This window comes from Lepisma saccharinum, chromosome 24 (assembly GCF_977018435.1).
Source record: "Lepisma saccharinum chromosome 24, izLepSacc3.1, whole genome shotgun sequence".
In the NCBI taxonomy this organism is placed as follows: Eukaryota; Metazoa; Arthropoda; class Insecta; order Zygentoma; family Lepismatidae; genus Lepisma; species Lepisma saccharinum.
In genome coordinates this window covers 21,753,490-21,897,668 of record NC_139252.1, presented here as the reverse complement: position 1 = coordinate 21,897,668, position 144,179 = coordinate 21,753,490, and the positions used below count along the sequence as shown (strand labels likewise).

Sequence of the window (144,179 nt, the reverse complement as noted above, 5' to 3'; positions counted from 1 at the left end):
ATGTTTTTGGCGATATTTCAGCACTCCTTCAAAATGATTTAATAAATTCAGTTTGTTTATTTCTGAAGAAATTAAATTTTAATATTTCTAAATTTACAAGCTTGGAGAAAATTTGAGATATATGTTCACAGAAAAGGGAGGGTTGGGGCTAACACCTTATTTACAATGCATTAAGGTCAGTATCAGGAAACATCACTGGATGTGTTAGAGTATGATTTCCCTTGGCAAAAGTAGCAGAAAAGGCTGACAATAAATACTAGGTACTGCGAGATGATAGACACTCATTGCGTCTAAAAAAATTGAATCATTATAGTAAAGAAAGGCCGAAGAAAAAGAGCCAATGAAGCACGGTGAGAGAAAACAATGAAAATTAATAGTGAAATACGTCAGTGTGCAGATAGTTTTAGCACAATATGAAAATTTGATTTAATCTTATCCGCTACACATAGATCGGTTTCATTGCTTCACGATGGCATAAAGATGGTTACAGAAATATTGAGAATTGTTTTAGGAAAAAATCATGGTCATTCAGTCAATTGATTCCCTATTCATCCCGGAATTTTGTTGAAGATTCTGATTAAGCTTCCTGTCATTTAAATATTAATTACATAGTCCATGTCTAAGGTTTAAATATTGATGGTGTTGTTGTGAAACAGAAATTATATGAATTTCGATATTGTTCATGCTTAAGATTTAAATACAGATATAGAAATGGTTTCGTAAGTGAATATGTTACATCCAAAGTTGTAATAAACATGTTTCACATTATATTTTATGATGAAAGAAAGTCTCAAATTTAAGAATTTGTATGTTGGTGATCATGGGCTGAAATTGTCGTAAATTGTACAATTTGGAAATATTATGTGCCTTCTTGTGACAATTTCTAGAATTTATTAATTCTTGATTATGATCTGTTTAGGTTAAAATTTAAAATGTGTGTAAAATGTGTGTATGTTGTGGCATACTTTTTTAATTTTATTAACTAAACTTATATGCATTAAAGATGTTAGTCTACACAGAGGCGCAGGTTTAGTCTGCACAGAGCCGTTGCTGTTTAAATAAAACTTGAATCACAGCAGGGAGTGAATCATACTTCGTTTTGAGTTTCAAGTCTACGACTGATTATGTTAGATCACAATTTAAAAATCTCTACTAACAGGTTCAAACTTAGTAGCTGGTCTCACAGTGAGCTTCAGTTTTTTAGATCAACAAATGAAAATTCGTCTGATTTGTATCGAACCGTGAGTATGTTTCCTGCAGGGTCTGCGTTAATTATGACCACTATGTAGGTTAATAGGAAAGATTATTACGCTAAATTATAGTAGGCTCTTCAGAATTCCAAACTTAATTGAAACCATTCAGCCATTTATTCGTTGCTTTCGTTTATTGTATCAGACGTGTAATCTGTTAGGATTTAATCTAATATTCATTTATGATTAAGAAGGACGTCAATCATGTCCACCAAGTCTTAAACATGCGAGACAAAATGTCGAAGTCGAATTCATGATATTATAGCAGAATACATGGAACAAAGCGAAGTGATATGTAGTATATTTATATTAAAAACTTTTGTGGATCAATAATAACCAGTAGTGTAGCTCAAAGATTTTCAGAGAGTACACGCTAAGTTTCGTGAAAGTTGTGGGAGGCCATGTTTTCATTAACTCTTAACTTTGGCTTGTTTCCAGTAATTATATGGATGAAATGAAATTATTTAACTTCTGCAAAAAGATATTTAAAAAATGACATTGCTGATAGAATAATGAAGATGACATACCAATATTTGGCATAAATTATGCATATTACAATAGAGAAGGCATTTTAAAAATATGGAACGCATATTTTAACGATCTCATTTGAACGTAAAGGATACGGTACAGCATGTTATTTTATTTACTTTTCTTGTTATTATTGCTTTTGCGAATTGTCAGTTTGTATCCTGTTAATAACTTTAATATATAGTACTGGTAATAACACTAAAAATAAAAACTTGAAAATATTTTAAGAGAACATTGAGCAGTCAAGTATTTTTCTGGAGCTGTTTCTACCTGTAAACTCGAATAAACTCATAACAGCCTCTTTTTATACGTTACCGGAATTGTCACTAGAACGTTTTGGACAAACATTTAAATTAGCATCATTTGCAGCTTGGTGGTTTTGAATCCATATCTTCACATGTTTCTGATTCTTAAACTGATCAACTGGAGGACCTTCTGCACATTATGTTCTCGATCATTATTTCACCGTAATAAGTTCACTGAGTAACAGCCAAATTACATAAGTAAATAAAAATTTATGGAAAGTAGAATGTATACGCTAACAAGTAAGGTAAATCAGAAGGTATGCAGCGTATATCGTCGTATGTCCTGGACTACAGCCTATGTTGCAGCAATTGAAAAAATAAAACTTACATACAACAAATAGTCTTTCTCTGTAAATAAAAGAAGTTACTTCATACACCGAAAAAAATGTAATATAAATCCAACATCTGTGAAGAATAGCTAATGTTCTATCAGACGTTGTTACTGTTAATGATTTCACTATTTGAAAATATTCTTTTATAGGTTATAATTGGCATAAATACGATGTTTTCTGCTCCATTTATTGCAAGTCACTAATTTGTACAGCCGAATCACATTTAACTCAATTTACGTGCAGAACTTAAACTGTTAAGTTTAAATACATTCATTCATACTTTGATTATGGATGAAAATGTTACTCCCGATTGTACATTAATGATAACTAGGACCCGGGACATTATGTTATAACTTATTTTTTATTTGGCATCAGATCGAACGCTGGGGTGAGATCTTCACGTATCTGATGAAAATCAGCCGAAATAGACGAACTTGATAAAACGTATGGACGGGTTAAGTTACAGTGGTGTCAGTCACTTTTCTTTTTTTAAAAAAAGAGTCCGACTCGCAGCACTTTGCTGATCAACACAACAGCTGCTGTTTCCTTTATCACTAGACCTTAAACTTTGATCTGTTGCCAGTTGAATGAATCTCTGACTTACTTCACGTTTTCTGTTAACAGATTGACTTATCTCGATCTGGTTTCTGTGTCTAAGTCTATTTTATTACAAGGTGACTTACACCACTGTAACTTTAACCAGTCCATATTTTGACATATTTGATCAATTTCACGTTTTCTTCAATTTTCTCATAATAAGATATTTATGTATAATTTTGTAATTGTCTTGCATATAATTCGTTATTTTATAATTTATTCTCAGTATAGCGCAACTGATAGTTATTATCGTCGGTAGAATAAGGAAATTACGAACGAAGAAATTAAAAGCAGATGTTTTCTGTTCTTACCAACTAGTACAGAACAATAATACCAGCTTTTTTTTATCTTGCCGACAATTGATAGCCGTGCAAACATTATTGAGAGAAAATGGGCAGGAAGTAAACAAGTTACAATTCTTCTAATTTCTTTACCTTTTTTGCAAGTTGTGTAAAACCAGGGAAGGATATTTGCAGAAATCTTCATTATTGCTGCATTTATACACGCGAAAAACGACAATCTGCTTAATAAAATTGTTTTTTAGATTGATTGTGTAGATTTATCAGAGCTGTAGGGAGCTGACAATTATGATTTAGTTTCCACAAAAGTGTAAATCTGAGATAATTGCAGTGAACCTCACGATATTTTCAGTATTTTCCCACTACATTCTTCGGTTAAAGGGATTTTGACTTCATTTAAAACCTTATCCCCCCCCCTTTACAATCCGAAAGTATTTTGTGCATATTTTTGGCTTTAATGGGAATATTTCTGCCTTTTTCATGACATATTTTTCGACTTTTATGACATAATTACACACATATTTGACAGTTTTATAGGATATATAGTCCCGGGCTCTAGTGATAACTATTAGTAACGGAATATGTGTGTATATATAAGTGTTGGAATTGAAGAAAATTTGACAGTAAACTTGTATTTTGAAACATGAATTTGAATAAATATATGCCATTTTTTATAATTTATTATTTTTGAACCCAACCAGCTATCTTAATGGGATAAATGGATAGTGTTTAAGTATAAATACTAAAAATAAATCGATAATTGTGATTTTTTCAGTAACTGTTGTTTACTCTTATTTCAATAACATCAGTGACTCATATTTTGGAAAAAAGCCAATTAAGACTTTTTGTAAATAATATTTTGGACGTAAATACTGCTGAAAAATTTCTTACTACGTTTTCAAACTTGTGTCTAGTGTGGTTTCTGATATAACTGTAGAATGTATTGGGCCCTTTCTTGAAGGTAAACTGACTTCCTTTCGAACAATATGAACTTCGGCTTGAGGTACTTTATTTATTATTTCTCCGGTATTAGCTTCTCTCAAGAGATAAGCCAGAACAAATCTAAGGACAAAATCCTTCAGCTTGATTCCTGGGCATTTCTGTAATTTCTATCCCAGAAGTCGCTGTCGTAAGTTGAGCAACATTTTAAAATTCCTAACAAACTATTTTCATTGCCGAAATTCCAGCCGTGAATTTATGTTTCTTATTAAACTGTTAAATTTTGTTAAGGACGAAAAATTAATGTTCTTCATGTGATTTAATCTGCACCTGAATTTAAGAATAAAACTTCTAAAGCGTCTTCTGATAAATAATAGTCTTCACTACCTTCATCATGAAACTGCATGGATCATTCTGCTGTAACAGAGTCCACAATTCACACCAGTCTCTGATTTAAACATAGAGATGTCAAGTGCGGCACTTTAGCAAATAGAAGTACTGGGATTTAGAATCAGTCTTTATTCCTGGAAGAACATCCGACTGTACAGCCTTTCTTTTCTAAGGCCTCTAACGTTCATTCTCCAATCATTTTTGCAAAGGGTACTCTTTTTTATGTCAGTTTTTATCTAATTGACCTACGTTTCCTCTAGTTATTAACCTCTTCATTGTGGAGAAAGTAGTTAGGATACCATCTTCTTTCCCTGGAGTAGGCTTGGTAAAACTAGTGTACAGAACGTTTGGAGAATTCTGGCATTCACCTACCATACAGGCAGCTCGTTCTTCCAACCATCCCGGTTCCCTGGTACTTCATATTTGTTTAAGAAGCTACTACAGCTGATCTAGATTGGTAGGGCCTCTGGTAAAAACGAGTTGCATTTTCCTATGCGGTAGTTGACTTATTAATAGCTGCAAGACACTTCGGCAATACAGGTTAACATTCCGAGAAGAAGTAGGATATGTGATTTTGCTGCCATATACAGGGGGTTTCTAAAATTCGTTTCCAACGCGTACGAGGTGATTCTATAAGTGAAAATAAACACAGAAGTTCATGTGAATAAATGCCGAAAACGGCACCCATTCGGAAGTGAAGTGAGAAAAAGTACGAAAATTATGTTTTCAAGGAAATAGTGGCACAACGGCCAACCATATGACCGCGGCGAAGGGCGTTCCACAAAGAAATGCGACATGCTCTATTCAGAAAAGAACATGGCATATGTGTGAAGTTGATGCACAATATATTCCCCAAAGGAAGCGAATGGGTCCGTTGAAGTAATGGGGGTGGGGAAGGGTTTTATGTAGTGATCAGCATGGGCGACCCGGGCGATGTAATGTGGCTGATGTTGTGTTGTCTATATTTGTAAGTAGCCACATGCAGAAAGGCCGAAGCGTGAACTTGACTTTGGCGTTTTCCGCTAGGGGCGCTAACACAGTAGTTTTCTTCCGGCAGGAAAGCACCGGTTGCTGCCATGCGTGCTTCACGTAGTGCGATATCAGCATCATCAGGTTACCATCACACGTTTGCGGTTGAATACGTACGAGTGGAAGGACGTGAACTTGGCGAATTGGGCAAACCTCGCAATACGCACTACTAGGTATTATCGATAGGCACGGCCCATCGTGTACAGTGCACTAGTGTTCGTCGTCTACGGGTCGGCAGATATCCAGCAATAGGTATGGCTGCATACACCGCAGAGGAGCTGGCAGACATGCATCTCATTTATGGCGAGACAGAAAGTATTAGCCATGCAGCACGGCGTTTGTACGGGGAACGCTTTCCAAATAGGAGGCTGCCGTCGCACCCCTTCTTTCAAAGAGTTCATACTCAACTTCGGGAAACAGGATCAGTGCTACCAGCCCGTCGAGAAATTGGAAGACCACGAAGTGTGCGCCCAGATCAGTTTGTGGATGTGGTGTTCAATGCTGTCAGGGATCGTCCTGACACCAGTTCGCGCGCTATAGCCAGTGCCCACAGCACCTCACATGGTAATGTGTGGCGCGTCCTGTTCTGTCCTGTCCGAAGCAAACTCCAAAAGGTACAAGACCTTTTATCTCAGGACTTTGGCCCACGTGTAGTGTTTTGCCAATGTTTTTTGCATCAGATGGAAACTATCCCGAATTTTGCGAACAGGGTGTTGTGGACCGATGAAGCTACGTTCAACAAAACGGATGTGTTCAATAGTAAAAACAGACAAGTTTGGGATTTTGCCAATCCACATGCAATTCTCGCGACACACCATCAGCACAGGTTTGCGGTTAATGTGCGGTGTGGGATAGTGCATGACCATTTGATTGGGCCGTACATTTTCCCTGTTCGCCTGTGTTGTGGAACATATCACGCATTACTTCGTGATATTTTGCCTGAACTGTTGAAGGACGTGCCGTTGGTACTGAGGCAAGGACTATGGTTCCAACACGATGGTGCACCACCACATTTCGACCTAATTGTGCGTCACTTCCTCAATGGCTTGTTCCACAATCGGTGTATTGGTAGGGGTGGACCTGTGCAGTGACCAGCAAAGATCGCCGGACATCACTCCCCTGAACTTCTTTCTATGGGGAGAGATGTAACGCCTCGTATAGGAAACACCTGTCGTGCCAGCCGATGATCTCGTTGCAGGCATTAATGTCGCCTCAGCGACGAAAGCAGACACCGCGGGGTTGTTCGCTCGCACTAGACAATCGTTGATTCGGCGTTGTCATCTCTGCGTGGAAGTTAATGGCAGACAGTTTGAAAATTGTCTATGATGTGGTTCCCTCGGCACCTCCACTCTGTACACAGTGAACATGTCGACACATATGCAACCTAGCGCAGCACCACCACCATCTTTGTTTTTCTACGTAATGGTGATGTCCACTATGGATATTCGCTTTCTTCTTAGTTGTCAGTCTCCACATATCACTTTCCTGGATAACACATCTCGCTAAACCCTTCCCTACCCCCATGACTTCAACAGACCCATTCGCTTCCTTTGGGGAATCCCTTGCGCATCAACTTCACACATATGCCATGTTCTTTTCTGAATAGAGCATGTCGCATTTCCTTGTGGAACGCCCTTCGCCGCGGTTATATGGTTGGCCGTTGTGCCACTATTTCCTTCAAGTAAGACTTGAAGCTTTCCTGGCGACGAATGATGGGAACATTCTCTCGGGCTATCGACCAGGTAAGTTGTGGAAAAGATTCCGAACTTTCGAGAGCTAACGTCACTCATCTTCAGGGTAGAAGTGAAGATGAGAGTGACGTTAGCTCTCGAAAGCTTGGAATCTTTTCCACAACTCACCTGGTCGATAACCCGAGATAATCTTTTCACTATTTCCTCGTAAACATAATTTTCGCACTTTTTCCTACTTCAATAAATTTGAATGGGTGCCGTTTTCGACATTCCGTCACATGAACTTCTGTGTTTATTTTCACTTCCAGAATCACCTCCTACGCGTTGGAAACAAATTTTAGAAACACCCTGTATAAGCATTCTTAATATAACTCTGAAAACTATACCATTTTCGACAAAATGGAAACCAGAGGTTAAAGACATGATTGTCATCGACGATTGTTATCATGGACGAATCCTAGAGATGTACGTACTGCTTTGATGGTTCTTTATCAGAGAAACATAATTAATATCATTGTAGTTTTTCCTCACAAGCACGTTGAAAAGTCAACAGAAGATTCGCACTTTTCAAAGAAGCACGATCTAGTGCTTGTATACACATTCTTTCTATATTCGTGTAAACACTGCGGGAATGATGTTAGGAAAAACCTCCTGGATATATGGAAAAATGGGAAATTTATAAGAGAAAAAAATATGTTCCCTAACAAAGTGAAGGATTTGTATGGGTGTCACATCTATTTCACGGTTTTAAATTTTCCTGGCTTTATTACGAAGAAACAAGGTTCTGGCACAATTCACAGGGGTTAGTGGAGGAATGCTGACTGCGTTTTCTGAGAAGCTGAACTCAACTCTGTGGACAAATGGCATTCAAACATCAGAGTTTTATGGAGCATATGTTGATGGCAGTGGTAGAGGATTTGGTGATTTGAAAAAGCTATATGACCGTACCTACCACGGATCAATAACATTTATGGAGATTCGTAACTATTTGCTCCTTCACTTCGACCCTATCTTTTCAAGACAGTTCTCTAGTATGATATTTTGAGTACTATCACGATACTTCAGAGGTGAGGAAGAGCCTCACACAATGACGTAATGAAAGCCTCTGCACGTAGACCCAACTTTCCAATACCATCTCACTAAAATTTTACTTTATCCAAAGGCCTTTCGCGTGATCCCCTCGTAGCGATGAAAGCACGGACTGGAGGGTTACAGAAGAGGAATTTACTAATATGAGCATTAGCAACTATGTTATGATATGTATTAAGAGGAATGAATATAATAAAAAAAATATGAGAATAAATTCAATTCACTTTTAAAGAGTGCAATTATATGAGCTAATTACCCATTTATCTCCCTATTAGTATGTAAATGGCCACTCTAATGACTTGTGCTATGACTTCTGTGGTACTGTTGCACACATACTGAACCGACCTTGTATATATTTAGATATGTCACAATACTTCTGATTTGCAACTTATTCTAAATTTGAAACATGCCCTGCATGTATGCACGTTTATTGGCAAATTCAATCATAATGATGTGTATAGTTCAGATCTGAACATAATTATGCTTCAAAGTACTGACTTAATGAATGAGCAAGAGTGGATTAAGGATGTTTCACAATTTCTCTTTATCCTCAAGTTGCCTGACAACCTTGTTTCAAAACAATACCTTGTTAGGTTGCATGACCAGAGCACACACAAATTCCCCCTCCTGAAAGGAAAGTACAGTAATTAATACATAGATGCATGCAACAGTATAACGTGCTACCTTGGTGTATATTCATAGTAAAAATGGTACTCTGAAATATTATGTATTACATTTATTTTAATAAACAAGGTACAATTCGGCCATCATTATGCAATGTAGACTCATGTAATACTAAAAAAAAAAAATAAACAACATCTATCTGTCCATGCAAGGAACAGCTGGTTTTGAGCTTTAAAAGTACCAACTTATTTATTTACAACAGTAGGAATATTTGGTAACAACACCCTTTTTCAACCTATGCTATATTCCTTGTTTCCAAAACAATGGGAGACGTTAACCAGATTGATCATATAATGCCACCATAATATGGCATTAGACAGGTTGCACAAACACAATAAGCTTCTAATATGACGAGATGGTTTTGCAACTCGATCAAATCAGGAAAAGTCTGTTTCTTTTGAGCATAACTGCGATACCAGTGAAACATATCAGCTCGTATTATCCCTACCAGGTACGAACATACCATATATGGGCATGTGACCTTGACTTAAAAATGAACACAGAAATGCACTATTCCACGTATTAAAACTGGTAAAGGAGTAATGTTCATTAACATATATGTTATCTGTTAATCCTACAAAGTATTTTAGATTGATTTCAAATCCTTCTTATATACCAAATCAGATTTTCTCTGCAATGGCGTCGCCCGCCATTTTGTTTAAGCCACGTTGATAAAAACGAACGTTTCCCGGTATCCCACGCAACACACGGCGCACTCGCGAGCATGCTTTACGTACTTAATTTTGCGAAGAAAGGTAGATCTACCTAACGAGTGTATGGACATCAGCTCATGCGACACTTGAGGAAAAAATGCAGCTTACCTCCAGTGGTGCAGGAACGTTTTTCATTTTGGGGGTACAAAATTCAGCCTCCCACATATATATATATATATATATATATATATATATATATACATGCATACATACATACATACACTCACATACTACTTCACTACCTAGCAGGCACGTATCTAGAAATACATTTCGGGGGGGGTCCAACCAAGTGTAGCAATAATAATTATAATAATAATAATAATAAATAATATTTAGAATAATTATTAAATTAAATATTAATAAAATATGTAAATGATTTAATATTGTATTGTTATTATTACATGAACAGGTAAAAGATAGTAAAAGAGTAGAGATAGGCTATATAACAGCATGTATTCATTATCTACTCTACGTGTAGTTAAGATCGCCAAGATTTGCATAAAAACAACTGGCCTGGAAAGGAATTTAATGCCAAATAGAAAAAGAATTGAATATTTATTGAATAACCAAAAAATGAGTTAGATGCAATTAACGAAAAGTAAAGTTCTTGACTAATATTTTATGGATATTATCATTAGTAGTGTGCATAAATCTTTGGAACCCTTCAAAGCCGAATGAGCCATATTCCTTGCCTTCCAATAAGGAAATAACCATCGATGTATAACAAATGCTAAACAATTATATTTTGATTATTTCCTTTTATTACTTGGTAAGTCTTTCGGGGGGTTCGGACCCCCTGGACACCCCCTAAATACATCCTTGATACCTAGGTATAATGTGAAGTCATGAGAAATATTCTATTTTAGAACAGCACACACGAATGTTCTGTTATTTAATGCAAAATTTGCATAAATGTTTTTTTAAATGTTTTTTTAGAATTTATGTTCCTTTTTTTAAAAAAAAAACAGATTTTAAAAGCAGATAACAATTCTGAAACATATAGAGATATGGAACTCGTTCTGGACTTATTTGAATTTAACGGAACGAAAAATCAGGAGTTCGAAACGTGAAAATTGCAAACAAAGATACATATGCACTGCCGGCTAATTTCCTCCTTTGAGTACCGGGGTGCTCTTCACCGAATGTTCCTTCAAAAGTGCAATCGATGAGTACCCTGCGACCAGCATAGGGTTCTTCTTTAATATATCGACTGAGGATAGACCCACAAAACGAGAACACGCCTTTAAAGGAAACATAATTTGAATCAGACTGAGATTCAGCAACTTTTCCTCCAGTGTACACTATAGAACAGGGTGCTTTTGATTGATTTGTTTTATTTTACTTCGCGTTTTGTGCCTCTTGGCTAATTTGCGAAGATGGGGATGAGCGATGAAATGATGAAATTGGTGAATGGACATTCAAAAACAACCAAGCCCGACCGGGATTCGAACCCGGGACCCCTGGCGTCGCAGCGCGATGTGCTAACCACTCCGCCACAGGGTCGGGCACACACAGGGTGCTTTTGTATGCTGCCAGAAATGTTCGTGTATTACGTTGCTCCATACTTTCCTCTTCAGTGTCTTGTAATATGCCACTTCCAGGGATATATCAACCCATTCTTGATCTGATAGTGTTATGGTGAACTTCTTACTCTTCAGAGAAGATCCTTTGAAGATCTCCGACTTTCCCTCCCAATATCGCGAATCACTGATGCAATCTTCGTATTCAGACATGCAGGGTGAATCAAAATCTGACTCCAGTTCTGTTTTATTTTGCTCTTCATATCCCAGATACTCGAGGAGTCCATGTCGATTTCCAGTGACGTACGTATATATATTGTTGGCAGTGGTAATGTAGTTATTTTTTTCTGCTAGGATATTTACGCTGTCGCAGATTTGCTGCCAAACTGATACAGTTTTCGGAGCCAGCCTATCACCAATCAAAATATCATTTCTATGAAGTTGCAGAAGTTATTTTACATCATCCACCGGAAACTTCAATTTCGGAGGCATTTCACCTACAAAAAAAGAACAATCCATTTATTATACAAAAATTGAGATTTTTTTTCCACAAAATAATACATATGATTTATATTTTAATTTCCTAAACGTAGATTTGATTTATCAATAACCTTACTATTCTCTGACCCAGGAATATCTGTAGCGAGCGAACGAAAGCAAGTCTCCGCGGAAGCAGTGACTCCAGAGGGCGTGGAGGGGGAAGCGACTGCCTTTGGAACAGTGTGTACAGCTTCGCTCCGCCCACCCGGTTTCTCCCCTTCTCCACCGGCATGCGCGGCCTTGCTCCACAGATTCCTAGGTTAGAGAATGAAGTAAAACATGCCCCAAAACAATAAAGGATTTATAAGTAAATAGATCCGTTGCTAATGTGTTCATACGATATTCAGAAACCAGTGGTGGCCTCGTGATTTTATGTGATGAAATATGAGAGAAAACAAAAGGATTATATTTCTTTATTTGCTAGACAGTGCTTATCTCATATTTTCACACATCCGGTGTTGCATTTTTATGTGAAATACGTATGGTATGCAATATGTGATATAGCCCTTTCAAATTCTTCTCCCTCCTGGCTAGGTCACACTAACTCTTCCCACTTATTTAGGCATACAAGCATGGAAATTCATTGATTTGGTTCGCTTTTCTTCCACTTTAAGCTAATCGCATGATTAGGATGAGTCACGGTTAGATTAATTTGATGATGGTATATTTTCAAAGAATGCCAGCCGTGGCCTGAAGCCGAGAACTTCGGTGGTGAGATTGAAAGCAGACCACATAACAAAGTCGGCCACCGAGCCGGCTGGGAAGAATTAGTGGCCAGGTAAGGAGGGAGGGAAGATTGAACCTACTACAACGCATTTCAGCACATATTTTCTATATAAAAAAGAAACCAGTGCCAAGATGGGGTGACGAGGTGTCAACTGGTTACTGAATATTATGTGAACTCATTAGTGCGATTTATTTACTACAAATCCGCCATTCTTATCGTAATATTTCACTTTTTGTTTTATAGATATATTAAGGTTGTACCATTATCATTGAAAAAAAACTAGCAGTTATTCTCTAGGCTGGGTCATGAAGTGATCTACCGTAAAAAGTTGGAAATGCATGCATCATATTGGATATGGATGCATTCACATATTGAAAAAAGTACGTTATATATTCCATATTTCCCTAGAAGGAACTCGATTTTAGAGTTTCCTCTTAATGATAAAATATCGAATTGACAACATACGAGTGAAATGTGTTCTTAACAGTTATTTCTAAAGACAGCCATTCCCACTCCTTTATCGCTGACTTATTGTTGTTAAAGTGGAATCTTGTGACTAAGGACGGACGAAATTAATAAAAATATAAATGTAAGCCAATATTGCAACTGATTTTGAAGTAATGTTGTTTAAACGTATCGTGTTAGATGCTGTGTTTGATAAATCGTATTAATAGTTATAGGCAATGCGACATAAAAATAGAAACAACCTGCAAATATAAACAACCATATAAACCTAATGAAATGTTTCCTTTATTCCTTAGCAAGTTCTTATTTATATAGCCCACCCTGAATGACGATACCTAAATTATTAGAAAAATAAGAATAAGCATTAGCATTACCCACAACTATACATTTACATAATCACAACTTTGCCTAACTCAGAAGCGTCTCCAGCAAAAATGAGTAATAAAGTGGGGGACAATATCATTTTGAAGATACATTCATATTTATTAAAGGGGTCCCGGGTTCGATACCCGGTGGAGGCACATAGTGGTTCGGATCCTACTTTAAACTATAGGTCCAATCGCGATTAGCCTTTCAGTGCATAAAGTGAACTTAGAAAACAACAAATCATTCATATTTATTATACTCGTACGTACAGTGAGATGCACAAGCATTTCTCGGGGGGGGGGGGGGGTATTGCTGTAGCTAGTAACATTATCGCAAAGCATCCCCCCAAGCTGTCTCATTGTCACCATGTTAAACCAGGCTCGACCAAACATCCACTCCCTCCCCACCTCCAGCTAACCCAAAGGTTCGACTAAACATCCCCACAGCTAATATTTTCCACTTCAAAATATATTATTTTTAATTTGATGCATAATTACAGCGATATGAAAAATAAATTGAACAAACGTAAAAAGTTAGCTTAGGCGATGTTCGAAAACAAAACATATTTGATTTGTTTTCCTTTTGCCCTTTAAAGTTTTTCGCTGCAATTTTGAAAGTAATGTGGGAGCTATTGACCAAGGATGCCAGGGACGGCATCCAATCTAGGACAATTGAGACCTCGGACAATTCCCATCAAGGAAACGGATAATGGTTGGATGGAAAATGGTTTTATAGAAGGTCATGGTGCAATTGCTATCAGGGTGACTAGTCTTGGGTGAAATAAGAAACGTAACTGCAATTCTCACACCCGCACAAGGACAATAATTTGTTTGGCTGCGGAGAAAAATTCGAAAAATGGACTCACGGAAATAAAACGTAGTAGTAACTAACTATTCAAATATATGCAGCTAGGAAGATAAATAAATTATGAATTAAAATCTAGAGAAATGGTAAAACATACGATAATATTTTGAACTATGTATTGAAAGAGCATTTAATCTTTTAATGGAAAGGAACATTTTGTGTTCACTGCCGGATCTAAAAATTGAGGACCCTCCCACAAAATATTACTATACTCTGTCCCAGCTAACTGTAGAGCAGGCAAACGAAATCAAGTTTCTGCGCAAGTACTGACGCGATACGGCCCCGTCAATGAACACGTGAGAGGGACGGAATTGCGTGGAGTGGGGGAAAGCGACTGCCTTCCCAGCAGCGTGTACTGCTTCAGTCTGGCCACTCAATTTCCCTCGCGCAGCCTTGCTCCACATTTAGCTGGGACAGGGTATAAAGACCCCTTATAATACACGTACTTGTGTAGGCAAATGACAAACCTTTCGCTTTTATTCAGTTTCTTCAGTGTATGTGTGTGTGTGTGTGTGCGTGTGTAAACCTCTGGAAAGATTTGATTTCATTTTGTTGGTGTCGTTTTTCTGACACTTGTGGCTAATCGCGACGATGAAGATTCAAATCTGGTACCTCCGTCGTACCACTCCGCTACGGAGAGCGGTACACTTCTGGAGAGCTAGGTACAATTGTATTGTCCTTTTCACAGTACAGCGGTTGAATTGCCGGAAAATATTTCACTTCCGGCGGAGAACGCGCCCTTTGGGGCTGCGGATACTACATTCATTCCTGAACCTAAAACGCCCCAGAAGAGCCCAAGTTTTTATACCCTCATTTGTCTGAAATGGCGTCATCAAAATGGTGGTCGTGACGAATATTCTATTCCTGTAACCTGTTACTTCATTGCAGTTATTTATCATTCGTGGCATCTTATTTTCAGATAATTTGCAGTTTATAACTGTATTATGACAATAATAAATTAAAAGGACCCACTTTATCACATAATATTAGATATGACGGCCAACATGGCAGTGAAAATTCTAACAATAACCCTTTCAGCTATGCGATCATGTTTGGGATTAAACTCTATATCCCTCTATGTGTTGGAGGTTCCAGAACTCAACGTTGACATGGGCCTCCCCGATGGCGCAGTGGTTGCGTCGTTGCCTTGTAATCAAGGGGTCCCGGGTTCGATACCCGGTGGAGGCACATAGTGGTACGGATCCCACTTTAAACTGTAGGTCCAGTCCCGATTAGCCTTACTGTGCGTAAAGTGGACTTAAAACACAAACTCAAACAAACAAATCAACCAATCAACGGAGGCATCTCAAATACTGTCAAACTAAACTCATAAAATGATAATATTTCAATTTTTAACAATCTGTGCATATACAAGAGGGTTCAAAAGTCCGTTACCACAGGACAAGTGCGTCATTAGTGCAGATGGCGAAAAATGGAAAGAGAGGAACTTGTTGGAAATATGAGGTTTACAATATAATGTGCTTGAATTTACTTTATCCCGACACCGTACTGTACTCGGTAAATTGAGAATAACGGAGGCAAGTAAGAGGCGAATAATTAGAGGCAAGTAAGAGGTGTGTGTGTGGGTGAGTGTACAGAAACACACACACACACATTCGTACGCACACGCACATAACTACAAAACATGTAATAGTAGCAAATGTTTTCTGAAATAGAGATTGTGCATTAGGGCATAATAATAGGAACAAAGGATAAAATTTCGAAAAGAAAGTTGTCTTAATTTTTCCCTTTCCATTAGGGTAGACTTTCACAAAAGTATGTTTGCGTAAACAGGAAATACCAAAATATATTGACGACTTGGAGGGCATTGGGGCATGTAGACTTCACCTTCGGCGCCCTAGGTGCGTCATATCGAGTAATTCGTGTGTCCCAATGAATAAGGAAAGACATTTCTCCTCCTGACGCCTCTCGCACACAATCAAAGGACCAGTGGCATGCAGGACGTCGATGTACACAGTCTATCTTCAGTCCATTTTGACGATACTCTGGGAAACTGGGGACGTTCACCTCGGGAGTTACAATCAACATTTCTGTACCTACTTCGTCAAGAAATTGTCTAGTTAGTGTACTATCTTTTTTCCAGCGATCCAAGAGACTGCAGCAAATGATAGGAACAAACGCTAAGACCATCGAGAAGAATTCGAGGCCATCGTGAAAAAGGAATAAAGGACTTGAAAATACGCGTCAACAAGGTACTCGTATTTATCAACCGGAAGTACCTTCTTAGGACGTCCAGGACGTCGCTGCCACTTTTCCGGGCGTCGATGAAGGTGTAGGGAATCCAGACTACGTTACCTCTACACATAGACAGAGAGAGAGACAGAGAGAGGCAGAGAGAAAACCAAAATTGTTGCAGTGGCGAGGAAGGTCCCATGTATTGCATCAGCAACATAGCCACGGCAGCCGTCGTGACAGCAAACCTCCATGACCACAGCCCAGTGATGACGGAGAACATCTCGAATGTAGTTGAGAGAAGCAAGGTGTGGTTACGAGGGAAGACAGCGTAAATGCAATGGAGGGTTTCCCACTTTGATGGTAAAGAGATAGTACACTAACTAGACAACTTCTTGACCAAGTAGGTACAGAAGTGTTGATTGTAACACCCGAGGTTAAGGTCCACAGTTTCCCAGAGTATCGTCAAAATCGGACTAAAGATTGGTAACGTATATCAAAGCCTTCCGTGCCACTGGTCCTTTGATTGACGCAAGAGGCGTCCGGAGGAGAAGCATCTTATTGATGGAAGATACGTAGGTATCCCGTAACACCCGAAACATCGTATTTTAATATACATAGTGTATGTACCCAAGGTACGCGGCTACATGAACGGTTTCTGAATTAAAACTATTCGTCTTGGACAATACTACATGAAACTGTACAAGTATCGCTTTCGCCAGAAGTGGTCAATTAGGACTTTCTGAAATAAACGATTCTACTTTCTCCATATTATAATTTCATCACATATTGATCTCCAGCAGAGACGTCGCTAGCGTCAAATTATGGGGTAATGATAATCTCAAGCATCTATTTCTATGGATTTCTGAAGGTATGCAAAGTAAATACTCGTAGAGGTCAGATAGAAAACAAAACGTCCTTGATTTAACCGAAAGTATTACTTTAACCATTAGTGAATTTTAATTTTTTTGTAACATAACGCGACTCTTGTAACTTTTTAGATGAATCGCAACCAATTATGATTGCGCGTGTAGTAAAATTAAATTGAAAAGTAGATACATTAAAGCACAATGGAGAAGTTCGAAGTGAAAAAATATTTTATATGTGAACCAATATACCTTAGTTTGGTAAGAACATGTAGGATACATATTCTTAATACTGTGAATCGAGCTATTAGGTGATATTTAATATCAGCGGGTATTTCAGTTGTAAAAGTTATGATGTTGAAAACAAAAGGAAGAAACAAAACCATAAGCCATGAAACGTTGGAGCCTTTGCGTTTTTCCCTTATCTTGATTAAGTCATTTTTTTGAAAAGGGCATATTTTCACAGTTTCACAGTTTCTTTTTAACAGTTTCGTGAAATTTCCTTCGGTATTTAAATGTCCTCTGTATGCCAGGTCTTGTTTTGATAGATATTTGATTGAAATAACAATAATCGATGAAACCACTGACGTACACACAATTTTTTCGGGTGGGGATATGAGCATGTAGGGGCATGGGAAATTCTATTTCAGGAAAGCACGAACAGATTTCCTGTTTTAAATGGAAAATTTACATAAATATTCTTTTTTTATATATATATATATATATATATATACACAGGGTTATTATAAATGGTTGACCCGATTTCATAAATTCGCTGTAGCTTTATTATTTGGCATATTGTCAAAAACTTTGCAGACGTCTAGAAAAACTCAAAAAGTTTTTTTTGTGACATATTAGAAGTGCTCTATATGTTCCCCCCTAGCAATTCTGCATATATCAAGTCGATAATCAAGTTCTTCCCACACTCGGTGCAGCATGTCTCTATCAATCCGTTGGAAAGCACTGTTTATGCGAGCTCTCAGTTCTGTTAGGTTTGTTGGTAGCGGAGGCGTAAACACTGTATCCTTCACATAACTCCACACAAAAAAATCGCATGGGTTAGGTCCGGAGAGCGTGGAGGCCATGACAGGAATTGCTGATTATCATCTCCACCACGACCGATTCATTGGTTTGTTAATCTCCTGTTTAGGAATTCACGAACATCGAGATGGAAGTGGGGTGGAAGTGTCGTTGCACTGTTACGACAGACTGATGTGAATGAAACTCGAGCACAACATAAGCTTTCCCTCTGCCTGTCGCCATATTGAATAAATGCTCATTGCTGCGCTCTCGTGGTAGAAATCAGAAGCAAACATGCAACACACAAAAACCTTTTGAGCTTTTCTCTACGTCTGCAAAGTTTCTTGACAATATGTCACATAATAAAGCTACAGTGAATTTATAAAATCGGGTCAATCATTTATAATAACCCTGTATATAGAATCGATGGCTATTTTAAAAACAGGTTCTAAAACAGATAATAATTCCGAAACATATAAAGCTTTAGATCTCGTTCCGGGGATTATTTCGAATGTGACGGAACGGAAAATAAGAAGTTGAAAGTAACGAACCATCAGGCATTTTAATAATTTTAACGCAGAGGGCGATTAGAAGTGGAATAGGAGCTCAGTAGGTATTCTCCATTCTGTTCGGAACCATCAAACATCTGGTTATTGATGACACATGTCAACCAAGGATCATTATTTCCAACCCACTGGATATGTAAACTATATGATTAAGTATATCATACTTACAGTGTTCCAATTCAGTTCAATTAAGTTAAAGCCACAAAATGAACAAAGATTTCGTTCGTCCATGTTTAGTTTCTTTTTAGATGCCATGTATTCGGTATTTTCTCAGATTTCTGGTGTTTTACAAGTACTTTTCTATGGAATACCAAAACTGGACCGTGTTGGTCGTCTTATCCTGTTCGAACGTCTGTTGAGATCTATAATGTTTCATTATGTCCTTAGAAATTAAGTCGTGATGGTTCCCGACAACGGTGCAGGGGGACCCCTCTAAATTTTTGAAGAGGAGTGCAGTATCCAAAAATCTGTAGATTCAAGTTGTACCCCTTGTATCCCCTTTCATATAATTGTTCAGAATCAAGGTGCTGCTGCTCAAAGCAGGTTGTTTAAGGTCCAGGAATTTTAAATAAATTCAATTCCGGTCCAGGAGGGAAAATCAGAAGCTTGAATTCATTCTGGACCATAAAGAACCTTTTTATCTGTACAGTATTTCACTTTGGTCCAGGAACTTTTTTCCGGATACATTTAAATATTTTCCAAGTTCCGTATTGAAATGAAGCAATACGCAACTTGGACCGAATTTAAATTGTGCGAGAGTTCCGGTTCTATTACGGAACCCAAGATAACTCATTAGAATGTATGTACAAAGAAAAGTAAATGCACCATTTAAAAATAAATGGGTAGCTCAGACCAAACCTTTAAGTGCATCATCGAAAAAGATGCAAGAAGGTACATCAAAACGCATGAACTAATTCATTAAAGTTCATCTTGGCTGAAGTAAATTCTCACTTAAATCATATGATGCACTTTGGTGTTTCTTTTACGATGTACAAAAATGCACTAACATGCATCAAATGTGAATCTGATTCTTCGCAGATGCCATCAAACACACTTCAGTGTATCAATCGATGTGTTCTGATGCATCAATCGCTATGATGCATTTAGATTTCTGTGTGGGGTTCCAGGATCTTTAATAATCTCTGTTTTCATTTAATTACTTGGAAATATTTCGTGAACAACAATAAATATTGAAAAACGTATTTCGCAGATATAAAGGTATGAGAAGGGCTCATGAAATTAACGGACACAATACGTTCAAATACGTAAGGAAGTACGATTTTCAATACAAACCTAGTTTTTTATTAATAAAAACCACATTTTATTTTTAGCTCATTTAAAAGTACGGAAAAAATGATTAAGACATAATTTTAAGGAATTAAAATTAAAATTTGTATCAAGCTTTATAAACTCAAAAAAGCACAGCAACGTGTACATATTTAAGAAACCAATTTTGTAAACTATGAATTACTTTTCATATCGCAAATTATTGTAGAATATTTAAATATGTAAGGGAGGTGTTTGTAACTTTCGAAAGAAATTGTAAAAAAAGCATCTACAGAAAGAACAATGAATGAAAATACATATCTACTTTACTTTGGTACTTTTTGTTCAAGGGAACATATTGTCAACTCGCTACGTACAGGAAGTAGCTTTTTTGTCGACCGATGCCAAGTTTCTAGGTGCTTTGCGTACACCTAAAAGCGAAACGAAAATATGTAACCAGAAAGGTAGGGAGGGGAGAGGGGAGACTCCAGCATCTTTCGATAAATAGCAGTTTTTCCCCCAGCTTGTCTTTCGATTTGGCAGTCAATTTTATGCATCTCATTGATTAGAAAATATGACATCACATGAGATACAAATTTTCTTCATGTTTCAGAGATCAAAAATGTAAGAAAAAGGATCAAGATGGAAATGAATTACCGAAATATGTTGTTTTATGTTAAGTAAATTAGCAAATATGTAAAATATGTAATATCCTGCCAAATATGTAAAAATATGTAACATAAAACGTATGCAAAATCATGTCAGTTATATAATTCGTTGACGTATTAATATTCAAGGTATGCATCTACATAAAATATGTATTGAAAATGTAACCTATAATAAATATTTATTTGTTTGGGAAACAGATTAAAAAATATCGTTGCCCGAAAAGCCATTGTCAGCCTTTGAATTTACGAGAGGGAGATGCATATGCTTGCTCATTAATGGAAACAGAACTAATCCTTTCACCAGAGCGAGCCGCCAACTCAACTCATGTTGATTGCCTATGCTATGAGACTATAGTGATGTTATATCCAAGAAAGATTATTAGAAGTTTTTGATCATCCTTGCAAGGCCGCCCTCATGATTTCTTTTTTCTCAGAGGGGAGAGCAGAGTAAGATTTCACATCTTGTCCTTCAGTCATTGAAACTTATTATTATTATTAAATTTCGATTTTACCAATAAAAAAATTGAAATTGAATTGAAAATACTTTGATGGTGTTGATAAGTTCAGACCTCGGGAATTTCTGTCTACATTCATTATATGCCTCATGAAACAACAAAATTAATGAGTCACTCTAAGAAACTGAACGTACAGTTTCAAGCGGGATCCGAACCACTTTGTGCCTCCACCAGGTATCGAACCCTAGACCCCTTTATAATACGTCGACGACGTTACCACCACGCCATCAAACCATCCACGCAGCCAATGTAACGGTAATGTAAGTGAAATTTCAATTGCTGATTGAATTGACCATTGCCTGATAGCTGATATTATAGCATTAGTTATTGCTATTGTTATTGATGTGGGTAGAGTCATAATCAATTTTCTTCATTGCCCTTTTTGTAAAAGCTTCTAGAATTTCAGGCTCTAGGCCTTCTCCTCCAAACTTTATTGATTCCAGTGAAGTGAATTATTTAGATCTATGGACCATCTTTTGGATGTCTATTATTATTAACGACAGCGGCCGATACAATCCACAACCCTTCTATAGTACACTCATCCCTTCTATCCTTTTATCACTAATCCATTAGTTTAAGCTACTTTACATAACACTATACTTGATCTGCCCATCTCACCCAAGACGACTGACACATTATCCCCCAAAATCGTTCATCACAATCCCTTCCCCAAAATAAGTTTGGATGAATATGTGATAAACGATATTTATTTTAATACAATGCCTTTAAAACTGTACATTTTTTATTTGTTCAAATTTTCGAAATAACGGAAAGCTAGCACATTGATAGGTTAAGTTCTTAAGTTAATCTAACATGTCATTAAGTAAACAATCTAAATATACATTTAAACAGTGTTTGCGAGTGACGAATGAGATTTGAAACAAAAAATGGAGTACAAATTGTTACACAAGTTAAGTGAAAAATCAAAATGGGCAATCCAAATATCGTGCTGCAGGTGTCTGCAGCCAAAACTGGCTTGTTTGTGTGACCGATTCAATAATTGTTTCACGAGACATATACATGTAATAAAGTGCCATCCTCGAAGAAGCCTCCCTCTCCTCTTGGGGTAAATATAATTATTTTAGTAATCCATACCAATAATTACGTGGATTTTTACTTTTCGCTTGCTAAAGTAAAATTATCCTATGACCATAAGTTAGAAATACGAATTTGACGTTCTTTATTTTTCTGTTTTGTCGAGTAGTGTGCAAGGTGTTGCCATGAAGTACACTTAGTACACCTATTAGAGCATACAGGAAGTTAATAATACAATAATATTTCTAAGCGAACTGAATCATCAAAATGGTACGCCTGCTTCAAATTAAGCAATATACCAACATTAAGCAGTGTATTTTAAGAAATTATATTATTAATCAATATTGACAATATTTTGTGTCCTTGCATGCAGCTATGGTATGTACAATTCTTCATAATAACCTGATCAAAACGACAAACACGCTGTTTGTAACCTACTATTGCCAGCGAAGCGAGCTAGAAAATATTTACATCCATTATTTTTCCCCACACCAATATTTGCGCAACAGTCTAAGACGTAATAACAGTATACAAGAGTTAGATACTCTCCTAAATTTAATGCACAATCCCCCCTAACTAAAATTCCCGTCATAATCTAAGACTTAACACTGGTATCAAGAGTTTGATATCAACCCCCCCCCCCAACGTTTTTCTCAATTCTCCACTAGAAATCACGTGTCACTTTAAAGTCTAATATGTAAATGTTGGATATCCAGCAACCCGATAATACATATTGCCGTTAAAATTCCTTTGGTAGTCTATTTCTATTTACATTGCAGCAATGGTTAGTTGATAATGTAATTCAACTTGTGTCCAATATTGTATTAATCACTCAATCAAATTCGAATCACAAAAAAACTCCCCCCCCCCCACCCAAAACAAAAGTTGCGTCCACAAACCCGCACGTGGCCTGCCCTGCCCTAAATACTTCCTTTTGCTTCATCTAATGGAATAAATATGGTGCACCTATAGGTGTAAACATTTTTATACTTTAGAAAGAAAAACATAAAGGTTGATTTGATTTATTTTGCTTATTTTACTACTCTGCCACTTATGACTAATCGCGAAGATGAGGATGGGTGGTGATACAATGAAATTGATGAAGGGACACTCGCAAACATCTACACCCAAGCTGGGGCACGAACCTGGGATCCCTGCGTCGTAGTGCGCTGTGCCCACCACTTCGCCATGGAGTCCAGTACATAAAGGATTAATTTTATATTACTTTAAAGGAAAAAAATCCACCCGAAAATTTTGATGGCCCAGTCTGCGCCAAAAATACCTCCTTCCCTGTGGCCACTCCTGGTCTGTACACCAAATTATATATTTCTACCTTTGGGCCTCTCCAGTGGAGTAGTGTTAACGTCGTCGCCTTGTAATTAAGGGGATTCAGAGTTCGATACTCGGTGGAGGCACATAGTGGTTCGGATCTTACTTTAAACTGTAGGAAACTGTAGGTCCATTCCCAATAAGGCTATCTGCGCGTAAAAATGGACTTAAGACTCAAACAACGTTTCTATCTTTGGTTGATTTTGATATAGAGTAGGTTCGGAATATATCAATTACACAGGGGAACAATTTTTTTCTCATTTTCTGTTGCATTGGATTTCTCAACTGTTTCTATGTAATTTTTTAAACCTAATTTCAAATATGAAACAGGTTTTCCCGTACATGCTATAGTTATAATGCAATTTGAAACTTTTACTTTTGCGAAAAAGGACACCCATTGGTATTTACATTGGGATTAGGTGAACAACGGCTCTTAGATTTACCCTAACCATACACTAAAACATCTTTGATTGATTCATTAAGTATGTTTTAAGTACACGTTATGTGTAGAAAGACTAATCGGAACTGGATCCGCAGTTTAAAGTGAGATGCGATCACTATGTGCCTCCACCAGGTATCGAAACCAGGACCTCTTGATGACAAGGTGACAACATTCCCATCACGTCATCGGTGAGGCCCTAAAACACCCTTTTTCGGTTTTTCATATCGGATCATGACTTCTTCACTTAGACATAATAAAGCAGCTGAGTCATTAGCATGGAGGTTGCAAGAAAAAATATGTACTGTACTGTTAAGCAAGAGTGCCATATTTCCAAAAGAGAGAGCAGATTTTTGTGGACTTCTTTTCAGAAGACAAGTATACTCTGTTTACTGCCTTACTATCCCAAGTCTTCTCACAATTAGGTCTTACCTCGTGTAGTCCAAAGAATGACGATTACTTCTCGATAGCTCTAAGCACAGTCTCATGCCTGTTCTCTTGCATAACGGTAATGTTTATGGATCAGTTTTACTTGGTCACTCAGTACATTTGCGAGAAGAATGTAATGACATAAAATAGCATGTCACAGGCGATGCGAACAGGATATGATAGCAGACTACAGTTGCCAGCGAGATTGCCCTGAAAAATTTCACAGAGCAAGAGCTACAGGAGCAAATTCTTGCCTGAATAGAACCTATTTGAAGTTTTCATGCCATCCATATCAAATTTCTAATATTTCCTTTCGTCTACATGTAGAGATATGCGTTATTTTCTTTTAAAAAAGCCTTATATTTATACTCATATTTTGCTATATTGAATACATGTTTAATACTCCAAAAAGTGCTTGCCGTATTTTATTACTGTAATGCATATTGTGATGCACTTACAAGTGTTTGTGAATAAATTAAGTATATCTTTGCCAAGATGGTATCCAAGATGGCACCCAACTTCAAAATTTTGAATTGAATTTTGAAAAGTGGATATCATGGTGAAAGATTAATATCTTGAATTGCAAAAAAAAAACTAGAACTTACAGAGAAAAACTAACCTCAGATCTGAAATCAGTGCACCCAAATTAGGTTACAATAAGTGCCGGTATCAATGCAACAAATATTTTGTTCCCCTGTGTTATTCGCTTTTGATTTTATGGCTCACAGAGACAAATGAATGTGCATATCGAGATAATTTACGTCGCAGTAAGGTACCCACAGAACCCAAAAAGTGTCAATGCACACATATATGTTACTTCAAAAACACATTAGCGTCCATAAAATGCAAATGATGCACCTTTTGATGTGTCAAAATACACAGAGAAATGCATAATAGGTTACTTTATCAGATTCTTTCTATGTGATGCACTAAAAAGCATCAATTGCGAAGATCGAGACAAGATCATTTGAAAGATAAAGTTTCACTTTTATACATCAATCGACACGGCAAAATGTGTAATTAGCCCCGCAGTCCATCCTCCGGTAACGTGCCTGCATATAATGTATGTCGCTCTAAATTATAACTATGTAATTTTGACTGGCTAATCTAGTTAGAGTTTAGATGTTTCGTATCAGGTTCACTTTATGCACAATAAGAGTAATCGGGACTGAACCAGTTTAAAGCTGGATCCGAACCACTATGTGAGTAGTGGTATTTACCCTATTATAAACTCAAGAAAGTACGAGCCCCCCTCAAGCAGATTTGCTACACTTAAAACAGGCTCAACATGCCCATATGAGCTTTTTGCTCAAGTGTGGAACCCTTGCCTAATCCAAGATTTTTGTAAAAATGCCCTCATGGATTCCATGAGAAAGTACGAACCCCCCTCAGATTGATTTGTCTATACTTACAAAAGGCACTTCTGTAAGATTGTTGTCCATAAATTTGTTAAAAATATGCCCCTCTTGGGCCATACTTAAAACTAGGCTATACCCACCTATATACACCCACACCCACCCACACCCACCCACGCATATTCACTTCCGGTCCACTTCCGGTCTACTTCCGGTCCACTTCCGGTCTACTTCCGGTCCACTTCCGGTTCACTTCCGGTCCACTTCCGGTCCACTTCCGGTCCACTTCCGGTCTACTTCCGGTTTAAGTTCAACTGGATACCATTCAATTTGTTTATCTATTATTAAAACAATGCAATTCTTCTAGAATTGCTCCGTGACTCTCTCATTTCTTACGTCATAAACATATGATTTTTCACCTATGAGAATGACACTGCAAATGGTGTCATCTGGTAAAGCCTCGTGGAATTCACAGATAATTTTAATGTTTGTTCTGTCATTAACCACAACTTGTTTCCTTTTTGAAGTGTTGATTACAAACATGGGTCTCTGTGTTTTGAATTCATCTGGTGAGTAATACATATCGGTACTGCCAGTAGTGACACGCTTGAAAGCCGAAAAAGCCTCATATAATTTAAGAAAATCATCCTTGGACATGTCTAAATTATAATTTTCTCTAGGAAATACCTCATTTCTGCCATTTTTAAGATATATATTCTTGATGTTGCAGCTATCAAATTTACTTGAATTTTTTTCCTGATTGTTGTGTCTTCCAGTCTGAAACAATACCACCACAAAATCAGGCATGTCGTATTGAATGCTGGAGAATGAGTTTGTAGCATCAAACTCATAATATGTGCCAGATGCGGGCTTCTGTACAGATTGATATGTGTAAAATTGCAGAGGAATCTGTGGATTTTTTACTATATCTGCTTTGTGTTTAAGAGCGTAACTGGCCTCATATTCAACAACAGGGATTCTTAGCTCCATAGTCTGAATAAGGCACTTGCCTGCATCAGGTAAGGTATTGGGCAGAGCTTCCCCTGTAGAGTTTAATGTACTGTACCTCATCAAAGCATTATTATCATTTGCAGCTCTTCTAAATGTAATTCTTAACCCGCCTTTCCACATAATTTCTTTGTAATCCGAGAAGAATCCTGGCAACAGGCGCATAGGGAACAGCACTGTATGGCTCTTAGATAATATTTTATCACCAGCCTCAAATCCACCTATTTTGTAGTAAGTAGCCTCGGTTTTGGATAATTTTAGAGTGGCCAAAGCTGTGGAGGTAATACCGGGATAATCCACTCTGTTTATAACAACGCCATGCTTTCTGATCTCAATTTCAGAGAACAGATGTGGTACAAAATTATCGACCAATCTTATATTTGAATTTGCCGGATAATCTGTTCCATCGAGCTTTACAACATCAAATTTGATGTATAGATCTGCTCTGTGGGGGTGTATAAATCCATCCCCTACATCAAGATCAACCTCAATCTCTGTGTTGGGTTGATTTAAATTTGCAAATGTCCTCCTGTTTGGGGGGAATGATTGTAGCTCATAACTCTCAATATTTTCCATTGTATGTATTTTTATTTAAATGTTAATCTCTATGATAGCAGTTGTTGTGGCTCCAGCAAAATCAACTAATTCTTCTTTTTCATTAGTGACCATCAATTCAATGTAATCTATTCTATTATGACACACAGGAAAATATAATGTTGGGGATGGATTGTAGATGATGGGCTCCATAAATTCGGAATTAGGTTTAAATGTTGCAATGATGCCGGTTTGTTTGTGAGTGCCTATGCCATTTGATTTGGTGATCATACCCTCGGCCACATTACAGTGAATATTCAGAGTCTCTATGGCTAAGAATTTAGGTATATTCATAGCAGTGTGTTTGATGGCCGCTTCGAGTTTTGTGTTGTTCTCAAAGCCTAACAGCTCTCCTATAGTACCCAGATCCACTGTTTCTGTAGCAGATACAATCTCTACTCTGTGAGTGACAGAATTTTGACTTAACACTACACCTCTGGGTAACTGAGCATTTAGAGTGGACAGATTATATTGCCCTGGAGTGATGACAATTTTTTGATCCCCTACTGCAATTTTGTTGTTGTGGTGTGTAATATTAGGGATCAAGTACATGCCGTAAAATGCTCTGAGAGCTATTGTTTTGGGATACACTATGTCATCATGTAATTTGAGTTTCAATATTGAATTTTGGCTGGTGAGATGGAATACCCCCATGATGTTTCAGATACCACAAGGCTTTTTGAAAATTTTCAATTGATGGTTTATTTATTTGAGACATATATCTGAGAACAGATAAACACAGATGTCCACAATTAACATCTTTGAAATTTTGAACACGGGCATTATTGTAATAAAGATTAGCTGATTTTAAATATTTTATTAAATTTTCAGGTGGATCACCTCCAAATGAATCAAACACAAATGCCTCATTTTTTAAATATTTAAGATAACAGATCCAGTGAGTGCCCTGATTTTTGTACTCATCCAAATTAACAATGCCACACTCTTTGTTGAGTGGTTGTTCTGGCAAAGAATCAGACATGTACACACCCCTAAAATGTTTGATGCCCAGTGGCTTGATTAAAGCTTCAATATCTTGGTTTGTAAGCGGCTCTTGTTTTTTTTAAACTTATTCATGGCTCTCTTAACACCTTTGCCTTTTTTCTCCATTGCCAGGTTATGGCGCTTCTGCTCATCTAATTCTGCCCTATTTTTCTTGGCATCTATTACTGTTTTTGCTATGGCAGCTGATCCCCCAGCCAAGCTCCCAACAGCCCCAAGTGCTGCTAAGATGGCAGGGATGGTAAATATGAAACCCCCCACATGTGATTTTTTTCTTGATTGCTGTAATTTTTTTAATTGGGGGGTACTAAGCAACAATTTCATACCATGTCCCTTTGCAAGACAAGAATTTTTTTTCTTGCGCTGCTTTTTGGTTAAAAGACTATCAATAGTTTTAAGAGATTTGAGACCTGCATAAGGTATTTGATACATAACACCCTTGGCCTTCATTGTAGGTTTATTATATACATATTCACAGCCCCCACCCCAGTTTTTGTTTGGTGCTCATAGCTATGGTGGTTCCCAATGCTGCTATTTTTTCACTCAAAGAAGCATCTTTGCTTACAAATCTACCAAATGCAGCCTCTTCTAATTTCTTGTCTGCAACATGTCTCTTGTCAAGATCAGAATGTGTGTTGTATGCTATGTCATGGTCTCTACAAGCAGCATCTAAAGGATTAACACCAGGATCACCTCTGTTTAATCTATGATCCAATTTTGTGCCTGGACCACAATACTGATAGCCTGGAATGTGTAGTTCAAATGGCAACTTGTTTATAATGTCATTAACCAGGCCCCGACCCTCAGAAATATTCCAAAATTTGGGGGGTAGAGTATTAATAATTTTTATGAGATATCCAATCCCCTTAGGGTCATTCACTATAAAATTAGACAATTTTGTGCTTATCATGTCCATAATTCCAACTTTTTCATTGTAAAAATTGTGGTTCCCAGCATTTTCCTCCCCAGCTATCACCAGCAACCTATCTACAAGTTTCCTGACATCATCAACCCACACAAATTCTTTAGGCAGGGTGTTGTATTGTTTGATTCCACTGCCAGTCTTGATCTGTGACCATATGGGCTTGATTAAATTATTGTATTTTGCCCCACTGCTCGACTTGACCCTTTTTTGTGTGGGATCATTGTTCTGGTATAGAGCATCTGATTTTATTAATATTTCTTTGTAATACTCATAATCTTGATCTGTATAGCTGCCAGGCCTTTTCCTAGTCATCAGTTCCCACAATCCAGGTGTTCCGGGATATTTAACAAAAGCACCTTTTTCTCCGAGACGAGATTCTGAATATACAATTATATCATCTCCCATAAATGTTACTCTGAAATTGCCAATTCTATGAATGATGCTGCCGTCAAGCTCTGTATCGGCATATAAGCCAAAAACCTCATCTTTGTTGTCTTTAGGTGTGGTTAAATATTTTTGAGCAAGAAGACCCAATTCAATAGGATCCTGAGTAGCTTCAATTCTTCTAGGAGCAATAGGACTAGGTGTATGAATACTGGAAAGTGGGGTGAATGGATAATCTAAAATGTTCCTTGCAGCTACAGGTACGAGCTCTGTGATCAAATCTTGATTTTGCTCTGTAACAGTTTTGATATTCTTACCTAAATTATTAATAGCATCAATTACAGGCTGTTCTGCTTGTTTGTGTTTTTCATAGATTCCTCGGTTCTCTGATTTCCATCCCTTAAATCTTTTTACAAGATAATCTCTTAACTTAAGATCGTCAATGATTGGTCGTTTCATGGTTGTTTATATACGTCTCTACGTCTAGAAAATCGTTGATTTTACTTCTATATTTGCCAGTATTAGGTGTTCTTGTCATATCAATAGTGGCAAACCCATAACTGTCCTGGTTCCAGCACCTACTGCAAAACTTGGAAAAATCATTGTAGCTCAAGTCCCCACCTACATATTCATCATGTATGTGTTTGAGGTTGGTATGATCTTGATAAAACACACATATAAAATTGCTGTTGTCTCGGATCAGCTGCTTCGGTATTTTAGAAAAAGTCTGTGCCAGGTAGAAACAATCAATGTTTTTGTGCCGGCCCTGTGTAAAGAAATTTCTAACCTTGTTTTGATTATCCAGTATAATGTCATCAAACACAACAACAGAATTATCGAGACATTCATGAAGTGGCTTAACATCTGGTTCAAAAGTGGCAATATCCAATCCATCATATAGCTTCATCAGCTGCTGATATTTTAATTGTTCCAAGCTTTTAGAGAAGACATACAAGTGCCTGTTTTTCCAGTCTAACCAGTTGGGTGCCAATAAAAAATTATCAACCATTAGTGTAGTTTTACCACAAGCTGATGGCCCGACAATAAGACACCTAATATTATCAGGCAGCAAGTTGCCATTTCTCTTATTCTGCTGTTCAGGTTCTGGCAGTCTCTTTATAACATCCCAGGTGTTCATATTATCACTTTGTCTGCATCGATCCAGCTGTTTTCCGGATGACCCAGCCATTTGACAAGTAACTTGTTGCCTTTTCTGCGGATGATTTTTTCTATGAGATATGTGTCAGGCTGTTTAGTTTTGCTGAGCTCTTGTTCATAGAACCTGCCTTTGAGAATTTCCCCTCGATGATCTTTTATTATATATGTGTTAAGGGTCCCGGGTTTAACTTGAACTACTGTAAATAATTCAGTACTCCAGTTTCTTGTAAAGCCTCTTTTGAATAAGTGCTTATATTTGCTGATTCTTACTTGATCACCCACCCTGTATTTGGCCCTTCTTGTTGTTGCCTGGTATCTAGGATAATAAACAGTGCTGATCAATTTTTGCTCATCAGATGAAGTTACTTCAGAGGGTTTCATGTTGATTGTGGAATGGACAGAGTTGTTATATTTATGTAGAAGTTCTGGAAGAATATTAATCCATTTATAATTACCTTGAAGTGTAAATTGTTTATACATAAGATTTTTTAAGGTTCTGTTGAATCTCTCTACAATTGAGGCTTTGAGATCACTGTAACTCGAGTAATGTTTTATTGCTTGGCTTTTAATAAATTGTTGAAACACAGAATTATAAAATTCTTTGCCATTATCTGTTTGCAAGTAGCGCGGGGATCTTCCTGAATGATTGATGATTGTCCTGAGGGCTTCTGTAACACATGTTCCAGTCTTGAATTTGAGTGGCACAGCCCAGGCAAATTTTGAAAATGTGTCTATCACAGTGAGTAGATACTTGTAGCCCTTGTTGATTTTGTCTAAGTTTTTCAACTGTCCACTTGACAACTCAATCAAGTCGCTCTGCCATAAATCATCTATGCCCTTTGTGACTACTGGCAGTCTCTTAAAATTATGTCTGGCTTGTCTGTGTAATTCATCAACAATAATTTGTCTAGACATGGTATGAAAACAAGAATATTGCAACTATGGGGTGTTCAGCAGCTGATACTGCAGGATTTTCTAAATATAATTTGTCTCCTATTTGTATATTAAATTCCAGAGAGCCATCATCTTCAACATAAGATGTTTCTAATGTATTGGGGTCTGTAAAATCCTCTAATTCTACACTGGTGATTTTCACTTTGTTGTCAGCATTTGTTATTGATAAGGTGGGGTAGTGGTGTGCCTGTGGCTGATGCCAATATTTGATCTTGATTGGTCTCAATGTGCCCCCAACAAAAAACTGGTAATAAAATTGAGCAGGGGACAGCATATATATTTTGCCACCTGGTGTAAATGGTGAATCATATTCTTTGTTGGGGATGCTGTACAATTCAAGAATTACTGAATGTTTTGGATTCTCGATTATGCCTGTTATTTCCTTTTCTGCTGTAAGCAATCTGCTTGTTACAGATTCAAGGTGCTCATTGATGGTCCTAACAACATCATCGTGGCCTGGCTTGATTTTTATGTCTACAACAAGTTTCTTGTATTGTTGCACAATCTCTTGAAGCTGGGTGGCAAAAACAGACAGAGCATTTGCTTGATTGGATTCCATGGTCCCTAGCTGCTGCTTGATATTAGCTACAATTTGTTGCAAATTTTCAACAACTGCCAATTTTGAATTTTGAGCAGTAAGATCATGGACCTGTCTTCTGATATCCTCAAACAGGGCATGCAGTTCATTAATATGTTGATTGGTTGGAAGAGTGGCCACTGTCTGAGTGAGTTGTTTGATCTCTGCTTGGATATTCTTGATATCTTCTGATTTCAATATCCTATTCACAGCTCTCTTAATATTTTTAAGTTCCTGTGATGTGGGAAGATTTGATACTGTATTTTGCAAAAATTCAAGTGCCAATTTTACATTGTTTAATTCAGAAGCATCAGCCACATTTTGCATAGCATTTTGGAGCAGGGCTATATCTGCCTGAGAGGGTGTGGATTGTTGTAAAATTTCAAGCTTTGTTTGAATATCATCGATCAAGTGATGAAAATGTGATAGTTCAGATTCAGTGTTGAGGTTTTCAAGTTTTGTGATCTGTTGCTGGACACTGACAAGAGTATCTACAATCCCAGGCAGGCGGGATTCTTGTACATTTGCCAAATCACTTTGCACTGCTGCTATTGTACCTTCAAGATGGGCTATGGTACTTTGAATTTTTCCAAAATCTTCATATGTTTCAAGTTGCAGCTTAATGTTTGCAACACTCCGAGTTATTGCACTCAAAGCATCAGAAGATGGCAAATTGTTCATAAAATTTTCAAGCGTCTCAATTTTTTCTTTAACCTCGGCTATGGCATTGTTCAGAGGGTCCAGATTAGGTATCTGGAGTGACTGAATCTGTTCTTTTAGAGTGGAAATCACTAGATCAAAATCTTCTTGTGATGTTATGCTTTTGACAATTGTTTGAAGCTGTGCCTGGACATTATTAATCTGCTCTTCCAATTGCTGTTTCAATTGCTCGGAATTGGTGGCATGGGTCTTAAATTTGGCTTGAAGAGCTGCTACAGCTTCTTCTAAACTTTGAAAATTATCTAATGTGGCCAGATCAGTATATTTCTGAAGCAGCAGTTTGAGTTCGGAATCAATTTTAAGAAGAGGGTCCATGCATTGTGATTGCAAATTTGTAATTTCTAGTTGAAGACTGGCATTGAGTGTGGTTTGTAAAGCTTGTAAATCACTTCTTAATTTCTTGACTCTGACATCAAGCATCAGAATCTCATCACTGTGATCTTCATGTCTTGTATGGCCAAATATATCATTAGGCATTTTTGTTTTAATGGTTATTTATTATAGAGTATCTGATTCTTAATTCTATAAAAAAGGGTATAAGCTTGTCATAAGATCCAGGGACCTCAATATATAAGCAGTCACCAGCAGAAACAGTATATACAGTGCCAGAAACCATGTTTGAGTGCTTAATTCTATAAATATTTCTCCCTACTGAAATCTTGACATCACCCTCAGGGGTTGTAATAAATTGCAATTGCCCACCTACAGGTAATTGGTAATGATTTAAATTATTGTTAAATATGTACAATGTTTTGCCTGTTTCATCATCAACATCTGTAAGTATGCTGTTCAGATGAATAATTAACAAGCCACTCAGTTTAGACAGCATATCAGGAGAGGCTTGTGGTGTTGGCAGCTCCATAATAGCCTGTTTTTTGAACCCAAATAAGTTCATAGGCATGTTTATTTATTTCAAATCATGCTCTGTCATTGGGCATTGTTTGCCACTTCTCAAATCACAATGACCCCATGGTAAAGTATGTATGCCACATGATAAAATACATCTCTTATCATCATGTGGGTCCAGGGCCACTTTTCTTACAATATTTGAAGTCAGCAAGTGATCCACACTCTGGATTCTGGATTCTGATGTTTTGATTGAATTCTGGGATTTGAGGCAATTTTCATAATCTTCAAATTGAAGATCTTTTTCAACAGTTACTCTGCCAATACCCTTGGCCTTTTTGGCAACAGTGCCACTACATGTCTCAAAAGTGTACATCTTGGCACTTAACCCAGCAAATTTCACAATAACATCACCACATGTCTCATCTTTTAACTTGCCAGGCACCTTTTTGTTGTGGGGTTGAATCTTTGTATGTTCACTGGTATCAAAGTATTGAAACAATTCAGACTGTGCAATATCTTGATAAACATCTTCTGTTTGAATATCAAGAATAAAACTATCCGTATCCATGTACATCAGTTTTACACGATCACCATAAAAAGGTTTCAACACATCATAATACAATATTAACATATGTAATTTGGACAATTCCAATATCGCAGCCCCTACATAAATAGGTTTATCAAACTTGATCTTTGTTTTCTTCATGTTGAAAAGTGCCATGTGCTCATCATAAATTCTTCTATAATTGAAATTAGGCTTTGCAACCAATTTTTTGCTCCGGCTGGGGTCAGTAATTATTTTAACATCGGTATGTTTTCTGACATTTTCAATTGTTTTGCCATACACTGAATTCACCATCAATTTAAACAAGGCCTTATCAAATTGGCTCTTTGCAGATGTTCGAAGCTCCGTGTTTGTATCAATATATGACTTCAACCATCTTGAGTGCCTGAACCTTAAGACTTTTCCAACTTTGGTCACTTGAACACCATGATTCATCAGGAACTGGAGGTTTTTGTAATATATGACATAATCCTGTTTTGGCTCTAGAGTCATCATTAGCTTCTTCTGTTTAGAGCCAGGTGAGCACTGAACCTCGGGAATTGGGGGCAGATCAGAAAATTTGTTGTGCAAATCATCAGGAATGGCCAGATCAACCTCTAAGAAGAGGCCGTAGTTACTGTCATCAAAATCCTTAAGATCCTCAATGTTGAAATCTTCAACCCACTCAAGCCCTGCATATGGTAGTTTTTGCATCATGGCGTGACCATAGAGGCTGTTTGCATCTTCATACAGTATATAATTTGATGGCCGTGCTGGATTATAATCAGGCAGCATAATATGCTTGTTATTTGCTCTGGCATATCTCTGGGAACATTGCACCATCCCTCCTCTTATACATTTCTCCATAAACAGATACGTATCTTGATCGTGGATCAGATCCAATTGCTTTTTGGTATTGAAAAACATTGCGGCCCATGCTAGACCCGGGGCACTGTAAAAATACACTGGGTCCAGTTTATAATTTTGCATGGAAGATTTTCTGAATGCCTGTATTATATCAGCTAAGAGGGTGACATCAAGTTTCAAATATGCCATGTGATAATCACCAAATGTCTTGCATTTTAAATTGTTCCACATCAACTGAGCATGGTGATAATCATCATCAGTGATTCCAGATCCTCTGATTTTGCTGTAAAACTCTTCTTGTGGTGGCAGGGAACACTCATCAAATTTAGAAAAATCTGTGACATAGTCATATGGATATACACCCTTCCGCCTAATTAATTTCAGGTCCTGATTTGGAAACAATGCACTTGTGATTTTGAACTGATCATCAGGTAATTGAGTGGTCAGTGTGGCCAGGCTAGCAGATAAAAATCTGTAAGAATCAAGAAATCTTATGTGAATAGGAACACCATCAACTTTAATTATTTTGCTAATAGATATATATTTTTCATCATTTTCAGCTAAAATATTTAAATTCTGCTTGTCAAACCCCTCGTATCTGATCAGATGATGGAAATCATAATTGGATGCTCCATGGCAAAATATGGGGACAAATTTTGGTCTCTTGATCTGAATATTGCAGCTATTACACAGGGCCATTAAGAATTTACCATCTGTATGAGAATGGTGTTTCACCTTGATATTTGTATCTGAAAATTCAGAATCACATACCGGGCATTTTTCTGCATTGTTGAAATCTTCAATCTCTTCCTCTGTTAAAGGCAACATGGGCTTTGATTTTAATAAGATGTTAGATGCTATGTCACGGCACTCATTTTCTATTCTATGTGCAAATATTTTGATGGCATTTGGTCCCTTGTATGAATATTCTTTAATAACAACACCATCCCGTATAACCATAAAACAAAAGCTGGAAGGTTCATGTTGCTGGTATGGTGTAATTGAAGATTCTTCGGGATCTGGATTGCAGAATGCAAGAGATTTGAGGTTTGATTCAGAATCCCAGACAATATATACTGGGTGTTCCAACGAGGCTTCAAACTTTTTGAATTTGCAATTTTCACTTGGATTGGGCATCACCATATGAACAGGTTTATGGTTCCCACAGTATTTCAGATGCTCAATTAACTTATTTTTTGCAATTTCTGCATTTTTTTCACGAACCCCTTTCACCATTTTTTCACCATCAAATTCAGTTAAACATCTTCTGCACAACTTAAATATTGTATTGGATTTGCCTTGTTGTTTTCTGACTAAAGCTTCAAGACTGTGTATCAGAGTATAATGGTATGTATCATCCCCTTCAATTAAGAGCAGATCAATCGGAACAGCAGATTCATCATCAAGTGTACTGATTCTGAGAGGTGCTATCAAGCAATTGCCAGTGGAACAAATAAATACATTAATAGATAATTGTTTGCCATTGATATGCCTGGCCCTTTTTTCAAATTTATCAATATTCTGAATAGACATTGGATATTCTAAACCCTCCATTGCATCGTCAAAAAGATGTTCATGTTGTTTGTAATAACTTATTCTCTGAGGATTTCTTGAAACTGGAAACAAAACAGCTAATATACACCACAAAAAGCATTTCTGGTCGGTATTTTCAATATTAACTACGGCTCTTCTGTTTTTAATATTATCAGGTAATGGCAGATATGTAGAACCTTGTAATGGGCTGAATTCGGAAATATTAACATATAACTTGTGTGGAGAGCCACACAGGCTCCATCCGGACTCTTTTGCCGCAAATTCAGAGTGTTTGATATTCAATTGATCTATCAACCTGCTTATTATTCTGTCCAAATTTGCATTTGAATATACCGGTACAGTTTCTGTTATGTGGGGCTGTCTAAATTTTGTGCCATTTGGTTTCTTATATTGTACAAACAATTTAAGGGACAACTTATAAGACCCATTTTGTGCATTAAGAATTGCCTGGAGATTAGAATTTATACTGTTCAAGAAATTCTCAATGCCACATCTTGGCTCTGATACAAACCGGTGATCCCTTAATTGGCCGTTAAAACTGCTACGGATAGGTTCATGGCGTGGCTGCTTTGCTGCTCTGGCATTAACAGGTGCTTCGTGCTTTCTTTTCAGACCAGATGTTGATGATTGTGCAGAGCAAGTATCTTTATGTATATATGTGAAGTATTGCATGTTATATTCTCTATGGCATTTGTGGCAAATTATTGTGGGAGTTCTGTATTTATCTGGGTTACAAATCTTTTGGTGCTTGGCCCAATTGGAGCTGGATATATTTTTATTGCACTGATTACAATGTTTTTGATTCGGCATTTTTGTTGTTGTTTATTATATACAATTTCTTGGGATTCAATTCAAAACTTTATACTGAATAAAAAATATCAGTTGGGTTCAGCTGTGTGCTTTGTATGTGTGTATATGTGTGTAGGTATGTATACACTTAATATTTTTGGCTTTGGTATTTATATACAATTTCTTGGGGTTCAAATCAAAACTCTATGCTGGATCAGTTGAGTTCAGTGCAGACAGAAAAAACTGCATAGCTCTATGTCAATTAGTTCTTGAGTTTTGTATTTAGGAACCACTTTGGCCCCCCTGCCAAAAATTGGCTTTTATTGTATCAGTGTATATTGTCTCTATGACCTTACTTGGGTTATTCCAGTGCAGACAAAAAAAACTGCATAGCTCTATGTCAATTAGTTCTTGAGTTTTGTATTTAGGAACCACTTTGGCCCCCCTGCCAAAAATTGGCTTTTATTGTATCAGTGTATATTGTCTCTATGACCTTACTTGGGTTATTCCAGTGCAGACAAAAAAAACTGCATAGCTCTATGTCAATTAGTTCTTGAGTTTTGTATTTAGGAACCACTTTGGCCCCCCTGCCAAAAATTGGCTTTTATTGTATCAGTGTATATTGTCTCTATGACCTTACTTGGGTTATTCCAGTGCAGACAAAAAAAACTGCATAGCTCTATGTCAATTAGTTCTTGAGATATTAATTATTTTGTATTTAGGAACCACTTTGGCCCCCCTGCCAAAAATTGGCTTTTATTGTATCAGTGTATATTGTCTCTATGACCTTACTTGGGTTATTCCGCCAAATTATATGCTTCAAGTCTCCTATACTTTGGTGGAGCCTGTTCAGGTTCTATCCCCCGCGATGTGGGTTCCACTGCCGATCCAGCAATGGTGAAGAATCTGCACTGTGCCCTGGCTTATATAGATTTACAGAGCCAATAGAAACACTGCTTATTTAAACGTAACACATAATCGCATTATGTCATAAGCAACCAATCAGAAAACACCACATAATTACATTATGTCATAACCATTTAATCAATTAATATTGCACAACATGATGCAATAGAAGTGGACCGGGAAGTAAATATGTATGGATGTAGGTGGGTGTGGGTGGGTAGGGGTGGGTAGGTGTGGGTGTGGGTGGGTGTGGGTGGGGGTGGGGGTGGGGGTGGGTGGGGGTGGGGGTGCATCTTGGCTTAGTTTTAAGTGCTGTGTTCAAAATAAAAATATAATGGCTGGTAGCTGTATCCAAGCCTTATTATAATTTTTGTTTCTACATTCTGTCACTAATTTTGATCCTAGAATAATTATATTTATGGGGGTGACTCTGCATGGCCCCCAGAGCAACATACTGAAATTTTGAAAAAATCGATTATTTTATTTTTGCAATTTTCACTAATTTTGATCCTAGGCCAGTAATATTTTATGGGGTGACTCTGCATGTTCCCCAGAGCAACATACTCAAATTTTGAAAAAATCGATAATTTTTTGGATTTTGATTATCTCTGGAACCATGAATCCTAGAGACATGGGGTTTGTTGCTTTGGCCTGGGCATGGCAAGATGCAACTTTTTGATCTCTATAATTTTTCAAAAATCTCTTGTTGTTCTCTAGATCTTGAATAACTTGCCTATTTTTCAAGATAGAAGCATGGGGGTTGCATATTTGAAGTTTAGAAGTTTTGTTAAAAAATCGATAATTTTTTGGATTTTGATTATCTCTGGAACCATGAATCCTAGAGACATGGGGTTTGTTGCTTTGGACTCAGCACGGCAAGATGCAACTTTTTGGTCTCTATAAATTTTCAAAAATCTCTTGTTGTTCTCTAGATCTTGAATAACTTGCCTATTTTTCAAGATAGGTGCATGGGGGTTGCATATTTGAAATCTAGAGGCTGTTTAGAAGTTTTTTTTAAAAAATCGATAATTTTTTGAATTTGAGATTTTTCAAAAACTATCAGTACTGGAGACTTGAAATTTTGTAGACATATTCTAGGCATGATTCTCTACATTTTTTGTCTCTATAATTTTCCTGATATATGAAATATTTAAGCTGTAAATGCCTAATTTTTATAAATAGAATTTTCTGAAAAATGCAATATTAGCAAAATTGTTAATATTTTGAAATCTATACATGCTGGGGCACTATAGCAGTTACTATACTTAAGATATCATACAATATCAAGAGGGGCATATTTTTAACAAATTTATGGACAACAATCTTACAGAAGTGCCTTTTGTAAGTATAGACAAATCAATCTGAGGGGGGTTCGTACTTTCTCATGGAATCCATGAGGGCATTTTTACAAAAATCTTGGATTAGGCAAGGGTTCCACACTTGAGCAAAAAGCTCATATGGGCATGTTGAGCCTGTTTTAAGTGTAGCAAATCTGCTTGAGGGGGGCTCGTACTTTCTTGAGTTTATAATAGGGTAAATACCACTACTTATGTGCCTTACCAGGTACCCCCTTGATTACAAGACGATGACGTCACCGCTGCGCCATCGGGGAAACCCGATAAGTTACATTATGTTACGTTGTACTGATAGACCTACCAAAGAGAAGCTTAACGCAATTTTGTCCAGCTCTGGTAGTTTTGAAATTTGATACGGACGGACTGACAACGCCGGCGCATATGGTTACTAAATACGTTAGATCAGCGGTTCCCAAAGTGTGCGCCGTTGATGGCTTACAGGGACGCCCCGAAATGTTTCAATATTTTCACTGAAATGGCACTTTTTCCAATGTATGTCCTTATTTAGTACTTTTTATGTGTAAAATGTTTCTGAATTTGAAATATGTGTTAATTTTTTAACTTAAGGCAAGCAACCTAACCTAACCATTTTCGTTGCAAGTGTTAGATAGACCTGCATGGCGTCACGGAAAAAATCTTGAAACACTAAGGCCTCCGTGAAACGAAAAAAGTTTGGGAACTCCTGCGTTAGATGATTGATTGAATTGGTGTTTTAAGTCCACTTTATGAACATTAAGGCTAATCGAGACTGGACCTACAGTTTAAAATGGGATCCGAACCACTATGTGCCTGCACCGGGTATCGAACCCGGGACCCCTTGATTACAAGGCGACAACGCCAACCTGCGTTAGATGAAGAAATTACAATGGTACTCATATACCATAAAATAGAGTTGATGATTCGGAAATAATTCATGAAATTATAATAACACAGCGCAAAATATTCTAATGTTTGAAGTGTGTACAAAAAATACACACAATTCACTTACTTTCTCGTCTTCTTCGATCTCGTTGCTGCAAATAAACAGTCTTCACTCATGTAGCACTCGTACCTGGAGGGCTGTTCACTCGGAAATGATTTCCGAATATCTCCGCGCCTGTCCTTTTATTACCAACTTCAGTCCATACAACACAAAGCAAAAATAAACCCTTTGTCAGCTCGAAAAAGGTACGTCATTAGACCTGGGATCCAAATGTTCCCATTTTCACATATTTGTTAATGCGACACTTACCTGAGTGTGGTTCGAAGGTTTTTGGAAAGGTTCGGGGGGGGGGGGGGTGCGGGGGAGATGCAATGATCACTTCCCATTGGCGCCTGTCCCATGAAGTAATGGTAGCACTATGGCTTAGTAATGAAGGGGTCATGGATTTAATCTCCGGTGGAGGCATATTACAGATGGCTCGCAAAAATAGTGGCGAATATCAAATGGAAGAATAATATGTGTTTACTCCAGAGAATTCTTTATTATTTTTCTTTAAGATTATTGGAATGTTATTGGGAGCATTCGAATGCATGGACCTGTTGATTACTATCAGGCCCAAAATTTCAATTAATAAAGGTATTTTACCCAATATTAATGGATGTTATTTGAAGATATGCATTTATATTTAAATTTGTGAAAATACGCACACATACTGACATGTGAGTACGTGTGTAGCCAAGTACATCCCAGTCTCACCGACTTACCTACTCGAATAGGAATTCTGGACGGTAAGCAAACGCGATAGAAATAGACAGTTACCAATATGTAAACCTTGGTGGAAGCTAATGGTATAATTATTGACAACGGGCATAAAGAGAACGATTCGTAACCGACTGTGGAAATCACAGTTAAAAATAATAAGAACTGTGCTGTTGAAATTCAGTCCATCAAAATTGCAGTAAGGGACTCTTCTGGCTGATACATATTACTCCACGCTGACCTCCGTGGCGGAGTGGTTAGCACAGGAATCCCGAGTTCAAATTCCGGACTGGGCATGGGTGATCTTTGTGAGTGTTCCTTCATAATAAAAGTGCCAGAAGACATTGGGAAAATAAATGAAATCAATCAATCAATGAACAAATTACATCGCCTCTATTATCTCCATTACCTATGAAGTAAATTTATCACAAGGAAATACATTTGTGTATATGCGCATGTGTGTGTGTGTGTGTGTGTGCGCGCACCCGCGCGTGCGCGTGCATGTGTGCGTATGTAAGTATGTGGGAGCGCACGACAATAAAGAAAACTAAAAGAGCTATTGACAAAGGGTAGTTGTAAAATAATAAGAGGTATTCATCGTGGTAGAACTGCAGATTCATAATGGAAAGTCCGAAAGAGTTATCTTTGAGTGTAATCGATGCTTGTTCATTCATACGTAACTTGTACTAAATTACTTACTTTACTTGTTTCGGGGATTTTTTCAGTCTCTTTATCAGGACTAATGAATTTGTGCATTCATTGTATCACATACACACGTGTGATATAAAGATGACTATGAAATAAATTGGCATCGAATTTATACAAACGAGACAGACGTCCCAGAAACACAGTTAAAGTAAAGCATGAGTTAAGTCCAAATACTACAACAAAAACAATTTATTTCGTTCTTACATAACAGAATTCTAAATTGTTACATTTTTTTGGCTCACCACAGAATCACACACAGAATTAAATGAAAACAAATTAAAAAATTAAGACCCCCCCCCCCTCCGCTACATCAGCTCCTTGAAATATTTACGACCTTATTTATTTCTGAGGAAGAGTTCCTGATCCCTCACTTTCACCTTCATGAACCCTCAAATATAATAATACATAGGCCCCGTCGCGTGGACAATCAGTTTTGAAGTCAGCAAATTGAACATGGCTGTCATTGAAGATGAACCACTTGTCTTTTTTGGCAGCGTTCTGGGCTTGATCAAAATGAGCGAGGTTTTGCACTGGAGTGCACTGAGAAAGGCGTGCAATGGTGTAGTAATGGCCTTCGTCTGTGCTAGGACCAGAATGGACCACAACAGCATACAAGGCATAGTCACTATTTGTAGTCATATTTGACTTTGGCAAAGTCAAGTTTTCCGGGATCTCAACTTCCGTGAGGAGCTTTCTTTTTGTATTTGAAGTCTTATCGTACTCGAACCTCCCTAGAATCAAGATCAAGTGTTCTGGCGTTTTAACTATTTGTTCCGACTTCTCAGCATCACATTTCTTCTCACATTTATCACAGTAATATTGGTTATCGCAAACTAAAAGTTCAGGCTCCAAAGACAATGAAACCAAATCTCGAACATTCAACTTAGTAGAACCAACTAACTTATCCTTGTCATTGTTGTTCTTCGATTTGTTGTTATCTTTCAATCCATTTTTAACTCGTTTGTTAGATTTAGTTATAGGCACCACTAAACTAATAAATGATTCTTCTATTTCTGATTCAGAAGAACAGCCAAAGCAACGGAATCTTCTTTTCAATGTACCACTGAATAAATTATCTACCACACTTTCCTATTCCTGAGACAGCAGAACTGTTCCGATCGCCGGTGCTGTCCCCAACAATTCTCTCAGCAGAATCTGGATATGGTGTAACATCTCCACAAGGAACAACATCGACGTCGGTAACAATGCATAAGGAGTTAGCTTTTCTTCTTGCTGCAGTGTGTAAGCTTTTGTTCTTGGAGAGGCAGTTCTCAGTAACCTTCCTTTTCTTTCCTCTGTCATCACGTTCATCTACACCTCCACCATCATTTTCATCTGCCCCTGTTGGCAATACGTCATCAGAGCTGCAGCCTACAATATGTCCTTCAGCTGGTGTGGTTTTCTTGCAAACATCTGCAATAAGCACTTGTTTCCTGTCCCGAACAATGTGTTCCTCGTCTCGCAAGCCGTTCAGCAGAAAACTGAAACATAAAACATCATCACACATCACAATAATTTAAGTACTTGAAACATAAAACATGATAACACATCACAATAATTTAATAACACTTTAACTGTCATGCTTATCAAATTGTCACATGCCATATTTAACACATTGATACACAACTTGAAGGCAGCATGTATAGTTCTTATACGTTCCTTTGAAAACAAATGTGTGCCTGAGTTTCCCTGGCCTCCTAGAAAGGCCATACAGTCTTGGTTTCTGAATTTTCTCACATGTTAAAGGAGTCAAGATTTGATAGCAACTAAAAACTGTATAATACAGGGTGAGAGCACAATAATTACGAACACCAACAAAATAGCTCTGGCCACCCACAAGAAAATGCAAAATTTGGCCTGGCAGTTAAAGTGTTTAACATATCCTTACTTTTATATTCATGGTTTGCAAATTCACTTTCAATTCAGTCAAAAATATGCAAATAATGCCTTCAAATCAACTTGTTGAAGACATACAAAGCTAATTGATCAAATACCTATGCATGTTACTTGTATACATAAACAAAAAAGAAAAAGTCAAGTTTCAACAAGTGGGAAAATAAAATAGTATTCATAGACCAAAATTGTTACTTATACCCGCATAGAATGTTAATGATTGGCATCCATGCTAAATCAATCAGTCATACATATGCCAGACTGAAATACTACGGTGGATGCCACTAAAAAGTTTGACCTTGAAGGTAATTTCAATGTCATATTGCGACCCAAAAGGTCAAATCACAAAGTTTTCAAATACAGTCATGCAATATATCAAAATAAAGGTATGGGTTTATTTGGTACTATTTTTGGATCAGAATATCAATCTCAGAAATAGGCCATAGTCCAAATTTGAGAATGTTATACAGAGTTATTCAAAATTATTGCCGGGGTTTCAATATTTTTTATAAGCAGGTCATGAAACATTTTGGCTTTTATAACCGCACCAATTGATGGAGACACTCGAAGTTTTCTTTCATAATAGGTATGCATATGGCCGCTAGGAGGAAGATTTTATAAGATAGCAGGTCACTGTTCTAATAAGATGTTTTTTTGTGAGTTTCAGCATAATCAGTTAGTTGTCCAACTACACATTCCATTGGCCAGTGATGTGAACTGTTTCTGCATAGTAAGGAAAAAAAAACATAATCAGAAGAAGCACAAGTAGTCCACTCAAACGGATTCTTAGAAAATAGAGGGAACTCGGCAAACTAAAATGACCAAGAATGAAGCCATATTGCCTATGCTGCTTCTAGCTTTAACACCTGAGGATCACTGTCAAAAGAAGGCTTTCAGAAGAGTGTGTCGGTCAGTGGTAATTGACTGACTGGTGGAATTAGGTTGAGAAAAAGAGAAGAAAACTTTGAGAGTGTCTCCATCAATTGGTGCGGTTATAAATGCCAAATGTTTTATTAGCTGCTCCAGAAAATAATATTGAAACTACACCAATCATTTTGAATAACTCTGTATTTCTGATAAATGGATTTCACATGCGAGCTTCATGAAAGCAAGTGCTGGGCTGAATGAATTATGGACAGAATTTGACGTGTATGCAACCAACACAACTGGAATCATACTGAATGGAAAATGCATTTAATGTGGCTGATGTTTTAAGAAAGAAGAGTGCAACTGATAGAAATGCATTCCACAATGCAGTTTTGCATCTTCTGATGTTTTGATTCACAAGAATGTGAAAGGGCTTGGATAAAACTGGACGAGAAGCAACGGCGGCTGCTCCATAGGTGACAAGTTGAGCAAATATCACACATTTCTGAACTTGCATCGTAAGTGTACACGCGTAGTGAAGAGTATTAATATTTTGTGCCTATGCACAAGATGAAAACCTTTCCGTGCATTCAAGGGCGGCGCCAGGAGTTCGCGAAAGTGTGTTTGCGCACCCCCTAATTTTCTTCCGCACTCCCTTCAGCACCCTTATTCAAAACCTAGGTTGAAAATATTAACTCTTACAGCGTCATATATCCTAGTCACATCGAACGCCCGAATGTTATGTATTGCAGCGAGACCGCTGTTATTGTATACATTAGCCAAGCATTGAAAGACAAGTTGCATATATTTTCCTGTACTGTCGGCAGTCTCTATAAAGATAAGATGCCGTTGTCTTTTCTTTCATCGGTGTTGTTGTTAAGAATTGTTTCTTCTTTTGTTTTAACTGGCCTGCTTGTGTTTTTCGATATTTGCCTACAGCTCAGTGAGTTTTTTTTTTTTGGCATTGTTGTTCCATGGTTATTTTGTCCACCTACTTGTTGTTCCTCTTTTCTCGAAGTTGCACCGAAACAAAAATTTCAGGTGCTTTCGAGATGATATCAGGTCGTGCTCGGGAAATTATTTAACGCGAGTTGTACCGTGACGGGGTAGTTTATCTGTTAGTACTTTCCATGTGTTCCACGTAACGTGTTTAGTAAAGTACCATTTCAGACTTTGTCGAGGAGGCCAAAATTTTGCGAAGAAATGTTACAGTTCGTTGATGGGATAGTGTAACAGAAGAGGATTTTAACAAAGATGAAGTTGCCGTGCACTTCGCGTTTTGTCTGACACCGCAGCATCTGGGGCAGACGGAAGATATCCAGTGGCGCAACCATAGGGGTCATACCTCCCTCCAACCTTGGTTCGAAAATCAATTCCTTGGAAGGCAAGGGGGCAAACATTGAAGTAAAAAAAAGTATGGCTAGCGGAATCTAAGAGTAGCAGGACAAAATTATACTTAAGATGGAATTAGTTTTCATGTCTTTCTTTAATTTTCTTCCAGACGGCCAATGGCACCTGTAGGGGGCGGGGGGTGGGGGTGGGGAAACAGACAGGCATTTGCCATCATCGATTTCAGAGCCGTAGCTAGGGGGCGGTGAACAATCTAAATTAAAACGTTATTAAAGAGAGAATGCGGTAACCTATTAAATTATTATTGTTTTCAGTTTACAATAATTTGGATCAAAAAAATTCTTGGAAGCAGTTTGGTCTTAAATGCATGAACATTTGTTTGGATGAAAAGGAGCGCGCACATTTGAGAGATTTATCATTTTTGCTGTTGGTTTGTTATGAGGCGGATGAATTTATTATGTAATGCATTTAATAATATTTTATATAAACTTTGAATACGTACACAATTTAGTGTTAACATATTGCATATGTATTTTCTTATTTTTTACATCGCTCCATGTTGCATATGTGCAAATCATATGTTGTACATGCAAATTATGCATGTCATATGTACAAAATAATTATATTCGTTCCTGCATTTTCTGTCTTTCAAGAATACAGTTTGTGTACTTGTTTTCAATTGTTAGCTAATGTGAAATATATTAAATCGCTTGTCCAACACAAATGCTTTAACACCAACTTCTCCTCTTCTTGCGTGATTCACGAGGATAATAACGTCTTTGATACTACTATTACTACTAGTGCTACTACTAGTAGTAGTACTATACTATTACTATATAATAATAATGTCATTATTATTATTATTATTATTATTATTATTGGCACGTTTACCCTGGTACTTGCCTCGAAGACAAAAATTCGTGGTTGCGCCTCGACTAAAACATGCATGCATATTTCATGCTTTCTTTATTTTCAACATCGTACCCCCTGAAATTTATTCCGCACCCCCTCAGCACCCTCAGATGATTAATCTTGGCGCCTCCACTGCGTGCAGTACACTGAAATGGTGTAGACCAGTGGTTTCCAACTTCAAAAGGTCCGAGGGCCAAAATTATATCCAGCAGTTGATAGGCGGGCCGCATTTTTTTTGGGGGGGGGGGGTATTAAAAATTACAAAAATTTGTAAGTACTGAACTGAAAATGTAGTACTTTCGCATGACCTAAATTTCTAAAATGAGGCAATAAAACAATGGAATTACAAATCAAAATTGTATAATTACAATTTATTTCACAGAAACCCAATACTTATTGATGAATTGAAAGAAATTAAAGACACACCATACAAATAAGAATCCTTCATAGTAAGTGTTCAATGTGAAAATTGAGCCCGATCTGCTTCTTTTATTAAAGTTGTATTTGAATTTCTGTATTTGAAGCAGATGAAGCAGTGATGAATCTGCCAGTCTGCTTCTGTAGCGGTTCTTGATGAACTTCATTGAAGAAAAAAACACTTTTACACGTGTATGTGCTGCGGAACATCGATGTCATCCTTTGCCCAAAACTACGAAGGTTTGGAAAGCATTCCTTTGAAAGGTATTTGAAAAACTCTGGCCCCTTTTCTTGCCTAGTTTGAAGGAACACATCGCCTTTCAAATCACACAATTCAAGTTGGACAGAAGCTATTTTAGTTTTCAATCTTACGTTTTTTGGAGATATTGCTCATTTCGATATTTGCACAAACTTTAACAATCAGTCACAGTACAATCCGAGTTGGGACACTGGAAATCTCTTCGTACTTCGTGCGTAGTAAAACAGACCTCTATAGCGCCGCACTGGATTTGTTTCTAAACACAAAGAGTGAAGCCTTCGCGGAAGCGGCAGAGTTCATTCCGCATAGCGAAGGGGTGGAATGCATGGTGTGAAGAGAAACTTACGTCACTTTAGATTCTTCTGATTACCATTATTGACTGCAAAATCAATTCTACCTGTGATATTGTCTTTCTTCACAGAGCATCCGTTCCTTCAGTAAATAAAAGAACGTATTTTAATAAAAATAAATAAATTTAATGTATTTTGCAAACTGGCTTCGCGGGCCGCAGAAAAAGGCAACGGGGGCCGCATGCGGCCCGCGGGCCGCCAGTTGGAAACCCCTGGACTGTAGACTACTCAGCTCCTACCACTTCAAGAGGGCATTGGAGACCTCTGTATCATTTTACATGCATTTTGGGCACTATACATGCCTTTCCCCCCTATACTCGTGCATTCGCGACAGGTGGTTGCAAGCTGATTGCCATCATCTCCAGCGTTGCAAATCTTAAAGCATGTTAAAGGTAGAGTATTCTTATATTGTGAACTGTGCACTTGCATTTAATGATAACAGGAGACTCTGTGGCGGAATGGGCAACGAGAAGCTAGGGGTTCCAGCTTCGAACCCTGGTCAAGGCATGGATATGTCATTGTGTTTGTCCTGTTAAATCATTCGTCCTCTCATCATCTCTAATAGACCATGAAGTAGATAAATGATGGAAAATAAGCAAAATAGAATTGGATGAAAACAGCTAACCAATAGGTTATTTTCGATGTTGCTTGCAATCAAGGGGTCCAAATTTTGATTCGGAAATGTTGCTGTTCACTTACATCATGGAGACGTCTGTTTCTTGCACAAGGCGTTCGAGTGATTTTTGAGGAGTATGTCCTAATCGTGCTCCGTTGTCATCTAGTTTCTCATCAGCATGCACATGCCGTTTTACCTTCGTTTATTATCAAGAGCATACCCTGATTCACTAAATTTGTTCACAAATATTCTAACACTGTCTGTGTGAAACAGGAACATCTGGGATTTCTGCTGTAAAACGTATTCTAACTTCCTTACAAGAATTCCTAATGGCGTAAGAGTTGTAGAAATATGGGTTATTTTAAATTGTACAGATAGTGTGGCATTATTAGACTGCAGAAAAGCACCAGTAACTAAAAGCACCAGTAAACTAAAACAAAAAAATCTAAAACACTTGTTAACACCTTAACACTTCACAGACACGTGCAAACTGGATACCAGCTATCTTGATACCGAAGCACTGGCACGCCAAGGTCAGCATACAGCTATGGGTCTAAATGCCGGCAGATGTGCACTCACTTCGCGGCATGTTAGCCACCGCTCCACGCCAATTCGATCGTGAAAGGCACTGTACATTTGCATTCTTTAATTTAAATGAGAAAACTTGGATGTACCTTAACACATACTGTCTTTATAATTATACAAAATGTGTATACTACTAACTATAAAAATGTTTTAAAATAGTACATCCTGGAAAGTATCAGTTTGAATTCCATTTTGCAGAGTCTAATAATCCTGGAAATTATGCAAAATATTAACAGTTCATTTAATATGCAGCAATATTGTGCTTAAACTTATTTTGTGATGACATGATGATATATATTGATATTCTGATGTAATTATTGAATATTTTGAAACAAAACTCTGGCAAACTGATGCTTATAGTTGCAGAGGAATTCTCAACCACTAATATTAATAAATGTTTTGAACAAAATTTAACTGCTGAAGCAATGGCATCAGTATCGGAGGGAATTTGTACCATGATTTCCAGGTCATTCAGAACTTTAAATTATGAGCATCATATATTCTAAAATGCATAGTCAGATTGCATGACTAAGTTTTCTTTGTGAATTGTTTAGAGATCTTTTAAATTAGATGCACCTCCTACATGAAATCAAGCACCATTTTAAAATTGAATATCTCTCAACAGAAGTGTCGAGAAAAATTGGTCACCATGTTATGACCAAATTACAGCCTTTACAACTTAAAATTGCTCCAGTCATGATGTATCAGCATTGAAAGACGTATCTTTATAGGGGTAATTACGAAAAAAAAGATTGTCAAGGGTGAATTGATACTGATAGGAATCCATTACGGCCTGTAGTATAAGTATCTGAGGATCCCGCGAGCAGTTGATTTTGGGAATTATTTTTGGGACACCCTTTATTAAAGAGACTCTGTTATCATACCTCAAATATTCTGAGCTATCATGTTGCCGTCCAAATTCAAAATATGATGGACGACACCTCTGATGGAACACTACTGGAGATACACATTCTTTTCTGCTACAGCACAGGGTAGAAAACAGAATCTGCAGGTTCAAGAGTATTGGCTGTTGATCAGTGGCTTTCGATTTCAGAATTTCAGCTCGAAACCTACAATAAAAATGGTAGGAAAATCTTCACTAACACCAAATTACAATATGTCCAAACCCACCATCTGCAGCAATATTTGCTTCTAGCTACATATTCTTGGTGAATACTCTAAAACCAAGATAAAATTCAAGTATAATTCCAGGTTTTCCAGGCAAATTTTCCAAAAAATCACGAATGTAGGAGAAGTCGAGGCGGAACGGGGAAGCGGGGTGAAACGGGGTACCCCCCCCCCTATTTCCACGATATGCTATGCTATGCTGCTGTAGCCTAGCGGAAGCGTCATGAAACAAAGTGTTTACTCCCTGCCCATCAGAGGAGAAAGTGGCGTCGGTGTTACAGAAGAAATGTGGCACGTGTGAATCTTTGTTCTGTTTTCTTTTGGTTTTCTCCCTGTTTTCGAAGCTAGTTGTAATATTAGCATCAAAATATCTCAAGTTTAGCACAACAGTAACATAAAGAATGTGTAAGTTCTAATTATAGTTTGATATTAACATATACGTGGCATGTTTATAGGGTGTAATCCTTCGCGGCCAGTTTTCGCTGACGTCATGTGCGGTTCCTATGTGTGTATCGGGGCGGAACGGGGTAGGGCAGAACGGGGATGCAAGGGGAAGTTGGCGAAGAGGAAGGATGACACGCTTCTGAATGCAGGAGGGGTGACAGCACAAAAAGGGAACAAGAAATCGAGCGCTAGTTCATCAGAGGTGACAACAGAAAAAGGGAAGAAGAGATAGGGCGCTAGATCATCAGCGGACGCTGCATGTCTTTATTGTGATGAATGCTATTCCCAGTCCAACGAGGGATGGATTGCGTGTATGCAGTGCAACAAGTGGTCACATAATGCGTGTGCAGGTGCCGATAGTGACGACGAATATGTGTAGCCTATGTACGTGGGATATGCCAGCCTTAAATCTGAGTACCCCATTGTGCCCGTGTGTTCAAGTGAAAACCAAAAAACACTACTTTCGAAAAAAAGTCTAGATATTTAGGTTAGGACAAATATACCGGAACTACTGGTGTTTTTTGTAACTAAGACATAAAATAACATATTCCATTCAGTTTCAGCATTCTCTCGTCATTATAAATTCCCTTATATTGCCATTTATGTTAAGTACCCCGTTCCGCCCCGACTTCCCCTACATCTTGAAAATTATGTAAATAATTTATGGACTTGAAAAAGTACACAAATGAATGTCACTTGTATTGCTTTCTTTCAATATATTTACATTCCAAAGTTATAAATTTGATTGGCACCACCACATTCCTCACTATGTCTACTAGATATTGTAAAGCCAGAGCTGTTCAAGAAACTTTGACAAATTAAGGATTGGGTTTGTGTTCTGTCTTGTCTCTCCAATAGAAATAATTCATGGATGTATAGAAGCTGTATGGATATCAAGATTTGGGATCTCGTTCCATACATCTTTCAATTTCATGCTTATGAAGAAAATTCATACAGAATTCACACATAATTTACTTAGTGTGAGATTAATTTCAGTGTATGCCCAAAGACAACATCCCGACACTCCCCCCCCCTCAACTCCAATAAAAAAGTTGTATATTTTAGATCAAAATGAATGAAGTTTCCAAAATACACCTCTACCTTCCTTGTGTTAGTTGATGCAGCATCCAGAGGTAAGAGTACCCCCCTCCCCTTTTACAAATACCATCTATAGGCTTTTAAAACCAGTTGAATTAACATTGTTCAATTGTACGTGTAGCACAGAAAAAAGTTAAGTGCCTAACAACCGGTCTCTAGTAAATATAAATCTGTGGTACCCTGTAATTTTTTAAACCCATAATATTAGAATTTTTACTCACTTCTGCGTCATGAACAGTGCCTGTAATGCACTGTTCATGTAGCAAGTGTTGCCAAGGTTTTCTAAGCCTACATAGCTTGGGGTTGACTCATCTTCGGGTTTTGGCATTTTTCAATGAAGGACTTAAACCGTCTGTGTTAAACATGCGATGAGGTTGTGGTTGTTGAGTTACGTCTGCAGATATACCTGAAAAAGAAGGTTCAATTTAAGTTACCTTAAATGAGGATTTGAATTTTATAATGTAACTAGTTACAACGATATGTTTAACATAAAAAACACAAAAAGGTTTAAACTGCGCAAATAGGGGCTTACTCTTTTGTCACCAGACATTACCTTCTATGACAATGGATCCAATAGTTCATGAAGATATTGTAAGATGGCAGCAGCATTCATGTTAGACAATAATTCTGGTGCATGGTGCTGATCATATTACCTCAACTAATAGCCGAAATCATGAATATGTGGGAGCCCCACTTCCGCATCCCTATTATATGCCTTCACAGCGGATTGTAATGTTCACTGGGTAACTTTAACCTTTTATAATTGCAATCTCATATCTGAAAACGTGTAATTGTTACAGTATTAGCATCAATGGGAATCTGTAACAGTATCTCCAGCAGTATGTATCAGCCCTATTACAAACACAGTAAGCTATAAAAGCATTTTTCCACCACTATAATCAATGTTTAATGCTGTACACAAGTGATTCTACAATATATAACACTGTAATATATACGTTTATTGTGTCATATTCACTATATTTTTTTTTAATGTACAGCACATGTTTAATACAATACTATATGATGGATTACTTTAACAAGCAATACTGTTGAACCTATAATTTACAGTGCATTGCCATTTATTGTGTCACATTTACTGAATTTTTGAATGTAATGTGCATGTTTTACACAATAAATATATTCCACATTATCCAAAATTTTGTTTATCTGATAAAGTCATGGTCTCATCAAATTTGAACAAACAAGTTTTTCATGTATTAGAAACAAGAATTATGAAAAAAAAAAGTAATATCCTTGTGAACAGAAAAGGTCCAGTACCTGGCAATGTTTGTTGATGTAGAGGAAGTGGTACTCTTTCACATGTACACCAGCACTGTATAGTTGTTTGTTTCTGAAGATGATCTTGTGACCTGATCCTGCTTCCTTGCAACAATGAGTTATGACCCATTCAAATGCAACATACTGCCGGAAGGAATGCCATCCTCTAGGAAACAAACCAACCCAGTCTAGTGAACTCGATTTCACCTAGTAAAAGGTAAATATATATATTAGTATTAGTATGTATTTAAAACAATATCATCCATCTACTTCTCATTTTTTTAAATTTACTTACCAGCTCCTCTTCACTCCACCATTAGTTTAGGGAAAAGTGAACTAAAACTGGGTAGGCAAGTCAAACCGAGTACCTTATTTCTCTCTGCATAGTACTGCAACACTATGTTGCAATCAAGGACTTCTTTTGGGATGGGATACAGGGGGTCTGAACCCCCACCCCCATCCGGAAGACTTACCATGTACTAGAATTACAATTCAGAATATATATAGGTACTTGTTTAGCATATGTTGTATAATCAATTTTTATAATTTACCTTAATTTCATTGCCAGGGCAGTTGTTTTTACATAAATTTGTTATTAATTTCCTCTGAACTTATTGGAATAAAAGGATTATATTGGGAACATAGGGCTTTGAATGACATTACAAATAAGATTTATGCACGCTACTTCTCATAATAATAATATGTATGAAATATAAATCAGAAACTTTACTTTTCTCAACCTGCATATAACATCATTTTTGTTATTCAATAAATATTAAATTCTTCATCTATTTGACATTAATTTCATTGCCAGGGCATTTGTTTTTACATAAATTATTCTGATCTTAAATACAGGCAAGCTACATAATGAATATAGGCTGTTGTATCTCTATTCTTATACTGTCTTTTTACCTATTCATGTAATAATAATGTAATATTAATTATATATTGTAATTAGTATTAATTTGATTTAATACAATTATTTATATTCAACATTATTATTATTATTATTAAGACACTTGGTTCGGACCCCCATCCCCACCCCAAACCCCTCCTATCCTTTGCAGCAAAAATGTTGTACAGAGCTGGAAGGAAGTAGTATCAAGAGCTGTATCATAATTGCAGTGTTCAATTCCAGCAGTGGAGCAGGTCTGCGAGCTTCGAATCATATGAAGGTAAACAAACGAGACTGAATGGAAAATATTTCTCGTTTGAAAGGAAATGTAAAAACAAGGACACATACGCAACCTGAAAGCTATTTCTGGTGCAGTGTGTTCATCTGTTAAAAACCCGAACATTTGGCAAACCTGTGTGTGTGTGTGTGTGTGGTTAAGGGTTTGAACTATCGTGTTTAACAATGATTGAATTGTTGTTTTAAGACCACTTTATACACAGAAAGGCTAATCGGGACTGGACCTACAGTATAAAGTGGGATCCGAATCACTATGTGCCTTCACTGGGTATTGAACCTGGGACCCCTTGATTACAAGGTGACGACGCGATCACTGTGCCATCGGGGAGGTCCGTTTAACAATGAAATCTTGACTCTTGCAAAGGATTGAATGGTGAGAAATGGGGGAGAGAGTTTCTGCATAATTAGCAAGTTACATGTACCATAGACTGGGGCTCCAAAATCAACAATAACCTAGGGCCCTACGGAATTCTTTCAGCAGCCCTGTATATAACTTGGCTGAAAGTTATAACTGAAATTGCCTATAGGGAAACCTCAGAATCTATGCCCATGTCACTTACAACTTAAAAGAACAGAAAATATTCCCTTACAGCACAAATCTCCAAGGGATATCCATAGAATATCCACAATGTCCAGATGAGATACTTGGATATTCATTTTACAAGGGTCGCTCAACATTGACAGAGACATTTGTGAATAAAAAAGTGGTAAATAGCTGGAGAACTATGAAACTGCTGGAGGATGTACCTTCATCCTTCATGATAATTGCACGTTTACCCTGATGTAGTTTGCACATGTGCAATACTGTTAGCGAAAATGGCAACAAGTAGTGTGTCTGTAGTTGTGGAGCAGTAGATCAAATTACTTGTGAAGGAGTACCTGAAGCGAGCTGAAATTTTGAGAAGATTGCAATCACAGCATGGGGAACAAACCATGTCACAGGTAAGAGTGTGTGACTGATGTCAACTCTTTGGTGAAGAATGCTAGTTGCTGACAAATGAATCACATGGACACATTTGTCTGACTGGGAAATGCAACGTGTTCTTTATGTGGATTTTTTTTTTGGAAAGGGTCATGATTAATGCCCAGTATTCCTGTACATTGATGAAGGGGCCGTACGTAATGCCATTTGCAAGAAAAGACTGGGGGTTGTTGACTGCAAATGCCATTCTTCACCATGACAATGCACGGATCCACATGGGGTCGAAAGGGTTTTGATCCATGTTCTTACACTCCAGACTTTACCCTTAGTGATTATCAGATTTGTTTGGGCCACATATAGAGCATATGAGAGGGAAGAGAGATGAAGCACTGACAAAAGATGTCCTGCAGTGGCCATGACAGTAGTCAATTTCCTTCTGCTCCAAAGGACTCAAGGAAGTGACACAGTGATGGCAGTGGTGCCTGGATGCTCAGGGGGTCTTGGTCAACCCTGAACAATTCTTGTATGTCCAGTGGATATCCATTGAGCATCCACAGGATATTCCATACTAGATATCCATAAAATCTCCCAACATGGATATCCAGAGGATCTCCAATGCTATATATCAACAGGATATACAGTCAACGTGTAATTAAAAAAAATTGACATTCTGTGGACAGATTCATTCATAGTGTCCAGTCCAGTTTGAACTATCATGTTTATCAATAAAATTATGACCCTTGCAAATGGGTTGAATGGTGAGAAATGAGGGAAGAGATTTCCGCATAATTTACAAGCTACATGTAGGACTCAAACTCTGTGATGCAGTCTTAAATCATAACTCACAAATATCACCAAAAGGCATCATTGTGGATAGGCCCATTGTCTTACCCAGCAAGTCACGCATGCACATGGAGATAGTTCCTTTTCTATGAGTCTTTGTGTCTCGCAGTTTACATTTAGGAAGTTACAAAGCTTACCCATGCCAGTGAAGAACAAGCTCAAATCCGGTGCATACCTGCTTGACATGGATATGTTTGTGAATATAAAACATTTTTCATGTGTATACATGTATGTGTGCATCCGTCAATGTGTGTGTGTGTGTGTGTGTGTGTGTGAAGGAGAGAGAGAAGATTGAGAACACGTTATAACCATATGTCTGCACCAGACTTTCGATATGTACGTAAATCTAGTCCAGGAATTTTGTTTTCCTATCCAAAGCATGTATGAAAATTATCAGGATAATATCCAGATTACGTTTCCAGAATATATCCTTATCTACAATGGAATAAAACATCCAGATAACCTCACATTCATGTAAACCAAGTTGCATTGATGTTTGAAACATATCCAAAAGTGCTTCATAGAATGTACAAAATGTATCCAAAAATGAAACAGAATGTTCAAAACGTATTAAAAAATAATCCATAGAATGTCCAAAACATATCCTTTCTGGATTTCCTAGAGATATCCCCTGTACGGAGATGTGGATATCTACTGGATATCCAGATCTTCGACACAAATATCCAGATGATTTAGATGCCTCTTGGATATTTGTGTGCTGTATTGGTAGTAGTTCCATATTTTTCTGGATGTTTTTTTTAAGGGGAAATAGGAGCAATGCAAGTGTTTCTTTAAAATGGCATTAACCACCTTCAAAAGATACTTGACTTTAAAATCTAGTGTTTCTGTACCTCACAAAACTGTAGCAGCCCTATTCATAACTATGAGTTCTCTCTAGCTATTAATACAGTGAATTCCCACCAAAATATATAATTTTCGTCTGACATTATATTTTCCGTGCCTACACCCAACGGCAAAAGAAACAGTAGGCGAATTGTCCACCGCCATTTTCATTCGGCCTGTATTACACAATGTGATGACAATGAATTGAAATAAAGACGTCAGTAAGCAGAGAACAATGCCTGCTTCGAACCAACATAGTCTCATTCCTTAAAACAATGCAGGATGTAGAATAAAAATGTAATAAAATTAGCGATGGACAATTTGCCTACCATTATCTTTGCCGTTGACTGTACAGTTAGATGCGTAAGTATTACGAAGCATGTTTATTCTCTTTGTTGCTTTATTTATTTATTTTACTTCGCCTTTTGTACCACTTTGGGCTAAGATGGGGATGAGTGATGATATTATGAAATTGAAGAATGGACACTCACAAACATCCATTCCCAGGCCGGGATTCGAAACCGGGACCCCTGGCATTGTAGAGCTATGTGGTAACCACTGCACCACGGGGGCCCGGCATATTCTCTTTGTTTTTTATGTAATCAGAGCTTCAGGTATTGAAGAAAAATGACAAGCTGCTGACAACAACCTCTGTGCCAGCATACGAAAAATCTAATTCTTAAAATCACGTAGGTTACAAGAGAAAATTTAATGAAAAATGGCCATGGACAATTTGCCGAGCAATACTAGTGCATCCCACTGTACAGTACCTCATCATCAAGGCAAGGCTAAGTTTGATAAAAAAAATTATCACACTTTCCACTACAAAGAACCGTTGTCTTTGCAGATTGCTACAGAGAGATATTCGTTTGTATTTTAGTGTTCATCTATATTTTCTCCTTTCACTCCACTTCGAATGAAAAACAAAAATAGAAACTTTTTGTATAAATATATATTTGGTTTTAAAAATAGAAACTTTTTTATATAAATATATATTTGGTTTTAAAAATAGAAACTTACATACGAGCACACGTTCATAAAATGCATAGGCCCATAAATACGCAGAAGTGGCACGAAGTAAATCAAGGAATGTTTGGATCGACTGCAAATTGATTACGTCACTAACAAAGAAAGTAGCCTACCTTACGAGGATGTCCCTATCCTTCCAAACCGTTCACGTCACAATAATATTTTCAAGGGGCTAGAATTTACGTATTTCATCTTAAATTTAAAAAATACAACAAATATTTGATTCAGTCTCCACAGAAAGTTTTCTGCCCTCGAAAATCTAGTCGACTGCAAAGAAATTTATTAACGCACATGGACATAAGCAGAATATTTGAGAGAGAGGGGCGATTTTAATAACGATTATTTTGAAAATATAGATACGCAAACCCAAATGGTCGCGGTTAGCTGGCTTACACAATGGTTACGCATCCCCACCAATAATTCGGAAAACGCATTTTGAGTAGTGGTGTTGACTGTACTATAAACTCGAGAAAGGAAGAGCACCTCCTCAAGCAGATTTGCTATACTTAAAACAAGCTCAACATGCCCATATGAGCTTTTTGCTCTAGTGTGGAATTCTGCCTAATCCAAGGATTTTGTAAAAATGCCCTTTTCAGAAAGGAAGAGCTCTTCAGATTGATTTGTGCATACTTACAAAAGTTGCATCAGCCAGATTGTTGTCCATAAATTTGCCAAAAATTGATATATTTTTGGCCACACCAGAAATTAAGCCAAAAACCCATACATACACACATACATACACACTACCACCCATATACACACATATTTACTTCCAGTTTAAGTTTAATTGATAAACAAGGGGCTCTGGGTTCGAGTCCTGATAGATTGAAATACATGTTGCAAAATAATATCTCCACACGTGAGATTTTGAGAATAATTATTCCTAGTTGATATACAACTCCCAGATCTGAAAACCTGGTAAAAAGTGTTTTACAACAATATACTGAATTTCTCAGTTTTCTTATTTTCTCATGTTTTATAACCACTTGCTCAATACAATATGAGAAGAGCGGGTAAGCATAATTAATTGCCTCCATGCCTTGCCGGCACGCAAGAGATAAAATCTACACGCTAGAAGGGAGCATTAATGATTTTTCTGTACGATTCACTGAAGGGGCCATTAATCTTTCTGTGCGACAGGGGAAAAAGTGTAACATGTCTGCAACATGTAAAAGTGTAACAAAGATTATTGAGATAAAAATACATATTTTCACACAGTGGCAATGAACTGCACCCCCTTCATGCTGAAAGCAATTCTATTCTGATAATATGAGCCTAGGCAAAGACTTAGAAAATATTATGGCAGTTCAAAATCCAATTTTGTCTGTATAAGGGTCTCAGAACCCAGTAAAATGTGGGCATATTCCATATTGAGAAGTGTTAATATTGTTGCATTGTAATCAGGGGCTTTGGGTTCGAGTCCTGATAAAAGATTGAAATATATACAACTGCCCACACATAAGATATTCACTGCTAGCTGATAATACAGTTGAGGTTTCAAAGCTGGTAGAGTGTCTGGGGCCTCTCTGACAGCAAAGTGTTGGTATTATTGCTTTGTAATCAAGGGGCTTCTGTGTTTGAATCGGACCTCTAGAATTGCTCCGTGACTCTCTCATTTCTTACATCATAAACATATGATTTTTCCCCTATGAGAATAACACTACATATGGTGTCATCTGGTAAAGCCTCGTGGAATTCACAGATAATTTTAATGTTTGTCCTGTCATTTACCACAACTTGTTTTCTTTTTGAAGTGTTGATGACAAACATGGGTCTCTGTGTCTTGAATTCATCTGGTGAGTAATACATATCAGTACTGCCAGTAGTGACACGCTTGAAAGCCGAAAATGCCTCATATAATTTAAGAAAATCATCCTTGGAAATGTCTAAATTATAATTTTCCCTAGGAAATACCTCATTTCTGCCATTTTTAAGATATATGTTTTTGCTGTTGCAATTATCAAATTTACTCGAATTTTTTTCCTGATTATTGTGTCTCCCAGTCTGAAACAGTACCACCACAAAATCAGGCATGTCGTATTGTATGCTGGAGAATGAATTTGTGGCATCAAACTCATAATATGTGCCAGATGCAGGCTTCTGTACACATTGATATGTGTAAAATTGCAGAGGAATCTGTGGATTTTTTATTATATCAGCTTTGTATTTAAGAGCATAACTGGCCTCATATTCAACAACTGGGATTCTTAGCTCCATAGTCTGAATAATGCATTTGCCTTCATCAGGTAAGGTATTAGGCAGAGCTTCTCCTGTAGGGTTTAATGTGCTGTACCTCATCAAAGCATTATTATCATTGGCAGCTCTTCTAAATGTGATTCTTAACCCGCCCTTCCACATAATATCTTTGTAATCCGAGAAGAATCCTGGCAACAGGCGCATGGGGAACAGCACTGTATGATTTTTAGATAATATCTTATCACCAGCTTCAAATCCCCCTATTTTGTAGTAAGAAGCTTCGGTTTTGGATAATTTTAGAGTGGCCAAAGCTGTGGAGGTAATGCCGGGATAATCTATTCTGTTTATAACAACACCATGCTTTCTGATCTCAATTTCAGAGAACAGATGTGGCACAAAATTATCCACCAATCTTATATTTGAATTTGCCGGATAATCTGTTCCATCGAGCTTTACAACATCAAATTTGATGTATAGATCTGCTCTGTGGGGGTGTATAAAGCCATCCCCTACATCAAGATCAACCTCAATTTCTGTGTTGGGTTGATTTAAATTTGCAAATGTCCTCCTGTTTGGGGGGAATGATTGTAGCTCATAACTCTCAATATTTTCCATTGTATGTATTTTTATTTAAATGTTAATCTCTATGATTGCAGTTGTTGTGGCTCCAGCAAAATCAACTAATTCTTCTTTTTCATTAGTGACCATCAATTCAATGTAATCTATTCTATTATGGCACACAGGAAAATATAATGTTGGGGATGGATTGTAGATGATTGGCTCCATAAATTCAGAGTTAGGTTTGAATGTTGCAATGATGCCAGTTTGTTTGTGAGTGCCTATGCCATTTGATTTGGTGATCATACCCTCGGCCACATTACAGTGAATATTCAGAGTCTCTATGGCTAAGAATTTGGGTATATTCATAGCAGTGTGTTTGATGCCTGCTTCAAGTTTTGTGTTGTTCTCAAATCCTAACAGCTCTCCTATAGTACCCAGATCCACTGTTTCTGTAGCAGATACAATCTCTACTCTGTGAGTGACAGAATTTTGACTTAACACTACACCTCTGGGTAATTGAGCATTTAGAGTGGACAGATTATATTGCCCTGGAGTGATGACAATTTTTTGATCCCCTACTGCAATTTTGTTGTTGTGGTGTGTAATATTAGGTATCAAGTACATGCCGTAAAATGCCCTGAGAGCTATTGTTTTGGGATACACTATGTCATCATGCAATTTGAGTTTCAATATTGAATTTTGGCTGGTGAGATGGAATACCCCCATGATGTTTCAGATACCACAGGGCCTTTTGAAAATTTTCAATTGATGGTTTATTTATTTGAGACATATATCTGAGAACAGATAAACACAAATGTCCGCAATTAACATCTTTGAAGTTTTGAACACGGGCATTATTGTAATAAAGATTAGCTGATTTTAGATATTTTACTAAATTTTCAGGTGGAACACCTCCAAATGAATCAAACACAAATGCCTCATTTTTTAAATATTTAAGATAACAGATCCAGTGAGTGCCCTGATTTTTGTACTCATCCAAATTAACAATGCCACACTCTTTGTTGAGTGGTTGTTCCGGTAAAGAATCAGACATGTACACACCTCTAAAATTTTTGATGCCCAGTGGCTTGATTAAAGCTTCAATATCTTGGTTTGTAAGCGGCTCTTGTTTTTTTTAAACTTATTCATGGCTCTCTTAACACCTTTGCCTTTTTTCTCCATGGCCAGGTTATGGCGCCTCTGCTCATCTAATTCTGCCCTATTTTTCTTGGCATCTATTACTGTTTTTGCTATGGCAGCTGATCCCCCAGCCAAGCTCCCCACAGCCCCGAGAGCAGCTAAGATGGCAGGGATGGTAAATATGAAACCCCCACATGTGATTTTTTTCTTGATTGCTGTAATTTTTTTAATTGGGGGGTGCTAAGCAACAATTTCATACCATGTCCCTTTGCAAGACAAGAGCTTTTTTTCTTGCGCTGCTTTTTGGTCAAGAGACTGTCAATAGTTTTAAGAGATTTGAGACCTGCATAAGGTATTTGATACATAACACCCTTGGGCTTCATTGTAGGTTTATTATATACATGTTCACAGCCCCCACCCCAGTTTTTGTTTGGTGCTCGTAGCTATGGTGGTTCCCAATGCTGCTATTTTTTCACTCAAAGAAGCATCTTTGCTTACAAATCTACCAAATGCAGCCTCTTCTAATTTTTTGTCTGCAACATGTCTCTTGTCAAGATCAGAATGTGTGTTGTATGCTATGTCATGGTCTCTACAAGCAGCATCTAGGGGATTTACACCAGGATCCCCTCTGTTTAATCTATGATCCAATTTTGTGCCTGGACCACAATACTGATAGCCTGGAATGTGTAGTTCAAATGGCAACTTGTTTATAATGTCATTAACAAGCCCCCGACCCTCAGAAATATTCCAAAATTTGGGGGGTAGAGTATTAATAATTTTTATGAGATATCCAATCCCCTTAGGGTCATTCACTATAAAATTAGACAATTTGGTGCTTATCATGTCCATAATTCCAACCTTTTCATTGTAAAAATTGTGGTTGCCAGCATTTTCCTCCCCAGCTATCACCAGCAACCTATCCACAAGTTTCCTGACATCATCAACCCACACAAATTCTTTAGGCAGGGTGTTGTATTGTTTGATTCCACTGCCAGTCTTAATTTGTGACCATATGGGCTTGATTAAATTATTGTATTTTGCCCCACTGCTAGACTTGACTCTTTTTTGTGTGGGATCATTGTTCTGGTATAGAGCATCTGATTTTATTAATATTTCTTTGTAATAATCATAATCTTGATCTGTATAGCTGCCAGGCCTTTTCCTAGTCATCAGTTCCCACAACCCAGGTGTTCCGGGGTACTTAACAAAAGCACCTTTTTCTCCGAGACGAGATTCTGAATAAACAATCAGATCATCTCCCATAAATGTTACTCTGAAATTGCCAATTCTATGTATGATGCTACCATCAAGCTCTGTGTCAGCATATAAGCCAAAGACCTCATCTTTATTGTCTTTAGGTGTGCTTAAATATTTTTGTGCAAGAAGACCCAATTCAATAGGATCCTGAGTAGCTTCAATTCTTCTAGGAGCAATAGGACTAGGTGTATGAATACTGGAAAGTGGGCTGAATGGATAATCTAATATGTTCCTAGCAGCTACAGGTACAAGCTCTGTGATCAAATTTTGATTTTGCTCTGTAACAGTTTTGATATTTTTACCTAAATCACTAATAGCATCAATTATGGGCTGTTCTGTTTGTTTGTGTTTTTCATAAATTCCACGGTTCTCTGATTTCCATCCCTTAAATCTTTTTACAAGATAATCTCTTAACTTAAGATCATCAATGATTGGCCCTTTCATGGTTATTTATATACGTCTCAACGTCTAGAAAATCGTTGATTTTATTTCTGTATTTGCCAGTATTAGGTGTTCTTGTCATATCAATTGTGACAAACCCATAACTGTCCTGGTTCCAGCACCTGCTGCAAAATTTAGAAAAATCATTGTAGCTCAAGTCCCCACCTACATATTCATCATGTATGTGTTTGAGGTTGGTATGATCTTGATGAAACACACATATAAAATTGCTGTTGTCTCGGATCAGCTGCTTCGGTATTTTTGAAAAAGTCTGTGCCAGGTAGAAACAATCAATATTTTTGTGTCGGCCCTGTGTAAAGAAATTTCTAACCTTGTTTTGATTATCCAGTATAACGTCATCAAACACAACAACAGAATTATCGAGACATTCATCAAGTGGCTTAACATCTGGTTCAAAAGTGGCAATATCCAATCCATCATATAGCTTCATCAGCTGCTGATATTTTAATTGTTCCAAGCTCTTAGAAAAGACATACAAGTGCCTGTTTTTCCAGTCTAACCAGTTGGGGGCCAATAAAAAATTATCAACCATTAGTGTAGTTTTACCACAAGCAGATGGCCCAACAATAAGACATCTAATATTATCAGGCAGCAAGTTGCCATTTCTCTTATTCTGCTGTTCAGGTTCTGGCAGCCTTTTTATAACATCCCAGGTGCTCATATTATCACTTTGTCTGCATCGATCCAGCTGTTTTCCGGATGACCCAGCCATTTGACAAATAACTTGTTGCCTTTTCTGCGGATGACTTTTTCTATGAGATATGTGTCAGGCTGTTTAGTTTTGCTGAGCTCTTGTTCATAGAACCTGCCTTTGAGAATTTCTCCTCGGTGATCTTTTATTATATATGTGTTAAGGGTCCCGGGTTTAACTTGAACCACTGTAAATAATTCGGTGCTCCAGTTTCTTGTAAAGCCTCTTTTGAATAAGTGCTTATATTTGCTGATTCTTACTTGATCACCCACCCTGTATTTGGCCTTTCTTGTTGTTGGCTGGTATCTAGGATAATAAACAGTCCTGATCAATTTTTGCTCATCAGATGAAGTTACTTCAGAGGGTTTCATGTTGATTGTGGAATGGACCGAGTTGTTATATTTATGTAGAAGTTCTGGAAGAATATTAATCCATTTATAATTACCTTGGAGGGTAAATTGTTTATACATAAGATTTTTTAGAGTTCTGTTGAATCTCTCTACAATTGAGGCTTTGAGGTCACTGTAACTCGAGTAATGTTTTATTGCCTGGCTTTTAATAAATTGTTGGAACACAGAATTATAAAATTCTTTGCCATTATCTGTTTGCAAATAGCGCGGGGATCTTCCACTCTGATTGATGATTGTCCTGATGGCTTCTGTAACACATGTTCCAGTCTTGGATTTGAGTGGCACAGCCCAGGCAAATTTTGAAAATGTATCTATTACAGTGAGTAGATACTTGTAGCCCTTGTTGATTTTGTCTAAGTTTTTCAGCTGCCCACTTGCCATTTCAATCAAGTCGCTCTGCCATAAATCATCTATGCCCTTTGTAACTACTGGCAGTCTCTTATAATTATGTCTGGCTTGTCTGTGTAATTCATCAACAATAATTTGTCTAGACATAATATGTAAACAAGAATATTGCAACTATGGGGTGTTCAGCAGCTGATACTACAGGATTTTCTAAATATAATTTGTCTCCAATATGTATTTTAAATTCCAAAGTGCCATCATCTTCAGTATAGGCTGTTTCTAATGTATTGGGGTCTGTAAAATCCTCTAACTCTACACTGGTGATTTTCACTTTGTTCTCAGCATTTGTTATTGATAAGGTGGGGTAGTGGTGTGCCTGTGGTTGAAGCCAATATTTGATCTTGATTGGTCTCAATGTACCCCCAACAAAAAACTGGTAATAAAATTGTGCAGGGGACAGCATATATATTTTGCCACCTGGTGTAAATGGAGAATCATATTCTTTGTTGGGGATGCTGTACAATTCAAGAATTACTGTATGTTTTGGATTCTCGATTATGCCTGTTATTTCCTTTTCTGCTGTAAGCAATCTGCTTGTTACAGATTCAAGGTGCTCATTGATGGTCCTAACAACATCATCATGACCTGGCTTGATTTTTATGTCCACAATAAGTTTCTTGTATTGTTGCACAATCTCTTGAAGCTGGGTGGCAAAAACAGACAGAGCATTTGCTTGATTGGATTCCATGGTTCCTAGCTGTTGCTTGATATTAGCTACAATTTGTTGCAAATTTTCAACAACTGCCAATTTTGAATTTTGAGCAGTAAGATCATGGACCTGTCTTCTGATATCCTCAAACAGGGCATGCAATTCATTAATATGTTGATTGGTTGGAAGAGTGGCCACTGTCTGAGTGAGTTGTTTGATCTCTGTCTGGATGTTCTTGATATCTTCTGATTTCAATATGCGATTCACAGCTCTCTTAATATTTTTAAGTTCCTGTGATGTAGGCAGATTTGAAACAGTATTCTGCAAAGATTCAAGTGCCAATTTCACATTATTTAATTCAGAAGCATCAGCCACATTTTGCATAGCATTTTGGAGCAGGGCTATATCTGCCTGAGTGGGTGTTGATTGTTGTAAAATTTCAAGTTTTGTTTGGATATCATCGATCAAGTGATGAAAATGAGATAGTTCAGATTCAGTGTTGAGGTTTTCAAGCTTTGTGATTTGTTGCTGGACACTGACAAGAGTATCTACAATACCGGGCAGGCGAGATTCTTGTACAATTGTCAAATCACTTTGCACTGCTGCTATTGTACCTTCAAGATGGGTTATGGTACTTTGAATTTTTCCAAAATCTTCATATGTTTCAAGTTGCAGCTTAATATTTGCTACACTACGAGTTATTGCATTCAAAGCATCAGAAGATGGCAAGTTGTTCATAAAATTTTCAAGTGTCTCAATTTTTTCTTTAACCTCGGCTATGGCATTGTGCAGAGGATCCAGATTAGGTATTTGGAGTGACTGAATCTGTTCTTTTAGAGTGGAAATCACTAGATCAAAATCTTCTTGTGATTTTATGCTTTTGACAATTGTTTGGAGCTGTGCCTGGACATTATTTATCTGCTCTTCCAATTGCTGTTTCAATTGCTCAGAGTTGGTGGCCTGGGTCTTAAATTTGGCTTGAAGAGCTGCTACAGCTTCTTCTAAGCTTTGAAAATTATCTAATGTAGCCAGATCAGTATATTTTTGAAGCAACAATTTGAGTTCAGAATCAATTTTAAGAAGAGGGTCCATGCATTGTGATTGCAAATTTGTAATTTCTACTTGAAGACTGGCATTGAGTGTAGTTTGTAAAGCTTGTAAATCACTTCTTAATTTCTTGACTCTGACATCAAGCATCAGAATCTCATCACTGTGATCTTCATGTCTTGTATGGCCAAATATATCATTAGGCATTTTTGTTTTAATGGTTATTTATTATAGAGTATCTGATTCTTAATTCTATAAAAAAGGGTATGAGCTTGTCATATGATCCAGGGACCTCAATATATAAGCAGTCACCAGCAGAAACAGTATATACAGTGCCAGAAACCATGTTTGAGTGCTTAATTCTATAAATATTTCTCCCCACTGAAATCTTGACATTACCCTCAGGGGTTGTAATAAATTGCAATTGACCACCTACAGGTAATTGGTAATGATTTAAATTATTGTTAAATATGTACAATGTTTTACCTGTTTCATCATCATTATCTGTAAATATGCTGTTCAGATGAATAATTAACAAGCCACTCAGTTTAGACAGCATATCAGGAGAGGGTTGTGGTGTTGGCAGCTCCATAATAGCCTGTTTTTTGAACCCAAATAAGTTCATAGGCATGTTTATTTATTTCAAATCATGCTCTGTAATTGGGCATTGATTACCATTTTTCAAATCACAATGCCCCCATGGTAAAGTATGTATGCCACATGATAAAATGCATCTCTTATCATCATGTGGGTCCAGGGCCACTTTTCTTACAATATTTGAAGTCAATAAGTGATCCACACTCTGAATTCTATTTTCAGATGTTTTGATTGAATTCTGGGATTTGAGGCAATTTTCATAATCTTCAAATTCAAGATCTTTTTCCACAGTTACTTTGCCAACGCCCTTAGCCTTTTTGGTAACAGCACCACTACATGTTTTAAAAGTGTACATCTTGGCACTTAACCCAGCAAATTTCACAATAACATCACCAAGTGTCTCATCTTTTAACTTGCCAGGCACCTTTTTGTTGTGGTGGTGTTGAATCTTTGTATGTTCACTGGTATCAAAGTATTGAAACAATTCAGGCTGTGACATATCTTGATAAACATCTTCTGTTTGAATATCAAGAATAAAACTATCCGTGTCCATGTACAATAATTTTACACGATCACCATAAAAAGGTTTCAGCACATCATAATACAATGTTAACATATGTAATTTGGACGATTCCAATATCACAGCCCCTTCATAAATAGGTTTATCAAACTTGATCTTTGTTTTCATCATGTTGAAAAGTGCCATGTTCTCATCATAAATTCTTCTATAATTGAAGTTGGGCTTTGCAACCAATTTTTTGCTCAGGCTGGGGTCAGTAATTATTTTAACATCGGTATGTTTCCTGACATTTTCAATTGTTTTGCCATACACTGAATTCACCATCAATTTAAACAAGCCCTTATCAAATTGGCTCTTTGCAGATGTTCGAAGCTCTGTATTTGTATCAATGTATGGTTTCAACCATTCTGAGTGCCTGAACCTTAAGACTTTGCCAACTTTGGTCACTTGAACACCATGTTTCATCAGGAACTGGAGGTTTTTGTAATATGTGACATATCCCTGTTTCGGCTCCAGAGTCATCATGAGCTTCTTCTGTTTAGAGCCAGGTGAGCACTGAACCTCGGAAATTGGGGGCAGATCAGAAAATTTATTGTGCAAATCATCTGGAATTGTCATATCAACCTCTAAGATGAGGCCATAGTCACTGTCATCAAAATTCTTAAGATCTTTAATATTGAAATTTTCAACCCATTCAAGCCCTGCATATGGCAGTTTTTTCATCATAGCGTCACCATAGAGGCTGTTTGCATCTAAATACGTTATATAATTTGATGGCCGTGCTGGATCATAATCAGGCAGCATAATATGCTTGTTATTTGCTCTGGCATATCTCTGGGAACATTGCACCATCCCTCCTCTTATACCTTTCTCCATAAACAGATACGTATCTTGATCGTGGATCAGATCCAATTGCATGTTAGTGTTCAAAAACGTTGCGGCCCATGCTAGGCCCGGGGCACTGAAAAAATATATTGGATCCAGTCTATAATTTTGCATAGAAGATTTTCTGAATACCTGCAATATATCAGCTAAGAGGGTGACATCAAGTTTCAAATATGCCATGTGATAATCACCAAATGTCTTGCAATTTAAATTGTTCCACATCAACTGGGCATGGTGATAATCATCATCAGTGATTCCAGATCCTCTGATTCTGCTGTAAAACTCTTCTTGTGGTGGCAGGGAACACTCATCAAATTTAGAAAAATCTGTAACATAGTCATATGGATATACACCCTTCCGCCTAATTAATTTCAGGTCCTGATTTGGAAACAATGCACGTGTGATTTTGAATTGATCATCAGATAATTGAGTGGCCAGTGTGGCCAGGCTAGCAGATAAAAATCTGTAAGAATCAAGAAATCTTATGTGAATAGGAACACCATCAACTTTAATTATCTTGCTAATAGATATATATTTCTCATCATTTTCAGCTAAAATATTTAAATTCTGCTTGTCAAACCCCTCGTACTTGATCAAATGATGAAAATCATAATTGGATGCTCCATGGCAAAATATGGGGACAAATCTTGGTCTCTTGATCTTAATATTACAGCTATTACACAGGGCCATTTTGTATTTACCATCTGTATGAGAATGGTGTTTCACCTTGATATTTGTATCTGAAAATTCAGAATCACATACCGGACATTTTTCTGCATTGTTGAAATCTTCAATCTGTTTCTCTGTTAAAGGCAACATAGGCTTTGATTTTAATAACATATTAGATGCTATGTCACGGCACTCATTTTCTATTCTATGTGCAAATTCTTTGATGGCATTTGGTCCCTTGTATGAGTGTGGCTCACTAGCTACACCACCCCGTATAACTGTATAACAAAAGCTGGAAGGTTCATGTAACTGGTATGATGTACTTGAAGATTCTTCGGGATCTGGATTGCAGAATGCAAGAGGTTTGAGGTTCGATTCAAAATCACAGACAATATATGCAGGGTGTTCCAACAAGGCTTCAAACTTTTTGAATTTGCAATTTTCACTTGGATTGGGCATCACCATATGAACAGGTTTATGGTTGCCACAGTATTTCAGATGCTCAATTAACTTGTTTTTGGCAATTTCTGCATTCTCTTCCCGAACCCCTTTTACCATTTTTTGACCATAAAATACAGTTAAGCATCTTCTACACAACTTGAATATTGTATGAGTTTTGTCTAGTTGTGTTCTCACTAAAGCTTGAAGATTATGTATCAGAGTGTAATGATAAGTGCCATCCTTTTCAATTAAGAGCAGATCAATCGGAATTGCAGATTCATCATCAATTGTACTGATTCTGAGAGGATCTATCAAGCAATTGCCAGTGGAACAAGTAAATACATTAATAGATAATTGTTTGCCATTGATGTGCCTGGCCTTTTTTTCAAATTTATCAATATTCTGAACAAGCATTGGATATTCTAAACCCTCCATTGCATCGTCAAAATCATGTTCATGCTGTTTGTAATAACTTATTCTCTGAGGATTCCTTGAAACTGGATACAAAGCAGCTAATATACACCACAAAAAGCATTTCTGGTCGGTATTTTCAATATTGACCACGGCTCTTTTGTTTTTGATATTGGTAGGTAATGGCAAATATGTAGATCCTTGTAATGGGCTGAATTCAGAAATATGAACATATAACTTGTGTGATGAACCGCATAGGCTCCATCCGGACTCTTTTGCTGCAAATTCAGAGTGTTTGATATTCAGTTGATTTATCAAGCTGCTTATTATTGTGTCTGAATTTGTATTTGAATAAACCGGTACAGTTTCTGTTATGTGGGGCTGTGTAAATTTTGTGCCATTTGGCTTCTTATATTGTGTAAACAATTTGAGGGAGAGCTTATAAGAGCCATTTTGTGCATTTAGAATTGCCTGCAGATCAGGATTTATATTGTTCAAAAAATTCTCAATGCCACATCTTGGCTCTGATTCAAAACGATAATCCCTAAGTTGGGCATTAAAACTGCTGTGGATAGGTTCATAGCGTGGCTGCTTTGCTGCTCTGGCATTAAGAGGTGCTTCGTGCCTTCTTTTCAGACCAGATGTGGATGGTTGTGTTGATGATTGTGCAGAGCAAGTATCTTTATGTTTATATGTGAAATATTCCATGTTATATTTTCTATTGCATTTGGGGCAAATTTTTGTGGGAGTTCTGTATTTGTCTGGGTTACAAATCTTTTGGTGTCTGGCCCAATTAGAGCTAAATATATTTTTATTGCACTGATTACAATATTTTTGATTCGGCATTTTTGCTGTTGTTTATTATATACAATTTCCTGGGTTTCAATTCAAAACTTTATACTGAATAAAAAATATCAGTTGGGTTCAGCTGTGTGCTTTGTGTGTGTGTATATGTGTGTAGGTGTGTAGGTGTGTATGTGTGTTAATATTTTTGGCTTTGGTATTTATATAAAATTTCCTGGGATTCAAATCAAAATTCTATGCTTATTATGACAGGTTGTAAAGCCAATAGCTTACAAGTAGAAAAAAAGAATAAATATTCATTCACACTGACCCAGCACAAATGGGACAAATATAAGCTTGACTCTAAATATGAGTGGATTACAACAAATATCAGATTTTATATTGTTCAATTAAACCAAACAGGCCTGTAAGTATGAGAAGCACTGTATCAACACATATGTTCTCCTCAGTCACTCTCACAATACTGGCTGATGCAATACTCGGGAATTTCTGTAAATACTGGCGCTGGGGAGAACATGCAAAGCAAAAATCAATACTACCGTCTCGGGAATTGTACACACTGACACAGAGGGGGGGAAACATGCAAACACAGAGCAATTCTAGAGGGGGGCTCTGCATATTGCATTGTTTTAATATTAGATAAGCAAATTGAACCTGGGGTCCAATTAAACTTAAACTAGAAGTAAATATGTATGTGTATGTGCTTAATTTCTGGTGTGGCCAAAAATATATCAATTTTTGGCAAATTTATGGACAACAATCTGGCTGATGCAACTTTTGTAAGTATGCACAAATCAATCTGAAGAGCTCTTCCTTTCTGAAAAGGGCATTTTTACAAAATCCTTGGATTAGGCAGAATTCCACACTAGAGCAAAAAGCTCATGTGGGCATGTTGAGCTTGTTTTAAGTATAGCAAATCTGCTTGAGGGGGTGCTCTTCCTTTCTCGAGTTTATAGTACAGTCAACACCACTACTATTTTGTGTATGTAACATGGATCATATAAGCTCACCGAACAAAATAATTAGTCACCTGGCGTGTTAAAGGGGGTCGTAGGCGACGGTAGATGGCGTTGAACGAGGTGGAGCGGGAAATTAATACTTGCGGAATGTGGGAGAGGATTCCTATAGGATTTGCAGAGGTGTCTCGTTCGCTGTGTGTAAGATGTAGCCTATTTGGTGATTTAATTTGGGCATGGTCATCCTGTGAAGGAAGTGGCGTATTTTGAAGGTGTATCGATGCGTACGGCTATACAGATCTAACGTAGCAGTGGCCTAATCCCGGTCTATAGGAAGTTCTCGCCATAATTGCAAGTTTCATGGCTTGTGGCTAAAAATCGCTTCGTTCAGATCGATTTTGTTTTTGTTATTTTGCATCGTGTTTCTTCCACTTTTGGCTAATCGCGACGATGAGGATGAGTGGTGATATTTGAAATTGATTAAGCGACACTCACAAGGTACACCCATACCCAGACGGAACATGGCAAAGAGTCACAAACAGTGGATCGTGGAGGACTGCGAACGTGTCTGGCCAGACAAATCACGTTTTTGCCTATATGTAAATGATGCTCAGCGTCATGTTCATCGTACACCTTAGGAACAACCAGCATCATGCTGCTGGACAACCAGATTTTGCCGTATGCCTTTCATCTCACGAGGAATGGAATATTCCCGCAAATTACCCAAATTTGAAGCCAATTGAAAATCTCTTGGACCATCTTGAACAACGTGTCAAATGTCATGGACGGTATTAAATTCTACGATGCAAGAGTGGTTGAACGTTGATGTCTCGTGCCTACTCTGAGCCTATTTAAACTAATCCGGAAAAAAGGTTCCTGGACCGTATTTGAATTCATCCGGGACAAAATGTCCCTGGACCGAATTCAAATACTTTACATAAGACGGTTCTTTACGATGTGGAACCCATTTACACTTGGTAATTTTTTTTCTCCCGGACGGGAATTGAATTTATTTTAAATTCCTGGACTTTGAATCTGAGCGTGGGTGCTCTTTGTGACTGCCACTTCATCAATTTCATCACTCATCCTCATCTTCGCGATTAGTCAAAACAGGCAGAAAAGAGAAGTAAAATAAATCGAATCAATCGAAAAAAATAATAATATTATATATAATAAATATTTCGGAAGCGAGATGTCCTATGCGGTGGCAATCGTCGCACACCCCTATCGACGGGCTTGAATTTTTCCAGCCTTGTCCCCGCATAAAGCGTCTCTGGGGCTCACCCTGTCTCAAATCAATAGGGGCAACCTTGGGGGAATAACGGCTGCCGGAGCGTGGTGCTGATCACATCACCTCCAAATAGGCGCGATCGAGAATGTGTGTGGTCCTACCCCACACCACTGCTAGATGTGTCTTCATGGCATGGTGCTATATTTCTGCTTTGCTTTCTTACGCAGCTTTTCTTCTGAGGAGAGACATCGTTCTGTATTTTACTGGAAATTTTACTTTGATAGTAAATTTTGTTTATAGTTTAAAACACTGCTCTTAAATTTTCTGCGGCACTTTTCTTTCTAATCTTCTCGTAAATGTGGCAGTTGCAGCTGCTGTTTAGGTAGCAAAGTTGCACAACTGTTATCCATCGTAAGTTATGCATTCAATAATAGTTACATGATTTATAAAGAATCAAATTCCTTATGAAGTGCATTCTGTTGTCACTTTAGGCCGATCAATGAAGGACAAAAACCCCAAACATCAATCTCGCAGACTTTCAGTTATTGGCCTATATTTCAGTAATCAATCGTCGCAGGCAGGTAATATTTTTTAGTCTTAATTCTCATTAGATGGGCTACAAAGAAGATTATCTTTAATGTTTTGATAATATTGGTGGTTTTACGTAATTTAAATAATAATCTTTAAAAAGTGTTGTTTTTTTTCTTTCAGTACTTTCCAAAGTTTTTGCTTTGTAACTTTTGAACAAATTAAATGACAAGAAATTGTTTCGAATAAAAGTTGTAGCATAATTTATAATATTTAAAACGATATAACTCTTAATGTGTTTTATTGAAAGATACACCATGTGTCTCCAAATAGAGGATAGTGCCAAAAAGAAGTGTGTATCACAGTCTGGCGGTTAAGTCCAGAATCATTGACGTTTTGATAAAAGCAAGCGACTTGGTAGAATTTATTGTTATACCATTTCAGATATGTATATTTGGACCCCCAAACTAATCAACCTAGCTACCAGGCACGTATCTAGAAATATGTTTCGGAGGGGGGTGGGGTCCGAACCAAGTGTTTCAGGAACAATAATAATAATAATAATAATAATAATGATATTGAAATTAAAATAATTATATTAAATCAAATTAATACTAATTACAATACATAAATTAATATTATATTATTGATACACGAATAGGTAAAAAGACTGTATTAGAATAGAGATATAAGAGGGCATATTCATTACGTAGCTTACCTGTAGTTAAGATCGGAATAATTTACATAAACAAGTGCCCTGGCAATGAAATTAATGTCAAATAGATGAATAATTGAATATTTATCGAATAACAAAAATGATGTTACTTATAGTTGGAGAAAAGTAAGTTTCTGGTTAATATTTTATGCATATTATTTTGAGTAGTAGTGTACATAAATCTTCTTTGTAATGTAAAGTAAGTTTTCTGGTTAATATTTTATGCATATTATTTTGAGTAGTAGTGTACATAAATCTTCTTTGTAATGTCATTCAAAGCCGTATGATCCCAATATAATATTGTCTTCAAAAAATTTCAGATGAAATTAATAACCATCGATTATGCAACAAATGCTAATATTTTCATTACTTAATTTTTGTACTTAGTAAGTCTTTCGGGTCGGGACCCCTGGACATCCCCTAAATACGTCCTTCCTATCCTTCAAAGCCGTATGATCCCATTATAATCCTTGTCTTCCAATAAGTTCAGAGGAAATCATACAAGAACAAAGGCTAAACGAATCCAGCAAGGGAGTCTACATTCAAGTTACAGGTTTTGAAATATCTTAGCTGATATACGTAAATATCCGCACAAAATATTCAATCAAATTTGATCAAAATGTGATCGAAAATAAATTCCTAGTTACTTTTCTGATGGGATTATTTCGGTCACTCAGAAAAGAAATAAAGGAGAAAGCAGGAAGCTCAAGAATAAATTTCGTGGGCAGTAACATTTAATCACATTTAATATACCCTTAAACATCATACAAAATGTAATATTTTGGGCAGTGGCGTAGCACAGTTTCCCGTGGACTCCCTGCAAAGTAAAACATTGGGAGGCCCCTTAGTGAAAAAAATTATCGAGAATACTGTAACTATATAAATCAAGATGCTAAGAAATTAAGTTTTGCCCAAAATACCCCGCATTTCAAATTTCTTTCTTTTTATATGTAATTGTCAGTGTTGCAGCTCCTGGAAAGAAAATCAGGATGGTATGAATCACTAATAAACAACTCGAAGAAGAAACTGGAAATATTTTCTTTACTTCAATTCAACGCAGTGGCGCAGCCAGGCTTCTGTCTTGAAGCAGGGGTGACGCTTCAAGCAGGCATTATGTAGTGCATGATGCACTACTTGATACATTTTAAAAAATGCGTTAAATACATACATACACAATTGATTGATTGATTTGGTTTATTTTACTTCGCTTTTCTGCCACTTTTGGCTAATTTGCCAAGATGGGGATGAGTGATGATGAAATTGATGAATGGACACTCACAAATAGCCATGCCCAGGCCAGGATTTAAACCCGGGACCCCTGGCGTAGTAGCGCGATGTACTAACCACTCTGCACAATTGAAAACAAAATACTGTTTTGTGAAAGTGTTATAAGGATAGTACACTCTTCTTTTGCACTTTGAAGTGGGTGGGGCTTCTGCCCCAAAAGTAATCTCCTTGACTGCGCCAGCTCAAGTTTCAACGGAAAAGTCACTTACATTCACCTACTACAGTAATTGATTGATTGATTTGTTGCTTTAAGTCCACTTTATGCACAGTAAGGCTAATCGGGACTGGACCTACAGTTTAAAGTGGGATCCGAACCACTTGTGCCTCCAACGGGTATCGAACCCGGGACCCTTTGATTACAAGGCGACGACGCTACCACTGCGCCATCGGGGAGACCACCTACTACAGTAAAACCTCGTTAATCCGGACTAATAGGGGGATAAGTTAACCGGTTTAACGAAAGTCCGGATTAACTAAAATAACCTAAAAGAACAGTAGAAAGTGCATTAAAACTCCCTTTATAGCAACAAAACACGTTTATTATCGTGTATTTAAAGGGTATAGGCCTTAATACACTATACTGTACAGTACAAAGTCTGCGGGAAACAGAATTTCATCAATGGTTTATTGCCTTTTCTTTGGGAACTCCTCTCGTTGATTTCTAGCCACATTTAAAACCTTGCATTCTGCTTTTTTTATTTTCTTTTACCTGTCCGCCTTATCGGGATCCGGATTAACGAGGTTTTACTGTATTACTATACTAATGTTGACTAATATATTCAAGCAAACTAGGAATGAACCGATACCACGTGGAACCGATACCGATACTTGAAAATTGTGATAATTAAAAGTTGCTCAAAATATTCATTAATATTTGTTTGTAGGTATTCCACGCTAATTATATTCATCAATTTACCAAGATTTTTGCTTTAAAATATTCAAGTACAAAAATATTAAACTGCATGTTATGTTATCGCAAAATTAAGTTTTTGACACAAAACCTGTGCAGAATAAAAAGAAACTTCAAATTTTTCATAATTTCAGGAAAATTTGACTATCCGCAAGTGTCGCACGGCATTTATTAGGAGCTCATGAAAGAGCAAAATGCCGGAAAAGTATCGGTAAATAAATTACAACCGATACTTTCCTATACCGATACCACTGGTATCACCCGATACCGATACATCAGTATCGTTTCAGCCCTGAAGCAAACTATATCAGTTTTGGGTTGTGAACTGGACCTCTAGATTGTTGACCCAATATAACAAGGTCAATTGGTTGATTTGTTTGTTATTTGCGTCGATTTTATGTCAATTTTGAATAATCGAGACGATGATATGATGAAGGGACATTCACAAAGAACACCCATGTACAGGCCTGGATTCGAACCCTGTACCCCTGGCGTCGTAGCGTGCTGCGCTTACCTGTCCGCCACGGAGGTCGGTCAAGGTCAATTGGAATCTGCTACAAAGAAATGAAAAACCGATAAGAAGGACTTGTCGCCCCCAAAGGTTGTTGCCACGTGGATATACAGTGTTTAACTTTAATGTTAGTGCACCCCAATATTAATAATCATAATGTTAAGTTCCATTGCCGTAGTAACATAATGCGATACTCTGGGGAGATTAGAATGTGAGGCCCTCATCCGTTCTTTTAGTTTGGAATCTCAATATAAATCGATACAAAATCTTCAGGCATACATCAGCAAAAGTATTATCACATTTAAATAACAACAGTAATAATTAATAATAATTATTATTAGGCAACTGATTAAAATTACATTTAATATGTTTCGCTCACGAGTTCTGAATAATTCAGAGTTGAGCCGATGCTCTGTATTGATAATATTCCCAGGGAGAATATTATCCTTTCTTTTGGGTCCTGCCGACATTATTATTATTATTATCAACAATTATTTTGATATCATGGTACTTCTCTTTCCGCTAGTTGCTCGATTTGGTTTATTTTACTTCGCTTTTCTGCCACATTTGGCTAATCGCGAAGTTGAGGATGAGTAATGATATGATTAAATTGATAAAGGGACACTCACAATGAACACCAATGCCCAGACCGAGACCCCGGCGTCGTAGCGCGATGTGCTAACCACTCCCCCCTCCACTAATTGCATGTTTTGTATTAATAACCAGGGGCGATTCCTCCATGTAGGAAGCGAGGAACTTCCTACAGTTCATTTATACTTGCTTCCAGTTCTCTATTTTTTAGGAGTTTAATAATAATACGCGTTATAAAATTATGAGCGAAATGTATGTACAGTTGACTAGGTTAGCTACTGTCAAGAGTTGACTGGTGCCGCTCGTTCCAGCCGCAGCTCAAAGACGATGGACACACAGGCTTTGCTGCCCCCTGAGGAACCTCGCTGGTATCACTACAAACAGATGGGTGGGGAGTGGAAAAGGGGCAGGGGAAAAGTTGCGGTTTTAAAGCATCCAGCGAGGAAGCATCGAGGGGTTCCTCAATCAGTCGAGCCAACCCCATCAAAATGGTACTAAATCTAGCACAGTTTGATCTTCGTTGGCACCTAGCATCCTGCTTTTGAAAATCTAGCATAATCTGCAAACGCGAGTCCCTGGGAGATGGAAATTGAATTCAAAGGAATATGTTTTCAGGAAATAGAAATAAAATTACGTCCAAATCTTATTTATACTTCACCAGCGGACTTGTTTCAAATAAAAGGGAGTATGCATACACAGCGACACGTTTTATTTACAACCATGCGACGATCCATCCTCTATCTTTTCTTTATCCTGTCGATTTTGTTCCTGAGGAGATTTTACGGAAGTAAATCGATAGAAGGTTGGGGGTAAACAAACCATTTTCTCAAACCGTTTCAAGTTCTATGCTCAACCCCAGAGGGGGCCACTCCGCGACTTGCACGTTATTGGCTAGAGCTTGTGACGTCACCAAGCGGACACGAGCGGAAGAAAGCTATGCGTAGAATGTAGCAGATGGCTCAGGAAACGATGTGTTTTCATGCATCTTTTGATATTATACACCAAAGCTGTTAATTTAATTTGACAACAAGAGATCAAATACGCGATAGAAGAATACACTTATTCCGAAACAATGCATAGTTTATTTTTCATACACTATATGCGTGATATCTTTGTCCCTGTAGGCTATATTCCACTGCCAGCTTTTCTTTCCAGCTAACCTATTGCATTTATTTTAAATGTCTAATTATAAGTAAAGTTCTTGTTCGGGCATATTCTGATATGAATTTTTACTGAATGTCCTGAAATTTCCCTTTAATATTTTTACGCTACTTTTCAGATTCTCCAGTTGATCGCCACGGTGAGGATAAATTTGTTTTTGTTATTTAGCGTCTTCTTCCACTTTTGGCTAATCGCGACGAACAGGATGAGTGATGATTAGTTAAAATTGATGAAGGGACACTCGCAGCAGGCACGTATCCAAGGGGGAGCTTAGGCGGCTCGAGCCACCCCGAAAGTTTGCGGTTTACAATAGTTAAAATGAGGTTTTTGGTTTCTTGTGGTGTGAAATAAAATAACGTGACGATAATTTAACGAGAGAAATAATTATCGAGTCAAGCACGTATGCAAGGTGGGAATCAGGGGACTCCAGCACCCCATTCAGGAAATTACGCTACATAAAATTAGGTTCATGGCTTCTTAAATAATGTGATGATAATTTGAGATAAATAATTTTCTAGCCAAGACACAGAATGTTCTATAACCCTGTTATTGTTAATAGCGCGCACCCAAGGTGGGATCAGGGGGCTGGAGCCCCCCCTTAACTTTTTCAGTTTACACTACATAATTTATTTTTTTTTATTTGATTTATTTCATTTTACTTCGCGTTTTGTTCCTCTTAGCTAATTTACGAAGATGGGAATGAGTGATGAAATTATGAAAATGATAAATGGACATTCACACTCAACCATGGCCGAGCGGGATTCGAACCCGGGACCCTTGGCGTCGCAGCGCGATGTACTAACCACTCAACCACAGGGTCCGGCAAAATTAGGTTTTTGTTTTCTTGAATAGTGTGCCGATAATATATAAGGAGAGAAATACTTACCAAGGCAACACGGAGAATGTTCTATAACCCTGTTGATAATATTGCATTAAAACTTTTCTTGCGCTTTCGGTGTTGTCGCAACACTATGCAAAGACTTGTCAGCATTTGGAAGTTGCAAACGTAGCGCCACACGTTGGGCGATTCATTGTAATTTTTTAATCTCTGGAAAGCGCGAGAGGGAACGTTCTTGAATAAGAGATGGAGTCGAACTACTGGCAACATTAACGAATCGTTTTATCTGCGGAACGTTCTAGAATATAATGAGGTTAAAATACGCGGCTTCAATTTCCAGGTTGATCTGTACAACAGAATCGGTTAATGAGTATTCAAAGGTAAGTGTGATAGTTCATACAGTCGATCAGTGATCAGTCAGTGTCTATTGGTGGCTTTATAAGATCTAGTGATTCGAAAATGAAAAGGACTAAATACCATAAAGTAACGAAGTCTACTACTAGTTCCAGTTGGGGTCCAAAGCAGAAGACATTAACGACAGCGGAATTTCCGGAGCCTCAGTGTAGTGCTAGTTCGGGTCGAGGACCGAAGAGATCGAAGGTCTCTCTCTAAAGTGAATATTTAAGCAGTAACGGGTATTGGGAGCGGTTAATTAAAAAAGAAATAAGCTGCACAGATCAACTGAAAATCAAAGTTTTGAGTGATGAGTTAGTTGTGCCCGGACCAAATTTTCCCAGAATTTTAGAAGAGGAGGGATATGCATACTATTTTTGGTGGTCATTCCTCATTTTGCCATCTTTTCCTCTCTTTGACGTTCATTTTTTTAAGGAATACTTGGTCAAATTTGGTTATGACCTCACCAACCCTCCCTTGGGCACGTCACTGGAGATAAATGAGTAAGCATTTAATCATATTGGGAGAAGAAACACTAGATGTGTTGGGATCGGAAGGGTTTTCATTGTGAATTAATTGTTTCGAACTGTATTCGAGAAGACTTACTTTGTTTTGTGCCAATATATGAGAAGACTGCGGATGTTGTGACAGACAATTGTGAACACTTGCGAGTGCTTAGACATCAATATGAATAATTTGGTGGGTTTCGGCTTTTATAAGAACTGTAAACATGGGAGGACAAGACACAGTAGTGGTGTTCAGGCTCGAATCAGAGAGAAATATTCGAGAAATTTCTGCGTCCAGTTCGCAGCCCACAGTTTGAGTCTCGCGTTGTCGAGTGGATTGTCCATCCCGTGCATGTGTAACAGCTTCGTAAAAACACTCGAAGACGCCATAGATGTTTTGATGTTTGATGATAAATGGACCAACACACATACTGAGATGGTTCCGGCACACAATGTTAATTCATGGAAACAGAGGAGTTGAGTGGTAAAAAATATTCCGATTTCACGTTCTGAATAATTTGGCAGCCTTGAACAGTGGCGACGATTTTGGGGATAGTTGCTCCCCATTTTTTTGCCTTCACACTATGACCTCTTTATCCTAACCCTTGTATACCAAGGGAAGAGAAAGTAAACTTTTCTTGCACCCTCCACTCCCGTTTTGAACCTAATTACCACCAATGGCCTTAAACATACAATTGTGAGGTTCTATCTATACCCCTTAAAATATGGTGTTTAGCCCCCCACGAAAGGAATTCCTGGATACGTGCCTGACTCGCAGAGAACACCTATGCCCATGCTGGGACTTGAACCGGGCATTTCGGAGGCGAAATCGAAAGTCGACCACTTAACGCCCTCGGCTACCGAGCCGGCGAATGAATTAGATGATGGCTATTGTATAAAGGGTGTCTTTTCGGGAAACATTCAAATAGCAATATTTCTTCCAGGTAATATATCCTAGGAACTTCATTCTTGCGGGCTTATTAGGTTCTGGCATATGGGCCAACAATCTGTGTAGTACTCTGTACTGTTTGTGATCCACATGGATTTGTGATCATCCATTTCATCTACTCACCATTCATTTTCATCTTTGCGATTAGCCAAGGGGTAAATTATACTTGAAATGAAACAAAAGCAATACAAATACAAAACAAAAATAATAGTAATAATAATAACATTAATAATGGCATTATTATTACTAGTGGTAGTAGTGGTAGTATCAAAGACGTTATTATCCTCATAAATTACGCAAAAGGTAGGTAGATGTCTGTGCTAAAGCATTTATTTGGAACAAACGATTTGAAATATTTTTTCAACACCAGAAATTTTACATTAGCTAATAATTGAAAACAAGCACACAAACTGTATTTTTGAATGGCAGAAAATGAATGATAAATGCATGCCGAAGATATTTTTTTTGTACATATAACATGTATAACTTTCATATGTTTTACACATATGCAACATGGAGCGACATAAAATAAGAAAATACATATGCAAGATGCTAACACTAAATTATGTACGTATTCAAAGTTTTTTTTCATTACACATATACAAGACATATTATTTAAATACATCACATTACAAAAAACAATTATATTCCGAGCGAAGCGAGAAAGTAAATTTTTTGATCCAATTTTTGCAATTTAAGACAATATTGATTTAATAAGGAACAAATAATATCACATGGCGCCAAGGCATTCTCTCTCTCACATTTTTTAAAAATTAGATTATTTGGCGCCCATGGCCGACTCCCGACGCCCCCTAGCTACGTCTCTGAACTTGACGAGACTGAGAAAAGCTGGCACTGCAAGCAAAGCGAGCAAGAAAATTTTACGAAATGTATTTTTATTTGTATAAAATTTGAAATAGAAGGGGACAATTTCTCCTCTGTGTCCCCTGCAGGTGCCTTTGGCCATCAATGTTTGCCCCCCCCCCCCCTTAGAATTGACTTCCGTCGAAGGTTGGTTCCCCTGAGGTTGCACCACTGAGTAAGTCCGAAATTTGGAGGAACAAATTGAATCAATCCTGCTGCAGCAACTTTTTGGGAAGCGATGATCGCTTTATTCCAGGCGATTTTCTTCTATTATTATTGCACGTGGCAAGATCACAAACAGGGTGATTTGTTCTCATTCTACCGGCATTCAAGAAAAAGTGTGTATAAGTAAATAATCGACCCATTTATCTCAAGCTTCCGTATACGATAACGAAGTAAGTTCCATTCTGTCCTCTTAATGACGTCATAGCGCGCACAGAATCATGGGAGAAAATCTCGGAACCTCGGGAATGGCATACCTTATAAGGTACCTTGGCTCAGCCCATCTCGTTTGTTGAGCCATTCTACACAATTTTGAGGGAATTAACAACATCACATAACTGCAGTGAATTATAAGTAACACAAGTTCGAAACTCGAAAAGTATATGCATAATTGAACTTTAAACGGTAAATTTCTCGTATCGGACAAACGGCTGAAATTTGCTAGTTGATTCAATTTGAATATTCGTACTTACGTATTCTGCATTGAGAAACATTGCTAAAGGTGGCATTACGCTTATTTCACGGAAATAAGCTCTATTTGCGACATATTGAGTAAGTTTCCTTCGTTTCTTTTTTCCCTTGGGTAACACGCAATATGGCGGTCACAGTTTCACTGCCGTACTCGGCATGCAGTGTTTCCACCCCACTGCGCCAAAAAATACCTACGTAGCCCCACAAACCATTGACGCATAGCCCCACGAACCATTTCGTGGGGCTATGCGTCAATCCATCCCTCTATCTTTGTTTTGGTCTTCCTATTGGTCTTTTAAAATCAGGTTTCCCAACAAGAATCCTGTATACTTTTTTTCCTCTCCCATTTGTACCACATGATCTACACATCTAAGTCTTCTTGATTTAATTATTCTAATAATATCTGGACATGAATACAAATTATGTACTTCTAAATTATGTAATCTTCTCCACTCATCTGCCTTGTAATCTGTTTTAGTCCCAAATATTTTCCTAAGAATTTTATTTTCAAATACTCTCAATTTATGTTTCTAGCTTATACTGTAGTTATTATATCTTTTTCTATGAGCTTATTTTGAAATTAATATTATTAGTTATAGTCTTTGATTTATAACTATATTGCTTTTTTTATCAATTTATCTAAGAGTACACGCAGACAAACACATGTGTACACACTTTTATGTAAATAGATATGCTGTTTTTCAATATTTTAGTATGAAGATTGCACTTTAGCTATTTAAGCAAGGGTAGGAAAGGTAGGATTTCTGAGAATTTGTTGCAGGATTTTGTTGTCCAAGTATAGATGAGAACTGAGCTGGGAGACTGCTTTGAACCTTTTCATGAGAGTTTGCATGTGAACTGTATGCAAATTGAGCACTATTGACTGTGCATGCTTCTAAGTTTTGCTGTTATTTTACATCAAGTCTGTAAGACTGTAGACAGTTTTCCCTTTTCAAGTAGTTTTTATTGATTGTATTTGTATATGTTTTGGGGACTTAGCAGTTTTATGTTATGAGGCAGTTTGTTGTAGAATATTTTTACCGGATTGTTTTGTGATATTGAGTGTCTGCTGTTTTACTTGTAATTATTTTCCTTCTTGTGTTGTGTATTTGACTATATTTTGTCCAACTTCGTAGTATTTAGAATAATTGTTATTGACTTGTAGATGTAGGGAGTAATAATCCTTTGCAAGATGCCCTATACTTTAGTCTGAACATTATTCTTAGTGTTCACTTTTGAAGCCTTAGTATTCTGGTAGTATTATTAATGTAGAGGTAAATTAGGCTGAAATGTAGGCATCTTTCTGATAAATTATACTCACGTAGTTGTTTCAGCAGGTAGAAGTTGCATGATGGTTTACTGCTGATGATGTTAATTTGCTCTTCTTATGTACTACGTATGATGTAGCTTACTTGAGTAGTTGTAATTTTCTACTGAAAAAAGGATTGCTTGTCTATTTTATTTCTATGTTGTTGAGTTTGTCCATAAGCAAGCCATGTTTTTACTCTATGCTATGTCTTGGAAGAATCTAGATATATTGTGTTTGCAGTTTTATGTTTCTCTAAGGTTTCAGCTATGTAGTTTTTTAAACTGTGCTATGGGTGTGACTATTGATTTCTCTTTCTGTATCCCATGTTCGTTTCTGTGTATTCCTCTTGCTGCTTGAATTTGACTTAGGTTGTTTGTTACTGATAGAGTAAAAACATGGCTTGCTTATGGACAAACTCAACAACATAGGAATAAAATAGACAAGCAATCCTTTTTCAGTAGAAAATTCCAATTACTCAAGTAAGCTACATCATACGTAGTACATAAGAAAAGCAAATTAACATCATCAGCAGTAAACCATCATGCAACTTCTACCTGCTGAAACAACTAAGTGAGTATAATTTATCAGAAAAATGCCTACATTTCAGCCTAATTTACCTCTACATTAATAATACTACCAGAATACTAAGGCTTCAAAAGTGAACACTAAGAATAATATTCAGACTAAAGTATAGGGCATCTTGCAAAGGATTATTACTCCCTACATCTACAAGTCAATAACAATTATTCTAAATACTACGAACTTGGACAAAATATAGTCAAATACACAACACAAGAAGGAAAATAATTACAAGTAAAACAGCAGACACTCAATATCTCAAAACAATCCGGTAAAAATATTCTACAACAAACTGCCTCATAACATAAAACTGCTAAGTCCCCACAACATATACAAATACAATCAATAAAACTACTTGAAATGGGAAAACTGACTACAGTCTCACAGACTTTATGAAAACTAACAGCAAAACTTAGAAGCATGCACAGTCAATAGTGCTCAATTTGCATACAGTTCACATGCAAACTCTCATGAAAATGTTCAAAACAGTCTCCCAGTTCAGTTCTCATCTATACTTGGACAACAAAATCCTGCAACAAATTCTCAGAAATCCTACCTTTCCTACCCTTGCTTAAATAGCTAAAGTGCAATCTTCATACTAAAATATTGAAAAACAGCATATCTATTTACATAAAAGTGTGTACACATGTGTTTGTCTGCCTGTACTCTTAGATAAATTGATAAAAAAGCAATATAGTTATAAATCAAAGACTATACCTAATAATATTAATTTCAAAATAAGCTGATAGAAAAAGATATAATAACTGCAGTATAAGCTTTTATTTTTTGTTAATTACAAAAAATAAAAGTTAAATACAGTAAATGAACTTCGTCACTTACATTGAAAAAGGAACATAAATTGAGAGTATTTGAAAATAAGATCCTTAGGAAAATATTTGGGCCTAAAACAGATGAGGAGACATATGAGTGGAGAAGGTTACATAATTTGGAAGTACATAATTTGTATTCATACCCAGATATTATTAGAATGATTAAATCAAGAAGACTTAGGTGTGTAGATCATGTGGTACAAATGGGAGAGGAAAGAAGAGTATACAGGATTTTTGTTGTGAAACCTGACGGTAAAAGACCAATAGGAAGACCAAAACAAATATGGAGGGATAATGTAGAGATGGACCTAAAGGAAATTGGTAGGGAAGGAAAGGAGTATATAGATCTTGCTCAGGACAGGGACAGATGAAAGGCATGTGTTGCTGCAGCCATGAACCTTCGGGTTTAAGAAGGCTAGAGAGTTAGTTAATTATACATTAAATAAGCATAATATTTGGATTGTAAGTAGAGAATATAACAAATGTACAATGCATTGTGCATTATAAGCAGAAAATTAATCCAGTTTGCCCTAGAAATACATTTTAAGAATAGCCCAAAATAGCATGCGTAATAGAAAATTAAGAAAACTTTCTGATGCATAAAAGTACTGACTAGTGCTGAATGAATCAATTACTGTAAAATATTATTCTCTGATTCAAGTAATTTAACTGTAAACATTATCTTTTGTGTGTAAAATATAATTGTTAGTTGAACTGATAACTACAAATATTAACTTTATACGCCTTCATACACTCTAAATAACATAACTTTGATATATAAATTAGTAACAATTTGTTAAAATTAAGTTAAACTGTAGAATTGTTTTCTTAAATAAATATAAAGTAGTAAAAATACTAAACAAATAATTCCTTCTTTTCCAATTTAAAGGATGCCAAACAGTGTAAACTAGATGTTAGTGGCTAAATAACATAAAATTTAAAAGCAGTAACAATATTTTTTTAAAAAATACTGATTTTTACCTAACTTTGTGAATTAAATACTAGTACATTTTGTCAAATTATAAATAAAATATACCTATTTCTTTGGTATTTGTACTATAGTGAAGAAAATGTTACTAAAACTTGCCTAGTACAGTAAATCTAAGAGTTTTAGCTTTATTTGTCCGTAACTGGATATAATTGTAACTTGTTGATCTCGCCAAACACAATCTTTACCTCAATTTTGTAAGCTAGCTGAACTTTAGCGTTTCGAATTACATATAGTGAAGGCCTCTATAGTGGAAAAATACACCCAGTCTGTAAAAAATTTGGAAATGTTGTCTCCTTCTCTGTCGAACCAGACCAAGAGTGTTCTCAAATGTTTCAATATATTTCTTAACATTACTAACTTTTCAAGAAAAGAATACCTTGTGCCCAGATAGCTTAGTTGGTATAGCGTTAGGCTTTTAACCTATCTGTCCAGGGTTCGAGTCCCTGTCTGGCCGATTACAATTTTTAAATTTTGTCATCGGATCTTGTGCAACAGTAAGTCGTAAGTAAGCTTTTAAGTTTCTCAAATATCAGCATCTTTAGCTAACAGTACAGCATAACCAGTATTATTATAATAGAAAAGTTCTGGTGGTAGAACCTACACCTACTGTAATATCTCTGTGGTATTAACTTACATGCAGCCCTTAACTTTTGAGAGTGTTTCTCCTCCGTTACATTTCCTCGCCATTTACCCTTAGCGTCGCGATTAGCCTCAGAAGCAAAACAAAAGCGAAATCTTATATTTGTTCTTTTTATATCTCTGAAACCACCTATACTATAGAACTACATTTAATGAATCTTGCAGTCTTCCTGTTTGATCTGTTAAATAATCCAGTCATTAAAATATACTTAATTGGAAAAATCTGTTTTTCAGATACTTTAATCGGGTAATCTGCTTTTGCGTACTTCTTCAGAAATATACACAATCATAGTTCTTTATAAATTTAGCACCTGATATAAAATAAGTCGAAGTCTAGTTAGAGTTGGCCTGTAAGTGCTTCTGGGACATGTAGTTACTTGAAAAAGCAAATATTGGGTGTATAAAAAATAGCGTTCTTGTGAAACAGTAAAAATCAACCTCATTTCCTCGTAATATTAGCTGTAAATGCTTCTTGAAGATTAACAAAGCTCTGGCATGTGGGCCTACATCACCTACAATCCTTTGTAAGGTTCGTGTTGTCCTATAAATTGTCAATATACATGCTAAGTCCCTAGTTACAGCCTTAGCTATAAATACAATAACAGCGTTACAGGCATTAAAATTAAGCAAGCTTAGATATTCTAGTGGCTCATAATAAGTATAAAATATCCTTTAAAATACTCTGACAAATAGTTGTGGGTTATCTGAGATCAAAATTTTCAAGCCCTCTTTCCTGCATAAATAGGCTCTAGAATTCACTAAGCCTCAAAATAATATTAGGGTACATAACATAAAAAGCAGATGAAGAGTGGTGCTGATCGCATCATCTCCAAAATAGAAAAAAAAGGATATGAAGCCCTATCTGATATATTTAGAAAACTTTTACCTAGTACAACAGTAACAAAATACTCAGAAAACTCTAAAATAAACAAACTTTCGTTGTTATTTGAGTAATAATAAGCCTAAACTTGTAAAATAAAAGGGTAGAACTTGCCAAAACATACTTTTGCATCCAAAATATAATTGAAAACTCTTTCTTGAATAGACTAAGAGGTCTTACTTTGGTAAAATAAGCATAAAATTGAAAAATAAAGGGTAAAACGTGACGAAACACACTTCGTGTGTACAAAATTTAATTCAAAACACATTTGAATTGTGTTATTTGAGTAAACGTGGAGAATAATCCTGTAAACTTGGAAAAAAATCTCTCTCTCTCTCTCTCTCTCTCTCTGTGTGTGTGTATGTGTGTGTGTGTGTGTGTGTGTGTGTGTGTGTGTGTGTATGTGTGTGTGTGTAAGTGTGTGTGTGTGTCCAAAATGTAATAAAAAACACGTTCAAATCGTGTTATTTGAGTAAATATTAGAATAAACTTGTGAAATAAACAGATAGAAGTTGAGAACACACACTTTGTGAGTCCAAAATTTAATATAAAATGTTGCCTGAATAGTATAAATAGTGTTATTTTGGTAAAAAATTAACATAAATTTGTAAAATAATAAGTTAAAAGTTTAGAAATGTATTTTTGTGAGTACAAAATTTAATAAAAAATGTTGCCTGAACAGCTGAAATTGTGTTATTTGAGTAATAATAAGCCTAATAAACAGATAGAAGTTGAGAACACACACATAGTGTGTCGAAAATGTAATTGCAAGTCTTTCCTGAACAGATTGAATTGTGTTATTTTGGTAATAATAAGCCTAGACTTGTGAAATAAACAGACAGCAGTTGAGAACACACACTTTGTGTGTCGAAAATGTAACTAAAAGTCTTTCCTGAACAGATTGAATTGTATTATTTTGGTAATAATAAGCCTAAACTTGTGAAATAAACAGATAGAAGTTGAAAAAACACACTTTGTGTGTCGAAAATATAACTAAAAGTCTTTCCTGAATAGTATAAATAGTGTTATTTTGGTAAAAATAGGTATAAAATTGTAAAATAATAAATTAAAAATTGTAAAAATATCTTTGTGAGTCCAAAATTTAATAAAAAATGTTGCCTGAATAGTATAAATAGTGTTATTTTGATAAAAAATTAACATAAAATTGTAAAATAATAAGTTAAAAGTTGAAAAAAAATGTCTTTGTGAATCCAAAATTAATGAAAAAATGTTGTCTGAATAGTATAAATAGTGTTATTTTGATAAAAAAATTAACATAAAGTTGTAAAATAATAAGTTAAAAGTTGAAAAAAATGTCTTTGTGAATCCAAAATTTAATGAAAAAATGTTGCCTGAATAGTATAAATAGTGTTATTTTTTTTGTAAAAAGTAACATAAAGTTGTAAAATAATAAGTTAAAAGTTGAAGAAAATGTCTTTGTGAATCCAAAATTAATGAAAAAATGTTGCCTGAATAGTATAAATAGTTTTATTTTGATAAAAATTAACATAAAATTGTAAAATAATAAGTTAAAAGTTGAAAAAAATGTCTTTGTGAATCCAAAATTAATGAAAAAATGTTGCCTGAATAGTATAGTGTTATTTTGGTAAAAATTAACATAAAATTGTAAAATAATAAATTAAAAGTTGAAAAAATGTCTTTGCGAGTCCAAAATTTAATAAAAAATGTTGCCTGAATAGTACAAATAGTGTTATTTTTGTAAAAATAAGAATAAGCTGTGAAAATGTTTGACATAAAGTCAAAGTTTGGTAAAAAATAAACTCAAAATTAAGTTAAATAGCACACAGTAACATACATTTACTACCTAAATCAATAATCAAAGGGTCCTAGGTTCGTTACCCCGTGATAAAAGCAAATGGTGAAAACTGTAGGCCCCGTCCCTGATAGCTCTCCCTTCTTCATAGTACAGATAAAAAAAAACCTGCGCTAAAGCGTCCTGTGCCTTGGGGCAACCCTGAGCGGAATATTAATTGGCGGCGGAAACCAGTTCTACAAGCGACGCATAGCTTCAGAGATTTGACCCTTGATGCGCATTCCAGACATCCTTTGTTGTCTGGTTGAATCCCTCCCCTGCCCTACAGTATTGCATAGCTTTCCCCTGTTCTTGCGTACTAGTTGACCTTGGAAAAAAAAAACCGGTTCTGGAAATCTACCGACGCGTTCTCTGATTGGTCAATCAGCATCTTTCTTTGTTCTGACGTTGTGACGTCATTTGACCTTCACCGCACTTCCCCAAATTCCTTTCTCGTCTACCTTCACCGCCGAGTCGAGATTCTGAGACAGTATTCTGTCTAGCATCTCGTACCATCGTGTTTCATACCATAATAACATACATTATTACATAGTACTAATTAATAATATTACATATCGCGAGTTCGAGTACCGTGACCGTCTTCTTTCGTACCATTACCAGCGTTCATAGCTGTTCATAAACCATAAACTCTTATTTTCAATATTATAAACATTAATATTATCGATTTATACATTACATACTTTGCAGTAATGAATATAAAACCATATGCATAGCGTTTAGTACCTCTAATTACCTTCTATATACATATTTTTCATAAAATAAATAATTATATATTCATAAAAAGTTATAAACATGCAAATACATAAATGTAAAGTACTCTAAGTACGTGCAAATGAATTCTAAGTATGTGCAAATTAACTAAAACCCGTGCAAATTAGTTATAAGTACGTGCAAATTAATTGCGAATATTAAATAGCGATTGACGTTATCGTAGATCCCAACTACTAGTGCTGTAAAGAACAACTTACATCAGATTTATTCCAACCAATAAATTAAATTTCAATGTTTGTGCGTTTATATGTAGATTAAAAAATAACTTAATTTCAAATGAGATAATTTTATGCATATTTCATTTTAACTTTCTAACTTCAAAGAAGAAAATATTATGTGTAGCAAAAATGCATATCTAGTATTCTGAAAGTTATATTTTGTTCTTCACAATAAGCATATTCTAATAACGTAGAGAATAGTAAAATTAATTTACTAACATCAATTGATAACTGTTTTCGGTAACAGCTATTTAGGCCTAGGACTCCATACTATTCTCAGTATAGTTACCAGAAAAATGCGCGTTCAATTGATGTAAATATTGTCCGCACTTTCCTTTGCAATTTAAGTTGGTGAGAGTTCTTTTTTTTTTTTTTTGCATTAAAAACGTCGATTACTAAGATAAAGTTGCATAGTCTGAATGGCCCTTAGACGCACATGCGCAAATCATATTAACATTGAAAGATATGTAACTCCTGCAGACTAGTTTCTAAAGAAAAGTCGCTCGTCACTATTCCGTGAACTTTAGCGCCCACTGGAATTTAAAATCCGCCAGGTTTAGCGATTTCTCACTAAAGTTTGCAACTATGTAGCGCAGACCGTCTCGCCTAGACATGCCTTGTACATGCTGCACTCTGGTGCTGAATGCAAGAAGTATTACCATAGAATAGTTAGGGTATATGGTATTACAGCTTGAATCAGAGCTCCCAGCACCGTATGTTCGCACAGCTCCAGTGAACATTTTCGCGGTATAGTGGCCAACAGTCCCTTAGCTGTCAGTTTGATGCGTCACGCACAGCAATTGTGTTCAACGCAATCCATGGAACACCGGGGAAGTCAGTGGTACCAACTCTCTAAAAAAGTTATCAGACGTGAAAGACGTCAACTCCGAGTAAATTGTGTGTATATATTCGAACATCAAAGAAGTATTTTTTTCGAATAAATATATGTGTGTGTGTGTGCATTTAATATGTACGTAATTTAAAACATTTACATGAGTGTTCACGTACTCATGCGAACATTATCACGCGACGCGCCTGACTGATGGCCATCTGCGAGCAAGTAGGTTAATACGGCATTTCGGAGGGGACCCGCATGCCAAGTTCTCCGGGCACTTCTAGCTCAGCCAGTAAGCCCCTGTTTATCATGGCAGACATCGTAATATGATATGTTATTGAAACTTGCCACATATAAAAAACTAAAAAAAAAAAAAAATAATCGTGAAGTTACTTGTGGTGTCCTTTACTCATACAATACAGCTAACTTTGATGATACGTATTCGAAGTTCACCGACAAGAAAGGAAATTGATCGGGTCTTTCAATTGAGTGTTCACCTAAAATAATTTCGAGCTCGGATTGTCATTGTTAACCCACATCTTTTTCGTAAATCAGTTTTATTTATTTATTTATTACAACCGACAGTATTCTGTTGAATTTCTGGGATTATATAAAATTTAAGTGGCACGGAGAAAAATTTGCGGAGCCCTTACACCTCGGGCACTTCTTCCGCATTGTGTAGGCGGCTACTACGCCACTGATTTTGGGCTAAGAGAGCGTGAGGTATAATATTATGTCTTCGTCGATGCGATATTTTTCTTTGACATTCTCAAAATGTACTAGACCTGAGGTTTCCTTTACCGACGAAATTTGTTCTAAGCTATTTCCACATTCGCTGGTTTGTTTGCGAGAAATCATATTGGATATTTGAACTTCGTGATGTAATTTACATGAATTTGCAAAGTATTGTGGATGACATGAGAAAACTACTAACAAGGATTATTTCGAGAATGATCGAATTGTTTCTATGGAAATAGTGTTTCCGCCATGATGTTTTCATTTGTTTTGATGATGCTGTCGACATCTACCGTGGACACAATGAAGTAATGCAAAAAGAAGTGATAATCTTCATGGCGGTGTTAAATTGTGTATAGAAATGTGTAGGTAGTTTTGTAAAAGTGTTTTGCAAAAAACAGAATAAAATGGAAAGATTTCTTCTCAGGAACACATCCTACGGTTTTCTTGTCTGTCACTGAATGGAACAACACGACTGAAGACGCATAAAAAGAAGACTTCTGTAGATACTTGAAAAGTAGGCTAGTCAGGATAGATGTCTTGTCTTCGGGATACACAAACAGAACTACAGAATTATGATTCTTGAAGGTAAGCTGATAGTATTGCAAGATAGATGTATCTTATGTGAGTCATCGCCTTTCTATTACAGGTATGAGGTATCTTCATGCAGTTTTCTACCTCCATGCAGTCTACGCTGGGGGTAACCATTTTTGCTGTATTCTGTATGGCGCGCGCATTTTAATGTTCGTAAAACTTGCCGTAAATAATCACCTTAATGTAACAAGTAATCCTTTCATGCACAATATGTACCTATGTAATATGTGTGATACAAGAAGTTGCAATTGATTTATTTGATTGTTGTAAGATATTTTGCATTTTTCCATGTTCAGCAAATAACTCGAAAAGCTAATAATTGATGAATTAATATGAATTATTTTATTTTCAAGTAGCATTGTTAGCTTCTTTTGATTCCTGTGAAAATATACTCCTCATAACTCTACTTCTGGTTCACATGTATTTTTTCTTGTACAGTCATGAGCAAAAATGTAAGATTAGAATCCTGACAAGCCTAACATGGCAGGCCAAATTTTCCTGCGGTAACGGTTTCGAATGTTTAATGATTTTCGCAAGTTTATGGGAGTATTAGGAAGTGTTTTACAATGCTGGCTACGATTGTGAATGCAAGTTTGAAGCTTAAAGAAACTAAGGTAACAGTATGGTATAGTGAAAACACATTTCACTCGTTTATTTCCTAATTATTTACATTTGTACTTACCATTAGCGGAACATTTTTGAACGTGGGATTATAATTTTTTCACCGAAAAAAGCATAATTTTTCACATTACAAGTATTTATTGTTCATTGCTAATTCGCTTTCGTTACACACAATATGGCGGGCAAATCTTGACTCACGTTGTCTATTGTCAGCTGATATGCAGTGTTTCCAAACTTATTAACGGAAAAATGCCGCACTAACTATTCACAGTAGGTTTTTATGTGAAAATTGATCCACAAACCATTTACGGAAGGTTATGTTAGGTTCAGTTATGTTAGGCAAACATAGAAAATTAAATTGTAAAAAAAAAAACCGCTCACACGTCATCTTGTAAAACTACCGCGTGGTTGCTACACTAACACTTATTAACTGAAAAATGCCACACAAAGTATTCACAGAAGGTTCTTTAAGTGAAAATTGATCTACAAACCATTCACGGAAGGTTAGGTTCGTTTAAGTTAGGCAAACAGAAAATTAATTTGGAAAAAAAAAACTTCACACGTCATCTTGTAAAACTACTGCGTGGTTGTTACACTAACAGGGGATTACATAATCGAACGCATGGAACGCTTCGGTATGAAATATTCTCACACTAGTACACAATCCAACACCTGACGTCCGGAATCATATTGCGATGTTTCTTCTTGTGTTAAAAAAAAAAGTAAAGTGCTCCCCTGTGCATAGCACCACGCCATGAAGGCGGATAGGTGGTGTGGGGGTAACGCCCTACACTTGCTTGATCCGGTCGTGAGTGAGGGTGATGTGATCAGCATCACGCCCCTGACCGCCTTTACCCCCCAGGGTTTCCCCCAGGTACCCATGTTATTCGATGCTGGGTGGGAGCCTTGGCCGCTTCCAACGTTAGAAAAGTTCCCGCATTTGAACCGGCCGAGGATCGAACCCGGGACCTTTAGCATGGTAGTCAGACGCGTTACCGACTGAACCACCGCGGCCATTTCTTGTGTTACGCATGCTATTCATTTATTAATTTTCTTTTACTTTTCTTTCCAAATTAATGCCATTTCGTGACTGCAAATCACTCCACAAATTTAACTGTTTCCATCAATTCACGTACCGCCTTTCAAGACAAACAAATCTACACAATATATTCCAAACACTAACAAAGCAGCATTACTTTCATAAGAAAATTAGCAGCTGTGCTGATCGCACTGCCATCTATGTTGTCATTCGTCTCGGGAACCAGTTTCTTGGGTCGTTTTCCACAGTACGTTATACAAGGTGCTGTACATAGGTGGTGGGCAACTTCTGAAGAAGCATTAATAACAATCCTCCAATACCTTAGAATTTTTCTTGCAGCTGAACTTTGATACGGACGGCCAATAGCATACCAATAGAAATACAATTTAGGGGACTAAACAAAAAAAACTGGGAAAAGTACCCTTACTCACCAGCCCTGACTGTCCATCTATCTTAACTATCGTTTTCTCAGTAACTACCACAGCCATTTAAATGATGATTTGATAACACCTACCAAATAGTGGCTCAAGGCAACATACTTTAATTCAATCGGCCTGTCTGGCTGTGAGAAACATTGTCTTAAAATTATTGATATCTCAGAAGCTAGTATATGTCAAGATTTAAGATTTTGTAAATTTCAAGATCCGGAAAACACTTGTTTAATGCAATTGTCCTCTCCGTTTATCTAATTTTAAAGGAATAACTTAATTGAACCGGAATTTTTTTTATGAATCAAGAATTTATCATAAATTCAATCCTGGAAGCTAACAATGTATTTGCAAATCTAGGTAGTGGCTAAATGAGTTTTGTGATCTCTGATCAAATCCACTGATTGTTCAATTTTTGTAATTACAAGCAATTTGATTCAAATGTAAAACAGTCAATTTTTGGTCACTTTTGGCTAATCATGACAATAAAGAAGATTAATGATCCGAAGAAATTGTTGAAGTGCCCTTCACAGCGAACATTGAAGCCAAGGCTGTCATCTTCACTGGATAGATCAAAGGTTAACCACTTATTGCACTCAGCCAATGAGGCAGTAAAATCTTCAGTTATAAAATATTTATTGAATTTACTGTTTTTAAAACATGAAGTTCAGTGCTATGTAGTATTCAGAAAGAGATATATTTCGACTGATGAATTTAACTAACATGGAGTAAAGGAAGGGGAGCAACTTAACCATGGACACAATATGAAAAATAGCAACTCATTGACTAAGAAAATATCTATCTCGCATACCTCGTATTTGATGAGAGCCGTTTACTTGCCGACTGTTCACTGCTGAAGGTCTGGTTAACAATTTTTTTTGTTTGTAAAAGAAGCACCAAATATTTCAATGTAAGGTCTTTTCAACAATATCTCTGAAAGCATTGGTTGGCAACATTAGTTCATTATACAATTGTCAAGTGTATATTGTTAACAAATATATTGTTGCACTTTGTTCCCTGTAGAGAAATCTGGTTCACTGAGTTCTTACATGTTAGCTTTTACAACAACTTCTAATTCATTCGAAAATATTTTTTTTTCCTCAATTTCAGTTAAGATAGGTATTCTGCTAATTCTATCAAAACATATTCCTTAACTTTCACAAAAAAATATGTGATTTTTCCAAAACATTTCATTGTTTAACACTAACATAATTTAAAGTACAATGTGCTGTAGATAACATATTTATATATAAACTTTACGCACACAGCCCAGAATAAATGATAATACATTGAGAAAACTTTGTAACATCAGGTCCTGCAGTACAAAAGATACAAAATATCAAAAAAGGAAACTATGTCTAACAGTCACATTATCACAAAACGGAAGACCTGGCAACACACTTCCTGTTTACCCAAGAAGGGTAGTTACCAAGAAATTTATTTCATAACTTTCTGATGTAATTGCCTAAGTCTGTGATAATGCAAGTAAGTTTGTGAAATGCTGAGTAGGAAGATAAAATTAATGTACCATTGTTTTGTACAGTAAATGTCTCTCTACATATAAATAAATCATTTTGCTACTCCTGAAGATGTTACACGACGTCACGAAAGTTTGAAGTTTTTCTGCATCTGGTGAGTGTTTCCTCTCTCCTCTTTCACTTTTATTTAGCCCTTGCGGTCCTCCTTCTTTTATCACATATATATATATATATATATATATATATATATATATATACTGTTGGACAAAAACACTCGGACACCTTAATATTTGACATCTGAATTGCAATTACAGTATTTATTATTTTATTCTAATTTAACTTATTAACAATTCTGCTTCGGAGGCTAACTAAATGTTGCAGAAATTATTGGAAATAAGAAAACCTGAATATATTCAACAGAGAACAAAGTATTATATAAATTACGCAGCACTACTAAATTTATGCGTTATCACAAAAATGCAAGTGTCCGGTTTATTTTGTCCAGCAGTGTGTGTGTATATATATATATTAGGGTAAATCAAAAAGTAAAGGCAATTTTCACATAACATCTTTATTTCCACACAAGAAGAAGAACTACACATATCCTTTTCCACATATGCCCCCTGCACGGCAATGCACTTTTGGTATCGTGCAATCAGCCTCTGTATCCCGTCCGCGAAGAAGGTTTTTGGTTGCTCACGAAGCCACGTCTTCATCGCAGGCCCGTAGCTAGAATTGATCTCCAGGGGGGGGTCGCGGGTTATCAGGGGGGGGGGCTTTGTAAACCAAGTCCAATTTTCAAAAGTTTAACAGTATTAAATGAAGGTAAATTATGTGTGTGGGGCGGGGGGGGGGGTCATTAAGTGATATGAAATTTAGAAATATCATACAAATACTGTATTCTTCTACATACGTATTTTAAAACATCGTTTTCTTGCAGTGTCGACTGCTACTGAAATCATTCCTTGCTGCACACTCCATACTACTTTTGGTGATACACACAAGAAAAAATGCACAATATTCAATCATAGTGCCTACAGTACATTCCACTCCCGACGGAAGCAATGAAACCCCCCTTCGTTCCGAAAACTTGGGAGCTGTTGACCTTTGACACAGATGCGGAGGGAATTTGCATGATGTTATCAAAGTAACAGATTTCTGTCTAAGAGGGAGGCCGCAACAGGGACAGCGAATAAGATGAAGAAATGTGTTTGTTACCTGTTGTTCATGTTCTGTGAATTCATCCTTCACCAAAGTTGTGAGAAAAATAATATCTGCTGTCTACATTTTCACTCTTCACTTTTGCCTAATGTCAAGGGGGCTGAAGGCAGTACCGGGTGGGGTGACGGTAGTTCCAGGAGGGTATCAGCCCCCCCCCCCGGCCCCTGCCTGGCTACGGGCCTGCTTCACCGCCTGCTGGACCTCGTCACCTGACCTGAACCGACGACCACGCAGCTTTAAAGCGATCCACCCACTCATACACCTTTCGTTGAGTCATGGTGCTTGCTCCATACTGCGCTAACAGCCGACGGTGGATGTCTGCCGGTTTGACTCCCTCCGACCACAGAAAGCGCTGTTCCTCGATGGTGCATTCGTGGAGTGGTGCGTCCATACGTGTGACCTTCTTGTTCTGCGACACTCGACTGAATGACTGAATGGGGCAATGATGGATACTCCTACTTCCACGTCACTCCAAGTATACACGTGGTGACGTCAGACACATCCAGTCGTCGTTTATTCTAGTGAAAACACAAAATTGCCTTTAGTTTTTGATTTACCTAGTATATACAGTATATATATATATATATATATATATATATATATATATATATATATATATATATATATGGGTTATTTCAATAATATTTGGTACACAGCTTTGCTTTGATCCAAAACCAATACCTGTGAAAGGATTTTGCTCAAATATAATTATTACGAATTATATGAGGGTTGTTCAAAATATCAATTTTAAGCAACATGCCATTTTCAATTACGTATATCTCGGGAACGAATGAAGATACAGAGCGTTTTTTTAGCTCGTTGTAGAGTGGAAATACAGTATTATGAGATGATCAAATGTTAAAACTTAGTAAAATTTGAACACACTGTTCAAATGTTCAAGCCCGACCCTGTGCCCGAGTGGTTAGCACATCGCGCTGCGACGCCAAGGGTCTCGGGTTCGAATCCCGGTCGGGCTTGGTTGTTTGTGAATGTCCATTCATCAATTTCATCATTCATCCCCATCTTCGCAAATTAGCCAAGAGGCACAAAACGCGAAGTAAAATAAACTAAATCAATCAATCAAATGTTCAAATTTCAAGTTTGAACAGCCCAAAACACCCCCTCCATCGATTTTTCTCAATTTTTTGTATTTTTAACTACCATCCTTAATCTTTATACTGAGAAAGTCTCATCGTGGTATTTTTTGATATAAGGAAGAAAAATGAAATTGAAATGTGTTTCTTCATCAGCAATGAACTGAGCTGCAGCGTCCATATGATGAGTCTTTTCATTTATGTCACGCTAAAGGCTATATACATATATACTTACTGCTCAGGAACAGATGATATTTCACTTGATAATTGGCTTCCTTATGTGCTGTTATTACTAATTTATACGTTACTGTTTCCATATTTTTAGCAGCGTTTGTGTGAGACGAGATGTGTGCGTGTTGTGAAAACTTCTGTGTTAGCCAAGAAAATGAAGGGTGGGGGATGACGAATGTAGGGAATAATTCCGTAAAAGATGGATTTTGGTCAGTTCTTAGACCACTACTGGAAGTGCAAAATCCCAAAAGATGCTATTTTTTAAAAAAAAACTTTTGATCCTCATTAGATGGACTGAAGAAAAGGTATTGTTTGATTGTTCACTAATGTCAGTAGTTTTCACATTTTGTAAGAAATCATCTTTTAAAAAAATACAATTCTTCCTGTACTTTTTGAAGTTTCTGCACTGTAACTTTCGAATAAATTAAGCGACAGAAAATTGCTTAGAATGAAAGTTATAGCCTAATTTATAAGCGTTAAACTGATATAAGTTTTAATGTATTTAATCAAAGAATCGCCATAAGATGTGTCTCCACATAGACGACTCGTACCCACCATCTTGATCACTGTCCAGCGGCTAAGTCCCTAATGATTGACGAATTGTTACACTTTTTGATAAAAGCAAGAGACTTGGTAGTATAATTGTTATGCCATTTAAGGAATTTTCACTTGAGGAGCCAATCGCTATGTGCTTGCTGACGCCTCCCATGTTGAAAACAGTTCGCCATATTGGATACTTTTGGTTTGATATCTCTCAGGAACACCCATCAATGTGTGGTTTTCTCAGAAATGCTCCAAATAGTGTAAACTTTCACATTAAATCAATAAATCTATTTTTAAAAAATAAAAGGCAGTTTTGTGAAAAACTCATTTTGTGATATAATTGCGAGTTGAAAGTTATGTTGATGATAATATTCTTACATTTTCCGTCGTTGCCTTGTAATCAAGGGGTACCGGGTTCGATACCCGGAGGAGCCACATAGTGGTTCGGATCGCATTTCAAACTGTAGGTCCAATCCCGATTAGCTTTACTGTGCATAAAGTGGACTTAAAACACCAACTCAATCAGTCAATCAATCTTACATTTTTAGTCATATAAATTAGAGCTCATTCCATCTCAAAATTCGGTCTCCAGCAATAAAATTTTGTAGTATAGAATTTATTACAAATGGCATTTATCCAGTAACTTTATAATATAAAAAGAGTATTTTAAGTATTCAGTTCATCTAAAATTTAAAGTAAAACTTCTAACAAACATTATCCAATATTATATATATATATATATATATATATATATATATAATACTATGGTTTGATTCGGGGTTTAAAACTGTTAACTAGTAGCGGAGATTGGGTTTCGAACCTTGGGGGTATGGGGGAAAGGGCAGTTAACTTCTCTTATTAGACAAGACTTTGCCTTAACAGGCCATAGTGAGAGGCAAGAGTGGCAAATAGTAGTTGGGGGTAACTGCCCCTAAGTCCCCCTAATCGCTGGCATTGCTTCTCACTCACAGTTATTCTCATAAAAATATTATAAGTAATGATTTTTTTCACAAATATTCCCGACATTCGTCATTCCCCCTCCCCCCGCCCCTCATTTTCTTGGCTACCACAGAGGTTTTCACAACACGCACACATCTCGTCTCACACGAACGCTGCTAAAAATATGGAAACAGTAACGTATAAATTAGTAATAAAAGCACATAAGGAAGCCAATTATCAAGTGAAATATCATCTGTCTCTGAGCAGTAAGTATATAATATATCCTTTAGCGGGAAATTTGAACATTTGAACAGAGTGTTCAAATTTTACTAAGTTTTAACATTTGATCATCTCATAATATGCTACCGTATTTCCACTTTACAACGAGCTAAAAAACGCTTCTGTATCTTCATTCGTTCCCGAAATATACGTAATAGAAAAAGGCATGTTGCTGAATATCGACATTTTCAACAACCCTCATATAATACGTAATAAACATATTTGAGCAAAATCGTTTCATAGGTTTTGGTTTTGGATCAAAGCAAAGCTGTGTACCAAGTATCATAAAAATCGGTGACAATGGGGGTCAACTCCTGCCTGATTTCACACACACACACACACACACAGATATGTATTATATATATTATATCGAACTTCTAGAATATCAGTTATTAGTAAGGTAGAGGTATATTTACTCCAATTCACATAGGAAGGGTGAGTTGAAAGTAGGGCCCCACCGGTCCGCTGCGGTTCTTAGTTATCAGTACTTGTAAATTTTACTACAATTTTGTTACATCGGCACTGACAAAACTATTAATCAATCTCTAAATATGATAATTCTATTGTATTGAATTTTTAGATGAAAACCTTACAATTTCACCTTTAAAATTTAAATGAAAATGGTCATCATTTCATTGTTGTTAAAAGTATTCAAAATTTTTTTAATACAGGTTAAAACATAAATGAACAACAATAAAGATCAAAACATTTTCGAATGAAAAATTCCAAATCAAGAAAGTTTTAATGCTTTTTCTTGCTCTTTACCAGTAGAATTATTCTCTGTTGGGGATAACTGGTGGAGAAAAGCTATCCGGAAAGAGCTATAATAAAGTGATTGTTATACATGCGTAAATAAATACGGTACATTTATTTTCTTAACCATAATACACATGGATATTGGATTTGCATGATATTGTTTTTCATGCACAAAAGTTTTGAAATTTGTGAAAAAGGACCATAATTTGCACTTTCCATGCCACATTTGTATTACTAGAAGTGAATATTAGTACTTATTACCCTTAATTATAATTATCAACAGATAAGAAATATTCTAGTCCTTCAGATGAACTTCATTCAGACTTGATCGGTTAATTGATTTTCCCTGAGATTTCCAAGATATTTTAGTTTTTTTTAAAAAAAAAATCCTGACATTTTGAATGCTTGAAAAATGTGTTTAGAGGATGTCACTGCCCACACATAAACATTTTTTTTGCAGCAGTAAACATTCTTCGGTGTTACAGTGGAACCTTGATAACTCGAACTTGAGGGAAAAAAGAAAAAAATCGATGTATGAAGGATTTCGACTTACCAAGGTTCGAGTTATTAAGGACCAAGATCGCCGACATCGAGTTATAGAGGTCTAAAGATTACTGACCCTTCTGAAAGTCGGCACTACGTATGCCTATATCATATGTAGCATCATTATAAGTTTATGCGTATACTGTACAACACAAAGTACGTAGAAATAAAATTTTATTGAACAAAACTATAGATGCACTACGTACATACGTGCAGGGCCTCGCCGATGGCGCAATGGTAGCGCCGTCGCCTTGTAATCAAGGTGTCCCGGGTTCGATACCCGGTGGAGGCACATAGTGATTCGGATTCCACTTTGAACTGTAGTTCCAGTCCCGATTAGCCTTACTGTGCACAAAGTGGACTTAAAACATCAACTCAAACCAAACGTGCATACGTACAACATTGATTTGGTAAAATATTTGGTACAGTACTGTATGTAAATAAATACATGCATGTACAGTACGTACAGTGGTGGAAAAAAGTTCTTCCCCATAAGACTTTAATGGCAGTAAATAATGCCGGAAGGGTAGGCAACACACATTGCACCATTAGGTAATCGGGTGATTCTGTCTGTCTCAAGAGCAACTCGTCTTTCATGCAAAAGCCAACAGACACAGGAAATGTAGAAAAGTCACTTGACTTGTCAGGTGGAATGTTGTTCGTCAGAAAATCGCCTTTTCTCAACCCAGGTCGCAGAACCGACAAGAGCTACCCGTTATATCTCCGAAAATGATTCCCCTAAAAACGTTGAACGAAACGCTAAAACAATTCTTGCCTTAATTACTGTATGTGCCGCAGTAGCACAGTCGTTAGGGCGTTTTATTACCATGCGAGAGATCTGGGTTCGATCCTCGACGGGGGATAATCGGGATTTCGTCCACCTGTTCAAGCTGCTTCGGTGCCTACCCAGCGTCGTATAAAGTCGGTACCTGGAGGAAACTCTGGGGAAGGGGGGGTATGGCGGCCAGGGGCGTGGTGCTGATCACATCATTCCCACCTTCCGCCTGATGAAGAAAGCGTGGGACCCTAACTGCACTAACTCCACACCCCCTATACGCCTTCATGGCTTGGTGCAAAGCACAAGGTAGGACTTTGAATTTTAATTTACTATACATCCCAATTTTGTCGTAACAAAACTTCCCAATCTCTACGTGGGCTTTCTTCCAAGTTCCGTAGGGATGTGAATAGGCTCCAATATTTCTTGAGACAATTCATACATGTTATATTTCCTTATAAGAACAACAGCCGATATATATTTTGTGTCTTTTTTTTGGCGGGGAGGTATAATCCAAACATGTGAGGTGATCCTTTTACCACTACTCACTCCATTCTCTGAAATAAATCGCAATTCCGAACACTGAAAATGCAGCACTTTCTACATCTTAGCATGCAAATAATTCATTAACGATTCCAATATTGACAAAAGAATAGCTTAGGTGTTCTGCTACTTTCAATTCTTCATTATCGTAGTCACCGTAACTCTCTCTCTCTCTCTCTCTCTCTCTCTCTCTATCTATCTCTCTCTCTCTCTCTCATCCTTCCCGATGGCGCTGTAGTAGAGGAGTCGCATTGTAATCAAGGAGTCCCCTGTTCGATACCCGGTGGAGACACAGTGGTTAGGATCCCACTTTAAACTGTAGATGCAGTCTCGATTAGCCTTTGTGTGCATAAAGTGGACTTAAAATACCAAATGAAAATAAAAATAAAAATCACCGTAACTCTCTACAAAGCCAGAGGATCCATTTTTGAAACCTGTTGAGGCTTAGATGTAGCATTGCATTCGTATCATTACCCATCATCTTCGTCGTCGCGATTATCGCAAGAGGTAAAAATGCGACACAAAATAACCCAAACAGAAGCTTTGAATCAATCTGAATATTGGTTACGTTGGATACGTGGTAGAATTGTTTTAAATATCACTTCCTGTGATGTAATAGGGTTTTTGATTAAGGACCATTTGTATAATGCATATCGTTGATGCGAACAATAAGTAGTTTCACATTCACCACACTCTTCGGTTGTTTAGAAATCGTAAGGAAGAAGGATCTCTAAATTTCCGCTTTCACATGTCCATGAAGCTTTAACATAAGTTCAGTGTAGGTCACAAAAGAGATTTACATATTGTTATGATATCTTTTAAACACCACGAAATCTAATTCCAATAGAATACGATACTACTCCTTACGTTCCTGTAAATGTTCACCATTAGTCTGGCGAAAGAAAGTAACTAAGATTTCCGTGTTTCCTTGAGGAAAGATAAGGAGCTGCTTGTAGTAAGCAAGCACCAACTGCTTCGATCAGTGACCTTCACTGCCAGAGTGACTCACAGCAGGCCTGCGCTCGTTCCAGTGTGCGTATAAAACAGGTATTTTATTTCGTTCGTTCAAATCCACAGTTATATCAAGCTAACATTCTAATATTTTCATAAAATATGTAGTAAACAAGTTGTATACATTATGGTCTTCTAGAGTGTTGTTGCCTGCTATTTACATGCGGGAGATGGGGGTGTTGTAAACATTTCTGAACCCAAAGGTCGAGCACGAAGGAAAAGTTGTGTAAGCATTGGAGGTAATAACAAGGTAATAGAAGTTGAAGGAAATGCTGGAATAAATTATATCAGAAATTGAGTATAAACAGTTCTCATCACACATAGGGCTATCAGATCACTCGTCAGCGGAAAGTAGGACAAATTGTCTCAAAATGTTGAACACGATCGTATTTGCAGTAACTATAATAGGTTACTAGGACATCTTAGCATTTAACGAGAATATGACACATCTTCAGCTGAAAAATTAATGTTGAAGTGAACGGTTGAGTTCAAAATTCCTCAACTGCTAATTAATAGCACGGCTGTATGTGATTTCAACTTGTGTATGTAAGACAGAACGTTGTTCGTCGATGTGGGGCCAGGAAGAGAAAACAATCCATGAATTCGGGAAGGAAACAATTCACAATTTCGTAAACAAAGTCTAGAAGTTCTTGTTTATTAATATGTAAAAAAAAACTACTATACACTGGGAAAAAACAGAATTGTGTGCCTTATTTCTCCAATAAGGAGAAAAATTACTTGTTACTTCGAACAAATTACCGACACTTATATCGATAAAACTTCACAAAGTAAGCATTTTTATACATATATCCGGACTTTTTTTGATGTAGAAAATCGTGAATTAATTTCTGAGCTGGGATTGTAATTGTTTTTCCGAACATCCAGTAGCAACCATGCACACTCTTTGATTTAAGCATACTTCTCCAAGGAAGCACGTTATCTTAGACTTCCCTCAGTTTTTCTGTTTCTCCATCTAATTTGAAGTTACGTGATGCTCAAAATACGTAGACGACATTTGAGATTTCTTTCAAATTCCTTCCGGAGGCCAGACACAACTATAAAATGTAGGACACGTCCGGAAATAAGATTGATTCTTATAAGTCTTTTTATTTTCTTATTTAGCGTCGTTTTTCTTTCACCTCTTGCTAATCGCGACGACGAGGATGAGTGATATGATGAAATTGATGAAGGGGCACTCACAAAGAACACCCATACGCACGACGGGATTCGAACCCAGGACATCAGACATCGTAGCGCACTGTGCTAACCACTCCGTCACGGACGAAATTCTTATAGCCCTAATCGTTCCTCAAGCATATTTCCTATATTTAACTACACACGAAACATAATGAACAATCTAAATAAACAGGTGCCAGTTCACACTCTAACCGTAAAAAAAACATATGCATGTGAAAATGCAAAATAATATTTATTTTTAGGTAGTTGTGACTTATTATTGTATATTAAAGAAATATATTAGTGATAAAATGACGGAAGTAGAGGATCATCTCCAATGAAACACTCATGCCTTATGGATATTTGTATTTCTTGCCGAACAAGGTTCCGAGTTCGAGTTCCGACCAAAATGGATTCATTGTGTATGTTCATTCATGTCTTTAATGTAATCATAAATCGTCGTCATGAATAATTTAACTTCAGAGGAAGAAAACTGAGGTAATTACTAATAAAAACAATAACAAAACAAATTTGATCTTAAAGCCCTGGCTTTGCGCTACATATTCCATCACGGGGATCATAGGCGTGCGCCCATGGGGCCAGGGGGAGGGCAAATGCACCCCTAATCATGGACGTCTGCAGATTTTTTCCACGAAGAGACAAGCAAGGTATTTTTCCATGGGGCATATTACCCCGATAATAGTGTTGCATTATCGCATTCCTGCATCCTCATTATAATAATTAATGTAAATTATTATGACTGAAATCAAATTATACATGTGAAAACGTACTTTTTGGTTGACATTCGTTTTCTAAGGGGAAGATGTGGCAATCTTTGTCTCCCTTTCAGACATCTATGCCCCTATATTATTATATTTTCACCTAGAAATTTAGGATAGATGAATACTATCGCCGTTATTAAACTATATTATACTCTTAAAGAAAATTAAGTATTTTCAAGCCGATGAAAGTTCAAGGCAACTAGTGTTGCCCACGGGACGAGACGGGACAGGCTTTTAAAAATTCGAGACGAGACGAGATTGATCATGTGTCCCGAGACAAAAGAATATTTTCGAGACGAGACAGCATTTCACAGCATTTCCACGAGACGAGACAGGCCAAAGTCTCGTCTCGTGGGCAACGCTAAAGGCAACTACGGGGGAAGGGGGTGCATTGGCGAAACCACAGCCCCCCACAACCTTGAACGGAAATCAATTTTAGGGAGCAAACATGGAAGTAAAGGAAAGCAAGAGTAGCAGAATCTAAGAGTAGCAGGACAAAAGGATACTCAAGATGGATTTTGTTTTCACGTCTTTCTTGCATTATTTCTTCCTGACTGCCAAGAGCACCTGCGGGGGGGGGGGGGGTAGGGACAGAGCTGCAATTGCCCCCTTGATTTCAAATTTTATACAAATATAAATACCATTTGTAAAATGTTCTTGCTCGCTTCGCTCGCAATGTCTGCTTTTCTTGCAGGCTAGTCAAGTTCAGAGCCGTAGCTCGGGGTTGGCGGGAGTTAACCCTGGACGCCAAACGATCTAAATGAAAAAAATTGTAAAAGAGAATAATATGGCGCTCCATGAATTCTTTTCCCATATTAAATCGACATTGTTTTCATGTTGCAAAAATTTGGATCCGAAAATTTATTGGTCGCTTTGCTCGCAATTTGTTTTCTGTAATGCATTTTATATTACCGAGGAGAGAAGTACTGCTGCTAAAAGGTTTTCTCTTAAGTGCAGGAACAATTGTTTGGAGGAAAAGGAACGCGCAGATTTGAGAGACAATTTATATGATATTTACTGTTGGTATATTTGTGTATATATATATATATATATATATATATATATATATATATATATATATATATATATGTGTGTGTGTGTGTGTGTGTGTGTGTGTGTGTGTGTGTATGGGTGTGTGTGTGTTGTATATATATATGTATGTATGTATTTATATGTGTGTGTGGGGCGGGGGGAGGGGTGTATATATAAACACACCCATCAATGCAATAAAATTTAGACAAGTGAGATGAAATTACGTTATTCTTTTCCGGCCTGAAATATAATCAAGGCTATCCACCTCTAATCAGAGGGTCTGCGCACGCCTATGACGGGGACTGACACTTTACTTAGGTGTAGACACGCTTCGTATGTGCAATTTTATGATATCGCGATTAAGTAATGGATGTGCAGCCACTTAACTGAAGCCCCCAAAATTCACATTTTATTACTAAATTGTAAATTAGCATAATATCACATAGTTTACCTATTCATTATATGCGCCGCTTTGGTGCACTTTGTGGATTGTGCATTAATCAACATCAGGTTAATCGCGGCAGGCAAAGTGGAGGGAAAATTACAATGAAGCACAACGAGGGGGCCCTTGGTTCCCGATTAATGAAACTTTGTCTACATGCAACTGAGTCGCTGCGTGAAATCGCTGAAAATGTCATTTATTAATTTCTTAATTTTGCTTATTTTATATTGCTTTTCTAGCACTTGGCGTCAACAAAGGCGATGAGGATGATTAATGAAGTTATGAAATGGATGATAGGACATGATGATCCATGTCTTACACAAAATTCTAAGTTGGGACAAATGAATATCGATTCGTCTTATCATTTGTCAAGTAGTTGTTTTTAACTCCAATCTTTTTCAAGGACTTCTGGTTGACAGCATGTGTGTTGCGCGATGATGATTCGACGAAAACCACCATTTGTGAACTTTCTTGACATGACTCTAATATCAGTAAAGAGAACATTTTCTTACGAATAGCTGTTGTTAAGAAACCCATTCCTGAAACTTTTTCTGGTGGTCTCACGGCACCCAGCTGTTGTTTGTTATGGCTGGGCCTGGGGGTATGACTCACGCTGCTGTCAATACTCAATCATTCCCGAGAATCCAGGTCCGCCAGGCAAACCCAAGCGACAATTTTGTTATTTGGGTTGCATAGACAACAGGCTTTAAGATGTTACGATATCGTAGGTCTCGTGGCCCAAGAACTATTTTCCATGACTGTACATACCTGTTGATCACCTGACATTGTACGTACGTATCCTACACTTCGACTTATTGAGGTCCGTGCGACTAAACTTAAAGTTATAGAGGTGATTAAAATTTAACTTCGACTCATAGAAGTTTTTCATGGTCTAGAGTTATTGAGCTCCAGCGGCATCCCATAAACTGTACAAAAGTTCGTCTTATCAAGGTTTTATTCGAGTTGTTGAGGTAAAATTAGTAGTGTAATTGGCTATAGGATGAGCACAAAAATTGTACAAAAGAAGAGGTCATTTGATTAAACAGCCTGATTTGCCTACACTTAAAACTATGCCAAGATGCTCTTATTCAATATTTCTTCAAGTGTGATATGCTCTTAATTTTAAGAATTCTGAATTCTAGTATAGAAAAGAAGAACCCTCAATAGACAGATTTGCCCACACTTAAAACTATGGCAAGATGCTCTTATTCCCCAATTCCTCAACTGTGATATGCTCTTAATCCCCAAGAATTTTGAATCCTAGTGTAGAAAAGAAGAACCCTAACAGCCCGATTTGCCCACACTTAAAACTATGTTAAAAGGGGGCATATAGCCCAATCGGCCATGTGTGTACATATTTAAATCTAAAAAATTTTGAATCCTAGTGTACAAAAGATGAGCCACCTCAGATTGATTCGGCCATGTGTGCAAAGGCTGAACCTCTCAGTTTTGTTGTCTTTAAACTTGTCAAAAATATGCTCTTCTTGATATTGTTTTTGTTACACTTAAAACTAAGCCAAAAATGTTCATAAGAGCTTTTGCTTACACAGTAATATATGCTTAAATACTTGTTGCTGTTATGTTAATATGTTACCTGGAATATGCTCAATATTTCAATTGGGCACCAGGTTCAACTTTCTAGAATTGCAAGGTGACTCTCTCATTTCTTACATCATAAACATATGATTTTTCACCTATAAGAATAACACTACATATGGTGTCATCAGGGAGTGTATCGTGGAATTCACAGATAATTTTAATGTTTGTCCTGTCATTAACCACAACTTGTTTCCTTTTTGAAGTGTTGATGACAAACATGGGTCTCTGTGCTTTGAATTCATCTGGTGTGTAATACATGTCAGTATTGCCAGTAGTGACCCTTTTGTATGCTGTAAATGCTTCATATAATTTGAGGAAATCATCCTTGGACATGTCTAAATTATAATTTTCTCTAGGGAACACCTCATTTCTGCCATTTTTAAGATATATGTTCTTGATGTTGCAGCTATCAAATTTACTTGAATTTTTTTCCTGATTATTGTGTCTTCCAGTCTGAAACAGTACCACCACAAAATCCGGCATGTCATATTGTATACTGGAGAATGAATTTGTAGCATCAAACTCATAATAAGTACCAGTGGCGGGCTTCTGTACACATTGATATGTATAAAATTGTAAAGGTACCTGTGGATTTTTTAATATATCTGCTTTGTATTTAAGAGCATAACTAGCTTCATATTCAACAACCGGGATTCTTAGCTCCATAGTCTGAATAATACATTTGCCTTCATCAGGTAGGGTATTAGGCAGAGCTGCCCCGGTAGAGTTTATTGCACTGTACCTCATCAAAGCATTATTATCATTGGCAGCTCTTCTAAATGTGATTCTTAAACCACCCTTCCACATAATATCTTTGTAATCTGAGTAGAATCCTGGCAACAGGCGCATCGGGAACAGCACTGTGTGGTTTTTAGATAATATCTTATCACCAGCCTCAAATCCACCTATTTTGTAGTAAGAAGCCTCGGTTTTGGATAATTTTAGTGTGGCCAAAGCTGTGGAGGTAATGCCGGGATAATCTACTCTGTTTATAACAACACCATGTTTTCTGATCTCAATTTCAGAGAACAGATGCGGCACAAAATTATCCACCAATCTTATATTTGAATTTGCCGGATAATCTGTACCATCGAGCTTTACAACATCAAATTTGATGTATAGATCTGCTCTGTGGGGGTGTATAAAGCCATCCCCTACATCAAGATCAACCTCAATCTCTGTGTTGGGTTGATTTAAATTTGCAAATGTCCTCCTGTTTGGAGGGAATGATTGTAGCTCATAACTCTCAATATTTTCCACTTTTTTTCTTGTATGTATTTTTATTTAAATATTAATTTCTACGATAGCAGTTGTTGTGGCTCCAGCAAAATCAACTAATTCTTCTTTTTCATTAGTGACCATCAACTCAATGTAATCTATTCTATTATGGCACACAGGAAAATATAATGTTGGGGAAGGAGTGTAGATGATGGGCTCCATAAATTCAGAGTTAGGTTTGAATGTTGCAATGATGCCAGTTTGTTTGTGAGTGCCTATGCCATTTGATTTGGTGATCATACCCTCGGCCACATTACAGTGAATATTTAGAGTCTCTATGGCTAAGAATTTAGGTATATTAATAGCAGTGTGTTTGATGGCCGCTTCAAGTTTTGTGTTGTTCTCAAAGCCTAACAGCTCTCCTATAGTACCCAGATCCACTGTTTCTGTAGCAGATACAATCTCTACTCTGTGAGTGACAGAATTTTGAGTTTATACTATACCTCTGGGTAATTGAGCATTTAGAGTAGATAGATTAGGTATATTGCCCTGGAGTGATGACAATTTGTTGATCCCCTACTGCAATTGTGTTGTTGTGGTGTGTAATATTAGGGATTAAGTACATGCCATAAAATGCTCTGAGAGCTATTGTTTTGGGATATACTATATCATCATGTAATTTGAGTTTCAATATTGAATTTTGGCTGGTGAGATGGAATACCCCCATGATGTTTTAAATACCACAGGGCTTTTTGAAAATTTTCAATTGATGGTTTATTTATTTGAGACATATATCTAAGAACAGATAAACACAGATGTCCGCAATTAACATCTTTGAAGTTTTGAACACGGGCATTATTGTAATAAAGATTAGCTGAATTTAGATATTTTATTAAATTTTCAGGTGGAACACCTCCAAATGAATCAAACACAAATGCCTCATTTTTTAAATATTTAAGATAACAGATCCAGTGAGTGCCCTGATTTTTGTACTTATCCAAATTAACAATGCCACACTCTTTGTTGAGTGGTTGTTCTGGTAAAGAATCAGACATGTACACACCTCTAAAATGTTTGATGCCCAGTGGCTTGATTAAAGCTTCAATATCTTGGTTTGTAAGCGGCTCTTGTTTTTTTTAAACTTATTCATGGCTCTCTTAACACCTTTGCCTTGTTTCTCCATGGCCAGGTTATGGCGCCTCTGCTCATCTAATTCTGCCTTATTTTTCTTGGCATCTATTACTGTTTTTGCTATGGCAGCTGATCCCCCAGCCAAGCTCCCAACAGCACCGAGAGCAGCTAAGATGGCCGGGATAGTAAATATGAAACCCCCACATGTGATTTTTTCTTGATTGCTGTAATTTTTTTAATTGGGGGGTGCTAAGCAACAATTTCATACCATGTCCCTTGGCAATACAAGAGCTTTTTTTCTTGCGCTGCTTTTTGGTTAAAAGGCTATCAATAGTTTTAAGAGATTTAAGACCTGCATAAGGTACTTGATACATAACACCCTTGGCCTTCATTGTAGGTTTATTATATACATATTCACAACCCCCACCCCAGTTTTTGTTTGGTGTTCATAGCTATGGTGGTTCCCAATGCTGCTATTCTTTCACTTAAAGAAGCATCTTTGCTTACAAATCTACCAAATGCAGCCTCTTCTAATTTCTTGTCTGCAACATGTCTCTTGTCAAGATCAGAATGTGTGTTGTATGCTATGTCATGGTCTCTGCAAGCAGCATCTAGGGGATTAACACCAGGGTCCCCTCTGTTTAATCTATGGTCCAATTTTGTGCCTGGACCACAATACTGATAGCCTGGAATGTGTAGTTCAAATGGCAGCTTGTTTATAATGTCATTAACCAACCCCCGACCCTCAGAAATATTCCAAAATTTGGGGGGTAGAGTATTAATAATTTTTATGAGATATCCAATCCCCTTAGTGTCATTCACTATAAAATTAGACAATTTGGTGCTTATCATGTCCATAATTCCAACCTTTTCATTGTAAAAATTGTGGTTGCCAGAATTTTCCTCCCCAGCTATCACCAATAACCTATCTACAAGTTTCCTGACATCATCAACCCAGACAAATTCTTTAGGCAGGGTGTTGTATTGTTTGATTCCACTACCTGTCTTGATTTGTGACCATATGGGCTTGATTAAATTGTTGTATTTTGCTCCACTGCTAGACTTGACTCTTTTTTGTGTGGGATCATTGTTCTGGTATAGAGCATCTGATTTTATTAATATTTCTTTGTAATAATCATAATCTTGATCTGCATAGCTGCCTGGTCTCTTCCTAGTCATCAGTTCCCACAATCCAGGTGTGCCGGGATATTTAACAAAACCACCTCTTTCTCCAAGATGAGATTCTGAATATACAATCAGATCATCTCCCATAAATGTTACTCTGAAATTGCCAATTCTATGTATGATGCTACCATCACGCTCTGTGTCAGCAAATAAGCCAAAAACCTCATCTTTGTTGTCTTTAGGTGTGCTTAAATATTTTTGAGCAAGAAGACCCAATTCAATAGGATCCTGAGTAGCTTCAATTCTTCGAGGAGTAACAGGACTAGGTGTATGAATACTAGAAAGTGGGGTGATTGGATAATCTAATATGTTCCTTGCAGCTACAGGTACAAGCTCTGTGATCAAATTTTGATTTTGCTCTGTAACAGTTTTGATATTTTTACCTAATTCACTAATAGCATCAATAATAGGCTGTTTTGTTTGCTTGTGTTTTTCATAAATTCCTCGGTTCTCTGATTTCCATCCCTTAAATCTTTTTACAAGATAATCTCTTAATTTAAGATCATCAATGATTGGCCTTTTCATGGTTATTTATATATGTTTCAATGCCTAGAAAATTGTTAATTTTATTTCTGTATTTGCCAGTATTAGGTGTTCTTGTCATATCAATTGTGACAAACCCATAACTGTCCTGGTTCCAGCACCTACTGCAAAACTGACACTGACACAGAGCGTGATGGTAGCATCATACATAGAATTGGCAATTTCAGAGTAACATTTATGGGAGATGATCTGATTGTATATTCAGAATCTCATCTTGGAGAAAGAGGTGGTTTTGTTAAATATCCCGGCACACCTGGATTGTGGGAACTGATGACTAGGAAGAGACCAGGCAGCTATACAGATCAAGATTATGATTATTACAAAGAAATATTAATAAAATCAGATGCTCTATACCAGAACAATGATCCCACACAAAAAAGAGTCAAGTCTAGCAGTGGAGCAAAATACAACAATTTAATCAAGCCCATATGGTCACAAATCAAGACAGGTAGTGGAATCAAACAATACAACACCCTGCCTAAAGAATTTGTCTGGGTTGATGATGTCAGGAAACTTGTAGATAGGTTATTGGTGTTAGCTGGGGAGGAAAATGCTGGCAACCACAATTTTTACAATGAAAAGGTTGGAATTATGGACATGATAAGCACCAAATTGTCTAATTTTATAGTGAATGACACTAAGGGGATTGGATATCTCATAAAAATTATTAATACTCTACCCCCCAAATTTTGGAATATTTCTGAGGGTCGGGGGTTGGTTAATGACATTATAAACAAGCTGCCATTTGAACTACACATTCCAGGCTATCAGTATTGTGGTCCAGGCACAAAATTGGACCATAGATTAAACAGAGGGGACCCTGGTGTTAATCCCCTAGATGCTGCTTGCAGAGACCATGACATAGCATACAACACACATTCTGATCTTGACAAGAGACATGTTGCAGACAAGAAATTAGAAGAGGCTGCATTTGGTAGATTTGTAAGCAAAGATGCTTCTTTAAGTGAAAGAATAGCAGCATTGGGAACCACCATAGCTATGAACACCAAACAAAAACTGGGGTGGGGGTTGTGAATATGTATATAATAAACCTACAATGAAGGCCAAGGGTGTTATGTATTAAGTACCTTATGCAGGTCTTAAATCTCTTAAAACTATTGATAGCCTTTTAACCAAAAAGCAGCGCAAGAAAAAAAGCTCTTGTATTGCCAAGGGACATGGTATGAAATTGTTGCTTAGCACCCCCCAATTAAAAAAATTACAGCAATCAAGAAAAAAATCACATGTGGGGGTTTCATATTTACTATCCCGGCCATCTTAGCTGCTCTCGGTGCTGTTGGGAGCTTGGCTGGGGGATCAGCTGCCATAGCAAAAACAGTAATAGATGCCAAGAAAAATAAGGCAGAATTAGATGAGCAGAGGCGCCATAACCTGGCCATGGAGAAACAAGGCAAAGGTGTTAAGAGAGCCATGAATAAGTTTAAAAAAAACAAGAGCCGCTTACAAACCAAGATATTGAAGCTTTAATCAAGCCACTGGGCATCAAACATTTTAGAGGTGTGTACATGTCTGATTCTTTACCAGAACAACCACTCAACAAAGAGTGTGGCATTGTTAATTTGGATAAGTACAAAAATCAGGGCACTCACTGGATCTGTTATCTTAAATATTTAAAAAATGAGGCATTTGTGTTTGATTCATTTGGAGGTGTTCCACCTGAAAATTTAATAAAATATCTAAATTCAGCTAATCTTTATTACAATAATGCCCGTGTTCAAAACTTCAAAGATGTTAATTGCGGACATCTGTGTTTATCTGTTCTTAGATATATGTCTCAAATAAATAAACCATCAATTGAAAATTTTCAAAAAGCCCTGTGGTATTTAAAACATCATGGGGGTATTCCATCTCACCAGCCAAAATTCAATATTGAAACTCAAATTACATGATGATATAGTATATCCCAAAACAATAGCTCTCAGAGCATTTTATGGCATGTACTTAATCCCTAATATTACACACCACAACAACACAATTGCAGTAGGGGATCAACAAATTGTCATCACTCCAGGGCAATATACCTAATCTATCTACTCTAAATGCTCAATTACCCAGAGGTACAGTATAAACTCAAAATTCTGTCACTCACAGAGTAGAGATTGTATCTGCTACAGAAACAGTGGATCTGGGTACTATAGGAGAGCTGTTAGGCTTTGAGAACAACACAAAACTTGAAGCGGCCATCAAACACACTGCTATTAATATACCTAAATTCTTAGCCATAGAGACTCTAAATATTCACTGTAATGTGGCCGAGGGTATGATCACCAAATCAAATGGCATAGGCACTCACAAACAAACTGGCATCATTGCAACATTTAAACCTAATTCTGAATTTATGGAGCCAATCATCTACACTCCATCCCCAATATTATATTTTCCTGTGTGCCATAATAGAATAGATAACATTGAATTGATGGTCACTAATGAAAAAGAAGAATTAGTTGATTTTGCTGGAGCCACAACAACTGCAATCATAGAGATTAATATTTAAATAAAAATACATACAAAAAAAAGTGGAAAATATTGAGAGTTATGAGCTACAATCATTCCCCCCAAACAGGAGGACATTTGCAAATTTAAATCAACCCAACACAGAGATTGAGGTTGATCTTGATGTAGGGGATGGCTTTATACACCCCCACAGAGCAGATCTATACATCAAATTTGATGTTGTAAAGCTCGATGGTACAGATTATCCGGCAAATTCAAATATAAGATTGGTGGATAATTTTGTGCCGCATCTGTTCTCTGAAATTGAGATCAGAAAACATGGTGTTGTTATAAACAGAGTAGATTATCCCGGCATTACCTCCACAGCTTTGGCCACACTAAAATTATCCAAAACCGAGGCTTCTTACTACAAAATAGGTGGATTTGAGGCTGGTGATAAGATATTATCTAAAAACCACACAGTGCTGTTCCCGATGCGCCTGTTGCCAGGATTCTACTCAGATTACAAAGATATTATGTGGAAGGGTGGTTTAAGAATCACATTTAGAAGAGCTGCCAATGATAATAATGCTTTGATGAGGTACAGTGCAATAAACTCTACCGGGGCAGCTCTGCCTAATACCCTACCTGATGAAGGCAAATGCATTATTCAGACTATGGAGCTAAGAATCCCGGTTGTTGAATATGAAGCCAGTTATGCTCTTAAATACAAAGCAGATATCCTAAAAAATCCACAGGTACCTTTACAATTTTATACATATCAATGTGTACAGAAGCCCGCCACTGGTACTTATTATGAGTTTGATGCTACAAATTCATTCTCCAGTATACAATATGACATGCCGGATTTTGTGGTGGTACTGTTTCAGACTGGAAGACACAATAATCAGGAAAAAAATTCAAGTAAATTTGATAGCTGCAACATCAAGAACATATATCTTTAAAATGGCAGAAATGAGGTGTTCCCTAGAGAAAATTATAATTTAGACATGTCCAAGGATGATTTCCTCAAATTATATGAAGCATTTACAGCATACAAAAGGGTCACTACTGGCAATACTGACATGTATTACACACCAGATGAATTCAAAGCACAGAGACCCATGTTTGTCATCAACACTTCAAAAAGGAAACAAGTTGTGGTTAATGACAGGACAAACATTAAAATTATCTGTGAATTCCACGATACACTCCCTGATGACACCATATGTAGTGTTATTCTTATAGGTGAAAAATCATATGTTTATGATGTAAGAAATGAGAGAGTCACCTTGCAATTCTAGAAAGTTGAACCTGGTGCCCAATTGAAATATTGAGCATATTCCAGGTAACATATTAACATAACAGCAACAAGTATTTAAGCATATATTACTGTGTAAGCAAAAGCTCTTATGAACATTTTTGGCTTAGTTTTAAGTGTAACAAAAACAATATCAAGAAGAGCATATTTTTGACAAGTTTAAAGACAACAAAACTGAGAGGTTCAGCCTTTGCACACATGGCCGAATCAATCTGAGGTGGCTCATCTTTTGTACACTAGGATTCAAAATTCTTTAGATTTAAATATGTACACACATGGCCGATTGGGCTATATGCCCCCTTTTAACATAGTTTTAAGTGTGGGCAAATCGGGCTGTTAGGGTTCTTCTTTTCTACACTAGGATTCAAAATTCTTGGGGATTAAGAGCATATCACAGTTGAGGAATTGGGGAATAAGAGCATCTTGCCATAGTTTTAAGTGTGGGCAAATCTGTCTATTGAGGGTTCTTCTTTTCTATACTAGAATTCAGAATTCTTAAAATTAAGAGCATATCACACTTGAAGAAATAGGGAATAAGAGCATCTTGGCATAGTTTTAAGTGTAGGCAAATCGGGCTGTTTAATCAAATGACCTCTTCTTTTGTACAATTTTTGTGCTCATCCTATAGCCAATTACACTACTAAAATTAATATTGAGTGTTATGGACAATTCAAGGGGATTACAAGAAATTCGACTTATCAAGGAATTCGAGATGTTGAGGTTCGAATTATGAAGGTTCCAGAGTATCACATTTGCGATGCAGTATGGAGGATGATCTGCCAACCATCTGTGGCGCATGCAGTTCAGATTAGAGAGAACAGAAAATTCACTATGACACTTTCGCATATTTTTCACAAACTTTACAGTTACTTCTTCACAAAATTATATCTAATAAATCTCCATGCTAGGCAGCAGATCCATAATGATAACAAGGTCAAAGAAACTGTTAACACATGGTTTGAGTAACGAACCTTATCATTCTACAATGAAGGGATACAGAAACTGGCACCATGCTACGACAGGTGATAACTATGTTCAATAGCAATGTGCATGAAATGACAATAGCCGTATGTACTCGGCACAACAGTTGTACAACAGTTGGGATGCTACCACAGTGGATGCACTTACAGCTAAACTCTCCCAACTCACTTTCCCTACGCTACTTTTCTTCAACTTTGTTGTTTCAGAATGGCTGCACTGCAAAACGTAAGTGTGCATGGTGCTCCGTGGAAGTGGAGGGATGGAGGTGGAGCAGACTTCACCGTGGCGGAGGGGAAGGTATGCGAACAATAAAGTTTCTGGCCGAAGGGTCTCTTGTTTGTAGTCCCTTCATATCTGTTGGAAGAAGTACCAGAATTTCTGCGCGGTGCGATATTTACTTGTTTCAGCCATCTATAGCAGACGGATTTGCTACTTCTCAACTCTTCGGCCATCGCAACACAGAGAAGTTTCACCACCTATCAGCCAACTTAGTTGTAAGAGTTGAGTCGGAGTAGATATGGCCAATATAAATGGTTCAGATATATTCTTAACAGAGCATCAGAACTTACTTTCTGGATAACCATCGTATATTATCCTTCTCTGTGCACCTGCCTTGTTAATTTCTTTAGCTGTAATTCAAGGGTCTTTAATATTCATTCAAAATACTCCAAAGGATGGTCCTTCAGTATCATGAAAGTCCAATTAAAATCATGAAGTGACAAATGAAAGTTCAGGTGACATGACTTTTTTGACACACTATTAATCTCTCAATCAGAGAGGCTACCTTCCCTACATCTATCAGGGTGACTCACCTTCATTGCATCCAACACTGGGTCGTACAAGTCTGGATAACCAGGAAGCATTCTCATGAGAGAGTAAGTCACTTTGACTATTATCTGAAGGCAATGATCACTAGAGTCTGAATTTTCATTCTGCAGTGCTGTTGTCAGCGATGGAATTTTCTTCACAATCTACAAGAGAAAGAAAAACACTAAAAATAAACGGAAGAGTGTGTATGTGTATGCATTATGTATTTATTTTGAATTCTTGCACTATTCGTTGGCGGTGGAACAGATTAATCACGTCACTACAGGCATACCGGTTTATTGATAACATTGCTGAGTTTATCGATTCAATATTTCTATGAATAATCTATTGGTTAGTGCAATATTCTGCCTCTCTTTTTTCAAATTATATTTATGAATATAAATCTATAATTCATATACCATGTTTTTGTAAAGTAAATGCTCAAATGGGACGTTTTCTTTTGTGAAGAAAAATGCATTGCACTCATGTGATTATGTATGTGTATATTAATTACGGACATTACTGAACTTCTGGATCAGTATAATATCGTTATCTAAAGTAACAACTGCATGTTGCAACAGTCCTTTGAAAGCCACGACCAGCCAAGCGACTTCTCTCGCATTCATCTAACATATTAACAGTGAACAAAATGCAAAATGTAAATATGAGATAATATTAGTTAATATTTTCAATACTGTGTTTTAAATTTCGAACCAAATAAACTTTTTTGAGGTTGGAAAGAGAGCACTCAGTAGCAGTCCACCTGGAGAAAAGCAGATTAAAACATAATTCGAATTCTACATCGAATTAATTACAGGGTGTACATACAGTCCAGTAACACTTTCAAAAATTCATTGTAAAGAAACTATTAGCATTACTAAGTGACAGAGCACATTAGTTGAACGAGTAGTCATAATGTTTTATTTTTTCTCTCTCTGTAGTTCCGTTTCTCACTGCTAGATGATGGAAAATTCAATATGGTGCTTTCTGGAGTTAAAAATTTTGTTTGCTACATTTTGATAAAACAAAGAGTGCTGCAGATGGTGAATGGAAATTTAGGAGCAAACACAGGAAAGAACCACCAAGCAGGAAGGCAATCTAATGTTGCTTTGTCACTGAAAATTAACAAATCTATGAATTCATCATCTCGCTGCTGCAATTCACAGCTAAACTGTTAATGCTTTTCTATGTCTTGGGGATATAACTTTTGGACTAACTGCAGTCAGTAGAGTTGCATACACATTTGTTTTATGCAAAATACTCCACACAGCCATTTGTGACATACTCTGCTCACATGAAGCTCTAGGTGTATATTTTCTCACTCGTTCAAAGTCACCTTCACTCATGCCTGGCCGACCACTTATTTCCTTTCACACAAGCACCCGGTTGTAAGAAATTTCCGATGCCATAGATGGCCTTCCTGCTTGGTGCTTCTTTCCTGTATTTTCTCCTATATCTCTGTTAAACATTTCTGTAGCATTATTTGTTTTATCAAAATGTAGCATGCAGTTTTTTTCAGTTCCAGAAAGTGCCACCTTGAATATGCCACCATCCAGCGGCGGAAATGGAATTGCAGGAAACAACTGCAATATATATATATAAAAAACTTATGACTTTACTCGTTCATCTAATGTATTGTGTCACTTATAAATGTTAATAGTTTCTTTACAATAAATTCTTGAAAGTGTTACCAGACTTTATGTGCACCCTGTATTAAAAACAAATTTTGAATCAAAATTATTTTATAACCAACAACTCTCAGTGTAATTAAAAAAAGTGGACAGGCTATGATTTAAACTTACGTCGTCTCATTCATTGAAAAAATCAAGGTTAATTCCTTGATTGATTTGGTGTTGTAAGTCCACTTTATGCACAGTAAGGCTATAGGGACTGGACCTACAGTTTTAAACTGGGATTTGGACCTACAGTTTTAAAGTGGGATCCGAAGCACTAGGTGCCTCCACCGGGTATCAAACCTGGGACCTCTTGACTACAAGGCGACAATGCTACCTACCGCTGGACCATTGGGGAGGCTATAACAAGCTTAGAACTTGTGCATTTTACCAACTACTCTACAAGACAAATGGGAAGCCAGTGACTTGAAACATGACTACAATTGCACAAATTACCACTTTCTTACATTTTCGCTGCATATGCTGAAAAATACGAAGTTTTGCGTTGTATACAGTATTTTACAAGGTACTGCTAAATATATTTCACCTAAACTATTTGTTATTATAGGTCTCTGCGTTCAGACTTGACAGTGATTTCCTCCAGGTGGACAACTACCGAGTGCAATGTTTCCATCCTCACAAGTTTCTCTTCTTTACTAACTTTTCCGATAATTATGATCAGTATAGTTGGACTACAGCTCTTACTTTGATATCTTTCTAAAACTTAGAACAAGAAAGTGAAAATTAAATATATTAGCTACAAATCTATGTAGAAATGAAATTCAAAGAAACTACAATTTTGTACCAAACTGAGAATCATAAGGACGACAGGAACAAGTTTTTGAACTGAATCCTTTTGCGGAGTGGAATCACAAGATTCGAATTCAGACTTGTTTGTTTTGCGATTTTTTCTCTTGTAGACTCCAAAATGCATGTAAATTTCAGATGTTCTACAAAATTCTCGAACATTTTTCTGACAAGCCAAATTCCCTGACATTTACCCCTTTTCCGGGTTTTCCAGATGCGTAACAACCCAGCACCGCCTCCCCCACTCATTTATTAATCTTACAATTAGAAATGCTTCTTCTCAACAATGCACATTGTGTTGCTAGGATTCTTAACTGGCAGAATTCATATCTTTGATCCACCGTAAGCAAGGCAATATGAAATATAGGAGTACACAGAGTCACATCAGCCTGTTCATACAAAGCTGTGCAGTGATTATTTGAAGATTAAGAGATTTTATATTGGAAGCACTTACAAGTTTTTGAAATATCTTAATCTTTATTGCTGCCTCAGAGACAGAAATGGAGGGAGGGGGGAGGGAGAGAGAGAGAGAGAGAGAGAGAGAGAAAGAGAGAGAGAGAGAGAGTGAGAGTGAGTGAGTGAGTGAGTGAGTGAGAGTGATTGAGTGAGTGTGAGTGGGTCTCTCATTTTCTCTCCCACTCGTGTTATCAATTATATCTTAACATCTTGCATGTAATTATCGGATAAGTTTCTACATAATGAAATTATTAATAATAACTAAGGCATAGCAAATAGTACAAGCATTAGAAGGTATTGGTTGCGATTTAATCAGTGAAACAGGCTGATTCTCTTCTTGAATCTGGGTGTCTCACGTAGTCTGCAAAACGCCACGCGACACTATATATCCTGGAAATTTTGCAACAATATCGTGGAAAGAAATGGAATTTGTAATTAAATCATTATTTCATGTGAATTTTTAAAAAAATGAAATCCAAACTCTGGTATATTGTAATGATACAGTTCCACTGGAAAACTTACACACACGTGCCAAAAGTCATGCGATAGCATTATTCAAATATGTATGTGGGCTAGCATTGCATAACAGGTGTATAAACAGGATCGCACAACAGGTGCATAAACAGGATCATATAACAGGTGCATAAACAGGAAGAGCGTTATCAGTGCTTGCAGTTGTAATCTTGTGAATCTTGCGATGCATCTTCTAACGTGATTACCAGAATTATCCAATTTGCAACTATACTTTCCAAATAATATATATTTTAAAATTGAATTTCAAGTCCTCAGCGCTAAACTGTGTTTCCATAATATATATTATACAGGGTTTCCCATGTTACTTGACAAATCGAAATATCGCGAGAAATGCCGTAAGCGCAACGTGTTGGTTGTGTCTCGCAAATGCAGTGGCTGGCAAGTGTGTGAGGAAGAATATTGTGGCCTAGAAGCATTGTGCTCGCGCTCTCAGTTGTCAGTGATTGTAATGGTCAGTGCAGTGTGACAGCAAGGAGTCGAACGATACAGTTAAGTGGGATATTCAACATCATGGATTCTTTATCGGTAGAAGAAAAAAATTGAAATGATCCTTGTTTATGGTGAATGCAGAAGGAACATCGACGATGCTGTGACCCTTTATGCGGAACGTTTTCCTGACAGGCTACGATCGCGTTCTTCGTTTGTTCGAGTTGCGAAACAGTTTCGTGCTGAAGAAAGTGTACAACCTACAAAAAGTGTTCGTAGAGCAACTGCCACTGGAGAGCATAATCAAATTGCAGTCCTAGCCGCAGTGGCTCATAATCCCAGGCGAGTAGGAGAGTAATATCATCGCAGTCAGGAATTTCTCGCAATAGTGTTTGGAGAATATTGAAACGTCACAAATTTCATCCCTTTCCGTGTCCATGCATCAGGAACTTCATGGCGACGATTTTCAGAATCGAGTGGTGTTTTGTGAATGGGCACGCGAACAAATACTAGTCGACCAGCAGTTCTTTCGTAGAGTACATTTCTCCGACGAGTCAACATTCACAAACCACTGTCAGGTTAATCGTCACAATATGCATTATTGGAGAGTGGAAAACCCAGATTGGTTGCGTGAAGTTGAACGTCAACGTCCTTGGTCGGTTAACGTGTGGTGTGGAATCATAGGCGACAAACTGATTGGTTCCTATGTTATTGACGGTACTTTGGGCACAAATATCGAACGTTGTTACATGAGGAATTACCGACATTTCTTGACAACGTAAACCTTGCACTGCGACAGCACATGTGGTTCCAACATGACAATTCTCCAGCACATAATGCAATAGTAGGACGGGAGGAATTAAACCGCATGTACACTGGCGAACTTTGAAAAAAGGTCTCCCTCCTCTTAGTTAGATTGGAAGGTAGTTGGAAACACTTCATTACTCCTGTATTGGATAAGAAAGTGGGGGAAGGCAGTTGCAGACAAGGCCATCACTACCTTATGCGCACGTATACTTGTTTCCGGAAAGCTTTCTGTTGGAGTCTTGTTAGACATGATCTGGGCAGTTTGTGGAAGATTTTTGTGTTCCTACCCTACCCCCCTCTCTGTGTATGTGTGTGTGCGTGCGCACGCCGACACCCGTTTCTTTTTAAGTTTGACGTATTTTTATTGCATCGACGAATTGCTGTTATGGCTGGGAATGAACCAGGTTAACAATGGGCAAATACAAAATTATAAAAAATAACAAAGTTCCTGGTATGAGTAGTTAGTAGTAATAAAGATTAGGTAAGTTCCTCGTGCGTACAGCAACGTGCCACGAAGGCACATTTAGGGGATGTGGTAGTAGGGCACCGCATATTCTCGAGTTCGGCCATTTTGGAGGTGATATGATGAGCACCACTCTCCAGCCGCCTTTTTTCGCCAGGGTTGTAGTAGAAATGAGAAAGTAGAAATGTTTTGCATTCTGCGTATGTGACAGTATTCTTTGGATATTAACATCCTAACCCGCAGTTTTTTCAGGATAAACTAGTTGAAGGCCGCGAGTGGTTCCTGAGAAGTAATGAACATATCACAGAATGCGTACTAGTTTAGCTCACGTTTCCTGGGGGGAGGGGTAGAGAATGATATACAAATTTATTCTACGAATGCTTACGTCATTGTGACCATGGAGTATATTTTGCAGACTAATGAGGGTCTGGCGTCTAGACACAAGTCCAGTATAATGGTCTGTGGAGTTTGGCTTGTGTCCTACGTTTGTGTATTTCCTTTCACAAATTTCATCTTAACACACCTTTCATCCTTATCTATGTGATTACTCAAAAGTGGAAGAAAAGCGAAGTAAAATAAATAAATCAATTGGTCATTGTGTCCCTGCGTTTTTCAATATTTCTTCCTGATCGAAAATTAATGTTTCACCGATGTAATGCATCACTATAGTAATGTGAATTATTATTTTCCGTCATCATAGTGTGCTTAATCATTCCTTAAACCATAGACTTTAACGCTGTTGTCCTTAGTGTAAACGATCTTAACTGTGTGGAAGTTTTTATGTAGGCAAAAAATGGTTAAGAGTAAATCCCAATTGATTGTTAGAAATTTAAAATATTATAACTCGTACGTGACGCATATTAACTGTTCTTAGTTCGCTGTCAAGGAACGATTTCTCCTAACTAAAAAGGATTCCGGCCTCCGTGGTAGAGTGGTTAACACAGCTTGTTTAAACACCGCCTTGGCATTGTGTTTATTCTGTTTTCATTGTGAGTGTCCCTTCATCAATTTCATCATTTCATCGCTCATCCTTATCGTCGCGTTTAGGCAAAATGGCAGAAAAGGTAAGTAAAATAAACCAAATCAAACATAAAAAAGAAGCTGAAGGAAAAAATATTCCATTACCAAAAATAAAATATATAAATATAGAGTAATTACTTTGTTGACACTGCAGGTTTTTTGGCAGTGTGTAGCTGTCTTAGAGTCGTATGTTCGAATTAGCTGACCTCAAAATATACGAAGAGTGAACGATTAATGGAAATGGGGATGCACATTTCTATTACTTTAGTAAGCGTTCAGTCGTAAATCCTGTGCAAGGAAGGGTTCCTGGGACATGAACTAGGTCGACGTTTACTTATAGCGTTACGAGGGTATGGATTTCTCTCAACAAGTGCAACAAATGTTTATGGTCATGGAAATTATTTATACAATTTGTTTGAGTAACGTCGTTTTCTACCTCTTGAAATTAATGGTGACTGGAGATGAAAAGACACACGTTGCAGATTGTAACGTGCTTTGAAGACAGAGGTCTTAAGTTCGAACCATGATTAAGGCATGTTTGACCTATCACATCCATGTTATCAATTGGTCAATCATTCTCATCGCCACGGATTAACCAAGAGGCAAAAAGGCAACGTAATATATCCTAAATAGAAAAAAATACAGAAAAGGGGCAAGGAAATGCACATATTGTGCCGAGTCGATGTTGTGTGTTGCAAGACGGAAATGTGGAACTATTATCGCAAGAGCACTTTCAATTATATTAGGGCAGAACCATATATCACACAATACAGGTGAAATTGTAGTAGGTTTAGGTGAATTGTTAATCTCCCTAAACTCTTAAAATACTCTAATATCAGGTTTTTTGTTCCACTTATTATTTCAATTTTGAGGGTCTTCATGGCCGATTGCTTTGCATACTTCTCTATGAAACCGGAGACCCTATGTTCGATTGATTGATTTATTGATTTGCTTTATTTTACTTTGCTTCGTGTCCCACTTTTCGCTATGTTGCAAATATGGGGGAGGCCTCCCCGATGGCGCAGTGGTAGCATCGTCGCCTTGTGATCAAGGGTTCCCGGGTTCGATACACGGTGGAGACACATAGTGGTTCGGATCCCACTTTAAACTGTAGGTCCAGTCCCAATTAGCCTTACTGTGCATAAAGTGGACTTCAAACACAAACTCAATCAATCAAACTCAATCAAATATGGGGATGAGTGACGATATGATGAAATTGATGAATGTACAATCACAAATCCATGCCCAGGCCAGGATTCGAATGCGGGACGCCTGGCGTCGTAGCGTGATGTGATAACCACTCTGCCACTGGGGCCGGCATCTATTTTCGAAGCGTGTGTAATATTTAAGAGCTTATTGTGTTCGTTCATTTTTTCTGGTCACTCCAACATTCGTCCTTATCGTTGAAAGTAAACAAGAGGGATATAATATGGTTGTAAAAATAGCAAACTTACCACATGTCTGTCACGTGTCGAAAGAAACAATTTTCTTTGCTCGTTATCTTTTTATATTTGTTTTAGACCTAAGAAAAGAAACGAAAAAAATGAACAACCTAAGTTCATTCATGAAGGAAATAAATCGCCAGCTCAGAACTTGATTTCTTGAGAACTCAAAATGGACAACAAATATTTCTTTCGAGGCCGAATGAGCACAGAAAGAAACGCTGTGCTAATTCCTTGACGTAGGTTTTGTCCAACACATTTTGTTCCATCGTGATAGATAGATGGCGCCATCTGTTCGCCTCTCACCATCGGAGTGCTTGTTTTTGGTGAGTCCCCTCGCCTCTCACCATCTGGGTTCTCGATGCAATTATTCCATGAAATGCTCGAAATGATGTCCTCGAACTTCAATGCATTTGTTGATCTGTTGTTCAAATGATTGAACACAACGCAGACGTGTATCTTCATCAATGTGTACGCAAGCATTTCTTATTCGTTCGATCATGTTTGCGCGGGTTTTTAGCACATCTTGATGAACACGTTCTTTCAGATATCCCCACAAAAAGAAATCCGGTGACGTAAGGTCTGGCGATCTGGCAGGCCAATGCACCGGACCGCCTCTACCAATGCAACGACCATTGTACAGTGTAAATCTTTAGTAAGGCCTCACTGAGGCCTCACCTTTTACAAAAAAAACAACAAAAAAAACGATATTGAATTGGAAACACTGCAGCGTCAATGCCGAAACTCTATGCAAGATAATTAAGAGCTGCACAGCTGTCAGTCGTGAACACCACACAGAAGAGCAATGTTAACCCTGAGTAGTATTTTCGGACGTCGAATTCGGATATGCAACAAGAAATAGGGGTACCCATTTAACATTTCAAGGTTGTCCCCTGTCCCCCCCGGACAGGGGACAACCTTGTTCATTGTAGCGTAGGTGACTTGCCCCCACAATACTATAATACTTTCATATGGAACATTTTTTTCGTTCGATGCATATTTCTCGCGATATTTCGATTTGTCAAGTTACATAGGACACCCTGTATAACTTACGTTGCAAGAATTAAAAGAGCACAATTTAACTTGTTAAAGTATTATTTTACTTTATAGAAGCCGATAGAATGCATTCATTCATTCCCTTATTTTGGACTTAACAGCATTTATGGCATCTTTTGTCCATTACAATATACGTACATATAAAACCTTCATTACATTTTAAAATATCAGTCTTTCCCCCCTCTATTACATAGATATTAGACTCGCGTACTTTCGACGTGGCCTCTGGCCACGTCTTGTACGCTCCCATGAGCGACCTTCGGCCACGTTGTGGGCGCAATCATGTTGTAGATGGGGTTCTTCAAGACCACCTGACCTTCAGTGACCTTTTGGGTTCCTCCATGCTCCTAATGTCGTTCAAAATGTCAGCATGTATTAATGGAGTAAGGAAAACTAGTGAGTACGGTCGCTTACTTGAAATTTTTAAAACGTAACGTTGTGTGTGGGCTGGGCTCTAATAATTTTGCAAATATTCAAAGCATTAATGTCTATTTTCAAAATAATAAGATGGGTGAATAATATCTGTTTCGAAGTGGATAGTTAGATGTTTTATACATACGAATTCAACAGCGACATAAAATGAAAAAAGCAATATCTACTTCTTTGGTCATTTTTACTGTTTTATAAAGATACGTGCTCTAATGTACGTGTGCGTGCATGTTCTTTTTTAAAGTTATCTAGCATCGTCTGTTTCCATTGTCATGAACAACTAAAGTATTACATGTGTAAACATTTTAAAAAGGCCATGATGGAACTACTTTTATATTGAGTAGTAAGTTGTTACTCTTTATGTAACCTTTGTACTGAATCATGTAGATGTCATTATTTTTTAAAGCATGTTTTACTACATATAGTTGATGTAGTTGACTTTTGTGTATGGGCATAGCGTAGCACAACTGCAGAGGAAACTGTCTCCTGTACATTTGTAGTGGGCTCCCAATCACAATACTAAACCTAAACACTATTCTTGGTATGCCGAAGTGTTGGTTGTCTCCTGGTCGCCGCACCCTGATCAACCGAGGACTTATGGCCACAATATACACTTTGGTACCGTTCAGTGAACGTATAAGTATTGAATTTATCTCATCCACATTAGAATTATGCGTACAGAGGATAGCTCTCTTGGCTGAACTATCTTTGTTTGCCAATACTTCAGGGGGGAAACAAAGTCAATTAGATTTTCCAAACAGGTTTCCACTTAAATGTTATACATAGGAATGTCCTTACCGCAGGCACCATGACTTAAATTGTCTTTCCCAATTTGTATCAGAAATTGAGAGTACTCTTCTTAACCATGAGTTATTTGTGGTGTGGTCAGCCTAAATGTATGTAATATATCCCACACATACGAAGAGAGTAATGATACTGATACAATATCAATTTCTGATCTGGAATTCGGTAAAACAGGTGGAATTTGACGAAAATCTCCTGCAAAAATAATTATTTTGTTTCCAAACAGCCGCTTCTATTGCATCAGATCACGGATAGATCTTTTCAGTAATTCAACTACGTACCTATGAGTCATGGGAGCCTCATCGTAAATTATTACTGTGGACTCCCGAATAAGCTCTGCACGTTGGGAACCATTGGCGAGACCCCAAAAACCCGTTCCATCACCTAGGTCTAAAGGTACTCGAAACATGCTGTGAGCAGTGATACCTCCCTCCATGTTCAATGCTGCAATGCCAGAGCTAGCCGCACAGAGAACCATCCCATTTTGTGACCTTATATATGCTGCTATAACGTGTAGCAATAACGTTTTTCCGTAACCTCCAGGGCCATCGATAAAAAGTGAACGACTGCAGTTTGATGATGAACTACTCTGATTTGCAATATGGTCCACATAGTTAAACACGCAGCGTTGTTCTTCCGATAATTTAGGTTTCCAATATTCTACAAAGGTCCTTAGCGAGGATGAATTGTACATTTATCTCTCCCTTCCGAGCTCAGTAGAATTGTCTTCAACGTCTGGTAGACCATGATCTCTCAAACAAGTCCCGTGGCGGCGCAGACCCTGTTCAATTTCGATGAGCGCCAAATTGTATGCACGGAAGGGAATATTATGAATGCTTTCCAGGAAATCTTCAGAGAGACAGTGTTGAAATTCTTCCCACAAATCTGAAGCTGGAGCACCAATATTGCAGAGTAAAACGAAGAAAGAGCGCATGGTGTATGCAGTCATAAATACTGATGCTTCAGCCATTGCGTCTCTATATTCCTCCTGGTTGTTGATAAGACCCAGTGCTCGGGCTGCTTCTTGAAAGATGGAGCAACACTCTCCTCCTCGTCTAATCAGGTCTCTAAAACTACGGCATGCGAATCTAGAAAGCAATATGCGGAGATAATACAATTCTCCTCTGTTAGGAGCAACCCAGAAAAGACGAGCAACCACAGTACCCTGCACTGAGAAAAAAGTCTGGTTGGCTGCAACAAATCCTAGTTACAGCAACCAAATCCCTTGTTTGTTATACGCGAGCAAAACGTGAAGGTTCAGAGTACAAAATTATTTGATTGACTTAATCTTGTTCATCCAACCAAATCATATGTTTGTTGTATCTAATTGGGTCCAGTTCTCTGAACAAGATGCTTGGTACCATCAACCAAATGAACTTGTTGGCAGTAAAGGTTATTTTGTTGGAATTATTATTAAAAATATTAAAAAGCGTGAAATCCTGGGGACAGGGGGGATTTCCCCCCACAAACAATTTTGTCCTGCAAAAATCCAGTTGGCAAATGAACTGGTTTGTTAGTTTATGAATACCTGATGTGTATGTTTGTGTGTATATACACATATGTATAAAATAATACACACATACTTATACGTATAAGGTATTTATAAAGTAGCAAACCATTTCCTATACCAACTGAATTTTCGTAGGACAAAATTGTTGGTGGGTTGAAAATCCCCCATCCACCAGGATTTTACACTCTACTTTTTAACATGAACTATGATTATATATAAACACACACACACACACACACACACACACACACATATATATATATATATATATATATATATACATATATACATATATATATATATATATATATATATCAATATCATAATAATAATTCTCACACACACACATACATATGTATTTGTGTGAATTAAGTTTCCCCCCCCCTTCACCAGTCTTCAATGATTTCTTTGCATCCTGAAGTAAAGTAATTCCCTGTTAATTACAGCGGCATGCTGGTGCAAAGGGGGCATGGATGGCCCGCATATATATTTCCTTTTTATCTTCGAAAGTGGAGATGTGATCAGAACCATGCTGTAGTTTCCTCGCAAAATCGCATACCCTGATAACCAAAACCAGGTGTCCTGTATGGTAGTTGGACATCCTACTGACTGGACCAACATTTTAAACAAGACCACCGGTTACAAAGGACATAGGAAATCTACACTTAATGCTATGTACTTAGCTAAAGAAATGGAACTTTATTTTTCAGGCACTGCCTTGTGAATGTTGCAAAGACAGATTGCAATTTCATTATATTTTTTGCATTATGTTTCGTAAAGGCATATTCACCATAACTACAAAATCTATATGGTATATTCCATTTCTTCACACTGACATTATAGACAACAAATAATACCTTAAAGTATTATTAACCCTAGAACACTAGCTTGTTCCCATATTACAGTGTAACCTAGAACACTAGCATGTTCCCATATTACAGTGTAACTAGCACTACATAAATTTTACTTACATGAAGCAATCTATTTTCGACACAACCTCTACATCATTAAAACAGTGTGATGATTCCTTTTGAAAATCAACTTTTGTATATTCCTTATATTGGGGTTTTATTTTTCATTTTTAAAAGTATAAACATGGTTTTATTAATTCTAGTTTTTGGACTTCTAACCACTGTTAACTAGAATGAATAAATCACCACTGATTAGGTACAAAGAAGAATGGTTTTATTAAACATATAATATTTTAAAATAATGTCTTGATTGTCAATCCAATATGTACATTAAGAATGAAGGTGAAAAGTTGAAACAATGAAAATTAAACAAAAAAAATATTCATAACACTGTAAATAAGGAACGAATGCAATATTGTAATTCTGCAAGAAAATAGTGCATGCTTCTAAACTTTTTTTCAAAATCTAACTCTCCAAGTCGAATTTACGAATGTCAAAATTATGTGAAAGATTTTTCTCGTTTTACTAGAGCTACACAAAATTGACATTGCACAACATAACACACAAAATCAAGATGATCAGCACTTACCTTCTCCTTATGTCTGACAGACTGGTCAAGGCACTTCTAGGTGGAGGGACGTGTATGTGAGAGGTAGGGAAGGGAATTTAGGGAACGCCACATGTAAATTTTACATACACTAGTGTTTTATGGTTACACCATTCGATATATGGAAAAAATATAAATCAGCCCTAGTGTTGTGTTCAAAGATAAAATGCAGGTCACCCTTTGTCACACAGGCAGAGTGGTGAGATTGATTGCAATGGAAAGAGCCAACATGTGGTCGGAAGTTATTAAATGTTAGGAAGGTGGGTGGTTTTGGTTATTTTTTGCGTGAACTTGTGCTTGCTGATATTTAATGATGGCTTTTGGAGCAGCAGTAGTCAAGTAGTTGCGAAGCACATGGCAAAGTGTCATCAGCTCACAAACCTATCACATTACACACAATACATACACAATGATGTCTCGCATAATGAACGCAATCCATTCCAGGACAGCATGTGTTAAGTGGCACACTGTGTTAAACCAGATTACTACAGGAATAATTTTAGTCTGTTCCCAAGCCAAGTTCAAGACCTGGAAACATCATAAAAAAAATTAAAAAAAAAACTAGTAAAGGAAATACAGAACACACCACCAAGGCAGGAATGTTGAAAATGCTATGAATTTACCAAATTATAAGTTGTAGAAAATACAGTACGTACTGTACAATATTTCTAGCCTGTGTGCACACGTTTGTTATGTGGGATGTTCACTGTGTGAGCAACCTCTTTATTTTTAACATGCATCGTAATATTCAATGAATGATATAGAGAAAGGGAAGAAAAGTATGAATACTTCTTTAATGATAAGAAGTTTCTCAATATGTTTAAATTTGGATTTTCTTCCACCATTACACTACTCCAGTGCACAAGTATACAAATAAATATTAACGCAGGGGGATTTAAAGTTACAGCAGTTGCACTACATTGCTGTAAAAAGTAGTTGAACCACAATTAAAAAAAACATTTTAATATTATATCATCAATGATATATGCATGAGAAATAATTAAGGCACATATTAGTGTTCCAAAATGTCTGCGAAACTTGCATGCATTTTAGAAACTTCTTTTACACGTGTGAGCACAAGCAGTTAAATAGGTGCCACAATGCTTAAAAAAACATACCACACAAGCAATTTAAGAGTACCAAAATTCTTCTTGCACATGTAGCAATTAAACATATTGATGTGGAACAATAATATTTTTATTAGGAATAATCAAGTATCATGAATTTTTTGTGTACATACCCACACATACACTACATATTAAAACTTTTTTCTACACATATAAAAAGTTCTTCTATAGCAGATTTCTGGAGATATTCTAAGGATGAAGTACAAGAGTTGTTAACGTAAATATTGATTCAATGTTCCATCTCCTCCTGAATCGAAACATGTCTGGTTACTTTTTCAGCTGGCAATCCATCAAAATAGGAATAAAAAAAATCCTCGACTGTTTCAAACAGATAGTGCTCTCCAGTGGATTCACGGAAGGTGTTATTTGCTAAGAAAGAAAGAAAAATATAATAAATAACAGAGTTAGCTGGTTGGTTGGTTTATCAGATCAATTAGAATTATAAAATTCTATGACCATCAAACATGTTGAAAAACATTCTGAACTTGCAGGTAAAGAAATATTTGCTGCAGAATGTATTGTCAAAATAACGTTCTGTAAAGTATACACAGTGGTTCGAATCCCAGTTAGGGCTAGTCCCAGTTAGCCCATGTGGAATTTGCAACTTTTTTTGTATTTATTTAACCAAAACTGTTTTCAAACTATCCTCTTTCTTTTGTATGTGCAGTGGATGTACGAGTGTTGCTCGGCAAATTAACCATAACTATTTCCATTGATTTTTTTTCTATTGCACCATGAGTGTTTTTAACTTGGGTTTTCACCTGGTGGTTGCAGTGTTTGTCAGCAGCTTGTTTGACATGTTGTTTCAATTTTGTTCCTTGAAGGTCTCATTGTCTAAAACAAAGAATAAACACGTTCGGGGAAAATTTGCTTGGGAATACTTATACATCAGCAGCTTGTTTGACATGTTGTTTCAATTTTGTTCCTTGAAGGTCTCATTGTCTAAAACAAAGAATAAACACGTTCGGGGAAAATTTGCTTGGGAATACTTATACATCACACTCAGTGTCAGCAATTAGGGGGGGGCAGTTGCCACCCCTCCCACTTTTCATCACTTTTGCCCCTTCACTATGCTAAACCTTATGTATACCATCTTTGACCCCCCTCAGTTTTGGCACCTTTCCCCCTTGGTTTTGGAACCAAATCACCGCCACTGATCACACTGTACATATTGCTTCCATTGTAGCTTCTTTCTTATAACTTACAGTTATTACAAGCAAATGAACATATTTCTTGTCGGAAAGTTTGGAGGCAACACACACACACACACACACAACCTGTGTGAGACACTTACATTGCAATAAATGTGTTATTGCTTGCAATTACAAAGTTGTAAGAAGGAAGGTTGAATAATACTTAAAATGCAATATTTTACATTTTCTAAAAGTGAACACAATTTGTGCAATACCATCCATGAGAGGGAAATTAAAGTTACTCTCTCTCTCTCTCTCTCTCTCTCTCTCTCTCTCTCTCTCTCGGTGTGTGTGTGTGTCTCTCGCTCTCTCTCTATGGTTGTTAAATAGAATAGGAAAAATATGTGCTTATGTATCTTGTGCTTTATGATTGGTAATGATGTATGAACATCATGCTTTGAATCTGAAAATTTGGTTCCAATAGAGTACTTAAGCAATTCATTCCCAACATTCTATCAAATTAAAATTAAAATAAAAAATAAAAAAAATCATATTCTCGATAAACACAGAGACTTAATATTATGTAGGCCTGCTGGTAGTTTCCGATTAAGGTATTTTGTCCACTGTATAACTATTCATGCATATTTATGTAATTACCTGTGGGCATCAAAAAGTTTTGCCTGTTGAGGTATAAATTGTTTAATAATGGAAAGATTAAAACATTGATCATACATATAGTTTGCTTGTAATGTCCTCTACTCAGAGGTACCCTTACACATAGTTCCCATCTCATTCGATGCATATGAGCGAGCATTTTACCTGGGCCTCAAAAGAAGTTTGGAAAAATTCTACAGAACGCTCCCTGTCCCACTGTTGACCAATGTGATAACTTTATGAAACTATTACATCATAAAAATATAGTCAGGAAATAACATTTGGTCAATAAGAAATAGCAATGGAAATACTGTATACACCAGCAAAAAATGGGAAAACGAAGCTCCTGGGAAAGATAGATGTGTGTAGCACCCAAATAACAAGAAACCAAATCAACAACAGAAAAGCATAAATATTTGAATTGTACAAAGTATTGAGCAGTTTAAATTGTTTATAAATCTTTCCACTTATTCCCTTACAAATAAATGATATAAGTAGTGGCCGCGGTGGCTCAGTCGGTAACGCGTCTGACTACCATGCTAAAGGTCCCGTGTTCGATCCCCGGCCGGTTCAAATCCGGGAACTTTTCTAACGATGGAAGCGGCCCCGGCGCCCACCCAGCGTCGAATAACATGGATATCTGGGGGAAACCCTGGGGGGTAAAGGCGGTCAGGGGCGTGATGCTGATCACATCACCCCCACTCACGACCGGATCAAGAAAGTGTGGGGCGTTACCCCCACACCCCCTATACGCCTTCATGGCGTGGTGCTATGTACAGGGGAACACTTTACCTTTTTATAAATGAGATAAGTACTTACCAATATACGTACATGTGTATGTGTATAATACAGAATGTCCACAAAGTCCTGCTACCGTTACCATGAAACTTGACTTATAAACTATATGAGATAAATACATGCAGTTTTTTGCAACGTGTTGTACAGCTCTCAAAGTTTTATTTAAAATTACAATAATTCAACCTGTTCGAGAACTTCTGCAATCCGTGTACGATTAGTGACAAGATCTGGAACAGGGATTTCGTAGACATGATCCTTGACGTTCCCCCCAAAGGAAAAAATCCAAGGGAGTAATATCAGGGGAGCTCAGTGGCCAGGAGATTGGTCCATCGCAGCCAATCCATCTCCCTGGTAAATGTCTATCCAAAAGGTCCATCACATCTAGAGACCAATGAGGAGAAGAAACACGGATTGCAGAAGTTCTCGAACAGGTTGAATTGTTGTAATTGTAAATAAAACTTTGAGAGCTGTAGAACAGGTTGCAAAAAACTGCATGTATTTATCTCATATAGTTTAGAAGTTAAGTTTCATTGTAACGGTAGCAGGACTTTGTGGACACCCTGTATAACTTATTATTGTTTTTGATTAAACATGGAAATTATGGTAAACAGAAAATATAAGCATAGCCTGTATATACATAACATACCGATAACTACATAACACAGGCTGGAAAACCTATTATTTCGTTAATTTTTAATATATCACGTCGCACATTATGAAAGCGAGGGAAATAGATGATAATTACGTAATCCTCTCTACATGCATGCTATTTTACTATTGTACGTGCTTTTTGACCTTTTTGGAGGGTTCGGTATGGATTCATCAGTCATCCGTCCATGTTGGAAATGACATCAACACTCGCATTCAACAAAGGCGATTGTTCTAAGTCCGACAGCACTCAAGATATAGACTCTCTTGACAAGATGTCTTAAGACATATGTCTTATTCTTTAAGAAGTCACTTCCGGTTCGCCAAGACAATTTTCTTAACCTTAAGACGTTTTCTAAGACAACGATCTTCTCGGTTCCTAATTGACGCAGAACCACGATTTCTCTTGCATTCGATCGGGATCGACGAAAACTACTCGACGAAAACTACTCGACGAACGTGACTGAATGTTTCCATCCTCCCAGGTTGACGAAATATAGCGAAAAATTGTTTTTCTAAGAAATTCACTTTTCGAGTAAAGTATCCATCGCAGATCTCTGATTTCTCCATCAACAGATAGAAGATTGAAAGGACCATGAACTGCCAACGAAGCAACAAATTTGCACCCGATTGTTGTCGCGCTATTTTAGATTAAAATTCCAAGATGTTTCTTCTAAGATGATTTTTAACTCGGAAACTAAAAATCGGGGAAACGTCGTTCTTGCTTAGTGTGATATATCGTAACGCAACCTATCGAAAGGAATTAAGCTTATTTTCGCAATTTCAATATGGCGACCGGAAACAATCGTATCTCTTCGAAAACAAAGGCAGGTGTTGATGAAAAATCTTCCAACATATACTGATAAGCATTGTTACCCCCCAAAATACATATAGTGTGCTGTAAGAGAGAGAGAGAGAGAGAGTACTTTTTAATTTTTTTTCAGGTCGACAGTACGAGTGAACTTTTGCTCCGAGTTCCCCACTATATATAAATAACTGAACGACGAAAGAAAATATGTCATCACCATCAACCTCCTCCAGTTTCGTCGAAAAACCTAAAGTAGGTTGTTCCACTTGTGGGAAATTAATCTAAAAAATTAACATTAGTAAGCACAGGGAAAGATGTGAGAAATCGAGTTCCCAAGAAAAGAATCGTTTGTTGCCGACCAAACTCTGTCCCCAATGCACAAAACCTATTAGCATCTCCAACCTTAAGAGGCACATGCAACAAAATTGTAACCAAACTACCAACGCACCGCCACCGAAAAGGAAAGTCACCACTGCTAATGACCATGCTCCCGAAGCAAAAAGAATCAAGTCTTCGATCCCGAAGAAACCAACTCAAACTGCTTTCGGTGAACAACTGAAAGACTACGATTTTGAAAATGATTTACCCTCTAACATCCCTAATTTTCTAAAGCACAAAAAACCTTCTGTGATAGAAATTCTAAACAACAACGTTACACGGAATTCTATCAAATTTTACGCAATTCTCTCTTGTGAGTATGTAAATCCGGATGGTAAGAAAGATGTTTTTTTTCCTTTTATCATGCAACAAAAATGCAGACACTTCATTTGGCTGACGCTAACGATTTGGAACAGATCTACGCCAATGTTGTTGCAAAATTACTCGCGAAACACAGTGAATTTGAAACGAAAGGTTCAGGCTGGACACTATGTGATATCCACCACAAATTAACGTTGAAAATTGCCCAATTCAGACCTCTTTCGGCTTCCAGCTATGTGCCTCTTCCACCGAACATTCAACGCAAAAGAGCTGTGCTGAACATTCAAAATAATGATGCAAAGTGCTTTCTTTGATGCATCTTGGCGGCTCTGTACCAGGTTGATCAATCAAATAATCCGGAGCGGGTTTCTCATTATACGCAATATGTAGATGAGATTGAATATGCCATGTCTTGCATCGAATACCCGGTGGCAATATCAGATATAACAAAATTCGAAAACCGAGCGCGGGACGGTGAAGGCAATCGCTTAGCGATAAACGTATCTGGTTACACATCGGACAAGCATACAATATATCCACTCAGGATAAGTGCGATAGATGATGAAGAGACAACTGAAATCAACCTGCTTCTTATTGCAGACAATGACAAGTTCCATTATTGTCTCATTCGTTCAATTTCCCGATTGGCCAGAAGTCAAACAACCAAGCATGCAAACCACATCGAAGTTTGTCCAAGATGCTTAACCACGTTCGATGGTCTTGACCAACGTAATCAACAAAATATTCACAGTCGTCAAATTGCTATTGAAAAACTTGCTGAACACAAAATCTATTGCGGCGAGAATAAACCCGTGCGAATCATCATGCCCAAAGCGAAAGAGGTTGAAGAATTCAGGATGCACAGGGCCTTACTTGAACACCCGGCTATAATCATCGCGGATTTCGAAGCATTCCTCAAACCACTTTCCAATAGTAAACCAAATCCCGAAATTTCCTCCACCACACCTTACCAGCTGCATGAGGCTTCTAGTTTTGGTTACGTTGTTGTGTGCCGCGATTCATCATAAAAAACAAATGAACCTCATGTGTTCAGAGGATCTGATGTTGCTGAACACTTCCTGGAAAAAATGGTAGAGGAGGTAAGGAAAATTGGCGGCGTGTTGAATAAACCGAAATCGATGCTTTCGTTATTTGCTACCAAATTGCAAAATCACAATGCAACTCTTGTCTGTCCTGTGTGTGGTCAACATTTCACAGATGAGAACTGGAAATTATTCCACCATGATCATTTCACCGGAAACTATATCAGTCCATTATGTAATATCTGTAATATAAAATTTCAAAAAAACAAATTCGTCCCCATATTCTTCCACAACCGTAGCGGATATGATTTTCACCACCTGGTTAAACATCTTGGCTACGATACAATTGAAATCAGTGTACTGGCCCAGAATGAGGAGCGATTTATCAGTCTCAGCAAGCAAGTGTTGATTCCTGGGACGAAAAATACCATCGAGATGCGCTTCCTGGATTCCAACAGGTTCCTATCGGCAAGCCTCGACACTTTCGCGAGCAAACTGAGAGATGACCAGCTGAACATCACGCGTGCTGGTTTCCCAAACTTGGATTTGGATTTGATCAAGCGAAAAGGCGTACACCCCTATGAGTACGTCACGGAAGCCGGCAAGTTCGACGATGATTCTCTTCCTCCTCAAGAGAAGTTTTACAGCCGTCTCAAAGGGACTGGCATCACGACCGAGGATTATCATCATGCACAACTGATGTGGGAGAAATTAGGGTGTAGAACACTGGGAGACTACCATGATGTCTACCTCAAGCTTGATGTAACAATACTCGCGGATGTTTTCCGCGTTTTATTTGACCTATTATTGTAAAATATCAGTTTGTATACCGCCGTAATTTGAATATTTAGTTTAATATAAAAATACCAACCAAAAGGAAACGTCAGTAAATATTTACAAGTTGGATCCTGCATATTTTTACAGCCTTCCTGATTTGGCGTGGTCGGCCATGTTGCTCCAAACAAAAATCAAGCTGGAACTTATTTCGCATTGTGACATGCTTCTCTTCATAGAAAGGGGGATACGGGGTGGAATGGTTCAATGTTCGCATAGACATGCAAAAGCCAACACCATGCATATGTTTGAGAATCAATATAACTCGAATAAACCATCAAGTTACATCTTCTATGTCGACGTAAACAATCTCTATGGGCATTCCATGATCCAGAAGCTTCCCTACGGAGGATTCGAGTGGGTTGATCCCACTTCGATAGATGTTTTTAATTTCAACGATAGCGAATGTGGTTTCTTTGCAGAGGTAGACCTCGAATTCCCAAATAATTTGCACAAAATGTTTTCGGATTTACCACCAGCACCCGAAATCAAATGTCCACCCGAATCAAAAGAAAAGAAGCTTCTGCTGTCTCTTGAATCTAAAGAGAGATACGTCGTGCACTACAAGAATCTGAAATTTTTGATGGAAGAGGGAATTCGCATAGTGCAAATCCGAAGGATTCTTAAATTCACGCATTCGGAGTGGGTGAGACCATACATCGAGACTAACACAAATCATAGAACCACTGCCACTTCTGACCTGGACAAAGATTTTTACAAATTGATGAATAACGCGGTCTATGGAAAAACAATGGAAAATGTAAGAAAGCATGTGGATGTGAGGTTGATTTCACATGCCAGGAAGTGCCGGAAGCTGATTGTAAAACCAACATTCAAGTCGCGAGAGATCTACCACGAGCAGCTTGCCTTGTTTGTCATTGACAAGAAGATTATTCGATTCAACAAGCCCATAAATGTAGGAGCAACTGTCCTGGATTTGTCCAAGCTCCACATGTTGGTGCTACACTATGATATTATGAAACCCTTCTATGACGATCGTCTCTTTCTTCTATACATGGACACCGATAGCTTTGTGTACAACATAAAGACATCAAACCTCTATGAGGACGTAAAAGATCAATTCATGCTAGAGTATTTCGATACATCTGCATATCCTCAACCAAACAGGTACAACATTCCATCTCGTAACAAAAAAGTACCTAGAAAATTAAAATATGAGAAAAATGGTAACATCATCCTCGAGTTCGTCGGTTTGAGATCCAAGATGTACGCGATTCGAGCCGAGGGTAGCATCATCAAGAAGGCCAAGGGTGTGGGAAGAAACACGGTGGAGAACAAACTCACCTTTCAAGATTACGTCGAGTGTCTTAACGCATCGTCGCCGATACTGAAAGGTGAGAAAAGGATCCAAAGCGTGGATCATACACAACCAACGATGTGCGTAAAGTAGCATTGGATCCTCACGACGACAAAAGGTCCATCCTCGAGTGTGGGATTCACACTCTCCCATGGGGACACCATCGTTTAAAAGATGGAAAGAATTGCACGCAATTCGCGCAAAAAAAGTATGCATTCTTCTTCGCACCACCGCACACTTCACATAAAATAACCATCATGCCAATGAATTTGTTTGGTTTCAAAAAACAGATCTTCATGGAAACTACACCATCCATACCAGATAATGAATTTTTACCTTCCACTTTTACCTACACTTGCATTAGATTTTGTGTCCAGCAAGTTTTTCAATAGCAATTTGACGACTGTGAATATTTTGTTGATTACGTTGGTCAAGACCATCGAACGTGGTTAAGCATCTTGGACAAACTTCGATGTGGTTTGCATGCTTGGTTGTTTGACTTCTGGCCAATCGGGAAATTGAACGAATGAGACAATAATGGAACTTGTCATTGTCTGCAATAAGAAGCAGGTTGATTTCAGTTGTCTCTTCATCATCTATCGCACTTATCCTGAGTGGATATATTGTATGCTTGTCCGATGTGTAACCAGATACGTTTATCGCTAAGCGATTGCCTTCACCGTCCCGCGCTCGGTTTTCGAATTTTGTTATATCTGATATTGCCACCGGGTATTCGATGCAAGACATGGCATATTCAATCTCATCTACATATTGCGTATAATGAGAAACCCGCTCCGGATTATTTGATTGATCAACCTGGTACAGAGCCGCCAAGATGCATCAAAGAAAGCACTTTGCATCATTATTTTGAATGTTCAGCACAGCTCTTTTGCGTTGAATGTTCGGTGGAAGAGGCACATAGCTGGAAGCCGAAAGAGGTCTGAATTGGGCAATTTTCAACGTTAATTTGTGGTGGATATCACATAGTGTCCAGCCTGAACCTTTCGTTTCAAATTCACTGTGTTTCGCGAGTAATTTTGCAACAACATTGGCGTAGATCTGTTCCAAATCGTTAGCGTCAGCCAAATGAAGTGTCTGCATTTTTGTTGCATGATAAAAGGAAAAAAAACATCTTTCTTACCATCCGGATTTACATACTCACAAGAGAGAATTGCGTAAAATTTGATAGAATTCCGTGTAACGTTGTTGTTTAGAATTTCTATCACAGAAGGTTTTTTGTGCTTTAGAAAATTAGGGATGTTAGAGGGTAAATCATTTTCAAAATCGTAGTCTTTCAGTTGTTCACCGAAAGCAGTTTGAGTTGGTTTCTTCGGGATCGAAGACTTGATTCTTTTTGCTTCGGGAGCATGGTCATTAGCAGTGGTGACTTTCCTTTTCGGTGGCGGTGCGTTGGTAGTTTGGTTACAATTTTGTTGCATGTGCCTCTTAAGGTTGGAGATGCTAATAGGTTTTGTGCATTGGGGACAGAGTTTGGTCGGCAACAAACGATTCTTTTCTTGGGAACTCGATTTCTCACATCTTTCCCTGTGCTTACTAATGTTAATTTTTTAGATTAATTTCCCACAAGTGGAACAACCTACTTTAGGTTTTTCGACGAAACTGGAGGAGGTTGATGGTGATGACATATTTTCTTTCGTCGTTCAGTTATTTATATATAGTGGGGAACTCGGAGCAAAAGTTCACTCGTACTGTCGACCTGAAAAAAAATTAAAAAGTACTCTCTCTCTCTCTCTCTTACAGCACACTATATGTATTTTGGGGGGTAACAATGCTTATCAGTATATGTTGGAAGATTTTTCATCAACACCTGCCTTTGTTTTCGAAGAGATACGATTGTTTCCGGTCGCCATATTGAAATTGCGAAAATAAGCTTAAT

General features: G+C 37.2%; 1 protein-coding gene across 1 annotated transcript; it reads right to left on the bottom strand.

Annotated features, from left to right (window-relative positions):
- Positions 1-42,923: 42,923 nt before the first annotated feature.
- On the bottom strand, positions 42,924-130,628 carry LOC145978136 (uncharacterized). Its single transcript, XM_083110577.1, has 6 exons — positions 130,474-130,628; positions 128,210-128,324; positions 120,281-120,439; positions 99,100-99,320; positions 43,665-44,065; positions 42,924-43,597 (listed from the first exon to the last, which is right to left on the bottom strand). Exons 1-6 carry the CDS (start codon positions 130,626-130,628, stop codon positions 42,924-42,926), a joined length of 1,725 nt encoding a protein of 574 aa, XP_082966703.1.
- Between the last annotated feature and the right edge of the window lie 13,551 nt (positions 130,629-144,179).

Coding starts and splice junctions, on each gene's coding strand:
- LOC145978136 (XM_083110577.1), bottom strand. CDS start 130,628: ATGGAGGGAGGTATCACTGCTCACAGCATGTTTCGAGTACCTTTAGAC. Junction 120,440..128,209: donor CAAAAACAAGCACTCCGATG/GTGAGAGGCGAA, acceptor TTTCTCTTGTAG/ATTGTGAAGAAAATTCCATC. Junction 43,598..43,664: donor CTCAGGAATAGGAAAGTGTG/GTAGATAATTTA, acceptor CTTCTGAATCAG/AAATAGAAGAATCATTTATT.